Source organism: Ranitomeya variabilis, chromosome 5 (genome assembly GCF_051348905.1).
Source record: "Ranitomeya variabilis isolate aRanVar5 chromosome 5, aRanVar5.hap1, whole genome shotgun sequence".
NCBI lineage: Eukaryota > Metazoa > Chordata > Amphibia > Anura > Dendrobatidae > Ranitomeya > Ranitomeya variabilis.
Window position 1 is genome coordinate 676664987 of NC_135236.1, and position 144179 is coordinate 676809165.

The 144179-nt window shown below is 51.1% G+C and overlaps 3 protein-coding genes across 3 annotated transcripts; all 3 read right to left on the reverse strand.

Moving 5' to 3' along the window:
• Positions 1–13672: 13672 nt before the first annotated feature.
• Positions 13673–17228, reverse strand: LOC143777002 (E3 ubiquitin-protein ligase TRIM39-like). The gene is made up of 2 exons (XM_077266887.1): positions 16280–17228; positions 13673–16249 (listed from the first exon to the last, which is right to left on the reverse strand). Exons 1-2 carry the CDS (start codon positions 17205–17207, stop codon positions 15591–15593), a joined length of 1587 nt encoding a protein of 528 aa, XP_077123002.1. The 5' UTR covers positions 17208–17228; the 3' UTR covers positions 13673–15590.
• A 5237-nt stretch (positions 17229–22465) lies between these two features.
• LOC143775173 (uncharacterized) lies at positions 22466–76703 on the reverse strand. Its single transcript, XM_077263014.1, has 3 exons — positions 76690–76703; positions 74565–75465; positions 22466–23896 (listed from the first exon to the last, which is right to left on the reverse strand). Exons 1-3 carry the CDS (start codon positions 76701–76703, stop codon positions 23882–23884), a joined length of 930 nt encoding a protein of 309 aa, XP_077119129.1. The 3' UTR covers positions 22466–23881.
• Positions 76704–83390: 6687 nt separating this feature from the next.
• LOC143777000 (E3 ubiquitin/ISG15 ligase TRIM25-like) lies at positions 83391–94777 on the reverse strand. The gene is made up of 2 exons (XM_077266886.1): positions 94593–94777; positions 83391–89686 (listed from the first exon to the last, which is right to left on the reverse strand). Exons 1-2 carry the CDS (start codon positions 94594–94596, stop codon positions 87924–87926), a joined length of 1767 nt encoding a protein of 588 aa, XP_077123001.1. The 5' UTR covers positions 94597–94777; the 3' UTR covers positions 83391–87923.
• Between the last annotated feature and the right edge of the window lie 49402 nt (positions 94778–144179).

Genomic DNA, 144179 nt, shown 5'->3' on the forward strand with positions numbered 1-144179 from the left:
CATTCCCCCCTAGATAAATTTTGTTAATTAATGTCCAGCATCAGAGGTACTATCCCAAGCTATAAGCTCGAGGGATACTGGTCTTCACATGACTGGTGCCATGTTACCAGCCATGGCTGTTGCGGTGTACCCGTCCCCCCTGTATGCTAGAATTTACGAATAACAATTATTGATAACAGTGGTGGGGATCTTTTGAAGATAGCCATGTGCTTGGCTTCAACATCTTCATCAGGTAACTTTGTGAAATCAGTGTAGAGAAGAGCAGGGGTGGCAATGCTTTTGGTTTCATCACTAGTTATCCTAGTGCAGAATTTCCTAATACACACAGAAATACACCAAAAAACAAGTTTTAGTATTACATACATGACAAAGATAAAGGTGAATACTGGCAGCCATTTTAAATACAGTTATATCTGCAAGCATAGGAAAAAGTTATTGTTTCACAGTATGAGAGTATAGCAGTACAAAAAGGTATAAGATATATATTCTCACCTTGACAATCCCCCCTAAATACTAAGTTTTTCCCCTAAAGAAAGATCCTTCGAGACTGTCCATGTGATGGGAAAAGGGGAGGTGGATTTCTTCATCCAGACACCTCAGAAACTCTCCCCTAGCGAGAGGCCTCCAGGCAGCTGAACCCTTCACTAACCTCACATGGAGTTCTCCCACTGTCCCTAAACTAAATCTCTTGGCATCATCTGAGAATGGGGGGTTTTGTCTACTCTCTTGAGGGGGACATACTTAGGGATCTCCCCTGGATCAGTACCATCGTACTCTGGTGGGTCTACTTCTTGATTGAGGAAGGTGCCAGTCGGGATTGCTTTCACTAACTACCTAGGCCTGCCCAGGTGCACTTATACGTCCATCATATGGTCATTATTTGTTTGTAAAATGAGAAAGGTTGGTTCTCAGGGTCAGGCAATTGTTTTTACATAGCTAGTCAGAGGGCCTCCAGGGATAATACTCCTGTATCTGTCTTACCCTACCTGATGTGGTTGGTTCTCTGGTGGTGGGGGCGACATGACATGCTGGTCTACAGCTCCTTCCCAAAAGGATTACTGTCAGCCTACTCCCAAAAGTTAATGTCTCCAGTATCCACCAACCACAATCCTGTGTCAGCTTCTTATATCACTGCATGTGATCTTGTCTGGACAGGATTCAGTGTAATTCTCTTAGGTCGGGTTGCAGCACGGGTCATACAAGTGTTAGGGCCCAAATCCTCAACTATACCCTGGAAGGCATCACAGCTATAATTAACAAATCTTTGTTCTCTGTAATATATATATTATTGATCCATTCAACATTTTTATTAATCTGCACCTGTGGGATTATAGAAGCAAAGTCAGCATAAATCTGGTTCTGGGCTTTAAACTGGTCAGGCACCCCCCTTGGCACCCCAATGGCATCAATATATACTAGTGGATCTTCTTCATAACTCATATGGAGCTGATCAAAACTTCTCCTCTTTCTGGTAAATTCATCAGGTATCTTTGGATTTCAAAGTAATATCTTGAACTGCATGGCTAGTTTAACAGGGGTGCATTGGCCTATCCAGGCATTAGGCAACCTAGGACGGAGCTTACCATCTCCACATAACCAATAAATGTCGTACATACACTCACTGGCCACTTTATTAGGTACACCATGCTAGTAACGGGTTGGACCCCCTTTTGCCTTCAGAACTGCCTCAATTCTTCGTGGCATAGATTCAACAAGGTGCTGGAAGCATTCCTCAGAGATTTTGGTCCATATTGACATGATGGCATCACACAGTTGCCGCAGATTTGTCCCACCACCAGCCTGAACCGTTGATACAAGGCAGGATGGATCCATGCTTTCATGTTGTTTACGCCAAATTCTGACCCTACCATCCGAATGTCGCAGCAGAAATCGAGACTCATCAGACCAAGCAACGTTTTTCCAATCTTCTACTGTCCAATTTCGATGAGCTTGTGCAAATTGTAGCCTCAGTTTCCTGTTCTTAGCTGAAAGGAGTGGTACCCGGTGTGGTCTTCTGCTGCTGTAGCCCATCTGCCTCAAAGTTCGACGCACTGTGCGTTCAGAGATGCTCTTAGGCCTACCTTGGTTGTAACGGGTGGCGATTTGAGTCACTGTTGCCTTTCTATCAGCTCGAACCAGTCTGCCCATTCTCCTCTGACCTCTGGCATCAACAAGGCATTTCCGCCCACAGAACTGCCGCTCACTGGATTTTTTTTCTTTTTCGGACCATTCTCTGTAAACCCTAGAGATGGTTGTGTGTGAAAATCCCAGTAGATCAGCAGTTTCTGAAATACTCAGACCAGCCCTTCTGGCACCAACAACCATGCCACGTTCAAAGGCACTCAAATCACCTTTCTTCCCCATACTGATGCTCGGTTTGAACTGCAGGAGATTGTCTTGACCATGTCAATGAAAAAGACCTGGGTGTATGGGTGGATGACAAACTCATATTCAGTGGTCAGTGTCAGGCAGCTGCTACAAAGGCAAATAAAATAATGGGATGTATTAAAAGAGGCATAGATGCTCATGAGGAGAACATTATTTTACCTCTATACAAGTCACTAGTTCGACCACACTTAGAATACTGTGCACAGTTCTGGTCTCCGGTGTATAAGAAAGACATAGCTGAACTGGAGCGGGTGCAGAGAAGAGCGACCAAGGTTATTAGAGGACTGGGGGGTCTGCAATACCAAGATAGGTTATTACACTTGGGGCTATTTAGTTTGGAAAAACGAAGACTAAGGGGTGATCTTATGTTAATGTATAAATATATGAGGGGACAGTACAAAGACCTTTCTGATGATCTTTTTAATCATAGACCTGAGACAGGGACAAGGGGGCATCCTCTACGTCTGGAGGAAAGAAGGTTTAAGCATAATAACAGACGCGGATTCTTTACTGTAAGAGCAGTGAGACTATGGAACTCTCTGCCGTATGATGTTGTAATGAGTGATTCATTACTTAAATTTAAGAGGGGACTGGATACCTTTCTGGAAAAGTATAATGTTACAGGGTATATACACTAGATTCCTTAATAAGGCGTTGATCCAGGGAACTAGTCTGATTGCCGTATGTGGAGTCGGGAAGGAATTTTTTTCCCCATGGTGGAGTTACTCTTTGCCACATGGGGATTTTTTGCCTTCCTCTGGATCAACATGTTAGGGCATATTAGGTTAGGCTATGGGTTGAACTAGATGGACTTACAGTCTTCCTTCAACCTTAATAACTATGTAACTATGTAACTATGTCTACATGCCTAAATGCACTGAGTTGCCGCCATGTGATTGGCTGATTAGAAATTAAGTGTTAACAAGAAGTTGGACAGGTGTACCTAATAATGTGGCCGGTGAGTGTATATTCTGTATGTTTGATTAGCAAATCAGTATCTAGAGAACTGCTCCCTTTGTAGAAACCTGTCTCGAAGATTCCTACTGGTGTACCTGTGGTGTCGTGGGAATTATAGCAGGTGTAATTGTCAGCTAATACGGTTACTTCTCCTGGAACCTTTAGTTTAGGTTCCTCATGAATTAAGGTACCGTCACACTAAGCGACGCTGCAGCGATAGCGACAGCGATGCCGATCGCTGCAGCGTCGCTGTTTGGTCGCTGGAGAGCTGTCACACAGACCGCTCTCCAGCGACCAACGATGCCGAGGTCCCCGGGTAACCAAGGTAAACATCGGGTTGCTAAGCGCAGGGCCGCGCTTAGTAACCCGATGTTTACCCTGGTTACCAGCGTAAAATGTAAAAAAAACAAACAGTACATACTTACATGCGTCCCCCAGCGTCCGCTTCCTGCAATGACTGAGCGCCGGCAGTGTGCTTTCACTTTCACTTTGCAGCGCTCAGTCAGTGTGGGAAGCGGACGCCGGGGGACGCATGTGAGTATGTAGTGTTTGGTTTTTTTTACATTTTACGCTGGTAACCAGGGTAAACATCGGGTTACTAAGCGCGGCCCTGCGCTTAGTAACCCGATGTTTACCCTGGTTACCAGTGTAAAATATCGCTGGTATCCTTGCTTTTGCTGTCAAACACGGCGATACACGGCGACCTAGCGACCAAATAAAGTGCAGACCTTCTAGCAGTGACCAGCAATTTCACAACGGGATCCAGATCGCTGCTGCGTGTCAAATACAGCGATATCGCTATCCAGGTCGCTGCAACGTCACGGATCGCTGGCGATATCGCCTAGTGTGACGGTACCTTAAGTAGGACGTAATCTGGGCAATCAGTGGACTTCAAACCTTTCAACAAATTCATGACACAGGTAGTGGTGTTGTCATCAGGAAAAAGCAGTGCATGTGTGTATAGATGTGTATTCGCAGCAGCACAAGCAATACATCCTACAGAGATATTCTGGACTCTTACATTGTATCTCACCCATTCTAACCACAGGTTTTTCCTTGGGGCTGTTTGTGTTTCTATGGAGAAAACTTCTTGCCAACTGAGACCTGGAATGGGGATCACTTCATTAACTACATTTTTCAAACGCTCACCTGGGCCTGTTTTAGCTGTACTGGTAACAGGGGCTTTGGTTGGTCTGAAACTAATATCCTGGAGCTGTATATGGCCTAAATTCCCATGGTATCCACTACTAAATACATAATTATAATGCCTTCCTAGTACAAACGTCTGCAGGTCAGCAGATTGGGGACTTTCGAGATTTAGGAGGAGGGGGTGACAACTTTTACCCCATTTACAGCCCCTAAGTGGTTACAGAAGGGCTGTTAGATGCATTCTCTCACGAAGACTCCTACTCGTCCCATCCTTGGGAACATGGCTTCGCTAGGTTTATATCCCCAATCATCTCCCGTATTCCAGGCAGCATCTGTCCAATAATAACAATTATCGTTGTCATTTCTGGTAGCACACATATAAAACTGGATGATCCCCTCTACAACCCGTTCAGTCTCGGGGCACTTGACTACATCACAGAAATCAAATCGCCAGATATTCACCGGGGCTGTCAGGTTTACCCAGAATATAGTGGGACCAGAATTCTTATTTTTACAATAGGGCCCGAAAAGGTAGGGGCGAGGATGGCCCTCAGTTCCAGGATCAAAAACAACAGTAACATTTCCCTTCAGTCACTACTGTGACTAAACACTGGTTCGGTCTCTTTTACAGTATGAGGCGTGGATCCAGGTGCTCTTTCCTTCAAGTTTTACTGCAGTGGGGGTGACCAGGATCACCGTGTGGGGTCCTTCAAATCTTGGCTGGAGACAATCTCTGCACACAAACTTTTTCACATACACCAGGTCTCCTGGCACAAAGGGATGGTGTCCAGGAACCTTGTCTGGGTCTGGAAGAGAACTGAAGACAGTTAAATGCACTTTGGCAAGGTGTCTATGTAAGGCCTGCACATAGCTAGTCAAGTCCTGGTACTTGATCTGCAACTGTTGTGGAAAGAAACATTCAAGATTGGGGCCCCTGCCAAACAGAATCTCATACGGTGACAGTCCTGTCTTCCTGTTTGGGGTATATCTTACTGAAAACAAAGCTAGAGGGAGGCATTCTGTCCATGGTTTACCAGTCTCTGCCATTGCCTTCTGGATTTTAAGCTTAAGAGTTCCATTTAGTCTCTCCACTTTTCCACTGCTCTGTGGATGGAGTATGCAATGCTTGACTTACCCCCAGTGCTGCCATTACCTCTGACATGATCTCTCCAGTAAAATGGGAGCCCCGATCGCTTTTGATGACTTCAGGAACTCCATACCTGCATATGATCTCAGCCATCAGTTTCTTCACCGTTGTCTTAGCCGTAGCTTTGGCAACTGGGTATGCTTCTGGCCAACCTGAAAATAAATCAATGCAGACCAACACATACTCATACGTCCCTACCCTGGGTAACTGAATATAATCATTCTGCAGTCTTTGGAATTGGTTAAAGGGCCGGGGAGTGTGTTTGGATGGGGTTTTCACTGTCCTACCCTGATTATGTGTGGCACATATCATGCAGCTCTGTACCTGCCTTTCTGCGCAGGTGGAAAACCCGGGGGCAATCCATTGTTTCTGTAGGGTGTCACACATGGCCGTCTTCGAGTGGTGCACATTCTCGTGCAGAACCTGTGCCATCATTGGGTACAGTACCTGTGGTAGGCAGACCTTTTCACCCCTCCCCCATAGTCCAGTGACGGTATCAGAGCAAGCCCCTATCTTTTGCCACCTATTTTTCTCCTCCTTACTTGCCTGTTCTTGTAACCGGGCTAAGATGTCTTTCAACACAAGTGGAGATGGTGGGGTGTCTAGGTGATGTACTTGAGAGGCTACGGGAGTGCTTGCTGCTTTCTTGGCAGCCTGGTCTGCCAGTGCGTTACCCTTTCGTCCGTCCATCAGTGCCTTTGGTATGTGCCTTTACCTTTATGATGCCTGCTTGGGTGGGAAGCTGTAGTGCATTCATAAGTTGCTGGACTGCCTCAGCATGTTTAAAGGGGTGGCCATTTGCTGTCAGGAAAGCCCTGGCTCTCCAGATAGGCCCATAACCATGTGTAATGCCAAAAGCATACCTGGAATCAGTGTAGATATTTACAGTCTTACCTTCTGCTAGTTTGCTCTGCTTCTTGTGCAGACATATGAGCTTGCATTGACTCTGCCTTGATTATCTCATGTTCTGAGACCACAGCATATCTGGTACAGTAGCGTCCTTGGTCATCTTGGTGACGGGATCCATCTACAAAAAGCTCAAAATCAGCATTAGAATAGGCACACTAGAGACCAGCCGTTTCCTGAGACATCAATTTCAGACAATCATGTGGTTTGGAAACCTAATCTTGTTCCTCTGGATCCATTCTAGAAAGAAAAAGAGTGTCCTTTTTCATATCACCTACATGTCACTTACTCCTCCCCCCTTTGGATCCAGGGGAACTAGAAGAAAAGTAGCGGGGTTTAGGACAGTGCACCTTTTCAAAGTCACATTAGTAGGCATGAGAATAGCACACCGAGAACGCAGCTGTCAGGCCATGGACATGTGGCTAGGTTGTACTTGGTTAAAGATACTATATACATCGTGTGGGGTGTGGACCATCAGTGGGTAATCCAAAACAATCTCTGAAGACTTGTGTAGCAACAGCTGGACAGACAACACGGCCCAAACACAGGAGGAACTTCCTCTTGCCACCGTATCCAGGCGGCCACTGTAATAAGCATCAGGTCTCTGTTTGTCTCCATGAAGCTGAATCAGCACACCTGTAGCATGTCCTGCATAGGTGAGCTCTGTCTGCAAGGCAGTCTGCAATACTGTACGGCAGTGCTCGGGTGTCTTGTAATCATATACGGGGCCTGCAGTGTGTAACACTATATCACAGGGCAAATTCCCTCTTTGGGTGGACATAGCGTCTCCTGGATACAAGGGGCCATAAGCGGCAAGGTAGGCCTGACACTCTTGGGCTATGACTGGCCCCCCTTTGGCATAACTGTCCACGTCAATTGTCATCCCTGATAAATGAATGCAAACAGAACTGGCAATCTGGGTGTAATGGAATGCTGAAGAAGACTTTGGCAAGATCGATAACTATGAACCAAGCAGCATCCTGAGATATCTGGGACAAAAGAGTATGTGGCTTAGGCACCACCGGAGTTTCTGGAACAGTAACTGCATTAAATGCCTGTAGATCTTGTACCAGCCGGTACACAGGGGGTTGGCCGGGTGGGGTCTTTTTCTTAACGGGAAACAAGGGTGTGTTACATGGGGAAACACAGGATATCAGGGCACCATTATCGAATAACATTTGTATTTGCCCCTTGAGACACTGCTCCTGATCATATTTCAAAGGGTATTGATGGACTTTAGAAAAAGGGGCACCAGGTTTGAGAAACACTTTTACTGGTTCTACAGGCATTATTGGGGGAGAATCTGGGTATATCAGGACCATCATAACCGTAGGAAGGGCATATAGAATACACATCTCTTTATATTCATCTGCATAGGGGTTATATAACGTAAGGACCATCTGACCATCATCTTGGAATTATATCCTGGAGCAGAACTGTAATAATAAATCTGCCCCCAGTAAATTTACCGAACATATAGAAGAGATTACGAACTGAGCAGTAACTTCAGGGAAAGGTCCCACAGGGATAGGTTTTATAAAAGTATATTTATTGGGTCTGTCATCTACTCTAATTAAAACAAGCTCTTGATCTGAGAATTTGCATAGCGGGGCTGGGGAGAGAGATTCCCAGACAGGGTTAAAAGGGATATTTTAGTATGAGACTGGATTTGTGTAAGGTGAGGAGGGCTGGAGCTGATAAGGAACTTGCTGTCCTTGCAGCTGTGAAAGGGGGGGCTGTATTTGGAGCGGGGAATTGCTGTCAGCATTTAGCAAGGGAAAGGTGGGGGCTACAACTCCGGGTCTTCTTGCTTCACAATTGTAACGGACCTCTCTACACTGAGAATTAGTAACTCCGCATACATCACAGATCCACACAGCCGGATCTTTGGGATTAAGGGGCACAGAGCTTACGGTCGGGAGAAGAGGCTTGATTTCCCGGGGAGAGACCTTATCATCAAGCAGGGAGACCCCCTGTTCCAGATCATCATTTTTAATTGTTTGTCTTTCTGACACATTAATTTCAAACGCTTTCTCAATACCTTCCTGCACCACAAAACATCCAGACTTTATCATAGGAGTAGATAGCTTTCCTTTTTCCACGTAACGGTAACAAAAACAACTAGAATTCACTTTCTCTGTTGATCCTCAATTTGCTATATATCAACCACTCAACTTGCTTTTACCAATCTTCCAATCACTTACAAATTTCCTTCTAAAACTAAACACTAGATTTCACTTTCAATTTTCAATATTTCACAGATCTACCAGCGCGTACAACACTAAGAAAACACAGAGAGACTCAAGAGCGCAGCGACGCGCGCGTGCCCCCTCCCTTTTCAGAAACAGTGATAAGAAAGATCACAGCATTCCTCAGCACAGAAGAAAGCCATAACGCAGCTGTATAATTCCCCCCCCGCCCATCGGATATTTTAGAGACAAACACAGAAACAGAATCACAGCAGTTCTTAGACTTAATTAATTTCTACAAAATCTTCATCGCACAATTCACATACCAGATTGAGAATATTTTCCCTGCATTCCTGACAGATTTCTTTTCCCTTCTTTGGGCTAACAATATCAAATTTTTATCACACAATTCAAAGTCTTCTTCTTCCACGGACTGATTCTCCTTTAAAGCGAAATACCCCTACTTTAGTCGTGTATAGTTACCAGAGCAGCTGTGTGGCCTATTCCACTCAGGGTTTTTACCTGTCCCCCGCTGGGACAACCCAAAATCGCGGTACTCAGCGAAAGGAGGAGGGCATCTCAGACTTTAACCCTCCAGACGCCCCTGGACATACACATATATATCTATGTATTCCTGAGTTACGCATTCTACCCAATCTTCGATCACCTCACCGCGCCTGATTCTAACAGTGATCAGGAATTCAGGGTATTTTGACTGTAAAGAGAATTACATCACTGGTTAATCCGGGGTGTCCGTCCCTTATGAGGTACGGTTCGAGCACTGGGCTTCCAACGGAACTACACCTCTATATGATTCCACCCAAGAATCATCCCACCTCCGGGGACAAACCTCAGATCCTCTTTGCAGCAACAGGAAAACCACACCAAACGGTCAGTCTGGACAGTATAACTGCCAACTTACCGTGGTTGTTGTGGGGGATGATCAGTCCCAATTTTCCAGTGCCTGCGTCCGGTCCGAGGATCCTTTGTCTTGTTGTCCTCCGGGGTGCAGAAGCGTTCCTGCTTGGTTCCCGGGTTTCGGCACCAACTGTTGAGGGAGGATTTAAAGTGATCCTTCACGGTTAACCCAGTGATTTCCAAATTAATATATAAAGTGTTGCCGGCAACTGAAAATGACCAGACGGAGACGTGTGTCTCTGTATGGGGGATCGAGCTGATCTCTAGCCCCCGTTTATTCCGCATGACTTTATCACAGTCATAGAAATTACACTTCAACCAATCAGCATAAGAACACGCTCACGGTTCTTAGCCTATAAGAATGCAGAACTTCAACCAATCAGCATAAGAACATGCTCACAGTTCTTAGCCTATAAGAATGCAGGAACAATCTGTGCATCAAAGTTTTGTAGAACAATACACCCTCAGTCTCATATTCTACCGAGGTTGCAACAATCAAGGTCTCATCGAAATCTCATAACAGCTGTAACCTTTAGCCTACTAACAAAATTTATCAAAACAACAAAATGGAGTCGAAAAGCACAAAAATGGAGATTCTTTCTTAATTTCTTCCTTCACAATACTAGAGCCAAATAGTGGACAGGTTTACCTGAACGAGTTGCACAATCACAGGCACGGCTCTGTTGTAGGCAGACTGCAGCACTCGTCGTCAATTCCAGCAGGGATAGAAAATAGAAATCCAAGAAAGAAAAAAATGACCATCTAAAGGCGCTGTCTCACCGGATTCAATATAAAAACTATTTTTATGAATAAAATAATGCGTTTGTAGAGCGGACTGCTCTCTTCATAATGTACAAATAAAAACATACATACAAAGTGAATTCCATACATACAAAGAAGCCCATTCTTTTCAGCACATAGACCTGGTGTAGGTATTTAGATTCATTAACTATTTAACCCTTATCATGTCATCATATAACAATACAAACATATACCCCCAAATGTTAAACAGAGCAATTAATAACAACCAATTATCAATATATCCCTATTCAGCCTGTATGGTCTATACGTTAATTCAATCCTTAAGGGACTAATGTGGACAATCTAAAAATACAAAAGCTTTCCCCATTCTCCAATCTTTGATATCTGTTAGTATAACTAGCCGGTATTTGTTCTATTATAATAAGTTCTAGATTGGCGGGTTTTTTGACAGACTGTGGTTCTTAATTCCATTTTTTATATTACACCGGTGCTTATTCATTATGAGATGTATATGAATAGTGGTCCGATCCACATATTGCAATTTACATTCACTCGTAAAAACTGTACTGTGATGACACAGCATCAATCTTAATAATCCAATCGTTTATTTTCTGTAAGTTAGGAGACATAGACTATATGTTGACTTTTGAATTTATGTTTCTTTCTTAGGTTGGTCAAGAGCCTGAAATGTTGACTCTTCTTGTAGGTGAGGAGACAAATCATTGTGTCTTAATTAATCAGATGCCTATTTTTAGCAAGCCAGAAAGAATAGACTTTTATCTATATGTTGACTTTTGAATTTGTGTTTATTTCTGGTTGGTCAACAAAACAGACTTTTGCTTGTGTAAGCCTGTAATATTGAATTGTAAATTGACATTTGATATAACATATTGTGCTGTTATCCTTGGTGACTAGTGATGTTTACAGATATGCTAATCATGCATTGTCTAGGCCAGATAGTTTATTGACTTTGAAAACAGGAGGAAAAACTATGTAAATAGATTAAATAATCAGGTAATGCTACTTGCTCTCTTCTCCTTTCTTAGGGTACTGTCACACAGTGCCATTTTGATCGCTACGACGGTACGATTCGTGACGTTCTAGCGATATCGTTACGATATCGCAGTGTCTGACACGCAGCAGCGATCAGGGATCCTGCTGAGAATCGTACGTCGTAGCAGATCGTATGGAACTTTCTTTCGTCGCTTGATCACTGGCTGACATCGCTGGATCGTTGTGTGTGACAGCGATCCAGCGATGTGTTCGCTTGTAACCAGGGTAAACATCGGGTAACTAAGCGCAGGGCCGCGCTTAGTAACCCGATGTTTACCGTGGTTACCAGCGTAAACGTAAAAAAAACAAACAGTACATACTCACATTCCAGTGTCTGTCCTCCAGCGTCTCAGATTCTCTGCACTGTGAGCGCCGGCCAGCCGGAAAGCGAGCACAGCGGTGACGTCTGACGTCACCGCTCTGCTTTCCGGCTGCTGTGCTTACACAGTGCAGAGAAGCTGAGACGCTGGAGGACAGACACCGGTATGTGAGTATGTACTGTTTGTTTTTTTTACGTTTACGCTGGTAACCAGGGTAAACATCGGGTTACTAAGCGCGGCCCTGCGCTTAGTTACCCGATGTTTACCCTGGTTACCCGGGGACTTCGGCATCGCTCCAGCGCCGTGATTGCAACGTGTGGCCGCAGTCTACGACGCTGGAGCAATAATCATACGATCGCTGCGACGTCGCAGATCGTGCCGTCGTAGCGATCAAAATGGTACTGTGTGACAGTACCCTTACCCTTTATGTAAATACTGAATGAACGACACACGTTAATTGTGAAAAGAGGTTACGTGCCTCCATATAGAGACACAGAGAGACAGAGACAGAGATTCAGCCAAGACATCCAGCCATCTAGAGAGTCTCTACAGGACTGCAGCCAAGACATCATGGCTTCATCATGATGGACACAGAATTATTATTATACAAGATGCCAGCTTAGGAGACCTCAGCCCCAGTTATAAGAATACAGATCTGCTCCATTGGCCATTGCTGATCTATGGATATGTTTTTGAAATCCAGGTTGGGACCATCTGATAACCTGGAACTTATAGATACCTTTGGATAAAACAGGTTGGGACCATCCGGTCACATAACATTTACAGATACGTTTGAAGAAATCCAGCCAACTATAAGACACATTTTTTCCCAAAAAATTTGGGGAGAAAATTGGGGTGCATCTTATAGTTGGAATGTACTTACCAGTAGTGTGGTAGCAGTAGGAGTCAGACGATTCTGCCGGCCCTGGGCTGGGAAGAGGGGGTGTTCGGTGGTCGAATGCTGCAGGGCGATGAAACGACTCCCATCCCAGACTCGTTCGGCAGTATTCGGTGGTGTGCAGTGGTGCTGGGCTCCCCTGACATTTTGCGAAAGCCTGATGCGCCCGCACTTCCTTTGCTGCAATGCTGTGGCCTCAGGGATAATGGCCGCCGGAGGCCAGATTGAGATCTCGGTGACGAGATCTTGGCCAAAAGTTAATATTTTCATTTACTGACACTAATCAAATGTTTAAAATGGTGAATAATTAATTTACAAAAAGCGCGATTCAACATTTGCAAATTAAATTTTTAAGTCACTTTTTTTGTCTTGTGATATTCATTGATGTTTTTTGCATTTAAGTGGTGAATGTGATTCATGATTTTTGTTCAAAATACAAAAAAATTGTAAAATATTTTTGCAAATTTTTTAGAGCAAAAAAAAGCATGTTCACTAAAATGTTATAAAATTTGCATAAAAATTTCTGTCAGAAGTAAAATTACTCTTGGGAAATGGGAAAGACAGTAAAACGTTTGTGTAAACTTTTAGTAAGTTTTTAAAAAGTCGCACATGATGAATCAAAATTTAAAAAATGTGGAAACTCCAAAGAATGATGATCATGAAAAAAAAGCCAGGTGAACACATATAAAACAAACTTTAAAAAAGGCACAAAGTAAAAGAAAAATAAAATGCAAAAACACCAAAAACTAGAAAAAAAGATGCAAAAGCAATAATAAATTGGGCCCAAAGTCTCTTATAAAATTGTAGATCTTCTCATTGTCCAATGATTATTCTTCACTGTCTTAATCCCTTACAGAAAGATGTAACACCTGGCCCCGATATAAGACCTGACCCCGATATAAGACCTGACCCCGATGTGGCAACTTCATCTTCCGCTCAGACAAGATCATCAGAAGGCTCAGACACCAGGATTCATATCATTGGTTTTTATTGCATATACATCAGAATAACATTCAGCACAAGATCTCTCCTAACATTTCAACATCCCCACCAAACTTTACACTTTCATGTTGTGGTTGGCCCTTACCCACCCCCTGCTCAATTTACATAAGAAATAGACCGTAAAAGGGAAGCAACCTGACAAAATTACATTAGGAATATGCCATTAAGGGGTCAGAATATCCAGTATTGTATTTATGAGATGCAAATAAACACTTTTAAAAGCTTAAAGGAAAAACCTGTCACAAGCAGGAGGCAGGGAGACAGGTTGAAACTGCATAACAAAATGTACACTTAGGCCCCGTTTCATCAATATCAGTATTTTTCATGCTGGTCTTGATGAGGGATAATGCTGGACTGGAATGAGATTTCTGGTGAATGGAACTCCACAGCTCATCATGAATTTGACGAGCTGTGGCCTCCTGCCCCGTCCCTAAATGTATGAAATTTTCAAAGCTTTTACGACAGAATTAGGGTGTGAAAATTTTCATGAATTGGACCCTTAGACTCTGCAGTGTGAGAGGTCAGATCAGGAATGCGAAACTGAAAATGTTAAAAGTTTTTGCATATGGCAGAAAATAATCTTCTGCTTTATGTATCAATAGAGTGGCATATGCAATTTCACATCACTGATCTGTCAGCAGCAGGCAACAAACACAGCCCAGTTTGTGTCTCAGCCCTACACTGCTCAGTTATTACAAGTCCCATTGTATTGCAGGACTATTAAGCTCTACTAGAAATTAGCTAACAATGATATAATACTGCACAAGCAGATATACTGATGTAAGTAAATGGCAGGAGATAAAAATGGTCAGGCTGGTACTGTACAGGAGCAGAGTATGAACAGGTATAAGGTGAATGCTACACCTATATGAGCTTGGTGGTAACTCAGGGAAGTGGCGCTAGTCTGGGCTTATTCTGTATATGGACAGAAGTATGCATTTACTGTTCATCTCTTAAACAGGGATATATAATAGAAAATCTCTACATTATACTGTTATAATAGACTCAATGGCAATATATGGGTTACAATGTTGGAGCGCTGGTTTTAATAATATGGTCACCTTCACACTGTATTTTTAAATATTCATTTGCTTTCTAAATAACCTTCATTACACATTTTCTACCATTTTGCAATTGTAGATATTATTCATGGGAAATCAGTCCAGGAATGAAGCTGTGCTGACACATGAGATCTGGAGAAGACGGCAGCATCTTGGTCACACAAACCTCACATCCAACCTGTATTACTGAGAGGGACACGACCACAGGAGACCAGTCTGAAACTAGGAACAGATTGTGAGCTGCATGTTAGGAGGTCTGAGAATGGATGAAGATTGCAGCCTGAAACTTAGTGCAACTAAAGAAAAACAGTAATATATATATAATTTCCCTTAATCAAAGGAGTCCATAGCCCATAAGGGGTTAACGTTTGTATGGATATGCAAATTGTCTCTTTAGAGATGAAGAGGACTTGAGCTCTAGTGTCACCTACTGGAAATATTGACCATTCAATGAGCCTTGTCACATGACTTAGGGATAAAAGTCCGACCAGACGCTCTCCAGGTTTTATCCTAAGTCATGTGGCAAGATTCATTACAGGGCGGAAACTGACTTTTAGTATCGCTCCTTCCCATAATGACACTAGAGTTCAAGTCCTTTTCCTCTCTGAAGAAACAGTTCACACATTTCATTTCCCAGAGGAGCAGTGCATGGCCTATAAGTCTCCTCACTCTGGCGTGTTTCTACAAGAGGAATGTTCCACCTTAGATCCCTGTTTATACAGAGTCCTGGAGAAAATGAGCTCAGCTGTAGCCCCTCCCACTGCTGCCTCCTACTGGCTGAGTGATGCACCAATCAAATTGTTCAAGCTATGAGTCATCAGTCTCCAGGCAGATTCTTCTTCATTTACGGTTCCTCTCAGCTCCCCCCAATATCTTTATAGAACCTTTATATACACATAACACAGCATGTAGGGGCTCGGAGAAGGCGGCAGTGAAGGTGTGTAAGTGTCTGATGGGGTCACACAGCTCATAAAAGGACAACTGCCCGGCCTCATAATCCAGACATATCCTGAACCGATCACTGGAGATCTGGTGAGGTAACGGGATCATATTACGGTCATGTTTCACTGAGTAGAAAATATTACGCACCCCATATAAACCCCAGGACTTGTTATTGTCTCCAATGTATGACTGACGCCCCCTCCTGTCTATACTGGGGTAACACATCCCCACACTCCACACTTCTGATCCACTGATCTCCACATCCCAGTAATGTCGTCCTGAGGTAAATCCCCTCCCGCTCATCTCCTGATTATACAGGAATCTCTCTACTGTTTCTGGATGAGTCTGTATATTCCATATCCAGGTCGCAGTTTTCAGGTCGTCTGATATAAGGAGTTTATTACCAGCCGTGTTTACATCCAGTAATACGTCTGCAGGATCCTGAACATGGAAGATCACATTTATATCTCTTATCATAGCAGATAATGTGTGTGATATGTGTGAGATCAGCTCCGCACCCCGATCACCTCCATCATGTCCTCCTGTGTCCTCATCACCTCCATCATGTCCCCCTATGGCCTTATCACCTCCTTCCTCCTCAGGATCACACAAGTCACCGGTGTCTGGTTCCTGTAAGACAGTCAGTGGATCCGTCACTTTACACAGCTCCTCAATGTGCCTCATCTTCCTGGACAGCTCGGCCTTCTTTATTTCCAGCTTCTGGATCACATCAGACAATGACAGTGACACGTCCTCTTCCCGCCTGGAGATGTCACTCAGGACCTTCTTCTCCAGGTCGTCCACCCGTCTCCTGATGTCTATAAACAGGGCAGATACCCTTCTGGCTTCTCCAGCTGCTTTTTTTTTAGCTTTTCTCCTGCGCTCCTCCAGACTCCGGACTCTTTCCTCAGTCTTCTCTCTCTTTGTGATCAGTTTCTGCAGAACATTTCTCAGTTTCTTCTTCTTCTTCTCAGAGGCCTCCTCCAGCATCTCCACCCGGTGTCCCCGATGTTCTCCGGCCAAACTGCAGGACACACAGATACAAGCAGCGTCCTCAGTGCAGTAATACTTCAGGAGTTCCTTATGGACAGAACATTTCCTGGTCTCCAGAGAAGTGCTGGGATCAGTGAGGACGTGTTCTGGTCCTTTGCTGTGAACTGTCAGGTGATTATCACACAGAGAAGCCTCACAGTGTAGACAGGATCTAACAGCAGGTACCGGAGCGTGAATGCAGTAAGTGCAGCAGATCCCGGTGATCTCCTCCTGATGTGGCTGAGTAGACCGGAAATTCTCCACTACATTGCACAGAGTTATGTTCCTCTCCAGTGTCGGCCGGTCTTGTATCTTAGCTCTACATTCAGGACAGGAATAAACTCCAGATCCGTCCTGTGTATTCAGGAACTGATCAATGCAATCCCGGCAGAAGTTGTGTCCACATCTCAGGGTTACAGGATCTGTATACAGGGTCAGACAGATGGAACATTCCAGCTCCTTTCTTAGAATAACAGACGCCATCACTGAAAGCAGAAGCAAGAAATGAAAGTACAATTGTCAAACACATACCCAGTGGGTGTGATCCACATTCATGAGAAAGGGCGAGACTGAGCTTATCCTTCAGGTGCTATCTACAGGTTTAGCGACACCGAGGAGCTCAGTAAATAACATAATGTGGATCAGTGTTGAATGGAACATTTTCCATTTTTCTAATAGAGCCGGAGAAAAAAAACTGTCCCCTGTACATTGCACACCTCCCAACCATCCCGTATCCCACGGGGTAGTCGCAATTTTGAGTGTCTGCCCTGCGGTCACGGGCTGGAACGTACTTGTCCTGCACTGCAGAGGGCATCCCTCAACCCGCAGAGAGCCGCACACAGGGGTGGGATTCAGCCGGTACGACCCGGTACGGGGCAGCCGTTTACTAAAATTTCTATCTGCCAGCGTTCCGGTAATTGAAAAATGGTTACCACGCCCCCGGACCGCCTCTGGTAAGTTGCTGTGTGGTCGCTGGGGAGCTGTCACACAGACAGCTCTCTCCAGCGACCAAGCGACTTCGGCATCGCTGAAACTGTCTTCAGCGATGCCGAAGTCCCCATGTAAAAAAAAAAAAACCACTACATACGCACCTTCTGTCGTCCTTCATGTCCCTCGGCGCTTGCCGCACTGACTGTGTCTCAGCGCCGACCGGCCGTAACAGCGGTGCCCAGCGATGAACCGCTGTTACTGCAGGTTCACCGCTGGGCTCTGCTTTACGGCCGGACGGCGCTGAGACAGTCAGTACGGCAAGCTCCAGGGGACGTGACGGACAACAGACGGTGAGTATGTAGTGTTTTTTTTTTTTACTTTTAGGAGGGGGCAGAACGCTGGACACAGGGGGGGCAGAACGCTGGACACAGGAGGGGGCAGAACGCTGGACACAGGAGGGGGGCAGAACGCTGGACACAGGAGGGGGCAGAACGCTGGACACAGGAGGGGGCAGAACGCTGGACACGGGGGGGGCAGAACGCTGGACACAGGAGGGGGCAGAACGCTGGACACAGGAGGGGGGCAGAACGCTGGACACAGGAGGGGGCAGAACGCTGGACACAGGAGGGGGCAGAACGCTGGACACAGGAGGGGGGGCAGAACGCTGGACACAGGAGGGGGCAGAACGCTGGACACAGGAGGGGGCAGAACGCTGGACACAGGAGGGGGCAGAACGCTGGACACAGGAGGGGGCAGAACGCTGGACACAGGAGGGGGCAGAGCGCTGGACACAGGAGGGGGCAGAGCGCTGGACACAGGAGGGGGCAGAACGCTGGACACGGGGGGGGGCAGAACGCTGGACACGGGGGGGGGCAGAGCGCTGGACACAGGAGGGGGGCAGAACGCTGGACACAGGAGGGGGGCAGAACGCTGGACACAGGAGGGGGCAGAGCGCTGGACACAGGAGGGGGCAGAACGCTGGACACAGGGGGGGCAGAACGCTGGACACAGGAGGGGGCAGAACGCTGGACACAGGAGGGGGGCAGAACGCTGGACACAGGAGGGGGCAGAACGCTGGACACAGGAGGGGGGCAGAACGCTGGACACAGGAGGGGGGCAGAACGCTGGACACAGGAGGGGGGCAGAACGCTGGACACAGGAGGAGGCAGAACGCTGGACACAGGGGGGGCAGAACGCTGGACACAGGAGGGGGCAGAACGCTGGACACGGGGGGCAGAACGCTGGACACAGGAGGGGGCAGAACGCTGGACACAGGAGGGGGGCAGAACGCTGGACACAGGAGGGGGCAGAACGCTGGACACAGGAGGGGGCAGAACGCTGGACACAGGGGGGGGCAGAACGCTGGACACAGGAGGGGGGGCAGAACGCTGGACACAGGAGGGGGCAGAACGCTGGACACAGGGGGGGGCAGAACGCTGGACACAGGAGGGGGCAGAACGCTGGACACAGGAGGGGGCAGAACGCTGGACACAGGAGGGGGCAGAACGCTGGACACAGGAGGGGGCAGAACGCTGGACACAGGAGGGGGCAGAACGCTGGACTCAGGAGGGGGCAGAACGCTGGACACAGGAGGGGGCAGAACGCTGGACACAGGAGGGGGGCAGAACGCTGGACACAGGAGGGGGCAGAACGCTGGACACAGGAGGGGGCAGAACGCTGGACACAGGAGGGGGCAGAACGCTGGACACAGGAGGGGGCAGAACGCTGGACACAGGAGGGGGCAGAACGCTGGACACAGGAGGGGGCAGAACGCTGGACACAGGAGGGGGCAGAACGCTGGACACAGGAGGGGGCAGAACGCTGGACACAGGAGGGGGCAGAGCGCTGGACACGGGGGCAGAAAGCTGGACACGGGGGCAGAAAGCTGGACACGGGGGCAGAAAGCTGGACACGGGGGCAGAAAGCTGGACACGGGGGCAGAAAGCTGGACACGGGGGCAGAAAGGTGAAACGGCATGATTGGAGACACGGGGCAGGATGACAGACATGGCGGCATGACTGGAGACACTGGGGCATGACTGGAGACACTGGGGCAGGAATGGAAACAGATGGGGCAGAATTGAGACACAGGGGGCATGATTGCAGAAATGGGGGCCTGATTGGAGACGGGGCAGAATGGTGATACGGGCATGATTGGAGACACTGGAGGCAGGATTGGAGACAGATGGGGCAGGATCATGGGGCAGGATGGATACGATGGAGACAGATGGGGCAGGATGGGGAGATCATATGGTGCAGAAAGGATACTCATGAGGGCAGGATGGGAGAACATATGGCTGACGCCAGGAATGAGACACACGGGGGCCAGGATGGGGAATATTATTACCATAGGGACTAATTAAGGGATATTATTACTGCAGTGATGTATTTATTTTTTGAGGACACTGTTTTAAATGAGGGGGCGGTCCTGTTACTGTGTAGAGTGACACTATGTCGCCTCTTTTTCTTTATGCGGTGTAATGTAGAAGTTCGGAAAAATTAAGTAATGTGTTCTACAAGCGGAGCGCGAGATAACTCTGTTATTTCCTGCAGAGACGAGTCCTGGCTGGAAGACATGATGGCGGTCTGTGCTGGATGAAAGATGAAGGACTTAACCTAGAGACGTCACTGGTAAGTCATTGTTACCTATACACTGACACTATACACTGTATACTATATACAGAGCTCCTGTGTATAATCTCACTAGTGATCACTGTATTACCTCTACACAGACACTGCATACTAAGTACAGATCTCCTGTGTATAATGGCACTTATGGTGATAGTGTGGTGCTTTTTTTTTATTACTGATCAGAATTGTAGTATTCAGTCACTATGTGGTGGTAATATGTGGTCTGGACATGGTGTTGCGGTATTTGTCCCTTGTATGTGATATTATTCGATCACTGTGGTGGTAATATGTCATCTGGTCATGGTGTAGCGGTATTTGTTCTTTATATGTGATATTATTCGATCACTGTGGTGGTAATATGTCATCTGGTCATGGTGTAGCGGTATTTGTTCTTTGTATGTGATATTATTCAATCACTGTGGTGGTAATATGTCATCTGGTCATGGTGTAGCGGTATTTGTTCTTTTTATGTGATATTATTGGTCATTTTAAAAATTGAAAAATAAATAAAAATATACCTAAATTGTATTGCATATTTTAACAAATATTTAATAGGTTACAGCAGAGTAGGGCCTCACCAAAAGAGTCTACCGTGTTATGGTGGCGGCTTACAAAATCTTTTGGCCAAAACAAAAGCTGCCGGCTAGATGTGTGATCTGGTGATGGGAACGGTTAGGGTATGTGTCCACGTTAAGTAAACGCTGCGTGTTTGACGCTGCGTGGGGCCACAGCGTCAAACACGCAGCGTCCAGATGTTCCAGCATAGTGAAGGGGATTTTATGAAATCCCGTCTCCACTATGCGTGGTAACACGCACCCGGCGGCCCTGCGACTCCGGACATGTGGCGCTTCTTTTAAGATCGCAGCATGTCTGTGTTCCTTGCGGCAGTCTTTGAATGACTTTAATACCGTATGTCACAACGTATTCTTGTCATTAAGGGAGACAAACTGCTTTCAAAAATATGAATCGTGCCACTGGGCGTGGCTTATTAGTATGGGCGGGGTTATTGAAAATGGGCGTGGCCAAAATTCCGGCCGCCGCGACTTAGAGGACCTGTTGTTAAAAATTTGAATCCCACCCCTGGCCGCACACCACATATATGGCTGCCGCTGCTCTGTGGTGAAGTCACAGTAGGGGAGTATATGATAAGTAAATAACTTGGCACTCAACTTGTAAATGGTGATGATAATAGAAATGTTTTTTTTTATTACTGGATAGCAGTCCAAATTATAAGACGTTTCAGTCAAACATTAGACCTTCTTCAGTTTAACTGCGTTACAAATACATGACAAAATATAAACAAAATAAGTATACAAAAACAGTAGCAAATAAGGAAAAATAAAAAAACTCAGAAGAAACATAAAGGTAAATCTCACAATCTTTTTGTAATATGTGATGTGTTATGATCCCAATGGCAGAGGATCTCAGAGATTACAGCAAAGTCTGCAAACATAAATACCAGCTCATAGGGAAGTGGTAACTAGGCTGACCGTATACCTGATCCTAGCACAAACAACTAACAGTAGCCGGGGAACGTGCCTACGTTGATTCTAGACGTCTCGCGCCAGCCGGAGAACTAACTAACCCTATCAGGGAAAATAAGACCTCTCTTGCCTCCAGAGAAAAGACCCCAAAGTTATAATACAAGCCCCCAACAAATAATAACGGTGAGGTAAGAAGAAAAGACAAACGTAAGAATGAACTAGATTTTAGCAAAGAGAGGCCCACTGACTAATAGCAGAAGATAGTAAGATGACTTATATGGTCAGCAAAAAAAACCTGCAAAATATCCACGCTGAATATCCAAGAACCCCCGAACCGACTAACGGTGAGGGGGGAGAATATCAGCCCCCTAGAGCTTCCAGCGATATCAGGAATCACATTTTGTACAAGCTGGACAAAAATATGAACAATGCAAATTAAACAAAAATAAGAAAGCAGGACTTAGCTTATCTTGAAAAGAACCAGGACCTGAAGACAGGAGCAAACAGAAATGAACTGATTACAACGATGCCAGGCACTGGACTGAGAATCCAGGAAGTTTAAATAGCAACACCCCAGGCCTAACGAACCAGGTGAGTACCAACCTGGGAAAAGACAATCCAAGTGCCAAACCACTAGTGACCACAAGAGGGAGTCAAGAAGTATAGTTCACAACAGTGATGGATCAGAGGGTAGGGAAGGTAAGGTAAGGATAAAGAAGCATATTTTACATACCCGACTGCTTGTATGAAGAGAGTTTAAGGTATCCCTGGATATAGGGTGGGTCCTAGAGTATATTTCAGACGGACCTTATGGGGAAAAATAATTTCCCTGTAATAAAAGGAGACCAGGTGGTAGGGTGTACGGTACATTTGACCAACTTAGTAGGTGGTGATAGCATACTAACCGGTTAGGTAATGGAACAAGATAACGTCTGAGCCTATTGTTCCAAGTAAAGAGTAGGTGATGGCTGTAATATAGTATATAGATAATGTGAGATGGCTAACATAGAGGAAAAGAACCAAATACATGGGGAGTATATAGAAATTCTCACCTAATTTAGGTGATACAACGTAAACACAATACTGTGTATTTCCACTGTGGTACAGAAGATATGCAAATACCCAATGTAATAGCTATAGGGTATATAAAAGAATATATGAAATGCCATCCTATAGAGATGGATGCAAAATTATTCAGCAAAGTATCATTCTCACCATAAAGAAGAAAGAGACCGTACAGTGTATATAATGGCATCGAGATGCTGGAGTGTCCAGTAATGATGGTGTGTGAATCTGGAAGGAGAGATATTTGAAATAATGTGGTCCTATGTGTACAAATATCAATGGAAGAATGGGCCCCAAAGGAATAATATGTAGAATAGCGCTCACCTATTAATAAAAGCGCATTGGGATGCCTCATAGGGTGGGCGCCTTTAAGTCTGCTGCCTATACTGTAGTGAGAACAAGAAACATGTCCGTACTATATAAAGAATGGTCATAAGGTAAGGGGATAGTGAGATAGAGAGGAAACTTACCAAAGTATAGTGGGCGAATGGTGTACCTCAACACGGTATCCGCCGCTAGTTGAATGGCATAGGAAATTTGGGGCATGTTTTTTATGGCAGAAAGGCGGGACCGTATTGCGCAGCCGAGGCCGGAAGTGCGGCACGGGTTGTGACGCGGACTTCCGGTATAGCAGCGTGCGCTCCGCTGTCATGGGAACCGGCAGCTCCAGCGATCACCTGATCGCTGTATACCAGGAGTCTGTAGTGTAGTGCGGTGAGTCGCCGTAGCCGAAAGTGCGTCACTAATCATGATGCAAACTTCCTGTTATGTGCGGCCGGCGTTGTAGTTATGGAAACCAAGCAACAGGAGTGATGACACGATCCTAGTATGTGCAACTGGTATGAGAAGGCATATAGGATTGTGAGGCACTGGCACAAATAGTTAAACACTGGTACAAACAGGGGTAACCATTAGGGTATAGGACCGGACCTTCTTAGTATGTATCGTATACCTAAGGAAAGGATAGACAAATAGCAGTCAGGTAGGGGACAAAGGATGGGAGAGTCCAAGGGTAGGGAGGGATCAGGAGGTGACTTCCGTGCAGTTTTCAATACAGGCGGCTCTGCAGAAAAAGACAGATAAATTAGCATACATCATAAAGGTAGCAGCATCTCTTATATTTATGGACATAATTATAAGATCATGAAAAGAAGATTTATTCTTAAGATTGCTGGACACACTGGGGGCAATGCTGGAGGACACACTGGGGCAGATGATTTATGGACACTATGGGGCAATGCTGGAGACACTGGGGCAGATTGCTGGACACACTGGGGCAATGCTGGAGACACTGGGGCAATGCTGGAGACACTGGGGGCAATGCTGGAGACACTGGGGGCAATGCTGGACACACTGGGGGCAATGCTGGAGGACACTGGGGCAGATTGCTGGAGACACTGGGGTAATATGCTGGACACACTGGGGGTTAATATGCTGGACGCACTGGGGCAGATTGCTGGACACACTGTCTGGGGGCAATGCTGGACACTCTGGGGCAATATGCTTTACACACTGGGGCAGATTGCCGGACACACTCTCTGGAGGCAATGCTGGACACTCTGAGCCAATATGCTGGACATACTGGGGCAGATTGCTAGACACACTGTCTGGGGCCAATGCTGGACATAGGGGCTAATTAAGGGATATTATTACTGCAGTGATGAATTTATTTTATTTTTTGAGGACATTGTTTTAAATGGGGGGGCGGTCCTGTTACTGTGTAGAGTGACACTATGTCGCCTCTTTTTCTTCATGTGGTGTAATGTAGAAATTGGGAAAAATTAAGTAATGTGTTCTGCAAGCGGAGCTCGAGATAACTGTGTTATTTCCTGCAGAGACAAGTCCTGGCTGGAAGAAGTGATGGCGGTCTGTGCTGGATGAAAGATGAAGGACTTCACCTAGAGAGGTCACTGGTGAGTCAGTGTTACCTATATACTGACACTATACACTGTATACTATATACAGAGCTCCTGTATTTAATGTCACCAGTGATCACTGTATTACCTATACACTATATACAGAGGTCCTGTGTACAATGTCACCAGTGATCGCTGTATTACCTCTACACAGACACTGCATACTAAGTACAGATTTCCTGTGAATACTGGCACTTATGGTGATAGTATTGTGTTTTTTTTTTATTACTGATCAGTATTGTAGTATTCAGTCACTATGTGGTGGTAATATGTGGTCTGGAAATGGTGTTGTGGTATTTGTCCCTTGTATGTGCTATTTGGTCACCAAGTGGTGGTAATATGTGGTCTTGACATGGTGCGGTGGTATTTGTTCCTTGTATGTGATATTATTTGATCACTGTTGTTATAATTTGTGGTCTGGTCATGGTGCGGTGGTATTTGTTCCTTGAATGTGATATTATTCGATCACTGTGGTTGTAATTTGTGGTCTGGTCATGGTGCGGTGGTATTTGTTCCTTGTATGTGATATTGGTCAAAATATGCCTAAATTGTATTGCATATTTTAACAAATATTTAATAGGTTACAGTAGAGTAGGGCCCGACCATTTTTCTGGAATAATCTGGTTCAGGTGTCACATGACCCCCGTCACATGACCCCATCACATGACCCCCGTCACATGACCCCCGTCACATGACTCCCATCACATGACCAGGGGGGGCCCCACAGTGTCTGAACAGCCCGGGGCCCTGGCTACCCTTAATCCACCCCTGGTACAGACCCCCTAAGGGCTCCCATGCCGTGGAGACCTTTATTGGTTTTGTTGAACAATCCTTTGCCAAACTCCGCCAGGATATTGAGACACATAAGCTACACACCTCCTCTAACCTTAGTGCCCTCGACTTCCAAGCCTTACAATCGCTACGCAACGATCGGGACATCATAATCAAGCCAGCCGATAAAGGCGGGGCTATTGTAGTCATAAACAAGTCAGACTACACTAAAGAAGTCTACCAACAGCTTAATGACACTACCAGCAACTGCCAACAGATCCTTCTATCTCGATCAGAGACCTCATCAGAGATACTCTTACTCCCTACTTAGATAGGGGTATTATTGATGAGAAAACACAGGAATATCTGACTAAAACCCATCCCATCACACCGGTGTTCTATATATTACCCAAGGTACACAAAAACCTTGAACACCCTCCAGGCAGGCCGATTGTGGCCTCCATAGAATCAGAACTTTCCCCGCTTGCTGTTTTCCTTGAAAAGATATTTACTCCTCTTATACGCAAATTACCATCATTTCTACTTGATACGGGCGACTTCTTACACCAACTACAGGAACTGACTTCCCTTCCAGGGGACTATCTATTAGTCTACCTTGACGTCAAGGACCTTTATACCTCGATCCCACATTCACAAGGGATCCTTAGTGTAAAACACCTACTCACCGTCTCTCTGTTGAATTCTGATATCATTGACCTTTGTCTTGATCTCCTGACTATAGTGCTTACAAAAAATTTTTTTATGTTTGAGGACCAGTTTTTTCTACAGACAAAGGGTACCGCGATGGGCTCGAATATGGCCCCACCATATGCCAATAGCTATATGGCCTTGTTCGAAGAGGAGATAGTGTACCCTGACCCATTGTTTCAAGCTTATTGCCCTTTTTGGAAACGTTACATAGACGACGTTTTTTGTCTATGGACTGGTACACCACAGACCCTGGACCTCTTTTGCCATACCCTCAATACAGCTTGGCCAGGGCTTACCTTTACCATAACCAGCAGCACACGACAGGTTAACTTTTTGGATACCTTAGTCATGAAGGACGAATTGGGAACTCTTAAAACTGACTTGTACACAAAACCAACGGATAGAAATAGTCTCCTGCACTTTCAAAGCCTACATCCCATGGCCACCAAAAAATCCATCCCCCGGTCCCAATTCAAAAGGGTACAGAGAATAGTCACCGAACCCAATCTCCTAAAAAAAAGGACAGACGAAATGTACTCCAAATTCAGGGAACGGGGTTACCCTCCTAATCTACTGACCGATGCCATTAACCCCACAACGATAGTACGCTCACCGGCCAGTAATAGAATCCCTTTTGTCCATATATACTGCCCGTACGTACATATTCTTCATCATACAATCAGACGCCATTGGAATATATTACGCACGGCCCACCCAGACATCCCTGAGTTTCGGGAGCAGTTCCTACCATGTTATAAACGTCCTTCCAACATCCGAGAGTCTTTAGTTAGAGCTGATTTTGGGGTAAATAAACAGGACAACACACAACGATTTCTCAATAAACCCAGAAACGGCACCTTTCCATGCCTGCACTGCAACCAGTGCAACAATGTCATCCGGGGGGACCACTTCTATCACCCTCACTCTGGTAAAAGATATAAGGTTAAGTGCTACTCGACTTGTGACACGTCTTTTGTGGTTTATGCTATAAAATGCCCTTGTGGTCTCCTGTACATCGGGGAGACCACCCAGCCAATCAAATCTCGTATATCTAAGCATAAATCGGCTATTCATTGTCAAAATATGTTACTGCCACTCCCAAGTCACTTCATCTCCAAGGGACACAATATATCGCAAATAAAATATCAGGTCCTAGAACACATTCTGGTACCCAGACGAGGAGGCAATAGAATCCACCTCCTAAAAAAGAGGGAAGCATACTGGATCCATGAATTACAGACCCTTGTACCAAAGGGCTTAAACAGGGATTATGATCCCTTAGCCTTTACCTACTATCATATACTATGCAGACATCATGTTAGAGCCATCGCTATTCTACTATACGATTACGCATAAATCTTCTTTTCATGATCTTATAATTATGTCCATAAATATAAGAGATGCTGCTACCTTTATGATGTATGCTAATTTATCTGTCTTTTTCTGCAGAGCCGCCTGTATTGAAAACTGCACGGAAGTCACCTCCTGATCCCTCCCTACCCTTGGACTCTCCTTTGTCCCTTACCCGACTGCTATTTGTCTATCCTTTCCTTAGGTATACGATACATACTAAGAAGGTCCGGTCCTATACCCTAATGGTTACCCCTGTGTATACCAGTGTTTAACTATTTGTGCCAGTGCCTCACAATCCTATATGCCTTCTCATACCAGTTGCACATACTAGGATCGTGTCATCACTCCTGTTGCTTGGTTTCCATAACTACAACGCCGGCCGCACATAACAGGAAGTTTGCATCATGATTAGTGACGCACTTTCGGCTACGGCGACTCACCGCACTACACTACAGACTCCTGGTATACAGCGATCAGGTGATCGCTGGAGCTGCCGGTTCCCATGACAGCGGAGCGCACGCTGCTATACCGGAAGTCCGCGTCACAACCCGTGCCGCACTTCCGGCCTCGGCTGCGCAATACGGTCCCGCCTTTCTGCCATAAAAAACATGCCCCAAATTTCCTATGCCATTCAACTAGCGGCGGACATCGCGTTGAGGTACACCATTCGCCCACTATACTTTGGTAAGTTTCCTCTCTATCTCACTATCCCCTTACCTTATGACCATTCTTTATATAGTACGGACATGTTTCTTGTTCTCACTACAGTATAGGCAGCAGACTTAAAGGCGCCCACCCTATGAGGCATCCCAATGCGCTTTTATTAATAGGTGAGCGCTATTCTACATATTATTCCTTTGGGGCCCATTCTTCCATTGATATTTGTACACATAGGACCACATTATTTCAAATATCTCTCCTTCCAGATTCACACACCATCATTACTGGACACTCCAGCATCTCGATGCCATTATATACACTGTACGGTCTCTTTCTTCTTAATGGTGAGAATGATACTTTGCTGAATAATTTTGCATCCATCTCTATAGGATGGCATTTAATATATTCTTTTATATACCCTATAGCTATTACATTGGGTATTTGCATATCTTCTGTACCACAGTGGAAATACACAGTATTGTGTTTATGCAGCGCCCCAGAGTCCTGGTCGTTGCAGTACTGTGGCTCTGCCACTATGGGGAGCTATGGTGCGTCCGATGGCACTGAAGGAGTTCATCTGATCAGGTATCACAGACACCAATACATTTCACCGCCGGGCCTCCAGGGGGAGCTAAGGGTTCTATTTACTAGGCCACTCTCCACACACAGGTAAAACTGGGGGTCAGGCAGGAAGTTAGAGAGAAAAGCTGACTGGATGGGAACCAGGCAACACCTTGTGGCAGAGGGTGTTGCGGGAGAAGATTCAGTAGGGTCCCTGTCAGGGGTGGGATCCTGACAGGGGCTTGGCAACTTGAGCGAACGTAACGGGACCGTGCCTGCACAGTATAGCGGCGGTGCCCAAGAAGGGACTGGAAGCGAGATAGATTGTGCTGAGTGAGAAACGAGATCAAAGCAAGAAGGAGAATACCAGTAGGGGTCGTGCTGTAAGACCGAGGCAACATCCTACTGAGGCGCAAACAACTGGTGGCCGGAACGCCGAAGGAAGTATTTCTACAGACAGCTTCAGGCAATACTTCGAACCTACGGCAGGACAGTCAGTCTCAGGCGGGCTGTCTCACCTTAATCACCTATGCAGTCTTGGGGGGCAACTTGTGGAGAGGGGCGACTCTAGGGTCCCGGAAGAGCTCCGAGCCTACCCGTCAAACGGGTGCCGTCCTGACTGCAACATCAGGGAGGGACGGAGATTAGTAGAAGATCATCTAATCGAGGTGTGAGGGAACTTAAGAAACAGACACAACAGTTGTGGGGACTTTCCGTAAGCACAGCAGGGAAGGACTACAACACATAGCGCTAGAAGGAAGGCACAGATTTCCACCTGTTAAGAGAACTCTGGAGGTGCCATTGGACCGGCCGGACTTGCGCAGCCTGGTGATCTGGATTCCGGACTGAGGACCCAGAGATCATCAGTAAAGAGGTAAAGAGACTGCAACCTGGTGTCCTCGTTATTTGCTGCACCGCACCACTACACCGCATCACTACAGCCTCACCACCGCTACCACTATCTACTTCTATCATCATCACTGACTGTGCGCCCCTCGGCAGGGTCACGGACCGGGCCTAGCCGCCGTGACAACCCCAGAGCAGAGACCCAGAGGTCCGGTACCGGGTACCCCTCAGCCCTGCGGCAGTGTGGGGGCGCTCCATTTACGTTGTTCCACCTAAATTAGGTGAGAATTTCTATATACTCCCCATGTATTTGGTTATTTTCCTCTATGTTAGCCATCTCACATTATCTATATACTATATTACAGCCATCACCTACTCTTTACTTGGAACAATAGGCCCAGACGTTATCTTGTTCCATTACCTGACCGGTTAGTATGCTATCACCACCTACTAAGTTGGTCAAATGTACCGTACACCCTACCACCTGGCCTCCTTTTATTACAGGGAAATTATTTTTCCCCATAAGGTCCGTCTGAAATATACTCTAGGACCCACCCTATATCCAGCGATACCTTAAACTCTCTTCATACAAGCAGTCGGGTATGTAAAATATGCTTCTTTATCCTTACCTTACCTACCCTCTGATCAAAAACATATCACAAAAAGATTGTGAGATTTACCTTTATGTTTCTTCTGAGTTTTTTTATTTTTCCTTATTTGCTACTGTTTTTGTATACTTATTTTGTTTATATTTTGTTTATATTTTGTCATGTTTTTGTAACACAGTTAAACTGAAGAAGGTCTAATGTTTGACCGAAACATCTTATAATTTGGACTGCTATCCAGTAATAAAAAAAACATTTCTAATATCATCACCATTTACAAGTTGAGTGCCAAGTTATTTACTTATCATATACTTACTGGTGTGGGGAACCTATCTTGTGCACCGACACAGCTGTGCCACAATATATTTCATCACAGGAGGGGAAGAGTTAGGAGTCACATGATCAAGGGCCTCTGTGTATTGCAGGACTTTGCCGTGCTGTCATGGTGCTGGATGAGGGTAAGCTTATGTGTGGGGTCAGGAAGGGTTTACAGTGTGGATGTAGCAGAGCCGCATGTGTATGACGTGTACGGAGCGGAGCTGTGTGTGTATGAGGTGTACGGAGCGGAACCAGGTGTGTTCGAGGTGTACAGAACAAAGCCATGTGTACAAGGTGTACGGAGCAGAGCCATGTGTGTACTAGGTGCACGGAGCAAAGCCATGTGTACAAGGTGTATGGAACAGACCTGTGTGTATGAGGTGCATGGAGCGGAGCTGTGTGTGTGCAAGGTGTACAGAGCTGAGACGTGTGTGTATGAGGTGCACAGAGCAGAGCCGGGTGTGTATGAGGTGCACGGAGCCGGATGTGTACAGTGCGGAGCCGTGTGTTCGAGGTGTAAAGAGCGGAGCAGTGTGTGCAAGGTGTACGGAGAGGAGCTACGTGTATGGAGCGGAGCCGCATGTGCACAAGGTGTACGGAGCAGAGCCGTGTGTACGAGGTGCATGGAGTGAAGCCGCATGTGTATGAGGTGTACGGAGCAGAGCTGCATGTATGAGGTGTACGGAGCAGAGCCGTGTGTGTACGAGGTGCACAGAGCTGAGCAGTGTGTGCAAGGTGTACGGAGCAGAGCCTTGTGTACGAGGTGCACAGGGCGGAGCTGGGTGTGTATGAGGTGTACGGAGCAGAGCCGTATGTGTACAGAGCGGAGCCATGTGTGCAAGGTGTACGGAGCAGAGCCACATGTGTACGAGGTGTACAGAGCAGAGCCAGGTGTGTACAACGTGTACAGAGCAGAGCCGGGTGTGTACAAGGTTTACGGAGTGGAGCAGTGTGTGCAAGGTGTACGGAGAGGAGCCGCGTGTGTACGAGATGTATGGAGCGGAGCCGAGTGTGTACGAGGTGTACGGAGCGGAGCCAAATGTGTACGAGGTGTATGGAGCAGAGCTGTGTGTGCAAGGTGTACGGAGCAGAGCCATGTGTATGCAAGATGTATGGAGCGCAGCCATGTGTGTATAAGTAACTATGTGTGGCCATTATACTGCACGCAATATCATGTGTGGCCACATACGGTACTGTGCCTGCCTTATGCAAGGAAAATATGAAATATGCTCTGAGGAAATTGGACGAAACAAAGTTTTGTTGTCATGAAGGTGAGACCTCTTATATTCGTGCCTGTGCTTAATATATGCCATGTACGCTCACCGATAAGTGGAGAAGGATGATCGGAATTCTATCACATCTGGCTGCTTAAGATGGGGGAGCAATGTGATGAAACAACAATTTATTTTAATCAACCCCTTTCTGACATGTGACGTACTATCCCATCGAGGTGGGATGTGCCCGTATGCCCACCGACGGGATAGTACGTCATAGCGATCGGCCGCGCTGACGTATGGCACATTAACCCCCGGCACACTGCGATCAAACATGATCACAGCGTTCCGGCGGCATAGGGAAGCATCGCGCAGGGAGGGGGCTCCCTGCGGGCTTCCCTGAGACCCTTGGTACAATGCGATGTGCTCGCGTTGTACCAAGCGTCTCCTCCCTGCAGGCCCCGGATCCAAAATAGCCGCGGGGCTACATCCGGGTCCTGCAGGGAGGTGGCTTCCCAGTGCCTGCTCAGGCGCCGGGAAGCCTCTCTGCAGTGCACATCAGATCGCTGATCTGACACAGTGCACAGCAAAGTGTTGATGCCCCCCCACGGGGCAATGTTGTAGTGTAAAAAAAAAAAATATTCAGATGTGTAAAAAAAAAAAAAAAATCCTAAGTAAAAATAAATAAATAAAAATATTCCCATAAATACATTTCTTTATCTAAATAAAACACAAAAATAATAAAAGTACACATATTTAGTATCGCCACGTCCGTAACAACCCGACCTATAAAACTGTCCCACTAGTTAACCCCTTCAGTGAATACCGTAAAAAAAAAAAAAAACGAGGCAAAAAACAACGCTTTATTATCATACCCCCGAACAAAAAGTAGAATAACACGCGATCAAAACGACGGATATAAATAACCATGGTACCACTGAAAACGTCATCTTGTCCCGCAAAAAACGAGCCACCATACAGCATCATCAGCGAAAAAATAAAAAAGTTATAGTCCTCAGAATAAAGCGATACAAAAGTAATTATTTTTTCTATAAAATAGTTTTTTTTATCGTATAAAAGCACCAAAACATAAAAAAATGATATAAATGAGATATCGCTGTAATCATACTGACCCAAAGAATTAAACTGCTTTATCAATTTTATCAAACGTGGGACGGTATAAACGCCCCCCCCAAAAAAAGAATTCATGAATAGCAGTTTTTTGTCATTCTGCCTCACAAAAATCGGAATAAAAAGCGATCAAAAAAGTCACGTGCCCGAAAATGTTACCAATAAAAACATCAACCCGTCCAGCAAAAAAACAAGACCTCACATGACTCTGTGGACCAAAATATGGAAAAATTATAGCTCTCAAAATGTGGTAACGCAAAAAATATTTTTTGCAATAGAAAGCGTCTTTTAGTGTGTGACGGCTGCCAGTCGTAAAAATCCGCAAAAAAAAACACTATAAATAGTAAATCAAACCCCCCTTCATCACCCCCTTAGTTAGGGAAAAATAAAAAAATTAAAAAAATGTATTTATTTTTATTTTCCCATTAGTGTTAGGGCTAGGGTTAGGGTTAGGGCTAGGGTTAGGGTTAGGGCTGGGCTTGGGGCTAGGGTTTGGATTGCATTTATGGTTGGGATTAGGGTTAGGGGTGTGTCAGGGTTAGGGGTGTGGTTAGGGTTATGGTTGGGATTAGGGTTAGGGGTGTGTTGGAGTTAGAGGTGTGGTTAGGGTTGGGATTAGGGTTAGGGGTGTGTTGAGGTTAGGGGTGTGGTTGGGATTAGGGTTAGGGCTGTGTTTGGGTTAGGGTTTCTGTTAGAATTGGGGGTTTCCACTGTTTAGGTACATCAAGGGCTCTCCAAACGCAACATGGTGTCCCATCTCAATTCCAGTCAATTTTGCATTGAAAAATCAAACGGCACTCCTTCCCTTCCAAGCTCTGCCATGCGCCCAAACAGTGGCTTAACCCCACATTTGGGGTATCAGCGTACTCAGGACAAATTGCACAACAACTTTTGGGGTCCAATTTCTTCTCTTACCCTTGGGAAAATAAAAAACTGGGGGCGAAAATATCTTTTTTGTGAAAAAATATGAGTTTTTATTTTTACGGCTCTGCATTATAAACTTCTGTGAAGCACTTGGTGGGTCAAAGTGCTCACCACACATCTAGATAAGTTCCTTAGGGGTTCTAGTTTCCAAAATGGTGTCACTTGTGGGGGTTTCAATGTTTAGGCACATCAGGGGCTCTGTAAATGCAACATGGCGTCCTATCTCAATTCCAGTCAATTTTGCATTGGAAAAGTCAAATGGTGCTCCGTCCCTTCTGAGCTCTGCCATGCGCCCAAACAGTGGTTTACCCCCACATATGGGGTATCGGCGTACTCAGGACAAATTGTATAACAACTTTTGGGGTGCAATTTCTCCTGTTACCCTTGGTAAAATAAAACAAATTGGAGCTGAATAAATTGTTTGTGAAAAAAAGTTAAATGTTCATTTTTTTTTAAACATTCCAAAAATTTCTGTGAAACACCCGAAGGGTTAATAAACTTCTTGAATGTGGTTTTGAGCACCTTGAGGGGTGCAGTTTTTAGAATGGTGTCACACTTGGTGATTTTCTGTCATATAGACCCCTTAAAATGTCTTCAAATGTGATGTGGTCTCTAAAAAAAAAATGGTGTTGTAAAAATGAGAAATTGCTGGTCAAATTTTAACCCTTATAACTCCCTAACAAAAAAAAATTTGGTTCCAAAATTGTGCTGATGTAAAGTAGACATGTGGGAAATGTTACTTATTAAGTATTTTGTGTGACATATCTCTGTGATTTAAGGGCATAAAAATTCAAAGTTGGAAAATTGCTAAATTTTCAAAATTTTCGCCAAATTTCCATTTTTTTCACAAATAAACGCAGGTAATATCAAATAAATTTTACCACCATTAACGTGCAAACCACCCTTTTGGGTAAAGGGGTTAACCAGACATCTGTTTTCAGCAAGCCAGGAGGAATAGACTGTTATCTATATGTTGACTTTTGAATTTATGTGTTTCTTTCTGGTTGATCAAGAAAAAGCAGACTTTTAGTTCATATAAGCCTGTACTATTGACTTGCATGTTGACATTTGATGTAACATATTGTGGTGTTATCCTTGATGACTAGTTATGTTTGCTGATTACACACTGTGCAGGACAGCTAGTTTGTTGACTTGAAAAACAGAGGAGGAAAAACTATGCAAATGGATTACATAATCAAACAATGTGAGTTGGTCTTATCCAGGCGAGTCTGTGGAAGGGTTAGATTCTGTAATTGTGCACCATCTTGGGTATTTTGCTGGGACTGTTCTACGTGTTATCTGTCTGTTTTGTGGTTCAATAAAGCATTGGCACACAGTTTTACCCTCACCCTGTGTTGTCTGAGTAGTGTTATGCTCACGGTTAAAGGACAGTGGGCGTTTGGTGGGATGATCCCCAGTACATGCAGTTTCGATTAGCGGACCAGGGCACCCACTGACCCCTTGGGTCTCCACAATGAACACTGTGGATGCTGAGATGTAGCAAGACTAAAACAATTGGCAGCCAATTGTGCAAAATTGAAAACAAAAAACTATCATTTTTTTTATTTTCTGTAGTTATAACGACCCATAAAATAAAGTTAATACCGTATTTTTTTTACTATAAGACGCACCGGACGATAAGACGCACCCCAAATTTGGGGTGAAAATTGCAGAAAAAAAGATTTTTTATAACGTCTAAATCTGCGAACTCGGCTTCAGGAAAATGGCTGTCGCGATCTCCATCTGCGCACGTGCGGCATCCCGCGGCCATTTTCCTGAAGCCCCGGGAAGCAGAGCACTCCATCTGTGCACGCGCGGCCTCAGGAAGATGGCCGCCGCCACCGATAAACCGGTGATCAACCCGGCTCTGCCGCTCACATTGCATTCCGGGCCGCTGCGGATGACCACCTGTGGAAGGGACCCTGCGCACGCCATACCGCACCTCTGCCGCCGTCACCACACCACTGCGGGTAAGACTGCATTACGACTATTAGACGCACCCCCTATTTTCCCCCCTTTTTTGGGGGGGAAATAGTGCGTGTTGTAGCCGAAAAATACGGTATGTCATTTAAACCATATGGTTAACAGACAATATAGATAAATACTGTAGATGCAAAAAGTGAGAATAGAATTTAAATTTTGACCAACCCTTTCCTCCAAAATTTATGAAAATGAAGTAGTACTTTATATATTCTCTAAAATGTGGTAGACAAAATACAAGCCATCATAACACAGAAATAAAGTAATTTTTTTTGGAATATGGTGATGAGAAACTTAACAAAAAAATCTATCTTTATAATTGTTCATTTGAATTTCAAAAGCTAAATAATCAACTTTCCAATTGTTTCTCATAAAAAAAACGATTGTGAAAATATATTCTGCAGAATACTGCAAAATACTGAAAGTCCATGACATGAATGATAGCGCTGACAAATAATCATATAATCTATTTATGGGGATTCATATTTATCTACACTGAATGCTTCACCAGTCAGGGAGGAGCAATTGGGAAGAGCCATCGTCATAGGAGAAATCTACACAGCAACCGGTGTTTTTTTCCTACGAAGAAGGTTCCTCACAGCTGCTCCTCCCTGATATGTTTATAGAACCTTCCCGTACCCATAAAGCAGTATGTAGGGGCCCAGAGAAAGCGGCAGTGAAGGTGTGTAAGTGTCTGATGGGGTCACACAGCTCATAAAAGGACAACTGCCCGGCCTCATAATCCAGAGAGATCCTGAACCTTTCACAGGAGATCTGGTGAGGTAACGGGATCACTTTACTGTCATGTATCACTGAATACTGATAATTATTAGACAACCGCCCTCTATATAAACACCAGGATGTTTTATTATAGTGCTTTGGCACAAAGCACTATACTGTTATTCCATCGTGGTTAACTTCTTCTTATTATTATTCAGTCCGCAGTTAATGCGGCCCGAACCGCTTCACTCACAGACTCCAGTGAGGTGTCATTTCGAAGCCAGTGTCCCCAAGAGGTGTGCTAAGTATTTTTCGTGTCGATCGGATTTGTAGTTTTGGCGCAATTTGCGTTTGAAAAAAGTGTTTCAATGCATTTCAATAGGGACATTTTCCCAAACGTTTATAATGGGCCTGATTTCTGAGGCAATTTCTAAAAATAACTGCCACCTGGCTGATTAGCTCATTGATATGCGCAGTGAGACCCAGTTACTATGCCAACGCCTGCGAACTGTACCAAGACACAGTTTTGCCAGATAATATCAACTCTTAAAGTGACCCGCCCACCAAATCGGATCCCGAGGTGCGCAGCCCGCCAAATCGGACCCAAGGTGGCGCTGCCCGCCAAATCGGACCCAGAGAGGCGGCGCCCGCCAAATCGGACCCAGAGTGGCGCCGTCCACCAAATCGGACCCAGAGTGGCGCCGCCCGCCAAATCGGACCTAGAGTGGCGCCGCCCGCCAAATCGGACCCAGAGTGGCGCCGCCCACCAAATCAGACCCAGAGTGTCGCCGCCCGCCAAAACGGACCCAGAGTGGCGCACCCGCCAAAACGGACCCAGAGTGGCGCCGCCCGCCAAATAGGACCCAGAGTGGCGCCGCCCGCCAAATAGGACCCAGAGTGGTGCCGCCCGCCAAATAGGACCCAGAGTGGCCTCAACCCTGAGGGGCTACAACTACCAAACCAGCGCCTGAGGGTCACCCACGTGTGAAAGTCTTGCAGGGGCAGCCCGGGCACCATTCCAAAGCACTATCTGTAGTTCCTTCAGGAAATACCCATCTATTTCTCTCTGTTATCAGCCATTCCCCTGTCCTGCTGTCAGTCTATTCTCCCTGTTGTCAGCCATTCCCCGTTCTGCTGTCAGTCTATTCTCTCTGTTATCAGCCATTCCCCCATCCTGCTGTCAGTCTTTTTCTCTGTTATCAGCCATTCCCCTGTCCTGCTGTCAGTCTATTTCTCTCTCTTATCAGCCATTCCCTGTCCTGCTGTCAGTCTATTTCTCTCTGTTATCAGCCATTACCTTGTCCTGCTGTCAGTCTATTCTCTGTTATCAGCCATTCCCTTATCCTGCTGTCAGTCAGAGTGACCCGGGCCACCAAATCGGACCCAGAGAGACCCGGGCCACCAAATTGGACCCAGAGTGACCCGGGCCACTAAATCGGACCCAGAGTGACCCGGCCCACCAAATCGGACCCAGAGAGACCCGGGCCACCAAATCGGACCCAGAGTGCCCCGGGCCTCCAAATCGGACCCAGAGTGACCCGGGCCACCAAATCGGACCCAGAGTGACCCGGGCCACCAAATTGGACCCAGAGTGACCCGGGCCACCAAATTGGACCCAGAGTGATCCGGCCCACCAAATCGGACCCAGAGTGACCCGGCCCACCAAATCGGACCCAGAGTGACCCGGCCCACCAAATCGGACCCAGAGTGACCCGGCCCACCAAATCGGACCCAGAGTGACCCGGCCCACCAAATCGGACCCAGAGTGACCCGGCCAACCAAATCGGACCCAGAGTGACCCGGCCCACCAAATCGGACCCAGAGTGACCCGGGCCACCAAATCGGACCCAGAGTGCCCCGGGCCACCAAATCGGACCCAGAGTGCCCCGGGCCTCCAAATCGGACCCAGAGTGACCCGGGCCACCAAATCGGACCCAGAGTGACCCGGGCCACCAAATTGGACCCAGAGTGACCCGGGCCACCAAATTGGATCCAGAGTGACCCGGGCCACCAAATTGGACCCAGAGTGACCCGGGCCACCAAATTGGATCCAGAGTGACCCGGGCCACCAAATTGGACCCAGAGTGACCCGGGCCACCAAATTGGACCCAGAGTGACCCGGGCCACCAAATTGGATCCAGAGTGACCCGGGCCACCAAATTGGACCCAGAGTGACCCGGGCCACCAAATCGGACCCAGAGTGACCCGGGCCACCAAATTGGACCCAGAGTGACCCGGGCCACCAAATTGGATCCAGAGTGACCCGGGCCACCAAATTGGACCCAGAGTGACCCGGGCCACCAAATTGGATCCAGAGTGACCCGGGCCACCAAATTGGACCCAGAGTGACCCGGGCCACCAAATTGGACCCAGAGTGACCCGGGCCACCAAATTGGATCCAGAGTGACCCGGGCCACCAAATTGGACCCAGAGTGACCCGGGCCACCAAATTGGACCCAGAGTGACCCGGGCCACCAAATTGGACCCAGAGTGACCCGGGCCACCAAATCGGACCCAGAGTGATCCGGGCCACCAAATCGGACCCAGAGTGACCCGGGCCACCAAATCGGACCCAGAGTGACCCGGGCCACCAAATCGGACCCAGGCCACCAAATCGGACCCAGAGTGACCCGGGCCACCAAATCGGACCCAGAGTGACCCGGGCCACCAAATAGGACCCAGAGTGACCCGGGCCACCAAATCGGACCCAGAGTGGCCCCGCCCACCAAATCCTCAACTACCAAACCAGCGTCTGAGGGGCACCCAAGTGTGAAAGTCTTGCAGGGGCGGCCCGGGCACCATTCCAAAGCACTATCTGTAGTTCCTTCAGGAAATACCCATCTAGTTATAATGCTTTGGAACAAAGCACTATACTGTTATTCCACCGTGGATAACTTCTTATTATAGTGCTTTGGAACAAAGCACTATACTGTTATTCCACCGTGGATAACTTCTTATTCTTATTATTATTATTCAGTCCGCACGTAATGCGGCCCGAACCGCTTCACTCACAGACTCCAGTGAGGTGTCATTTCGAAGCCAGCGTCCCCAAGAGGTGTGCTAAGTATTTTTCGTGTCGATCGGATTTGTAGTTTTGGCGCAATTTGCGTTTGAAAAAAGTGTCTCAATGCATTTCAATAGGGAAATTTTCCAATACGTTTATAATGGGCCTAATTTCTGAGGCAATTTCTAAAAATAACTGCCACCTGGCTGATTACCTCATTGATATGCGCAGTGAGACCCAGTTACTATGCCAACGCCTATAAACTCTACATCAGCCCACCAGGTCACAAGTTTTCTCAGATAATATCAGCTCTTAAAGTGACAGTACAGCACAATTACAAAGCACTATCTGTAGTCTTATCATTATTGCCCCGCTCACCAAATCGGACCCAGCCCACCAAATCGGACCAGAGTGCCCCTGCCCGCCAAATCGGACCCAGAGTGCCCCCGCCCGCCAAATCGGACCCAGAATGCCCCCGCCCGCCAAATCGGACCCAGAGTGGCGCCGCCCGCCAAATCGGACCCAGAGTGGCGCCGCCCGCCAAATCGGACCCAGAGTGGCGCCGCCCGCCAAATCGGACCCAGAGTGGCGCCGCCCGCCAAATCGGACCCAGAGTGGCGCCGCCCGCCAAATCGGACCCAGGGTGGCGCCGCCCGCCAAATCGGACCCAGGGTGGCGCCGCCCGCCAAATCGGACCCAGGGTGGCGCCGCCCGCCAAATCGGACCCAGAGTGTCGCCGCCCGCCAAATCGGACCCAGAGTGGGCCGCCCGCCAAATCGGACCCAGAGTGTCGCCGCCCGCCAAATCGGACCCAGAGTGTCGCCGCCCGCCAAATCGGACCCAGAGTGTCGCCGCCCGCCAAATCGGACCCAGGGTGGCGCCGCCCGCCAAATCGGACCCAGGGTGGCGCCGCCCGCCAAATCGGACCCAGGGTGGCGCCGCCCGCCAAATCGGACCCAGAGTGGCGCCGCCCGCCAAATCGGACCCAGGGTGGCGCCGCCCGCCAAATCGGACCCAGAGTGTCGCCGCCCGCCAAATCGGACCCAGGGTGGCGCCGCCCGCCAAATCGGACCCAGGGTGGCGCCGCCCGCCAAATCGGACCCAGGGTGGCGCCGCCCGCCAAATCGGACCCAGAGTGGCGCCGCCCGCCAAATCGGACCCAGGGTGGCGCCGCCCGCCAAATCGGACCCAGGGTGGCGCCGCCCGCCAAATCGGACCCAGGGTGGCGCCGCCCGCCAAATCGGACCCAGAGTGTCGCCGCCCGCCAAATCGGACCCAGAGTGTCGCCGCCCGCCAAATCGGACCCAGAGTGTCACCGCCCGCCAAATCGGACCCAGGGTGGCGCCGCCCGCCAAATCGGACCCAGAGTGGCGCCGCCCGCCAAATCGGACCCAGAGTGGCCCCGCCCGCCAAATCGGACCCAGAGTGGCTACAACTACCAAACCAGCGCCTGAGGGGCACCCAAGTGTGAAAGTCTTGCTGGGGCAACCCGGGCACCATTCCAAAGCACTATCTGTAGTTCCTTCAGGAACTCTTTTTTTATTAAAGTACAAAAACATATACAAAACAACACCAAATAAATAATCATAAAACGGGGAAACAACAAAATTAACTTAAAAACCAGCCTTGAAGATGTCCATTAGACTATTGTCCATAAACAATGCTTGCGTCCTTTAAAACTTATTCAGCTTGAACAGGACCCCCAGCAGGAACCTCCCTATGCATACTCTAAAAGAAAATAAAAGGAAAACATTAATTTAAACCCACTCATCCACATTCACACCTCCCCCATTCATACTCAAAAAGGAAAAAATAAATGTCTGGCCCATACTGCCCAAAAGAAAAGATGGCCTCACTGGCCGCAGAAACTAAGTTTAATCCTAATATATACAACTTAACCCTAATATATACACAAAACACACTTTTTATTTTTTTATTTTTTTTTATTTTATTTTTTTTAATTTTTTTTTCCCGCCACCCGCACTGCAATCATAGGTCCATGATTAGTCCATGCCTTTTACAAAACACCACAGGTCCATGCAAGTTCATGCCCTTATAACGCAAAACAAATTTTTTTATTTTTTTTTCCGTTTTACAAACACTACGGGTCCATGTAAGTTCATGCCCTTATAATTTTCTCAAATGTTTTCCAGGGTCCATATGCCCCTTTACAACCCCCAACATACACCCCCCACCCAACCTAAACTACACCCCCCCACATCATACTAACTATGCACACATAAAGCACAAAAACACAAGAAAAATTACACACATGGTATCAAACAAATAAACAGCAACACTTTACAGAACATAACTAGCATCAATATGTTATACCATCATATCACGAAACAAAACAATAACTGAAACCTGTAAGGCCCAAGTTCAGCACCTGCAAGCCCAATATCCATATATTTTCACCAGAAACAAAACAAAAAGCTAATCGTGCCACACATCAGCCCACCACCGGGAAAGGAGTCTGGAGAGGCCCTGACCCTAACACCAACACAAACACCCTGTCCCTACCCAACTAAGGCTGTCCCTCAAAAAGCTGACCCTAACTATCCCTACCTGCCCCTACCTATCCCTATTCTACCTAACTTAACAATGCTAACTATCTACCTATCCCTAATACTGTCCCTCCCTGCCCCTATCTATCCCTAAATAACTGTCCCTCAACACCCCACACCACCTTATCTCTCCCTATCCCAATCACACAACCAGTCTGTCCCTAGAGTAAAAAGAGAGACCCCTCCAAAGTGAAGAGGCCCTCCTCATACCCGGCCTCCCAAATCCTAGGAAGCTTTCCCTAATCACTCAAACCAAGCTTTCCCTCGGGCACGTATTAAAAGGAGAGACCCCTCCAAAGCCAAGAGGCCCTCCTCGCACCCAGCCTCCCGAACTCCAAAGAGCGCACCTTACCCAGGTCACCCAAGATGTTACTAACCACCTCATCCCGGGGGAGGGTTTTATGCTGCATTGAAACTAAGCACCGTGCATTCCAGGTGTAGAACCTAACAACTACACTAACTAGGAATAAAGTGCCCCGATCTCGGCCACCAAGGGATCTGAATGCCCCATAAGCCCACTCAGGATAGGAAAGAGATGCCAACCTAGGCCAGCCTATGGAAGCACCCACCCGGTTATAGACCCCTGCATTAAAGGGACACTGAAGGAGAAAGTGCTCCATGCTTTCCAGCATGTCGCCACACTCTTCACGGGGACAACCCCGATCATCAGAGTTCCTGTACTTCAGATTGTCCCTCACATACAGCCTCCCATGGAAGCAGCGCCAGGCCAAGTCCCAAAACTTCGAGGGGATCCGTGAAGAATTTAACAACCCGAGCCCCCCCTCCAGATCCCGGCCTGGGCAATCTCTGAGCACCAGGGGCTTCTGGAAATGGGTCAACAGGACCCTACTGTCAAGGGATTTCCTCGACATGGTCCTGATTTCCCACATTCCCAGACCCCACCGGCGGATCACCTTCAGAGCCGGGGTAGCATAAGCCGGGAGATGTCCATGAGGTGTGCGCAGGTCCTTCACCTGCCCTCCTGTCTCCCATTCCTGGAAGAAAGGCCGAAACCATCCCCTGCAGGAGAATACCCACGGAGGAGCCCTCTCTGTCCAGAGGTTGGCAATGTTGGTCTTAAGAAAGGTGTTCACTAAGAACACCACTGGGTTGACCATACCCAACCCACCTAGTCTCCTCATGCGGTACGTGACCTCCCTCTTGATTAGGTTAAACCTGTTCCCCCATAACAGTTGGAAGAACAGGCTATAGACCCGCGTCCAGAGAGATTCCGGCAAGATGCAGACACTGCCCAAGTAAATTAACAAAGGAAGCAAATAACCCTTGGCCAAGCTGACCCTTTCCCTCAGGGTTAAAGACCAACCCTTCCACTGGTCCACCTTCTGGGCAGCAATCTTGAGCCTGCCTTCCCAATTTTGCTGGGGATAGTCCCCTGGGCCAAAATTGATGCCTAAGATCTTAGCGGAGGACTGGGGCCCTGGAAGGGTGTCCGGGAGATCAAAACTTGGATCTCCCCCTCCCAGCCAGAGACTCTCGCACTTTTCCCGGTTGATCATGGACCTGGAAGCCTCCGAGTAGCGCACGACCTCAGACATGACCCAATCCGCCTCCTCTCTCGAGGATACAAAAAGGGACACGTCGTCGGCGTACGCTACCACCCTCAGAGTGGCCCCCGGCTCCGCCTGGTCCATCCCGACTCCCACCAACGGTCCACGATCTACCCTCCTTAAGAAGGGATCGATCGCGAACACGTATAAAAGTGGGCTCAGAGGACAGCCCTGACGGACCCCGGAGCTCACCTCAAAAGGGTGACCAACCCAACCGTTCACGAGCGGGAAAGTCTCAGCCCCCTCATACAAGGTCTTTAACCAATTGACAAACCTCCCCGGCAGACCATACCTCAGAAGGACAGACCAGAGGTACTCATGATCCACCCGGTCAAAAGCCTTTGCCTGGTCTAAGGACAGCAAGTACCCCTTCCAGCGACCCGCAATGCCCTGCTCCACTGCCTCTCGGACACCGAGCACAGCACTAAAAGTACTGCGGCCTGGAACAGAACAGTGCTGAGCCCCCGAAAGGAGCCGGGGTGCAAACTTCACCAGCCGATTAAACAACACCTTTGCCAGAATCTTTCGGTCCGTATCGAGGAGCGCTATGGGACGCCAATTCTCGATACGGGACGAGTCCTTATCCTTTGACAAGATAATCAGGGCCGACTTCCTCATTGAACTGGGAAGAGCACCCGAGGAGAGGCACTCATTAAACACCTCAGTCAAGAGGGGGACCAAGGAGTCCCTAAAAGTCTTGTAAAACTCGGATGTTAAGCCATCCGGACCTGGCGATTTTTTGGGCCGGAGCCCATCAATGGCCAGTCTCACTTCCTCTTCCCTGATTACCTCGGCCAAAACATGAAGAGAGGGGTCATCTCCTGGCTCAGGAACAGTTTCAGCCAGGAAAGCCGACATCCCATCTCGATCCAGATCCCTCTTCCTCAAGAGGTGTGAGTAAAAGGACCTGACCACCTCCAGGATCCCTGATTTGGATCTGTTCAGGGAACCCGTACTATCGATCAGTCCTGTCACCACCTTACAATTCACTGACATCTTACAGTTTCTGTAAGGGTCGGGCGAGTGGTACTTCCCGAAGTCCCTCTCAAAAACTAAAGATGCGTGCCTATCGTACTGACACCCCTTGAGTAAAGATTTCACTCTGGAGATTTCCTCTCGGTCACCTCCAGTCGAGACGAGCTGCTCGAGTTTCCTCCTCAGGTCCTGATACAAGCGATGCCTGGTCAGGCTTCTGAGGCTCGAGAGCTGACGGAAGAACCCCACCACCCTTTTCTTGAAGATCTCCCACCACTCAGACTTAGTACTACAGAGATCCAAAAGCGGTACCTGGCTCTGAAGAAAAGCCTCAAAGGATTGTCTCACCTCCGCCTCTTCCAGAAGGGATGAATTCAGCTTCCACAGCCCTCTTCCCATCCGGGGGGTCTCTGTAACATTCAGAGAAAAGAAAATCAAACAGTGATCGGAGAACTCCACCTCAACGGCGGACACTGCGGAAAAGATGGCGTCCTCCTTCAAAAAAAAACCTGTCTATTCTAGACCTACTGCTACCTCTATGAAAGGTGAAACCCCCGTGACCTGGGGTGTGCCGTATGTGGACATCCACCAGGCGAGCTTCACTAGCTAGACTATTTAGGGCTATGCTATCATAAGCCAGGCGGCCTCCGGGACCCCCCCTATCACGGGATCTCGTAATGGTGTTGAAATCCCCACCGAAGACCACCTGCCGGCTCGTAAAAAGAAAGGGCTTGATCTTCATGAAGAGACATTTACGGTCCCACTTAGACTGTGGGCCGTAGATGTTTATGAGCCGAAGCTCCTGTCCCCTCATGAAGACGTCCAAGACCAGGCACCTCCCCATTTCTATCTCAATAACCCGTCGGCATTCCACCTCAGCGGTCTTAAAAAGGACCGCCACCCCGCTATACGGCTCGGCCGCAAGAGACCAGTATGAGGGCCCACACCTCCACTCCTTTTTAGCTTTGTGGATGACCCCCATGTCTGTTAGTCTGGTCTCCTGCAAAAACAAAATTTCAGCCTCAATTCGGGTGAAAAAATCGAAGGCCGCAAATCTAGCCGCATCAGACTTTATGCTGGCGACATTAATCGACGCCAGAGTCAACGGGGTGAGTTCCGCCATCATGGGTGATTAAGTTAGACGGCCTTCTTCTTCCCCACCCCGTCATCCTCACTTTTCCCCCCCGAAGAAGGGACAACACCAGACATCTTTTTCCTCTTTAAGGATGACGAGGTGTCCATTTTGGTGGTGTCCTCGCCTCTGGGTTCCGGGTCAGTCCCCCCCCCAGAGGAAACAACGTCCCCCGGAGGACAGACTGCGCCGCCCCCCGAAAGCCCCCCAGGTGCCGCCCCCGGCCCCTCACCCTCGACCTCCGGCTCAGCAGAGTCCTCGAGGGCTTGGAACCGGTTGGAGAGGGCAATCAGAGGGGAGCCGGTGAGCCCTTCCGTTGGCACATCTACGGTCAGGGGAGGGGACGAAGGACCAGAAGGCTTAGCAACCCTCTTTTTCTTCTTCCCCCTTTTTTTGGTACAATGTTTTTCACCCTGTTTTACTGTCGGCTGATCCGTGACCTCCTCATCCACACTTTCATACTGGGAGGAGTTGTCGGAGTCAGCCCTGTTGTCCTCCCTCTCCATCCTCCTGATCTCCTCGCACACCTCCGCCTCCCCCGGGGCCTCAGCGACAACAGCCGATGTCTCTGAGGGGGGAGCAGACATTACCCCAGTTGCCTGAGGCTCTCCCTGCCCCCCACCCCCGCGGCGCCTTTCCTGCCTCCTTTGGTAGGCAGGATTCCGGGCTCTGTCTCTCCTCACTGGCCCCTCAGCCCCTCCCCCGCCACCACCACCTACCACGGCAGAGGTTGAACCGCCAGAGGTTTCCCCCTCACGGCCTCCCCCCACCCGGCCAGCAGCAGCATTGGAGAAAGAGCGAGGGCAGCGGCTGTACGGATGACCTAGATCACCACACAGGTTACACCGAATATCCCCACAGGATGCAGCGAGATGGCCTACCCCGCCACACAAGGCACATTTCTGCACCTTGCAGCTTGCGCTGAAGTGGCGGGGATCACCGCACCTGTGACAGACCTTCGGCTGCCCCTGGTAGAAGATCAGGATCCGGTCCCTTCCAATGAACGCCGAGGAAGGGATGTGGGTGACAGTACCCCCTGAGACCTTCAACTTCATCATGAAGGTCCAGCCCCCTGACCAAATGCCAAATTCGTCCAGATTTTTTTTAGGGACGTCCGTGACTTCCCCATAGCGGGAAAGCCACGTCAGGATGTCAACACCAGAGAGTGACTCGTTACATGTTATAACGGTCACCCTCTTCACGCCATTTTGGCGAGATAACGCTTGTACAGCGAAATCTCGCCAGCTCCCCCTTCACCAGCTCGTAATTTGACCAGAAGAGCTCAAGCCCCTCTGGCCGCTCGAAACTGATGTCAAAGAAGAGGGTGGCCGCAGGATGAATCAGGGCAAAGATGTCAACTACCCCAAAGCCCATCTTCAGGAGGAGCTCCACCACCCTGCTCCTGGGTGGGCAAGCTTCACTGCCCCTCCAGCGAAGACGGACTACATTCCTCCTCGCCACCCCCTGCCCGGCTGTTGGGAGGGACCATACGGTTTCCCCCTCCCTTCTATCTTGGAAGGCGGCCAGGCCATGTCTCTCCAGCCAGAAAGACAGGTCCACCTCTCTTCCCTCTACCAGGATCGACCGCTCTCCGTTTTTTAGGGCTTCCAGAAAACGGCGCTGCAAAACGCCGTCCCCGGAACCCAGAGGCGAGGAGACCCGCCGAGGAACCCCCTGAGCACCCCTCAACCCCCCTGGAGCCCCAGCCACCACCGCCGAAAAAGAAGGGGGGGGAGGGGCAGCTGGGGGGGCAGATGGACCAGCCTCCCCCTCACCCACCACCGCGCCACCAACAACACTGACACCCACACCATTCACACCCGCAACATTTGTACCGCCATTCACCCCCTCCGCCACATCCCCAGCACACAGCACACCATCCATACCATCATTCACAGCCTCATTCGCCCCGGCCACATTCACATTATGGGCGTTATCAGTGTGTTTTACTTTTTGCGTTACTTTAATTCCTCCTGCTGGGGGCCCCTGCTGCACAGTGCTCTGCGCAGCAGCACCATTCTTCTTGCCCAGGAGTGCCGCCGCCCCTTTAAGAGCCACAGAGCAGAGCCCAGTCAGTATGCTCCGCCCGGGCTCAGGAGCAGCAGCACTTCCTGAGCTCACGGCTGACACCACCATTTTTTTTTTCCCTTTCCTATCACTTGGAGCAGGGCCGGACTCTGCCACCGGACCCTGCCCCACATAGGAACCCGGCATGTTCTTCTTGGGGACCGGGGCCCCCGCACCACCAGATGACGGTAAGTGGGCAGGGGACCCCGGCACCCCCTTGCCGGCTTTAACTGCCGTAGCACTGACATTTTTTGGAGTGGGCGGAGCCACTCGCGGTAAACCCGCCGAGGCCACGCCCCCTCCGCTGGACACAGCACCAGCTGGCAGGGTCGCAGCCGCACAGGCCACGCCCCCACCGCCGGCCGCGATCACAGCGGGGGGTCCCGCCGAGGCCACGCCCCCTCCGCTGGACACAGCACCAGCTGGCAGGGTCGCAGCCGCACAGGCCACGCCCCCACCGCCGGCCGCGATCACAGCGGGGGGTCCCGCGACCACCGAGGCTGTGCCCCCCCCGCCGGCCACAACCACAGCGGCGGGTGGGACAGCAGCCGAGGAGGACACCCCCCCCCCGCATGCCACAACCACAGCGGGCCGGGCAACACTCGGGGAGGCCACGCCCCCCTCACAGGCCCCAGACACATGCATGGAGGGGACAACTGGGGCCGCAGCTGGGGAAGCCACGCCCCCCGACGCCACCCGCACCGGAGACCCCGGGGTACACCCAGGGCCCCCCACGGTACTGACGCCAAGAGGCATAGCCCCCGCACCAGCCGCCACCACCGCTGAACCCCTCAGCACAGGCCACTCCCCCTCGGCGTCCAGTGGCGGCGGGGCCCCCGGCACAGACCCATCACTGGCTCCGCGCACGGGGGTCCCCGACCTGGCCACGGACACCGGCAGGGGAGCGACCAGTACCTTGCACTGTGCCTTTAACTTAGTCGCGCCCTTTCCTGGTCCCCGGGTCCCCGAAAAAGATCCAGCCTTATGAGCGGATCCGCATGTGGGGGACCCGGACACCCCAGCTCTCGCCGCCGGAGATGCGGCCCCGGCTGCCTGCACACCAGGTGCCGGGCCAGCCCCCCCTGCCACAGGGGACTTGGCCCGAGCACCTCCACCACAAACACTACCACCGGCTCCGCCGGCACCGCACTCCATATCACTGCCCGAATCAGAGCTACCACCACCAGGCATGGCATTCCGATCCGGGCAGACTTTCCTCTCCCCGCTCCCTCGCTGCGGACCCACAACAGGGCCCGAGCCGGGGTGGGTAGCGGGTTCCGCACAACGGGACAGGGGAGCCCCAGGAAGGGGGACGTAGACATATTTATCTACCACGGATACCTTCGCCTTCTTCCGTTTTTTCCCCCTCCCGGTTGCCCCATCCTCGCAGACCTCGTCCCCAAACAACAGCTCGCCAAACCGTGCTGGGGACTCGATCTGCCGCACTTGCTGCAGGATGAGGCAGCCCCCCTGACTGCTGGTACCACCACCATCCTCCCCCTCGCTCCCGCTTTCCTCCGAGTTACTGGAGTCTGACGGGAGGGCCACTTGCTCAGGGGCTATCCCGCTATACGATACCTGGGCGCTGTTGCTCACCAGGTCCTCAGGTGGATATGGCGCAGATGGACCGCCATCTTCCTCCTCCTCCTCTTCCTCCACCTGGTAGGGGTCTCCAGACCCCTCAGGAGACCCACCGGTCATGGCCCTAAACCGGTTGTCGTTCCTCAACTTCTCTTCGAAGGGGCCGCTTCCCGCCAGGATCTGTGCCCTCCGGTCTTCAAGGGACTTTATGGATCCCTTCAGCCTCTCCACCGTGGCGGAGACCTCAGCTGTTCTTGAGGCAGGGAGCCGGCACTTTGCAGTTGCCCTGGCTCCCTTCAACTCCTCCCGGAGTAGCCACAGCTTCTTGGCGGCCTCCCCGTATTCGTAGAGGTGCGCGTGTATCCGGGAGCCGTAGTTGGTGACCGGCTCTCCTGCCACCTGAGAGCCCCATATCAGGGGGCCCACCGCCACACCCCTACTGGCCGCCTCTCCTCCAGGAGGAGGAACCGCCACAGTCTCGGCCTTAGGGGCCCCGGTCTTCTGGGGCCTGCGGCCCCCCGAGTTCTTACCATTTTTTCCCATGATCCTGGGACTGGCTGAATGACACACGGGGCCTCTGGTGGTATGCAAGGCCTCCCACCCCCAGCCGGCTTGCACCGGGGGGTGGGAGCCAGGGGCTCAGCCCCGAAGCTCAGTCCCAGGAACAGTCTCTGCTTCCTGGGAAGGGGCAGGCAAAAAGTCCCAGGTGAAAAATCTCCCTTCCCAGGAGCTCCTTCCTCACAGCAGCAGCCAACACCCAGACCCAGAGTGACTCCGCCTACCTCCGCTTCACTCACAGACTCCAGTGAGGTGTCATTTCGAAGCCAGCGTTCCTGAGAGGTGTGCTAAGTATTTTTCGTGTCGATCGGATTTGTAGTTTTGGCGCAATTTGCAATTGAAAAAAGTGCCTCAATGCGTTTCAATAGGGAAATTTTCCAATACGTTTATAATGGGCCTGATTTCTGAGGCAATTTCTAAAAATAACTGCCACCTGGCTGATTAGCTCATTGATATGCGCAGTGAGACCCAGTTACTATGCCAACGCCTATAAACTCTACATCAGCCCACCAGGTCACAAGTTTTGTCAGATAATGTCCGCTCTTAAAGTGACAGTAGAGCACAATTCCAAAACACTATCTGTAGTCTTATAATTATTGCCCCGCTCACCAAATCGGACCCAGCCCACCAAATCGGACCAGAGTGCCCCCGCTTGCCAAATCGGACCCAGAGTGGCGCCGCCCGCCAAATCGGACCCAGAGAGGCGCCGCCTGCCAAATCGGACCCAGAGTGGCGCCGCCTGCCAAATCGGACCCAGAGTGGCGCCGCCCGCCAAATCGGACCCAGAGTGGCGCCGCCGCCAAATCGGACCCAGAGTGGCGCCGCCCGCCAAATCGGACCCAGAGTGGTGCCGCCCGCCAAATCGGACCCAGAGTGGCGCCGCCCGCCAAATCGGACCCAGAGTGGCGCCGCCCGCCAAGTCGGACCCAGAGTGGCGCCGCCCGCCAAGTCGGACACAGAATGGCGCCGCCCGCCAAGTCGGACCCAGAGTGGCGCCGCCCGCCAAGTCGGACCCAGAGTGGCCCGCCCGCCAAGTCAGACCCAGAGTGGCGCCGCCCGCCAAGTCGGACCCAGAGTGGCGCCGCCCGCCAAGTCGGACCCAGAGTGGCGCCGCCCGCCAAATCGGGCCCAGAGTGGCGCCGCCCGCCAAATCGGGCCTAGAGTGGCGCCGCCCGCCAAATCGGGCCCAGAGTGGCGCCGCCCGCCAAATCGGACCCAGAGTGGCGCCGCCCGCCAAATCGGACCCAGAGTGGCGCCGCCCGCCAAATCGGACCCAGAGTGGCGCCGCCCGCCAAATAGGACCCAGAGTGGCACCGCCCGCCAAATCGGACCCAGAGTGGCACCGCCCGCCAAGTCAGACCCAGAGTGGCGCCGCCCGCCAAGTCGGACCCAGAGTGGCGCCGCCCGCCAAATCGGACCCAGAGTGGCGCCGCCCGCCAAATCGGGCCCAGAGTGGCGCCGCCCGCCAAATCGGGCCCAGAGTGGCGCCGCCCGCCAAATCGGGCCCAGAGTGGCGCCGCCCGCCAAATCGGACCCAGAGTGGCGCCGCCCGCCAAATCGGACCCAGAGTGGCGCCGCCCGCCAAATCGGACCCAGAGTGGCGCCGCCCGCCAAATCGGACCCAGAGTGGCGCCGCCCGCCAAATCGGACCCAGAGTGGCGCCGCCCGCCAAATCGGACCCAGAGTGGCGCCGCCCGCCAAATCGGACCCAGAGTGGCGCCGCCCGCCAAATCGGACCCAGAGTGACGCCGCCCGCCAAATCGGACCCAGAGTGGCCTCAACCCTGAGGGGCTACAACTACCAAACCAGCGCCTGAGGGGCACCCAAGTGTGAAAGTCTTGCAGGGGCAGCCCGGGCACCATTCCAAAGCACTATCTGTAGTTCCTTCAGGAAATACCCATCTATTTCTCTCTGTAATCAGCCATTCCCCTGTCCTGCTGTCAGTCTATTCTCCCTGTTATCAGCCATTCCCCGTTCTGCTGTCAGTCTATTCTCTCTGTTATCAGCCATTCCCCCATCCTGCTGTCAGTCTTTCTCTCTGTTATCAGCCATTCCCCTGTCCTGCTGTCAGTCTATTTTTCTCTGTTATCAGCCATTCCCCGTCCTGCTGTCAGTCTATTTCTCTCTGTTATCAGCCATTCCCCTGTCCTGCTGTCTGTCTATTCTCTCTGTTATCAGCCATTCCCTTGTCCTGCTGTCAGTCTATTCTCTCTGTTATCAGCCATTCCCTTATCCTGCTGTCAGTCAGAGTGACCCGGGCCACCAAATCGGACCCAGAGTGACCCGGCCCACCAAATCGGACCCAGAGTGACCCGGGCCACCAAATCGGACCCAGAGTAACCCGGGCCACCAAATCGGACCCAGAGTGACCCGGGCCACCAAATCGGACCCAGAGTGACCCGGGCCACCAAATCGGACCCAGAGTGACCCGGGCCACCAAATCGGACCCAGAGTGACCCGGGCCACCAAATCGGACCCAGAGTGACCCGGGCCACCAAATCGGACCCAGAGTGACCCGGGCCACCAAATCGGACCCAGAGTGCCCCGGGCCACCAAATCGGACCCAGAGTGCCCCGGGCCACCAAATCGGACCCAGAGTGCCCCGGGCCACCAAATCGGACCCAGAGTGCCCCGGGCCACCAAATCGGACCCAGAGTGCCCCGGGCCACCAAATCGGACCCAGAGTGACCCGGGCCACCAAATCGGACCCAGAGTGACCCGGGCCACCAAATCGGACCCAGGCCACCAAATCGGACCCAGACTGACCCGGGCCACCAAATCGGACCCAGAGTGACCCGGGCCACCAAATCGGACCCAGAGTGGCCCCGCCCACCAAATCCTCAACTACCAAACCAGCGTCTGAGGGGCACCCAAGTGTGAAAGTCTTGCAGGGGCAGCCCGGGCACCATTCCAAAGCACTATCTGTAGTTCCTTCAGGAACTCTTTTTTTATTAAAGTACAAAAACATATACAAAACAACACCAAATAAATAATCATAATCATAAAACGGGGAAACAAAACAAAATTAACTTAAAAACCAGCCTTGAAGATGTCCATTAGACTATTGTCCATAAACAATGCTTGCGTCCTTTAAAACTTATTCAGCTTGAACAGGACCCCCAGCAGGAACCTCCCTATGCATACTCTAAAAGAAAATAAAAAGAAAACATTAATTTAAACCCACTCATCCACATTCACACCTCCCCCATTCATACTCAAAAAGGAAAAAAATAAAAGTCTGGCCCATACTGCCCAAAAGAAAAGATGGCCTCACTGGCCGCAAAAACTAAGTTTAATCCTAATATATACAACTTAACCCTAATATATACACAAAACACACTTTTTTTATTTTATTTTTTTTTAAAAAAATTTTATTTTTTTTATTTTATTTTTTTTAATTTTTTTTTCCCGCCACCCGCACTGCAATCATAGGTCCATGATTAGTCCATGCCTTTTACAAAACACCACAGGTCCATGTAAGTTCATGCCCTTATAATTTTCTCAAATGTTTTCCAGGGTCCATATGCCCCTTTACAACCCCCAACATACACCCCCCACCCAACCTAAACTACACCCCCCCACATCATACTAACTATGCACACATAAAGCACAAAAACACAAGAAAAATTACACACATGGTATCAAACAAATAAACAGCAACACTTTACAGAACATAACTAGCATCAATATGTTATACCATCATATCACGAAACAAAACAATAACTGAAACCTGTAAGGCCCAAGTTCAGCACCTGCAAGCCCAATATCCATATATTTTCACCAGAAACAAAACAAAAAGCTAATCGTGCCACACATCAGCCCACCACCGGGAAAGGAGTCTGGAGAGGCCCTGACCCTAACACCAACACAAACACCCTGTCCCTACCCAACTAAGGCTGTCCCTCAAAAAGCTGACCCTAACTATCCCTACCTGCCCCTACCTATCCCTATTCTACCTAACTTAACAATGCTAACTATCTACCTATCCCTAATACTGTCCCTCCCTGCCCCTATCTATCCCTAAATAACTGTCCCTCAACACCCCACACCACCTTATCTCTCCCTATCCCAATCACACAACCAGTCTGTCCCTAGAGTAAAAAGAGAGACCCCTCCAAAGTGAAGAGGCCCTCCTCATACCCGGCCTCCCAAATCCTAGGAAGCTTTCCCTAATCACTCAAACCAAGCTTTCCCTCGGGCACGTATTAAAAGGAGAGACCCCTCCAAAGCCAAGAGGCCCTCCTCGCACCCAGCCTCCCGAACTCCAAAGAGCGCACCTTACCCAGGTCACCCAAGATGTTACTAACCACCTCATCCCGGGGGAGGGTTTTATGCTGCGTTGAAACTAAGCACCGTGCATTCCAGGTGTAGAACCTAACAACTACACTAACTAGGAATAAAGTGCCCCGATGTCGGCCACCAAGGGATCTGAATGCCCCATAAGCCCAGTCAGGATAGGAAAGGGATGCCAACCGAGGCCAGCCTATGGAAGCACCCACCCGGTTATAGACCCCTGCATTAAAGGGACACTGAAGGAGAAAGTGCTCCATGCTTTCCAGCATGTCGCCACACTCTTCACGGGGACAACCCCGATCATCAGAGTTCCTGTACTTCAGATTGTCCCTCACATACAGCCTCCCATGGAAGCAGCGCCAGGCCAAGTCCCAAAACTTCGAGGGGATCCGAGAAGAATTTAACAACCCGAGCCCCCCCTCCAGATCCCGGCCTGGGCAATCTCTGAGCACCAGGGGCTTCTGGAAATGGGTCAACAGGACCCTACTGTCAAGGGATTTCCTCGACATGGTCCTGATTTCCCACATTCCCAGACCCCACCGGCGGATCACCTTCAGAGCCGGGGTAGCATAAGCCGGGAGATGTCCATGAGGTGTGCGCAGGTCCTTCACCTGCCCTCCTGTCTCCCATTCCTGGAAGAAAGGCCGAAACCATCCCCTGCAGGAGAATACCCACGGAGGAGCCCTCTCTGTCCAGAGGTTGGCAATGTTGGTCTTAAGAAAGGTGTTCACTAAGAACACCACTGGGTTGACCATACCCAACCCACCTAGTCTCCTCATGCGGTACGTGACCTCCCTCTTGATTAGGTTAAACCTGTTCCCCCATAACAGTTGGAAGAACAGGCTATAGACCCGCGTCCAGAGAGATTCCGGCAAGATGCAGACACTGCCCAAGTAAATTAACAAAGGAAGCAAATAACCCTTGGCCAAGCTGACCCTTTCCCTCAGGGTTAAAGACCAACCCTTCCACTGGTCCACCTTCTGGGCAGCAATCTTGAGCCTGCCTTCCCAATTTTGCTGGGGATAGTCCCCTGGGCCAAAATTGATGCCTAAGATCTTAGCGGAGGACTGGGGCCCTGGAAGGGTGTCCGGGAGATCAAAACTTGGATCTCCCCCTCCCAGCCAGAGACTCTCGCACTTTTCCCGGTTGATCATGGACCTGGAAGCCTCCGAGTAGCGCACGACCTCAGACATGACCCAATCCGCCTCCTCTCTCGAGGATACAAAAAGGGACACGTCGTCGGCGTACGCTACCACCCTCAGAGTGGCCCCCGGCTCCGCCTGGTCCATCCCGACTCCCACCAACGGTCCACGATCTACCCTCCTTAAGAAGGGATCGATCGCGAACACGTATAAAAGTGGGCTCAGAGGACAGCCCTGACGGACCCCGGAGCTCACCTCAAAAGGGTGACCAACCCAACCGTTCACGAGCGGGAAAGTCTCAGCCCCCTCATACAAGGTCTTTAACCAATTGACAAACCTCCCCGGCAGACCATACCTCAGAAGGACAGACCAGAGGTACTCATGATCCACCCGGTCAAAAGCCTTTGCCTGGTCTAAGGACAGCAAGTACCCCTTCCAGCGACCCGCAATGCCCTGCTCCACTGCCTCTCGGACACCGAGCACAGCACTAAAAGTACTGCGGCCTGGAACAGAACAGTGCTGAGCCCCCGAAAGGAGCCGGGGTGCAAACTTCACCAGCCGATTAAACAACACCTTTGCCAGAATCTTTCGGTCCGTATCGAGGAGCGCTATGGGACGCCAATTCTCGATACGGGACGAGTCCTTACCCTTTGACAAGATAATCAGGGCCGACTTCCTCATTGAACTGGGAAGAGCACCCGAGGAGAGGCACTCATTAAACACCTCAGTCAAGAGGGGGACCAAGGAGTCCCTAAAAGTCTTGTAAAACTCGGATGTTAAGCCATCCGGACCTGGCGATTTTTTGGGCCGGAGCCCATCAATGGCCAGTCTCACTTCCTCTTCCCTGATTACTTCGGCCAAAACATGAAGAGAGGGGTCATCTCCTGGCTCAGGAACAGTTTCAGCCAGGAAAGCCGACATCCCATCTCGATCCAGATCCCTCTTCCTCAAGAGGCGTGAGTAAAAGGACCTGACCACCTCCAGGATCCCTGATTTGGATCTGTTCAGGGAACCCGTACTATCGATCAGTCCTGTCACCACCTTACAAATCACTGACATCTTACAGTTTCTGTAAGGGTCGGGCGAGCGGTACTTCCCGAAGTCCCTCTCAAAAACTAAAGATGCGTGCCTATCGTACTGACACCCCTTGAGTAAAGATTTCACTCTGGAGATTTCCTCTCGGTCACCTCCAGTCGAGACGAGCTGCTCGAGTTTCCTCCTCAGGTCCTGATACAAGCGATGCCTGGTCAGGCTTCTGAGGCTCGAGAGCTGACGGAAGAACCCCGCCACCCTTTTCTTGAAGATCTCCCACCACTCAGACTTAGTACTACAGAGATCCAAAAGCGGTACCTGGCTCTGAAGAAAAGCCTCAAAGGATTGTCTCACCTCCGCCTCTTCCAGAAGAGATGAATTCAGCTTCCACAGCCCTCTTCCCATCCGGGGGGTCTCTGTAACATTCAGAGAAAAGAAAATCAAACAGTGATCGGAGAACTCCACCTTAACGGCGGACACTGTGGAAAAGATGGCGTCCTCCTTCAAAAAAAACCTGTCTATTCTAGACCTACTGCTACCTCTATGAAAGGTGAAACCCCCGTGACCTGGGGTGTGCCGTATGTGGACATCCACCAGGCGAGCTGCACTAGCTAGACTATTTAGGGCTATGCTATCATAAGCCAGGCGGCCTCCGGGACCCCCCCTATCACGGGATCTCGTAATGGTGTTGAAATCCCCACCGAAGACCACCTGCCGGCTCGTAAAAAGAAAGGGCTTGATCTTCATGAAGAGACATTTACGGTCCCACTTAGACTGTGGGCCGTAGATGTTTATGAGCCGAAGCTCCTGTCCCCTCATGAAGACGTCCAAGACCAGGCACCTCCCCATTTCTATCTCAATAACCCGTCGGCATTCCACCTCAGCGGTCTTAAAAAGGACCGCCACCCCGCTATACGGCTCGGCCGCAAGAGACCAGTATGAGGGCCCACACCTCCACTCCTTTTTAGCTTTGTGGATGACCCCCATGTCTGTTAGTCTGGTCTCCTGCAAAAACAAAATTTCAGCCTCAATTCGGGTGAAAAAATCGAAGGCCGCAAATCTAGCCGCATCAGACTTTATGCTGGCGACATTAATCGACGCCAGAGTCAACGGGGTGAGTTCCGCCATCATGGGTGATTAAGTTAGACGGCCTTCTTCTTCCCCACCCCGTCATCCTCACTTTTCCCCCCCGAAGAAGGGACAACACCAGACATCTTTTTCCTCTTTAAGGATGACGAGGTGTCCATTTTGGTGGTGTCCTCGCCTCTGGGTTCCGGGTCAGTCCCCCCCCCAGAGGAAACAACGTCCCCCGGAGGACAGACTGCGCCGCCCCCCGAAAGCCCCCCAGGTGCCGCCCCCGGCCCCTCACCCTCGACCTCCGGCTCAGCAGAGTCCTCGAGGGCTTGGAACCGGTTGGAGAGGGCAATCAGAGGGGAGCCGGTGAGCCCTTCCGTTGGCACATCTACGGTCAGGGGAGGGGGCGATGGACCAGAAGGCTTAGCAACCCTCTTTTTCTTCTTCCCCCTTTTTTTGGTACGATGTTTTTCACCCTGTTTTACTGTCGGCTGATCCGTGACCTCCTCATCCACACTTTCATACTGGGAGGAGTTGTCGGAGTCAGCCCTGTTGTCCTCCCTCTCCATCCTCCTGATCTCCTCGCACACCTCCGCCTCCCCCGGGGCCTCAGCGACAACAGCCGATGCCTCAGAGGGGGGAGCAGACATTACCCCAGTTGCCTGAGGCTCTCCCTGCCCCCCACCCCCGCGGCGCCTTTCCTGCCTCCTTTGGTAGGCAGGATTCCGGGCTCTGTCTCTCCTCACTGGCCCCTCAGCCCCTCCCCCGCCACCACCACCTACCACGGCAGAGGTTGAACCGCCAGAGGTTTCCCCCTCACGGCCTCCCCCCACCCGGCCAGCAGCAGCATTGGAGAAAGAGCGAGGGCAGCGGCTGTACGGATGACCTAGATCACCACACAGGTTACACCGAATATCCCCACAGGATGCAGCGAGATGGCCTACCCCGCCACACAAGGCACATTTCTGCACCTTGCAGCTTGCGCTGAAGTGGCGGGGATCACCGCACCTGTGACAGACCTTCGGCTGCCCCTGGTAGAAGATCAGGATCCGGTCCCTTCCAATGAACGCCGAGGAAGGGATGTGGGTGACAGTACCCCCTGAGACCTTCAACTTCATCATGAAGGTCCAGCCCCCTGACCAAATGCCAAATTCGTCCAGATTTTTTTTAGGGACGTCCGTGACTTCCCCATAGCGGGAAAGCCACGTCAGGATGTCAACACCAGAGAGTGACTCGTTACATGTTATAACGGTCACCCTCTTCACGCCATTTTGGCGAGATAACGCTTGTACAGCGAAATCTCGCCAGCCGGGCTCCCCCTTCACCAGCTCGTAATTTGACCAGAAGAGCTCAAGCCCCTCTGGCCGCTCGAAACTGATGTCAAAGAAGAGGGTGGCCGCAGGATGAATCAGGGCAAAGATGTCAACTACCCCAAAGCCCATCTTCAGGAGGAGCTCCACCACCCTGCTCCTGGGTGGGCAAGCTTCACTGCCCCTCCAGCGAAGACGGACTACATTCCTCCTCGCCACCCCCTGCCCGGCTGTTGGGAGGGACCATACGGTTTCCCCCTCCCTTCTATCTTGGAAGGCGGCCAGGCCATGTCTCTCCAGCCAGAAAGACAGGTCCACCTCTCTTCCCTCTACCAGGATCGACCGCTCTCCGTTTTTTAGGGCTTCCAGAAAACGGCGCTGCAAAACGCCGTCCCCGGAACCCAGAGGCGAGGAGACCCCCCGAGGAACTCCCTGAGCACCCCTCAACCCCCCTGGAGCCCCAGCCACCACCGCCGAAAAAGAAGGGGGGGAGGGGCAGCTGGGGGGGCAGATGGACCAGCCTCCCCCTCACCCACCACCGCGCCACCAACAACACTGACACCCACACCATTCACACCCGCAACATTTGTACCGCCATTCACCCCCTCCGCCACATCCCCAGCACACAGCACACCATCCATACCATCATTCACAGCCTCATTCGCCCCGGCCACATTCACATTATGGGCGTTATCAGTGTGTTTTACTTTTTGCGTTACTTTAATTCCTCCTGCTGGGGACCCCTGCTGCACAGTGCTCTGCGCAGCAGCACCATTCTTCTTGCCCAGGAGTGCCACCGCCCCTTTAAGAGCCGTAGAGCAGAGCCCAGTCAGTATGCTCTGCCTGGGCTCAGGAGCAGCAGCACTTCCCGAGCTCACGGCTGACACCACCATTTTTTTTTTCCCTTTCCTATCACTTGGAGCAGGGCTGGACTCTGCCACCGGACCCTGCCCCACACAGGAACCCGGCATGTTCTTCTTGGGGACCGGGGCCCCCGCACCACCAGATGAAGGTAAGTGGGCAGGGGACCCCGGCACCCCCTTGCCGGCTTTAACTGCCGCAGCACTGACATTTTTTGGAGTGGGCGGAGCCACTCACGGTAAACCCGCCGAGGCCACGCCCCCTCCGCTGGACACAGCACCAGCTGGCAGGGTCGCAGCCGCACAGGCCACGCCCCCACTGCCGGCCGCGATCACAGCGGGGGGTCCCGCCGAGGCCACGCCCCCTCCGCTGGACACAGCACCAGCTGGCAGGGTCGCAGCCGCACAGGCCACGCCCCCACCGCCGGCCGCGATCACAGCGGGGGGTCCCGCGACCACCGATGCTGTGCCCCCCCCGCCGGCCGCAACCACAGCGGCGGGTGGAACAGCAGCCGAGGAGGGCACACCCCCCCGCATGCCACAACCACAGCGGGCCGGGCAACACTCGGGGAGGCCACGCCCCCCTCACAGGCCCCAGACACATGCATGGAGGGGACAACTGGGGCCGCAGCTGGGGAAGCCACGCCCCCGACGCCACCCGCACCGGAGACCCCGGGGTACGCCCAGGGCCCCCCACGGTACTGACGCCAAGAGGCATAGCCCCCGCACCAGCCGCCACCACCGATGAACCCCTCAGCACAGGCCACTCCCCCTCGGCGTCCAGTGGCGGCGGGGCCCCCGGCACGGACCCATCACTGGCTCCGCGCACGGGGGTCCCCGACCTGGCCACGGACACCGGCAGGGGAGCGACCAGTACCTTGCACTGTGCCTTTAACTTAGTCGCGCCCTTTCCTGGTCCCCGGGTCCCCGAAAAAGATCCAGCCTTATGAGCGGATCCGCATGTGGGGGACCCGGACACCCCAGCTCTCGCCGCCGGAGATGCGGCCCCGGCTGCCTGCACACCAGGTTCCGGGCCAAGTCCCCTGTGGCAGGGGGGGCTGGCCCGGCACCTGGTGTGCACCTCCACCACAAACACTACCACCGGCTCCGCCGGCACCGCACTCCATATCACTGCCCGAATCAGAGCTACCACCACCAGGCATGGCATTCCGATCCAGGCAGACTTTCCTCTCCCCGCTCCCTCGCTGCGGACCCACAACAGGGCCCGAGCCGGGGTGGGTAGCGGGTTCCGCACAACGGGACAGGGGAGCCCCGGGAAGGGGGACGTAGATATATTTATCTACCACGGATACCTTCGCCTTCTTCCGTTTTTTCCCCCTCCCGGTTGCCCCATCCTCGCAGACCTCGTCCCCAAACAACAGCTCGCTAAACCGTGCTGGGGACTCGATCTGCCGCACTTGCTGCAAGATGAGGCAGCCCCCCTGACTGCTGGTACCATCACCATCCTCCCCCTCGCTCCCGCTTTCCTCCGAGTTACTGGAGTCTGACGGGAGGGCCACTTGCTCAGGGGCTATCCCGCTATACGATACCTGGGCGCTGTTGCTCACCAGGTCCTCAGGTGGATATGGCGCAGATGGACCGCCATCTTCCTCCTCCTCCTCTTCCTCCACCTGGTAGGGGTCTCCAGACCCCTCAGGAGACCCACCGGTCATGGCCCTAAACCGGTCGTCGTTCCTCAACTTCTCTTCGAAGGGGCCGCTTCCCGCCAGGATCTGTGCCCTCCGGTCTTCAAGGGACTTTATGGACCCCTTCAGCCTCTCCACCATGGCGGAGACCTCAGCTCTTCTTGAGGCAGGGAGCTGTTGTGAATTTGCTTTTTGCTCCCTCTAGTGGTTACTAGATTTTTGACTCTGGTTTTTCTGTCATTCCTTTTATCCGCACCTGGGTCGTTAGTTAGGGGTGTTGCTATATAAGCTCCCTGGACCTTCAGTTCTATGCCTGGCAACGTAGTTATCAGAGCTAATCTGCTGTGCTCTTGTCTACTGATCCTGGTTCCGGTTATATCAGCTAAGTCTGCTTTTTGCTATTTGTTTTGGTTTTGTATTTTTGTCCAGCTTGTTCCAAATCTGTATCCTGACCTTTGCTGGAAGCTCTAGGGGGCTGGTGTTCTCCCCCCGGACCGTTAGACGGTTCGGGGGTTCTTGAATTTCCAGTGTGGATTTTGATAGGGTTTTTGTTGACCATATAAGTTACCTTTCTTTATTCTGCTATCAGTAAGCGGGCCTCTCTGTGCTAAACCTGGTTCATTTCTGTGTTTGTCATTTCCTCTTACCTCACCGTTATTATTTGTGGGGGGCTTCTATCCTGCTTTGGGGTCCCTTTCTCTGGAGGCAAGAGAGGTCTTTGTTTTCCTCTACTAGGGGTAGTTAGATTCTCCGGCTGGCGCGTGTCATCTAGAATCAACGTAGGAATGATCCCCGGCTACTTCTAGTGTTGGCGTTAGGAGTAGATATATGGTCAACCCAGTTACCACTGCCCTATGAGCTGAATTTTTGTATTCTGCAGACTTCCACGTTCCTCTGAGACCCTCGCCATTGGGGTCATAACAGTTTGCCAGGCCAGTATTAAATGTTTAATGCATTGCAGAAGAGGGATTATAAGAAAGAAGATTCTGAGTTTTTTTTTTTTTTTTTTTTTTCTTTCTCCTTCCCCTTTACCTCAGAGTGGCTATGCTTGCTGCAGACATGAATGTCCAGACCTTGATTACAAGTGTGGACCAGCTGGCTACTCGTGTGCAGGGCATACAAGACTATGTTATCAGAAATCCTAGGTCAGAACCTAAGATACCGATTCCTGAACTGTTTTCCGGAGACAGGTTTAAGTTTAGGAATTTCAAGAATAATTGTAAATTGTTTTTGTCCCTGAGACCCTGTTCATCTGGAGACTCCGCTCAGCAAGTAAAAATTGTTATTTCGTTCTTACGGGGCGACCCTCAAGATTGGGCTTTTTCGCTGGCGCCGGGAGATCCGGCATTGGCTGATATTGATGCGTTTTTTCTGGCGCTCGGTTTACTTTATGAGGAACCCAATCTTGAGATTCAGGCAGAAAAGGCCTTGCTGGCTATGTCTCAGGGGCAGGACGAGGCTGAAGTGTATTGCCAAAAATTTCGGAAATGGTCCGTGCTGACACATTGGAACGAGTGTGCACTGGCCGCTAATTTTAGAAATGGCCTTTCTGATGCCATTAAGAATGTTATGGTGGGTTTTCCCATTCCCACAGGTCTGAATGATACTATGGCACTGGCTATTCAAATTGACCGGCGGTTGCGGGAGCGCAAAACCGCAAACTCCCTCATGGTGTTGTCTGAACAGACACCTGATGTGATGCAATGTGATAGAAAAACCGCAAATTCCCTCATGGTGTTGTCTGAACAGACACCTGATTTAATGCAATGTGATAGAATCCTGACTAGAGATGAGCGGAAAATTCATAGACGCCGGAATGGCTTGTGCTACTACTGTGGTGATTCTACACATGTTATCTCAGCATGCTCTAAACGTATATCTAAGGTTGTTAGTCCTGTCACCGTTGGTAATTTGCAACCTAAATTTATTCTGTTTGTAACTTTGATTTGCTCACTGTCGTCTTATCCGGTCATGGCGTTTGTAGATTCAGGTGCTGCCCTGAGTCTTATGGATCTGTCATTTGCTAAGCACTGTGGTTTCACTCTTGAACCATTAGAAAATCCTATTCCTCTTAGGGGTATTGATGCTACGCCATTGGCAGCAAATAAACCGCAGTATTGGACACAGGTTACCATGTGCATGACTTCTTAACACCGCGAGGTGATACGTTTCCTGGTTTTACATAAAATGCATGATTTGGTTGTTTTAGGGCTGCCATGGTTACAGACCCATAATCCCGTCCTGGACTGGAAGGCTATGTCAGTGTCAAGTTGGGGCTGTCGTGGTATTCATGGGGATTCCCTGCCTGTGTCTATTGCTTCTTCTACACCTTCGGAAGTTCCGGAGTATTTGTCTGATTATCAGGATGTCTTTAGCGAGTCCAGGTCCAGTGCATTGCCTCCTCATAGGGACTGTGACTGTGCTATAGATTTGATCCCAGGCAGTAAATTTCCTAAGGGAAGACTGTTTAATCTGTCGGTACCTGAACATACCGCTATGCGTTCATATATCAAGGAGTCTCTGGAGAAAGGACATATTCGTCCGTCTTCTTCCCCTCTTGGTGCGGGATTCTTTTTTGTGGCAAAAAAGGATGGATCTTTGAGACCTTGTATTGATTATCGGCTTTTAAATAAGATCACTGTCAAATTTCAGTATCCTTTACCGCTGTTGTCTGACTTGTTTGCCCGGATTAAAGGTGCCAAGTGGTTCACCAAGATAGACCTTCGTGGTGCGTACAACCTTGTGCGCATTAAGCAAGGTGATGAATGGAAAACCGCATTCAATACGCCCGAAGGTCATTTTGAGTACTTGGTGATGCCTTTTGGGCTCTCCAATGCGCCTTCAGTTTTTCAGTCCTTTATGCATGACATTTTCCGGAAGTATCTGGATAAATTTTTGATTGTTTATCTGGATGATATTTTGGTTTTTTCTGATAATTGGGACTCGCATGTGGAGCAGGTCAGGTTGGTCTTTAAAATTCTGCGTGAAAATTCTTTGTTTGTCAAGGGCTCAAAGTGTCTCTTTGGTGTACAGAAGGTTCCCTTTTTGGGGTTCATTTTTTCCCCTTCTGCTGTGGAGATGGACCCAGTCAAGGTCCGAGCTATTCTTGATTGGACTCAGCCCTCGTCAGTTAAGAGTCTTCAGAAGTTCTTGGGTTTCGCTAACTTCTACCGTCGTTTTATCGCTAATTTTTCTAGCATTGTGAAACCTTTGACGGATATGACCAAGAAGGGCTCCGATGTAGCTAACTGGGCTCCTGCTGCCGTGGAGGCTTTCCAGGAGTTGAAACGCCGGTTTACTTCGGCGCCTGTTTTGTGCCAGCCCGATGTCTCACTTCCCTTTCAGGTTGAGGTGGATGCTTCAGAGATTGGAGCAGGGGCCGTTTTGTCGCAGAGAGGCCCTGGTTGCTCTGTTATGAAACCTTGTGCCTTTTTCTCTAGGAAGTTTTCGCCTGCCGAGCGAAATTATGATGTGGGCAATCGGGAGTTGTTGGCCATGAAATGGGCATTTGAGGAGTGGCGTCATTGGCTCGAGGGTGCTAAGCATCGTGTGGTGGTCTTGACTGATCACAAAAATCTGATGTATCTCGAGTCTGCTAAACGCCTTAATCCGAGACAGGCCCGCTGGTCATTGTTTTTCTCCCGCTTTGATTTTGTTGTCTCGTATTTACCAGGTTCAAAGAATGTGAAGGCCGATGCTCTTTCTAGGAGCTTTGTGCCTGATGCTCCTGGAGTCGCTGATCCTGTTGGTATTCTTAAGGATGGAGTTATCTTGTCAGCTATTTCTCCGGATCTGCGACGTGTGTTGCAGAGATTTCAGGCTGATAGGCCTGAGTCTTGTCCACCTGACAGACTGTTTGTCCCGGATAAGTGGACCAGCAGAGTCATTTCCGAGGTTCATTCCTCGGTGTTGGCAGGTCACCCGGGAATTTTTGGCACCAGAGATCTGGTGGCCAGGTCCTTTTGGTGGCCTTCCTTGTCAAGGGATGTGCGGTCATTTGTGCAGTCCTGTGGGACTTGTGCTCGAGCTAAGCCTTGCTGTTCTCGTGCCAGCGGTTTGCTCTTGCCCTTGCCTGTCCCGAAGAGACCTTGGACACATATCTCCATGGATTTCATTTCTGATCTTCCGCTATCTCAGGGCATGTCTGTTATCTGGGTGATATGTGATCGCTTCTCCAAGATGGTCCATTTGGTTCCTTTGCCTAAGCTGCCTTCCTCTTCCGATCTGGTTCCTGTGTTTTTCCAGAACGTGGTTCGTTTGCACGGCATCCCTGAGAATATTGTGTCAGACAGAGGATCCCAGTTCGTTTCCAGGTTCTGGCGATCCTTTTGTAGTAGGATGGGCATTGATTTGTCGTTTTCGTCTGCTTTCCATCCTCAGACTAATGGACAGACGGAGCGAACCAATCAGACTTTGGAGGCTTATTTGAGGTGTTTTGTCTCTGCTGATCAGGACGATTGGGTGACATTCTTGCCGTTGGCTGAGTTTGCCCTTAATAATCGGGCTAGTTCCGCCACCTTGGTTTCGCCTTTTTTCTGCAACTCTGGTTTCCATCCTCGCTTTTCTTCGGGTCATGTGGAGCCTTCTGACTGTCCTGGGGTGGATTCTGTGGTGGATAGGTTGCAGCGGATCTGGAATCATGTGGTGGACAACTTGAAGTTGTCACAGGAGAGGGCTCAGCGCTTTGCCAACCGCCGCCGCGGTGTGGGTCCCCGACTACGCGTTGGGGATTTGGTATGGCTTTCTTCCCGCTTTGTTCCTATGAAGGTCTCCTCTCCCAAATTTAAACCTCGTTTTATTGGTCCTTACAAGATATTGGAAATCCTTAATCCTGTATCTTTTCGTCTGGATCTTCCTGTGTCGTTTGCTATTCACAATGTATTTCATAGGTCCTTGTTGCGGCGGTACATTGTGCCTGTAGTTCCTTCTGCTGAGCCTCCTGCTCCGGTGTTGGTTGAGGGCGAGTTGGAGTACGTGGTGGAGAAGATCTTGGATTCTCGCCTCTCCAGGCGGAGGCTTCAGTACCTGGTCAAGTGGAAGGGCTATGGTCAGGAGGATAATTCCTGGGTGGTCGCCTCCGATGTTCATGCGGCCGATTTAGTTCGTGCCTTTCATGCCGCTCATCCTGATCGCCCTGGTGGTCGTGGTGAGGGTTCGGTGACCCCTCACTAAGGGGGGGGTACTGTTGTGAATTTGCTTTTTGCTCCCTCTAGTGGTTACTAGATTTTTGACTCTGGTTTTTCTGTCATTCCTTTTATCCGCACCTGGGTCGTTAGTTAGGGGTGTTGCTATATAAGCTCCCTGGACCTTCAGTTCTATGCCTGGCAACGTAGTTATCAGAGCTAATCTGCTGTGCTCTTGTCTACTGATCCTGGTTCCGGTTATATCAGCTAAGTCTGCTTTTTGCTATTTGTTTTGGTTTTGTATTTTTGTCCAGCTTGTTCCAAATCTGTATCCTGACCTTTGCTGGAAGCTCTAGGGGGCTGGTGTTCTCCCCCCGGACCGTTAGACGGTTCGGGGGTTCTTGAATTTACAGTGTGGATTTTGATAGGGTTTTTGTTGACCATATAAGTTACCTTTCTTTATTCTGCTATCAGTAAGCGGGCCTCTCTGTGCTAAACCTGGTTCATTTCTGTGTTTGTCATTTCCTCTTACCTCACCGTTATTATTTGTGGGGGGCTTCTATCCTGCTTTGGGGTCCCTTTCTCTGGAGGCAAGAGAGGTCTTTGTTTTCCTCTACTAGGGGTAGTTAGATTCTCCGGCTGGCGCGTGTCATCTAGAATCAACGTAGGAATGATCCCCGGCTACTTCTAGTGTTGGCGTTAGGAGTAGATATATGGTCAACCCAGTTACCACTGCCCTATGAGCTGAATTTTTGTATTCTGCAGACTTCCACGTTCCTCTGAGACCCTCGCCATTGGGGTCATAACAGGGAGCCGGCACTTTGCAGTTGCCCTGGCTCCCTTCAACTCCTCCCGGAGTAGCCTCAGCTTCTTGGCGGCCTCCCCGTATTCGTAGAGGTGCGCGTGTATCCGGGAGCCGTAGTTGGTGACCGGCTCCCCTGCCACCTGAGAGCCCCATATCAGGGGGCCCACCGCCACACCCCTACTGGCCGCCTCTCCTCCAGGAGGAGGATCCGCCACAGTCTCGGCCTTAGGGGCCCCGGTCTTCTGGGGCCTGCGGCCACCCGAGTTCTTACCATTTTTTCCCATGATCCTGGGACTGGCTGAATGACACACGGGGCCTCTGGTGGTATGCAAGGCCTCCCACCCCCAGCCGGCTTGCACCGGGGGGTGGGAGCCAGGGGCTCAGCCCCGAAGCTCAGTCCCAGGAACAGTCTCTGCTTCCTGGGAAGGGGCAGGCAAAAAGTCCCAGGTGAAAAATCTCCCTTCCCAGGAGCTCCTTCCTCACAGCAGCAGCCAACACCCAGACCCAGAGTGACTCCGCCTACCTCCGCTTCACTCACAGACTCCAGTGAGGTGTCATTTCGAAGCCAGCGTTCCTGAGAGGTGTGCTAAGTATTTTTCGTGTCGATCGGATTTGTAGTTTTGGCGCAATTTGCGTTTGAAAAAAGTGTCTCAATGCGTTTCAATAGGGAAATTTTCCAATACGTTTATAATGGGCCTGATTTCTGAGGCAATTTCTAACAATAACTGCCACCTGGCTGATTACCTCATTGATATGCGCAGTGAGACCCAGTTACTATGCCAACGCCTATAAACTCTACATCAGCCCACCAGGTCACAAGTTTTGTCAGATAATATCAGCTCTTAAAGTGACAGTACAGCACAATTACAAAGCACTATCTGTAGTCTTATCATTATTGCCCCGCTTACCAAATCGGACCCAGCCCACCAAATCGGACCAGAGTGCCCCCGCCCGCCAAATCGGACCCAGAGTGCCCCCGCCCGCCAAATCGGACCCAGAGTGCCCCCGCCCGCCAAATCGGACCCAGAGTGCCCCCGCCCGCCAAATCGGACCCAGAGTGGCGCCGCCCGCCAAATCGGACCCAGAGTGACCCGGCCCACCAAATCGGACCCAGAGTGACCCGGCCCACCAAATCGGACCCAGAGTGACCCGGGCCACCAAATCGGACCCAGAGTGACCCGGGCCACCAAATCGGACCCAGAGTGACCCGGGCCACCAAATCGGACCCAGAGTGACCCGGGCCACCAAATCGGACCCAGAGTGACCCGGGCCACCAAATCGGACCCAGAGTGACCCGGGCCACCAAATCGGACCCAGAGTGACCCGGGCCACCAAATCGGACCCAGAGTGACCCGGGCCACCAAATCGGACCCAGAGTGACCCGGCCCACCAAATCGGACCCAGAGTGACCCGGCCAACCAAATCGGACCCAGAGAGACCCGGCCCACCAAATCGGACCCAGAGTGACCCGGGCCACCAAATCGGACCCAGAGTGACCCGACCCACCAAATCGGACCCAGAGTGACCCGGCCCACCAAATCGGACCCAGAGTGACCCGGCCCACCAAATCGGACCCAGAGTGACCCGGCCCACCAAATCGGACCCAGAGTGACCCGGCCCACCAAATCGGACCCAGAGTGACCGGACCCACCAAATCGGACCCAGAGTGACCCGGGCCACCAAATCGGACCCAGAGTGACCCGGGCCACCAAATCGGACCCAGAGTGACCCGGGCCACCAAATCGGACCCAGAGTGACCCGGGCCACCAAATCGGACCCAGAGGGACCCGGGCCACCAAATCGGACCCAGAGTGACCCGACCCACCAAATCGGACCCAGAGTGACCCGGCCCACCAAATCGGACCCAGAGTGACCCGGCCCACCAAATCGGACCCAGAGTGACCCGGCCCACCAAATCGGACCCAGAGTGACCCGGCCCACCAAATCGGACCCAGAGTGACCGGACCCACCAAATCGGACCCAGAGTGACCCGGGCCACCAAATCGGACCCAGAGTGACCCGGGCCACCAAATCGGACCCAGAGTGACCCGGGCCACCAAATCGGACCCAGAGTGACCCGGGCCACCAAATCGGACCCAGAGGGACCCGGGCCACCAAATCGGACCCAGAGCGACCCGGCCCACCAAATCGGACCCAGAGCGACCCGGGCCACCAAATCGGACCCAGAGCGACCCGGGCCACCAAATCGGACCCAGAGCGACCCGGGCCACCAAATCGGACCCAGAGCGACCCGGGCCACCAAATCGGACCCAGAGCGACCCGGGCCACCAAATCGGACCCAGAGTGACCCGGCCCACCAAATCGGACCCAAAGTAACCCGGCCCACCAAATCGGACCCAGAGTGACCCGGCCCACCAAATCGGACCCAGAGTGACCCGGCCCACCAAATCGGACCCAGAGTGACCCGGCCCACCAAATCGTACCCAGAGTGACCCGGCCCACCAAATCGGACCCAGAGTGGCCTCAACACTGAGGGGCTACAACTACCAAACCAGCGCCTGAGGGGCACCCAAGTGTGAAAGTCTTGCAGGGGCAGCCCGGGCACCATTCCAAAGCACTATCTGTAGTTCCTCTAGGAAATACCCATCTAGTTCTTATTATTATTATTCAGTCCGCACGTAATGCGGCCCGAACCGCTAAACTCACAGACTCCAGTGAGGTGTCATTTCGAAGCCAGCGTTCTTGAGAGGTGTGCTAAGTATTTTTCGTGTCGATCGGATTTGTAGTTTTGGCGCAATTTGCGTTTGAAAAAAGTGTCTCAATGCATTTCAATAGGGAAATTTTCCAATACGTTTATAATGGGCCTGATTTCTGAGGCAATTTCTAACAATAACTGCCACCTGGCTGATTACCTCATTGATATGCGCAGTGAGACCCAGTTACTATGCCAACGCCTATAAACTCTACATCAGCCCACCAGGTCACAAGTTTTGTCAGATAATATCAGCTCTTAAAGTGACAGTACAGCACAATTACAAAGCACTATCTGTAGTCTTATCATTATTGCCCCGCTCACCAAATCGGACCCAGCCCACCAAATCGGACCAGAGTGCCCCAGCCCACCAAATCAGACCAGAGTGCCCCTGCCCGCCAAATCGGACCCAGAGTGCCCCCGCCCGCCAAATCGGACCCAGAGTGGCGCCGCCCGCCAAATCGGACCCAGAGTGGCGCCGCCCGCCAAATCGGACCCAGAGTGGCGCCGCCCGCCAAATCGGACCCAGAGTGGCGCCGCCCGCCAAATCGGACCCAGAGTGGCGCCTATGAACTGTACATGACCACACCAGCACAGTTTTGCCAGATAATATCAGCTCTTAAAGTGATAGCACAGCACAATTTCAAAGCACTATCTGTAGTCTTATTATAATTATTGCCCCGCTCACCAAATCGGACCCAGAGTGGCGCCGCCCGCCAAATCGGACCCAGAGTGGCGCCGCCCGCCAAATCGGACCCAGAGTGGCGCCGCCCGCCAAATCGGACCCAGAGTGGCGCCGCCCGCCAAATCGGACCCAGAGTGGCGCCGCCCGCCAAGTCGGACCCAGAGTGGCGCCGCCCGCCAAATCGGACCCAGAGTGGCGCCGCCCGCCAAGTCGGACCCAGAGTGGCGCCGCCCGCCAAATCGGACCCAGAGTGTCGCCGCCCGCCAAATCGGACCCAGAGTGTCGCCGCCCGTCAAATCAGACCCAGAGTGTCGCCGCCCTCCAAATCGGACCCAGAGTGTCGCCGCCCTCCAAATCGGACCCAGAGTGTCGCCGCCCTCCAAATCGGACCCAGAGTGTCGCCGCCCTCCAAATCGGACCCAGAGTGGCGCCGCCCGCCAAATCGGACCCAGAGTGGCGCCGCCCGCCAAATCGGACCCAGAGTGGCGCCGCCCGCCATATCGGACCCAGAGTGGCGCCGCCCGCCAAATCAGACCCAGAGTGGCGCCGCCCGCCAAATCGGACCCAGAGTGGCGCCGCCCGCCAAATCGGACCCAGAGTGGCGCCGCCCGCCAAATCGGACCCAGAGTGGCGCCGCCCGCCAAATCGGACCCAGAGTGGCGCCGCCCGCCAAATCGGACCCAGAGTGGCGCCGCCCACCAAATCGGACCCAGAGTGGCGCCGCCCGCCAAATCGGACCCAGAGTGGCCTCAACCCTGAGGGGCTACAACTACCAAACCAGCATCTGAGGGGCACCCAAGTGTGAAAGTCTTGCAGGGGCAGCCCGGGCACCATTCCAAAGCACTATCTGTAGTTCCTTCAGGAAATTCCCATCTATTTCTCTCTGTTATCAGCCATTCCCCTGTCCTGCTGTCAGTCTATTCTCCCTGTTATCAGCCATTCCCCGTCCTGCTGTCAGTCTATTCTCTCTGTTATCAGCCATTCCCCCATCCTGCTGTCAGTCTATTCTCTCTGTTATCAGCCATTCCCCGTCCTGCTGTCAGTCTATTCTCTCTGTTATCAGCCATTCCCTTGTCCTGCTGTCAGTCTATTCTCTGTTATCAGCCATTCCCTTATCCTGCTGTCAGTCAGAGTGACCCGGGCCACAAAATTGGACCCAGAGTGACCCGGGCCACCAAATCGGACCCAGAGTGACCCGGGCCACCAAATCGGACCCAGAGTGACCCGGGCCACAAAATCGGACCCAGAGTGGCCCCGCCCACCAAATCCTCAACTACCAAACCAGCGTCTGAGGGGCACCCAAGTGTGAAAGTCTTGCAGGGGCAGCCCGGGCACCATTCCAAAGCACTATCTGTAGTTCCTTCAGGAAATACCCATCTAGTTATAGTGCTTTGGAACAAAGCACTATACTGTTATTCCATCGTGGATAACTTCTTCTTATTCTTCTTATTATTATTCAGTCCGCACGTAATGCGGCCCGAACCGCTTCACTCACAGACTCCAGTGAGGTGTCATTTCGAAGCCAGCGTCCCCAAGAGGTGTGCTAAGTATTTTTCGTGTCGATCGGATTTGTAGTTTTGGCGCAATTTGCATTTGAAAATGTTTTTTCCCCTCATTGTAATGCATTTCAATAGGGAAATTTTCCCATAGGTTATAATGGCCGGGTTTCTGAGGCAATTTGAAATGTACCTGCCACCTGGCTGATTAGCTCATTGATATACGCAGTCAGGCCCAGTTACTATGCCAACGCCTGCGAACTGTACATGACCACACCAGCACAGTTTTGCCAGATAATATCAGCTCTTAAAGTGATAGCACAGCACAATTTCAAAGCACTATCTGTAGTGTTATTATAATTATTGCCCCGCTCACCAAATCGGACCCAGAGTGGCGCCGCCCGCCAAATCGGACCCAGAGTGGCGCCGCCCGCCAAATCGGACCCAGAGTGGCGCCGCCCGCCAAATCGGACCCAGAGTGGCGCCGCCCGCCAAATCGGACCCAGAGTGGCGCCGCCCGCCAAATCGGACCCAGAGTGGCGCCGCCCGCCAAATCGGACCCAGAGTGGCGCCGCCCGCCAAATCGGACCCAGAGTGGCGCCGCCCGCCAAATCGGACCCAGAGTGGCGCCGCCCGCCAAATCGGACCCAGAGTGACCCGGGCCACCAAATCGGACCCAGAGTGACCCGGGCCACCAAATCGGACCCAGAGTGACCCGGGCCACCAAATCGGACCCAGAGTGACCCGGGCCACCAAATCGGACCCAGAGTGACCCGGGCCACCACATCGGACCCAGAGTGACCCGGGCCACCATATCGGACCCAGAGTGACCCGGGCCACCACATCGGACCCAGAGTGACCCGGGCCACCACATCGGACCCAGAGTGACCCGGGCCACCACATCGGACCCAGAGTGACCCGGGCCACCACATCGGACCCAGAGTGACCCGGGCCACCACATCGGACCCAGAGTGACCCGGGCCACCACATCGGACCCAGAGTGACCCGGGCCACCACATCGGACCCAGAGTGACCCGGGCCACCAAATCGGACCCAGAGTAACCCGGGCCACCAAATCAGACCCAGAGTGACCCGGGCCACCAAATCGGACCCAGAGTGACCCGGGCCACCAAATCGGACCCAGAGTGACCCGGGCCACCAAATCGGACCCAGAGTGCCCCGGGCCACCAAATCGGACCCAGAGTGCCCCGGGCCACCAAATCGGACCCAGAGTGGCCCCGCCCACCAAATCCTCAACTTCCAAACCAGCGTCTGAGGGGCACCCAAGTGTGAAAGTCTTGCAGGGGCAGCCCGGGCACCATTCCAAAGCACTATCTGTAGTTCCTTCAGGAAATACCCATCTAGTTATTATTATTATTCAGTCCGCACGTAATGCGGCCCGAACCGCTTCACTCACAGACTCCAGTGAGGTGTCATTTCGAAGCCAGCGTCCCCAAGAGGTGTGCTAAGTATTTTTCGTGCCGATCGGATTTGTAGTTTTGGCGCAATTTGCGTTTGAATTTTTTTTTTCCCCTCATTGTAATGCATTTCAATAGGGACATTTTCCCATAGGTTATAATGGCCGGGTTTCTGAGGCAATTTGAAATGTACCTGCCACCTGGCTGATTAGCTCATTGATATGCGCAGTCAGGCCCAGTTACTATGCCAACGCCTGCGAAGTGTACATGACCACACCAGCACAGTTTTGCCAGATAATATCAGCTCTTAAAGTGATAGCACAGCACAATTCCAAAGTGCCCCCGAAAGTGACCCAGAGTGCCCCCGCCCACCAAATCGGACCCAGAGTGGCGCCGCCCGCCAAATCAGACCCGGAGTGGCGCCGCCCGTCAAATCGGACCCAGAGTGGCGCCGCCCGCCAAATCGGACCCAGAGTGGCGCCGCCCGCCAAATCGGGCCCAGAGTGGCGCCGCTCACCAAATCGGACCCAGAGTGGCGCCGCTCGCCAAATCGGACCCAGAGTGGCGCCGCCCGCCAAATCGGACCCAGAGTGGCGCCGCCCGCCAAATCGGACCCAGAGTGGCGCCACCCGCCAAATCGGACCCAGAGTGGCGCCGCCCGCCAAATCGGTCCCAGAGTGGCCTCAACCCTGAGGGGCTACAACTACCCAACCAGTGCCTGAGGGGCACCCAAGTGTGAAAGTCTTGCAGGGGCAGCCCGGGCACCATTCCAAAGCACTATCTGTAGTTCCTTCAGGAAATACCCATCTAGTTATTATTATTATTACTATTATTATTATTATCTCTAATGTATGACTGACGCCCCCTTCTGTCTTTACTGGGGTAACACATCCCCACCCTCCACCATCCAGAGCCCCTGATCTCCACATCCCAATAATGTCGTCCTGAGGTAAATCTCCTCCTGTTCATCACCTGATTATACTGGAATCTCTCTGCTGTTTCTGGACGATTCTGTCTTATTTCTGTCCAGGTTGCAGTTTTCAGATCGTCTGATATAAGGAGATTATTACCAGCCGTGTTTACATCCAGTAATATGTCTGCAGGATCCTGCACATGGAAGATCACATTTATATCTCTTATCATAGCAGATAATGTGTGTGATATGTGTGAGATCAGCTCCGCAGCCCGATAACCTCCATCATGTCCTCCTGTCTCTCCATCACCTCTATCATGTCTCCCTTTGTCCTCATCACCTCCATTATGTCCTCCTGTGTCCTCATCACCTCCATTATGTCCTCCTATGTCCTCGTCACCTTCCTCCTCTTCAGGATCCCACAAGTCACCGGTGTTTGGTTCCAGTAAGATAGTCAATGGATCTGTCATGTTACACAGCTTCGCAATTTTACTCATCTTCATGGACAGCTCGTCCTTCTTTATTTTCAGCTTCTGGATCAGATCAGGCAGTGACAGTGACACCTTCTCTTCCCGCCTGGAGATCTCACTCAGGACACTCTTCTCCAGGTCGTCCACCCATCTTCTGATGTCTCTAAAACGTGCAGTGACTCTCTCAACTTGCCCAGCTGCTTTTTCTTGAGCTTTTCTCCAGTGCTCTTCCAGACTCTGGACTCTTTCCTCAGCCTGATTTCTTTTTGTGATGAGTTTCTGGAGAACATTTCTCAGTTTATCCTTCTTCTCAGAGGCCTCATCCCGCGTCTCCACCCAGTGTCCCTGATGTTCTCCGATCAAACTGCAGGACACACAGATACAAGCAGCGTCCTCAGTGCAGCAATATTCCAGGATCTTCTTATGGACAGAACATTTCTTGTTCTTTAGAGAAGTGGTGGGATCATTGAAGACGTGTTTTGGTCCTTTGCTGTGAGTTTCGAGTGATTATCACAGAGAGAAGCCTCGCAGTGTATACAGGCTCTAACAGCAGATACAGGAAAGTCAATACAGTAAGTGCAGCGGATTCCTGTTATCTCTTGATTTGACTGAGTAGGCCGGAAATTCTCCATTACATGACACAGAGTTATGTTCTTTATCAGTGTCAGTCACCCTTGAAAATCTCCACATTCAGGACAGGAGTAAACTCCAGACTTATTCAGGTTCTAATCAATACAGACCCTGCAGAAGTTGTGTCCACATCTCAGGGTTACAGGATCTGTATACAGGGTCAGACAGATGGAGCATTCAAGCTTTTTTCTTAGATCGGGAGATGCCATCGCTGACAGCAGAAGAAGTGAAAGTAAAATTCCTGACCAAATAGCCAGTGGGTGTTATCTACATTTACAAAAAAGGGCGAGACTAAACTTGTCCTTCAGGTTCTATCTACAGGTTACCGTTTATCGACAACCAGAATCTCAGTGAATAACTTAATGTGCATTCTGTTGATATCAGAAACGTATATCAGTGCTGAATGTGACTTTTTACATTTTCTGTCCCCCATATATTGCTACAACCTGACTTATTGTGTTATTAGGTATATAAAAAATGCAAAAGTGGAATAGCTTCTTATGCAAGTTACCAAGAGAAAACAAAAGGGGGGGGGTCCTCACCTTATGATGAGATACAACCCATAGAATTTCATAAATCACAGCCTCTGCAACTTCCAGAGAAAATATATACAAATGTGCCAAGAGTGATGGAAGTATCCTGCGCTGTTAACTAAATGACAAGTCATGATGAGATGAAGAATTGATGAGTTAATGTCAACGCATTTTGAAGTCACTCCGATTCCTTCAGGACTACCACAAATAATTACAGAGGTATGCAAAATTTGGGTATATGCAAATTGCTAAAAATCCAATGCCTGATTCTTATATTTTTTATGCCCTGATTTCAACAAACACTTCTATTTTTAACCATCAAGTATGGCTTTTGCAGAAAACATGCATGAAATTACATACAATTGAGATGAACAAGAATTTTTTTTATGATAGCCAAAAATATATTGAACATTCATTCTCTAATTTAATTAGAACTTAATTCCTTTCCTCTTCAGAGCTTCTCTTGATCCCTTTTCTCTTACAGAAGGCCTGTGGATCTTCTGTATTTAGTATCCAGCAGTAGTCCCTCATCATCTTATCGATCCATCTACCTTGGTATCGTCATTCCATCCTCTTAATATCCTGATGAAATCTCTCTCCTTGCTCTTCGCTGGCAGCACCAAGGTTTTCAGGAAAGTCATCCATATGGGAATGTAAAAAATGTAACTTCAAATTTATCAGACAAGCAACATCTTTGAAATGTTTCAGCATGTTCTCCATTATGGACTTACAGTTTGGATCTTTGCTGTTACCTAGAAATTTCTTCACAACTTCTTTAAAAGAATCGCAAGCCATTTTCTCAACAGCTTTAATTTTTGTTTCAAACACATCGTTCTTCATGAGTTTCCAAATATCCGAACCCACAAAAATGCCTTCCTTCAGTTTTGTTTTGGACAGTCCCTGAAACTTCGTACACAGGTACTTAAAGGTCTCTCGTTTTTTTATGGAGTTTTCACAAACTGCTTCATCAGTCCCAGCTTAACATTGAGTGGTGGCAGGAGAATTTTAGTGGGATCAACTAAACTTTCATCAACTATGTTCCAGGTTGGAAAATTTTCTTGTTGGCCAACTTTTGGCTCCAGTGATTAGTCATATCCCGGCCTTGCCATTCACACAGAAAACATGGTCACTTTGTGTGTACTCTTTGCTGCTCAAGAACCAAAGGGAGAACTTTCAAATCACCACATATTGACCATCCTTGATCCTCATAATTAAGTTTATTGAGAATAAAGTCTAAATTTTCATAGCTTTCCTTCAAGTGCACAGTAGGCCCTACAGACACTGAAGCATACTTGCTGTCATTGTGCAGTAGCACAACTTTCAGACTTTTTTTGGATCAATCAATAAGAGTCTCCACTCGCTCACATTGTACTGAAAGCTATTTTTTTCCATCAGCCCAGGAACATCACTACAATACACAGTCTTAAGAAATGTATGGAAGTAATTCCTTTTCTCTGCTTCTGTACCATAAAAACAGGTACCAGGAGCTAGCAGGTTATTTTCCTTTAGTCTAGAGCCTAAAAGTTGTTCAGAATGTTTAGGAATGTCCATGTCCATGACTAAATCATTTAATTCAAGCTGTTAAAAAATCTGTGTCAATCTAATGACACCAAAATCATCCACCAAAGGTCACTCCAAGTGTGGTGCAAGATAAAGCTTATGGAGTCAGTGTTTGTGAAAAAAAGCATGTGACGGAATTTTTTTCGATATTTTTACGGAGTTCATTGATCAAAATTATATAAAAATCACCTCTTATTTTTCTAACAATTTTTCTTTTGCAGACCTGTGTTATTTGTGTTTGACCTAAAGGAGTCTGAGTTACTCCGAAATGCAGTGACATTAAACTAGCAATTTTTTATCTCATCGTGGCTTGTCATTTAATCAGCAACGCAGGATACTTCCATCACCCTTGGCACAATTGTGTTATTAGTAGTGTTAACAGAGTATTATAAGCTCCTTAATAGTGATGAGCGAGCATGCTCAGATAAGCATGCCCATGTCCAAATCAAGTATTTTTGGTGTGCTTGAAATATATACTCAATTTACCGCAGCTGCATGTCTCGTGGCTGTTGAACAGTCGTGTTTTTCCGCAATTTTTGAAGATTGTGGCAACACAGTGCCTTTTTCCACAACTGCGGCAAAAAAACAAATTGTGACAACTTGTAAAAGCTGCATTAATAAATTGACAAACTGGGTGTTATCATTACTGTGTCAAAGGTCTTGGTCACTACACACAAAGTTCAACCATTGAATCTGTTAGAGGAGAAATGGTGAAAGCCAGCTATCAGCTAGGCCATGGCTACACAGAGAGTTTGGCTGTGTTCCTACATATTGGTTCATGTAGAAATACCATCATACCCAAGTATAACGCCCCCATACAGCTAGAGGTGAATCCACCTTAATTCCATACATGCTGTACAGTAGATGCATACAAGTCAGAGAAGAACTGCTTAGCACCACAATATGTTCGCAACAGATAACATTCAACAGAGAAAGTCAATGATGGCGGTCTACAAGGGACGCCGGTAATTAGAGATGAGCAAACCTTTCGGGGTTTGGTTCGGCGAACGTCCTGATGTTTGCCGAACATGTTCCTCCAATATTCCCGACCCCTATTGAATTTAAAGGGAGGCAAACCAAACGCATACAAAACACCTTAAGGGTGACAAAAAGGTGCCAATACAGCTCAAATTAGGGGCAGACACCAGGAAAAGTGGTAATAATTGACCCAGAATACAACTAGCATAAATGCGCAGCATGGATGCATGGTTACCAAAAACCTCCCCAGGAAGAAGCTGTACGCGAAACGCGAGTCGAGGTTCTGCGCTGCACTCTCAGGTTGTATGTTCCTTCTGTCTTATATATTTATTGCACTTTACCTTAATTAGTATTTTAGTGTACATGCTGCTTACGTGTCTGTCCTGGTTTATTCTTTAGCAGCTGAACATTGTTGATGTATAAGGCATCTTGGCTATGTAAGTGTTACTGATATTCAAACATAATCATTGTACTGTATGCACTTAGCACTTTATATTAGCTTCAAGCAAGGACACAGGAACTTCATATGTATATGTACTCATTTGGGGACTCATATCACTTTGATCATTTATTCCTTTGTATTCTTCTCTGTCTTGAAATTGCGTTCAAATAGCATGTGGCAATATACTATTGGATTACCTTCATGTTAACCCTATACTAGGACAAATGTGTTGGAAAGAATGTTTTGGTAACCCAAGAGTGTAGCACTCTTCATCAATTCCCCCTTTTTTAACCTTTTGTTGTGTGTTTGCTTATATGAGAATAAGGGTTTTAGTATTAAAATCACATGGTCTGTCACAGAGCGTTTGGGGGAGTTGCTGGATGTGGGTCCCCGACCGTTGGCCCAGAGGACCCTTGTTTTTTTTAAAAGATTCTTGCGACATCCTGGAACATTTTTCTAACAAATTTTGGTCCAATAATTTAACATGGCTTAAGACGTGATATCACTATATACTTCTATCCAACAGTACTGTTATTAAAGCACTTGAATTTCATCTATCCATGCATAGTAATTTTTCCACTGATCTTCAGACATACATTATTCAGGTTTCTCAATTCCTCGTGACACACACTTTTTTCTCTTATTTTTTTTACAATGCAAGGGCATCTCAATGGGGTGGTAAAGTATTCACCCTCCCTAACCAACCTTGTGATGGAATTTTGGGAGTATGAGTTCTTCTGCCCCCCCCCCCCCCCCCCGGTTCCCTCACTTACATTTCCTTCCTGTGAAGTCCACGCCGTCAGACTCTATAAGCCCTTCTCCTTGCGAGTGGCAGTTGGTTATCGCCCTCCAGGCTCCTCCTGCCAGTTTCTAGACCACTTTGCCACCTGGCTTACTCACTTTCTATCCTGTGACATCCCCGCCCTCATCACGGGAGACTTTAACATCCCCATCAATGATCCCCTCTCCCAATATGCCTCTCATCTTCTTTCTCTAACTTCTTCATTCGGCCTCTCACAGTTTACTAATTCTCCTACGCATGAGGACGGGAATACTCTGGACCTGGTTTCCTCCCATCCCGGCTCGATGCACGACTTTACTAACTCCCCTCTCATGCTCTCGGAACACAACCTTCTATCCTTCTCTGTCAAGAATTGTCTCCTCACTCGAGACACAGCCGCCTACCACACTTATCGGAATACATTGTAGATTATAAGCTCTCACGAGCAGGGTCATCTTATTTTGCTTTAATTATTGTATTCTTAATGTTACTTATGACTGTTGTGTTTGAAACTGTAAAGCGCTGCGGAATATGTTGGCGCTATATAAATAAAGATTATTAATATTATTGTATTCTACATCTAATGTTTTCTCATAGGATCTTGTGTGGTATGGCAGGTACATAGATGACCTTCTCTTCATTTAGGGGGACAATGTATCTGCCATACCAGACCTCATTGATTATTTAAACAGTTTATGACTATAATCTTAAATTTATGTGTTCTTACAATAGAGAACATATTTCCTTGCTGGATTTGCAGCTCACGGGCATACCTGGGGAGATTATTTCCCCCTCCACTCACATCAAACCCATTAAAGGTTACACAATATTACATGCTCGTAGAAGCCACCATCATCATACTATTTGCTCTATCCCTCTTAGGGAATTTACCAGGATTAAACAATTTTTAAATGTGGCAGCAATCGCTGCAGCATGTCACTAATCACTAAAGGTACCGTCACACTAGGCGATATCGCCAGCGATCCGTGACCTTGCAGCGACCTGGATAGCGATATCGCTGTATTTGACACGCAGCAGCGATCTGGATCCCGCTGTGAAATTGCTGGTCGCTGCTAGAAGGTCTGCACTTTATTTGGTCGCTAGGTCGCCGTGTATCGCCGTGTTTGACAGCAAAAGCAAGGATACCAGCGATATTTTACACTGGTAACCAGGGTAAACATCGGGTTACTAAGCGCAGGGCCGCGCTTAGTAACCCGATGTTTACCCTGGTTACCAGCGTAAAAGTTAAAAAAACAAACAGCACATACTCACCAGCGCGTCCCCCAGCCTCTGCTTCCTGACACTGACTGAGCGCCAGCCCTAAACTGAAAGTGAAAGCACAGCGGTGATGTCACCGCTGTGCTGTTAGGGCCGGAGCTCAGTCAGTGTCAGGAAGCAGAGGCTGGGGGACGCGCTGGTGAGTATGTGCTGTTTGTTTTTTTAACTTTTACGCTGGTAACCAGGGTAAACATCGGGTAACTAAGCGCGGCCCTGCGCTTAGCAACCCGATGCTTACCCTGGTTACCCGGGGACCTCGGCATCGTTGGTCGCTGGAGAGCGGTCTGTGTGACAGCTCTCCAGCGACCAAACAGCGACGCTGCAGCGATCGGCATCGCTGTCGCTATCGCTGCAGCGTCGCTTAATGTGACGGTACCTTAAAACCATCCTTAATCATGATAATTCCCAACACTATAATATCAAAGATTATTTTAACTATAATACCCAAGATGTGGTGTACATCATTGCTTGTTCTTCTTGCTATAAGATGTTTGTGGGGTGTACGGGCAAGTTGGATTGGATTTTTTTTTCTATTTGATTGCAATAATTAAAAATCCTGTTAACCCTTTTGGGCTTCTGTACTTTGGCTCACAACTTTTGGCTCAACGTTTTCACAACTTTTTAGAGCAAAAAGGTTGTATGTTCCACTAAAATGTTACAAAATTTGCACAAAAATTTCTGGCAGAAGTAAAATCACTTTGAAGGATGAGGAGGGGGGAAAGACAGTAGTACGTTGGTGCAAAATTTTTGGTGCAAAATTTTAGTAAGATTTTAAAAAGTCGCAGATGATGAATCAAAATGTAAAAAATTTGGAAACTCCAAAGAATGGTGATGATGAAAAAAAAGCCAGGTGAACACATATAAAACAGACTTCAAAAAAGGCACAAAGTAAAAGAAAAATAAAATGCAAAAACACCAAAAACTAGACAAAAAAAGATGCAAAAGCAATATAAATTGGGCCCAAAGTCTCTTATAAAATTGTAGAACTTCTCATTGTATAATGATTATTCTTCACTCTCCTAATCCCTTACAGAAAGATGTAAAACTTGACCCCAATATAAGACCTGACCCCGATGTGGCAACTTCATCTTCCGCTCAGACGAGAGATCATCAGAACGCTCAGACACCAGGATTCTTATCATTGGTTTTTATTGCATATAAATCAGAGTAACAATAAATCATTGATCTGTAAGGGTTAAACACATAATCACATAGTAACTATACACAACATGGTGGACGCTGGTGACATTTCCAGGTCTAGTTTTGTATTTACGGAGGTTGATATGAATTCTGGTAACACGTGCAAATTAATGTGACGACACCACGATGGCCATAATGCATGACCCATGGTGCCCCATTAAATCACAGCCAGGACCACATAATATAAGGGATATACTACAATAGGGGGGCTACCGGGGACACCAGTAGAGATCTCGCCATTATGTTCCCAGAGATTTATAAATCATTGTCCTCAGCCACCAATGTTGTATCTTTTTTAGTTTATTTTGTTGTTGTTATTGTCAAAAGTACAAAAGTAAAATCAGGAATGATGGCCACCAACCTCCCCAAAATAAGGGAGAAGACGCCCCACTTACTTATCTTACTACTATATAAAGTTTCTCTCTAGCCGTCATTGACCAGATCCAAGGTCTCCACTAGTGTTAAGCATTCTGATACCGCAAGTATCGGGTATCGGCCGATACTTGCGGTATTGGAATTCCGATACCGAGTTCCGATACTTTTGTGGTATCAGGAATCGGTATCGGATCCATATTAATGTGTAAAATAAAGAATTAAAATAAAAAATATTGATATACTCACCTCTCCGGAGGCCCCTGCACCTTACCGCTGTTAACCGGCAGCCTCCTTTGCTTAAAATGAGCGCGTTTAGGGCCTTCCATGACGTCACGGCTTCTGATTGGTCGCGTGCCGCTCATGTGACCGCCACGCGACCAATCACAAGCCGCAACGTTATTCTCAGGCCCTAAACTCATTCTAGGAATTTAGGACCTGAGAATGACGTCGCGGCTTGTGATTGTGATCAGAAGCCGTGACATCATGGAAGGCACTAAACGCGCTCATTTTAAGTGCAGGGGCCTCCGGAGAGGTGAGTATATCAATATTTTTTATTTTAATTCTTTATTTTACACATTAATATGGATCCCAGGGCCTGAAGGAGAGTTTCCTCTCCTTCAGACCCTGAGAACCATCAGGATACCTTCCGATACTTGGTGTCCCATTGACTTGTATTGGTATCGGGTATCGGTATCGGCGATATCCGATACTTTTCGGGTATCGGCCGATACTATCCGATACCGATACTTTCAAGTATCGGACGGTATCGCTCAACACTAGTCTCCACATTTCCCAAAATTTACCACTTTTTTTGTTTTCCTTAAAATATTGAATTCCAGATATCTAAATGTACTTATTAGATTATTTTCCATTCTATAATAGTCATTGTAGCCTGAGACATCGATTTGTTTGCTACCACCAAGCAGGCAGTCAATTTTTCCATGGCCACCAAATCCTTCTGTGTAAGGTTGGAGCCTTTTAATCGGTCCACGTCTCCGAGCCAATAAATTTTAGGGTTTCCCAAATTTTGTCTCTCTAATCCTCTTCCCCACCTTCTACTTCACATCCTTCCACAATTCTCTTACTTCCTCACAATACTGGAAGAGATGTACAAAACCCGTGTTTAGGACAAGCCTGCCCACTCTTCTTTTTTAGCCTAGCCGTCATTGTAGTGGTCATTATACATTAGTTAGTTTTTGATCTAAAATTGTTGAACGGAATTTAATTTGTAAAATTTAGTACATTGTATAAAGTCAATATGTCCTTTAATTAACCACCGGGTACAATGCAGCGTTCATATACAAAGCCAGTAAAGACTTCAACCCAAGAAAAACAAAAACCAAGGAAAAATAAAAACCATAGCTCTTACAATGCCGCCCACAACACAAAAACAAAAAATATTGTGTCATAATAACAAAATGAAAATAAATAAGCCCTAAGGGAAGCAAACCAGTACATTTAGTGTGGGGCATAGAATTCACCAATAATATCCTATTAGTGTAATCGGCCTCATTCCAGCTCAGTTCTGTCCTCTCAGTTTGTACCAAATGTGCCATGTAATCCCAGTTTGATCACTGGTGCAATACACATTCCCCGGTGTAACCAGGATAGCCATCTGCTAGGTGTTGAGGACATTCTATGAGCTACAAGATTATTTCAGATTAGCACAAGATCTCTCCTAGCAGCTCCCACATCCCCACCAAACTTTACACTTTAATGTTGTGGTTGACACTTACCCACCCCATACTGAATTTACCTAAGAAATAGACCACAAAAGGGAAGAAACCTGGCTAAATTATAAGCCATTATGGGGTCAGAATATCCAGTATTGTATTTATGAGATGCAAATAAACATTTTTAAAAGTTTAATGGAAAAACCTGTCATACAGACAGTCGTGATTGATGAAGACATGCATGCCTCTTCATGAATCTGGGATTTCTGATGAGTGTCATGCTCCTCCGTGCACTACACCAGAAATCTCACTCCGGTAAAGGACTGGAATGAGATTTCTGGTTTATGGAACTCTATAGCTCGTCATGAATTTGACAAGCCGTGGTCTCATGCCCCATCCCTAAATGTAGTAACTAGGGTTGAGCGACTTTTACTTTTTAGGATCGGGTCGGGTTTCGTGAAACCCGACCTTCTCAAAAAGTCGGATCGAGTGAAATCGGCCGATTTTTTTGAAAAGTCGGTGGGCCGACCCGAAACACGAAACCCAATGCAAGTCAATGGGGAATTATTTTTTCTTATTTTTATTTACTTTTTTTTTTTTCTCTCTCTCTCTCCGTGCAATGCATAGGTTGTGTTGTTCTGTGCAAATCACTACATCCCAAACGGTAATATGGCTCTGTGACGCCGCACAAAGGAAGCCGGAAACTATGTCATCACGCTGACCACACTTCTTCATTGGCTGAAAAAATGGCGGGGAAAGCGTCATACGAAACGCGACTTTGGCGCAAAGATCGCCGACCGCGTGGCCGATCCCACCCTAGTAGTAACTTTTCAAATGTTTTACGGCAGAATTAGGGTGTGAAAATTTGCATGATCTGAGAGGTCAGATCAGCGATGTGAAACTGAAAATGTTAGAAGTTTATGCATATGGCAGAAAATAATCTTCTGCTTTATGTATCAATAGAGTGGCATATGCAGTTTCACATCACTGATCTGTCAGCAGCAGGTAACAAACACAGCCCAGCTTGTGTTTCAGCTCTGCACGGCTCAGTTATTACAAGTCCAATTGTGGAATTTTGAAGGACAATTAAGCTCTGCTAGAAATTAGCTAACAATGATATAATACCGCACAGGCAGATATACTGATGTAAGTAAATGGCAGAAGATAAAAATGGTCAGGCAGGTACTGTACAGGAGCAGAGTATGAAGAGACATAAGGTGAATGCTACACCTATATGAGCTTGATGATAACTCAGGGAGGTGGCGCTAGTCGGGGCTTATTCTGTATATGGATGCATTTACTGTTCATCTCTTAAACAGGGATACATAATAAAGTCTCTACATTATACTGTTATAATAGACTCAATGGTAATATATGGGTTACAATGTTGGACTGCTGGTTTGAATAACATGGTCACCTTCACACTGTATTTTTAAATGTTCAGTTGCTTTCTAAATAACCTTTGTCACGAATCACAGGGAGGATATTTTTGTCATCCCCATCGCTGACACCAATATGTCATGAACTGGAGTTGTTTGGTTGCCCTGGTTCATTTCTGAAGGGGATTTATCTATACCCCACTTCCCAGTTCCGGTTTGGAACTTGCAGCTCTCTGGTGCTCCCTTACCCTCAGGTCAGTCAGCATACTGCACCTAGGATAAATAGTCGCCAGAAAGGCTGCCTTTCTTTGTACTGGCTAATGGGCACACTGCAGCAAGGGCGATATAACTACTCCCACTCAGGCGGGAACAATAATTATCAACGCCGTCAGTCGCTACCAGGTTTCCCAAAGGCGCAGGACAAATCCGCTGCCACCAGCTCCGATTTCTTAATTAATAACGGGTGCGGAGCCAACCCAATTAGTAGCGTAATTCACTTCAGAGGACGTGACAGTACGTTATAGAGCAAGGAGAAACAAAGCTAGTAGTTTTATATATTTTACTCCAAAAGATAGGCAGTGTTTACAACAGTGTAAAAAGATATTATAAAATGAGACAATTATATATATATATAGAACGATTACAAATAAAAAGGGATTAACAGAAGAAAATCAATTTACAGTTCTTTCATATCATTTCTTAGCAGACCATGTGGTGCGGGGAGGGGCATATGTCCCAGTGCATCGTAGATGTGACTCTCAGCTCGTTCCTTGGACAAAGTCTAGTGAAGACTGAGGTCTCATTCACTTACCCCTGTGCCCAAAACCAAGGCACTCCCCCTCTGGTGACCTCACTCAGAGGCTGAATACTCCCCTTTCTTAAAATTATGAAAAGCTATTTCTACACATATCTTGGCGTATGAACCTCGTAGAAGACAGACAAAGTTATCACTATGCTCAGCAAGACATGAGGGTTCAGTTAAGTGTAAACACGGAGTGGATGTGAGCCCCAATTAAGCAGTAATGCATCTCTCCATCCCTCCTAGGCCCTGCACTTAGGAAAAGCATTGGCATGTAGCCCTATTGTCGCACATCCCAAATATATAACTTCATATCTCTGTCAATACCTGAGGTTGAATCATTCATCATGAATAATTCTCACATAACTTAAAAGACGCATGGCTGCAAACAAAAACATTCCTGAGGGAGGGGAGGCTTAGAATTTCACCGTGCTGAGAGGCAGAGAGGCATAGCTGCTGTGGGGGAAAAAGAGGGGGTCGAATCTGCAGCATGTGTCTGGAACCATGGAACCTTCTAGAAAATTACTCAGATCATGGCATTTTTACATTATCGTGACAACCTTCATTATACATTTTCTATCATTTTGCAATTGTAGATATTATGCATGGGAAATCAGTCCAGGAATGAAGCTGTGCTGGCACATGAGATCTGAAGAAGATGGCAGCATCTTGGACACACAAAGATCACATCCAACCTGTATTACTGAGAGTGACACGACCACAGAACAGTCTGAAACTAGGAACAGATTGTGAACTGCATATTAGGAAGTCTGAGAATGGATGAAGATTGCAGCCTGAAACTTAGTACAACTAAAGAAAAACAGTAATATATATATATATATAATTTCCCTCAATCAAAGGAGTCCATAGCCCATAAGGAGTTAATGTGTGTATGGATATGCAAATTGTCTCTGGAGATGAAGAGGACTTGAGCTCTAGTGCCACCTACTGGAAATATTGACCATTCAATGAGCCTTGTCACATGACTTAAGGATAAAAGTCCGACCAGACGCTCTCCAGCTTTTATCCTAAGTCATGTGACAAGATTCATTACAGGGCGGAAACTGACTTTTAGGATTGCTCCTTCCGATAATGACACTAGAGTTCAAGTCCTTTTCCTTGCTGAAGAGACAGTTCACCTAATTAATTTCACAGAGGAGCAGTGCATGGCCTATAAGTCTCCTCACTCTGGCGTGTCTCTACAAGAGGAATGTTCCCCCTTAGATCCCTGTTTATACAGAGTCCTGGAGAAAATGAGCTCAGCTGTAGCCCCTCCCACCGCTGCCTCCTACTGGCTGAGTGATGCACCAATCAGATTGTTCAAGCTATTAAGTCATCAGTCTCCAGGCAGATTCTCCTTCGCTTACGATTCCTCTCAGCTCCCCCCAATATCTTTATAGAACCAGTACATACATGTAACACAGCATGTAGGGGCTCGGAGAAGGTGGCAGTGAAGGTGTGTAAGTGTCTGATGGGGTCACACAGCTCATAAAAGGACAACTGCCCGGCCTCATAATCCAGATATATCCTGACCCTATCACTGGAGATCTGGTGACGTAACAGGATATATTTACTGTCATGTCTCACTGAATACTGATTATTACACACCAGCCCTCCATATAAACCATATAAACACCAGGACTTGTTATTATCTCCAATGTGCGACTGACGCCCCCTCCTCTCTATACTGGGGTAACACATCCCCACACTCCACAAATCTGATCTCCTGATCTCCACATCCCAGTAATGTCGTCCTGAGGTAAATCTCCTCCCGCTCAACACCTGATAATCATGGGATCTCTCTGCAGTTTCTGGACGATTCTGTGTCTTCCATGTCCAGGTCGCAGTTTTCAGGTCGTCTGATATAAGGAGGTTATTATCAGCCGTGCTTACATCCAGTAATATGTCTGCAGGATCCTGAACATGGAAGGTCACATTTATATCTCTTATCATACCAGATAATGTGTGTGATATGTGTGAGATCAGCTCCGCACCCCGATCACCTCCATCATGTCCTCCTGTGTCCTCATCACCTCCATCATGTCCTCCTGTGTCCTCGTCACCTCCATCATGTCCTCCTGTGTCCTCATCACCTCCATCATGTTCTACTGTGGTCTCATCACTTCCATCATGTCCCCCTGTGTCCTCATCACCTCCCTCCTCCTCAGGATCACACAAGTCACCGGTGTCTGGTTCCTGTAAGACAGTCAGTGGATCCGTCATGTTACACAGCTCCTCAATGTGCCTCATCTTCCTGGACAGCTCGTCCTTCTTTATTTCTAGCTGATGGATCAGAGCAGACAGTGACAGTGACTCTTCCTTTTCCTGCCTTGAGATCTCGCTCAGGGCCTTCTTCTCCAGGTCGTCCACCCGTCTCCTGATGTCTGTACACAGGGCAGTGACTCTCTCGGCTTCTCCAGCTGCTTTTTCCGGAGCTTTTCTCCTGCGGTCCTCCAGACTCTGGACTCTTTCCTCGGTCTTCTTCCTCTTTGTGATCAGTTTCTTCAGAACATTTCTCAGTTTCTTTTTCTTCTTTTCAGAGGCCTCATCCAGCATCTCCACCCGATGTCCCCGATGTTCTCCGGCCAAACTGCAGGACACACAGATACAAGCAGCGTCCTCAGTGCAGTAAAACTTCAGGAGTTCCATATGGACAGAACATTTCCTGTTCTCCAGAGAAGTGCTGGGATCAGTGAGGACGTGTTCTGGTGATTTACTGTGAAGTTTTACGTGATTATCACACAGAGAAGCCTCACAGTGTAGACAAGATTTCACAGCAGGTACAGGAGAGTCCACACAGTAAGTGCAGCAGATCCCGGTGATCTCCTCCTGATGTGGCTCAGTAGACCGGAAATTCTCCACGACATTACACAGAGTTATGTTCCTTATCAGTGCTGGTCGCCCCTGAAACTTTTCTCTACATTCAGGACAGGAATAATCTCCAGACTCGTCCCGTGTATTCAGGAGCCGATCAATACAGACCCGGCAGAAGTTGTGTCCACATCTCAGGGTTACAGGATCTGTATACAGGGTCAGACAGATGGAACATTCCAGCTCCTTTCTGAGACCAGCAGACGCCATCGCTGAAAGCAGAAGGAAAAAATGAAAGTAAAATTCTCCCGTAAACACCCAGTGGGTGTGACCCACAATTACTAGAAAGCAAGGGCCTGAACTTGTCCTTCTGGCTGTATCTGCAGGTTTAGTGACGATTTCAGCAAATACCTACTTAAGGTCGGTTTTGTCACTATCACTTAGGTTTTTGTGCTATAAAGATTTTTTATTTGTGTTTTTTCTTGAGTCATTACTGCAGCCCGTGCTGAATTGTGACTTCTTCTATTTCCTGTTTCTGTCAAAGCAATAAATCTGCGCCGTTAGTTGCTATATTTTCCTTTGTCTGTTAGGGCTTTTACAGACATCCGTGATCATCGGTCCGATCTCAGATCACAATGTACGGAGTGGCCATTCGTCTCCCAACCCCGAGCGTGACAGGTTCATATATTTCTATGAGGCTGTCAGTCTTTGGGTCGGGAGATGCGCGGCCAGCTCATGCATTGTGATCCGAGATCACGGAAGTCTTGAAGAGCCCTACTTGGGTTTCAATGTCATCACCAGACTGAATAATAGGAGCTTACCGATCACTAATTCAGTGACTGAGGTATATTTAAGGGTTTATCTAATAAAGTCTACCACTGTCCATATGTCGTATTAGGTCACCTGGAGGGCCTATGGGTGTCACACGCAATCTCAAAAGTAACCTACAAATGACCATGTCTTCAGACGTTTTGTGTTATAAAGATGCTGCTTCCTACAGTGACGATAGATTATCCTATTGCTTCCCCTATGTTCCTATAGTGCTAACACCACAGAATTTTTCCAATGGAGCGAATTTGTAAAGCAGAAACTTTGGGCAGCAGACCTGCAGGATAAATTGAAGGGGATGTCCATGAGGTCATGAAAATCGGATTGGTCGGTGTGTGTATAATGACTGCACATGATGCTCCATACTGTATATTGGTTGTACATGATGCTCCATACTGTATAATGGCCACACATGATGCTCCATACTGTATAATGGCCGCACATGATGCTCCATACTGTATAATCACTGCACATGATGCTCCATACTGTATAATGGCCACACGATACTTCGTACCATATAATGGCCACACATAGCTACTCCTACACACACGGCTCCACTCCTTACACACGTGCTCTGTTCCATACACCTCGTACACACATGGCTCCGCTCCATATACCTCGTACACACACGGCTCCGCTCCGTACACCTCGTACACACACACGGCTCTGCTCCATACACCTCGTACACACACGGCTCCACTCCATACACCTCGTACACACACGGCTCCACTCCATACACCTCGTACACACATGGCTCCGCTCCATACACCTCATACACACACGGCTCCGCTCCATACACCTCATACACACACGGCTCTGCTCCATACACCTCGTACACACATGGCTCCGCTCCATACACCTCGCACACACACACGGCTCTGCTACATCCACACTGTACACCTCCTGACCCCACACAAGGCATCATCGACTACTCACTGATCTGCATCTGTCGCTCTGCAATAACACAGCAGTGAGCACTGAGCAGCCGAGGCAAACAGGGAGGCTGTGAGTGTGTCCATCCCTCCCTGCTCAGCCCCACTCATTCCACGCATGATTACTAGCCAGGCATTATTAGCTCCAGTCCACTGGTCTGCTGCTTACATTGCCGCCAGCACCCAGACTGTGTTCGGCTGTTACGTACCTCAAACTAGAAGTGTCCCCTCTCTCTCCCTCTCTGAACAGTGACGCACACTGGGAGACTCAGGAACATACGGAAGTGGAAGGGGCGTGGCCTAACAAAAGGGGGTGTGACGGCAGTTTCTCCTTCTGTCTCCGGGATGAGAGCATCCCGCGCTGGACAGCGGGGCAAAGCATGAAATCCGGGACAGTCCCGCACAATGAGGGACGGTTAGGAGCTATGTGTTGGGAGGATTCTCCAGTGCCGGCAGCGGACAGTCATGTGTCCACAAGTATGTGATTTACATACATGCAGTCAGGTACTGACTAGATGGGTGCGGACTATATCAATGCAAGAGTATTGACTGAGATTGGTCATGTCTAGTCAGAATGTTTAAAGGAGTATGCAAGTCACATACTCAAAGTCATATAACCGCCCGCTGCCGTGTCTGGAGAATCCTCACAGCGTGCGATGTGAACGCTGTGAAGATTCAAATCAAATGTCTACAGTCACATAGAGCAACCGAGAACAGTGGCATAAATAGAGTGTGAAGGGTTGTGGTACAAGATTTGAACCGGGCCCCCGCATCATATCTATAATATAACACTGGGAGCATCACTGTGTCCGAAGCCTTTATAAACTGAGCAAGCGCCTGCGCAGTCTGGACTCCACAGTTATGCATCCGGGGATGAGAATTGTGGCCCAGGAGATCGCGGTATGCGTAAGCACTGAACGCATACTGAGATCTCTGACGGAGAAGCACGGACGTGCCAGGAGGGCGAGTATGCGATGTTCCCCTGTCCCCGTTCCACCATGGCACTGCATCAATCAGCCAGGCATGAGGTATCGGAGTCTGGGACAACTTTCAATTTAACGTCACAGTAAGACGAGATGGGTGAGGGATCGGTGTAGGCCTCCTGTGCTGGGAGCCCTGATACCACATGCAACACCTCTACCTGTTTTCATGCTGAGCCACACTCAGGTGGCAAAAATATCAGTTGTGTAGACTACTATTGTCCGAAAAATGTAAGGATAGTAACACGGGTAGTTGAGTCCAAGGAAGTGGAGGTCTGACGGTGTCGGAGGCCTACTGCTACAGACAACATGCATTAAGGAGACCCAACTAGGAGTGTTCACATTTTTAAAAATTATTGTCAGACAAGACCAAAATAGCATCAATTTCACCACAGTAGAAATAGTATAATAGGAACCGACAGTTCTTCCACTACACCCAATGCAGCAGATGGACACCCAACAAGGAGTGTTCACATTTAAAAAAAATGAGGGCCTGACACCTCAGAAATGGCATCAATTTCACCGCAGTAGAAATAGTAGAATATGGACCTACAGGTCTTTCACTACACCCAATCCAGCAGATGGACACCCAACCAGGAGTCTTCACATTTCCAAAAATTATTGGCAGACACCACTAAAGTGGAATAACTGTCACGAGAATAGAAATAGTATAATTGGGACCGACACATCTTCCACTACAGCTAACACAGCAGATGCAGACCAGCCATGACTGTTCATATTTCCACAAATTTGTGTTAACATCAGCAGCAGCAACAGAAGACACATTAAAGATATGACAGACTGTAGTTACGTGACATTAATGCATCACACTAAAAAAATACAATATCACCTAGTATGAACAGTCTGCGATTGGGGTGCAAAAGTCCTTGTAGATCCATGACTTGTTCATGTTGATGAAAGTTAGGCGGTCTACACTTTCAGGGGATAGCCGAATGCGCTGATACGTCAGGACACCACCAGCAGCACCACCACCTGAAGACACGCTCTGAGAAAACGTAGGCTGCCGGGCACAATAAAACCTCCAAGGCATGTGAGGTCAACTCTGGCCACTCATCGTTTTTGGAAGACCCAAATGTGAAAGGGTCAAAACCCTCCCTAATATTCAGTTCTGGATACTCCTGCACCATCCTCTCCATTCGTTCACCACGCGTAAGACTTGGACTGGTGCATGAGTTGGTCTAAAAAAAGTGTCAAAGGACTCACAGAAGTTTGCTTCTTCCACTTCCACCACTGCTGCTGTTTTGGCGTTGATGAATTGACGTGCTGGAGATTGGAAGTCTATAACTGCTATGTGAACCATGTGCTTCACTGCTGTCTTGGGGAAAAGCTCCCTTAGGCTACTTTCACACATCAGGTTTTGGCTGTCATGTCAGTTGTGGCATCGTGCCGCAGCACCGCATTCGGCGTAAAATGTGAAAAACTGATGGAACGGATCCGGTTTTCTGCCGGATCCAACTAGCGGAACCGGCTGAAAAACCGGATCCATTCAATCAGTTTTGTATCCGTTTCTTCCATTTTTTTTAATCCATTTTTTGACAGATCTGGTTTTTAAAAACGCCGCTGGGAGGCATATATGTGTCCTGGGGACCGGCCAATTGGTTCTGAGCATGCTCAGATTAAAAAACCGGATCAGGTCACCGGATCCGTCTTTTTCCTGATCCGGCGAATTCCGGCGCCCATAGACTTGCATTGCAGTAAAAAGCAAGAAACGCCGGATCCGGCACTTCTGGCTTTTTTGCCACAGACAAAAAAAGTTACTGTAGACGTTTTTTCCAGAGGCCGGAATGGAAATTTTTGCCGGATCCAGAAAAAAATAGAAGTAACGGTGGGCCCTGCGGCGCAATCTGGCGCTAGTACAAGTCAATACGAAAAAAACGGATCCGGTTTTTAATTTCGCCGGTTCCGGTTTTTTAAAAATGAGTCGGAATGGGCCGGAATAAAAAAACCTAATGTGTGAAAATAGCCTTACGGTTGTGTAAAAGCATGTTTCGATACTTCAGAATTCGCAGGTCCCTTTCTAGGGCGGGAATCATCTGGCAAAATTTGGTTTATAACGTGGATCTAATAGAGTGGCAACCCAGTAATCAGCATTATTCCTAATCATAACTATACAGGGATCATGTTGCAGATAATGCAGCAAGAAGGCACTCATATGTCGGTCATGAGGTCATAAGTCAGAACATCAGTGATGTTACATCACTATGGTAACAATCCATTATGTGTGCATTATGGCAGCAAAATGCAAAGTTTAAAGCAAGTGCAAGTCTAATCTAGTCAAGCTGCCAATTGCCAAAGTTCACACAGCATCAGGGATCGAACATAAAACATCTACCATCAACTTAGGGAAGTTCCTCAAACATCGGTATGTATATTACAGGTAGAAAACAATGAATCTGTCAAATATGCTCAATGCTCACCCATGATGTACTGCTATGCCACGGAGCCAGGCCCAACCCCGACGCGCGTTTCGTCTTTAGCTTTATCGAATAGGGATATAATGGATTGTTACTAGTGATGAGCGAGTGTACTCGTTGCTCGGGTTTTCCTGAGCAGGCTCGGGTGGTCTCCGAGTATGTGGGGATTCCGTAACAACCAGGCAACCCCCACATGTACTCAGGCTGGCTAGCAGTTGTAAATCATGCAGCTGCATCTATTCTCTCATGCAAAGAAAGTTCCAATATGTGATGTCTGCATGGAATATAATTATATACCTGAGTGCCGCTGCAGTGTGTTAGGGTATGTTTCCACACTGCATACTTGCAAGCTGCGTACCCCACTCCGCCCAAATCGCTGCCCCCTGTTGAACGCGCTTTCTAAAATTTTACAACCTGAACGACCATGGCTTGCCCCCCCTAGTTTTGGTCCCAGGTACACCCATGTACAGTATATAGCATGATTGTGTATATCTGTGTTGTTCACACGGTCTTTCTTTCTGCACCCGGTGGGTTCTGCCTGAATTCCCTATAGAACCATAGATTGCAATGACAGGAATGGAGTTCACATGAATTCCACAGGTGAGGTTTTTTTTCTGAGTCCTACAGCCACAGAAAATTGGACACAATTAGAAAAAAAAAAAACAGACTCTGAGGGTAGGTGCACACGGTCAGTAATCGCTGCAGGTTGGACGCTGCGTACTTGTGCAGCGTCCAGATGTTACAGCATAGTGGATGGGATCTCAAGAAATCCCATGCCCAATATACATGCACCGACACCAGCGGATCACCCGCAGAGACGGACATGCGGCGCGTCTTTCCAGACCACAACATGTCTATTTAAACTTCACCTGTACATTGTATTGGACACGGTGATTCCGCACGCTTCAGTGGTCACATGTGGAATCACCTGCGTTCAGTAGCCGGCAGAGAACGTGTGCTGCTTCCAAAGTGCTGCCGATTCCTGATCGTGTGCAAATACCCGAAGAAAATAAATCAATTTCAGAAAAAAAATAATAATAATTTGACCTCTGCTTGTGTCAGTGCAGTCTGTGGCCCTGTAGGGGCAGGGGTGAACCTAGCCTCTGTGCTGCCTGAGGCGAAGTGCAGAACGGCGCCACCCCCCCCCCCCCCATAGTAAATTTGCTTAAATCGGTAGGAATAAATCTGGTTCATACAGATTTATATCTATACTGTAAAAATGAGGACAATAGTGGACATTTTAATTTAGAGAAATAGAAAAAAGATGTCCAAACAGATCACGCCTCCTTCTCCCGAAACGCTTAGCCAATCACAAGCGCAGCACACGGGGCGGTCCGGAGCTAATAGCAGGGGCCTTCCTATTGGGTTGAGTAAGGGATGTGAGAGTGGGAAGGGTAGCGAGCACAACCGACACTCAAGAAAAATATGGCTGAATGCCTGTATGTACCGAGGGGCAGCATTGGACATGGTGTGTAAGTTATGGGCAATCAGTCCTCCAGCAGAGATGTTTGTGAAAAGGACAAAGCATCCTGCACCAGGGCGTACAAAGAGATCATCATGGGGCCCCAAACCACAAGCTCTTATTGCTCCCCCCCACCAAAAAAAAAAGAGAATTTGTCTGGATCACATAGGTACATATCTCACAACTTTGCTGCCGTTACAAAGTAATTTTACTCCTATTGAAGCCCCCAGATTCCTCTTTCATTGCCCCATAAAGTATGATGCCAACAAAGGTGCCCCGCAAACACTATGACCCCCCACACTGATTCCTCCACACGTATAGTATGATAACCTTACTGAACCCCCTCAACTATCCCGCCACAGTATGATCCCCAGCTGTGAGCACCATACACCCCTCCATAATGTATAAGGGAACTACATACAGTATAATGGCCCCCACTTCCTCATAGCCCTTCAAGTATTATCATGTCCCCCACAGAGCCCTCCAAATATTATAATTACTTCCATATAGTATAATTGGCTTCATATCGTCCTCCATATATTATAAAGCACCTTCCATCATCTTCCATATAGTATAATGCCCCCATAGTCGTCCCTATAGTATAATGCACCCCCATAGTCCTCCCTATAGTATAATGCACCCCCCATATGCCTCCATCTAGTATAATGCACCCCATAGTTATCAGTATATTATAATGCATCCCCCCATAGTCCTCCATATATTATATTGCTAGTGTGCGAGATTGTATCAAAGGCAAGGATACAACCTTTGACGTATATGAACGCCAAAGGTGGTGAAGGGGTTAAATTACATTATATACAGCACACATGTACATTACATACACATCATACAGTCACAGACACACACATCATACATGTCCTAAGTACACACATGCTATATAACAGATGCACAGCAGGTACACATCATATACACACAGAACATGCATGCAGGACAAGTGTGTATACATACACACCTCAGTATTCACACAAGATATCTAAACACACAAACATACACAGCCCCCCCCCCCCACACACAGAGAGAGACAACACACACACGCAGACACAACCCACAGTCAACACACAGACACAACCCACACTGACACACAACAGACACACCACATAGACAGACACAACCCACACACACACAGACACACAGACACAACCCACACAGAAAGACAGACACACACAGACACGCAACCCAAACAGACATACACACAAGCAGACACACACACAACCCACACACACACACAAGCAGACACACACAGACACGCAACCCACACACAAGCAGACACGCAACCCACACACAGACACACAACCCACACAAACACGCAACCTGCAGACCATACAGACACACACATAGACACAACCCACACACAGACACTACTCACACACCACACAAAGATACAACGACAGAGAGACAACCCACACACTACACAACCCCTCCCCCCACACACACACACACACTCTTCTGTGCTAAGGGCTGGTGTACATGTGCAGCTTCCCCTGCTCACAGCAGCTGAGCCCCACACCCACTCTCTGTGCAGGGATTGCCCAGCAGGGGATCAGTCACCTCGTGGACTGGAGCTGCTTCTCCGGTAGAGGCTAAATCCAAGTCGGCTAAAGGACCTCTGCCCATGTGACCGGAAGGGGCGGTGCCTCTGGTAGAGGCTAAATCCAAGTCGGCTAAAGGACCTCTGCCCATGTGACCGGAAGGGGCGGTGCCTCTTCCTCCATAGAACAGACAGAGCACACACGAGGAAGCTGTGGATGTCATGGCGGGACTTCGTGCAGGATTTGGTTTTGGAGTGTTTTGTGCAGGATTTGCCTCTTCCTCCATAGAGCAGAGCAGACAGGAGGAGGCTGTGGATGTCATGGCTGGATTTCGAGGATTTTTGTGCAAAATTTGGGGTATTATGGGGGTCATTCTCCAAAGTCATAGATCAGGTAAGTGGGAGTCTGCCTGGGGAGAATGGGGTGGTGTTGCTTGCATGGGGCTGCCTGGGGAGAATGGGATGTTGCTTGCATGGGGCTGCCTGGGGAGAATGGGGTGGTGATGCTTGCATGGGGCTGCCTGGGGAGAATGGGGTGGTGATGCTTGCATGGGGCTGCCTGGGGAGAATGGGGTGATGATGCTTGCATGGGGCTGCCTGGGGAGAATGAGGTGGTTGCTTGCATGGGGCTGCCTGGGGAGAATGGGGTGATGCTTGCATGGGGCAGCTGGGGAGAATGGGGTGGTGATGCTTGCATGGGGCTGCTGGGGAGAATGGGGGGGTGTTGCTTGCATGGGGCTGCCTGGGGAGAATCGGGTGATGTTGCTTGCATGGGGCTGCCTGGGGAGAATGGGGTGGTGTTGCTTGCATGGGGCTGCTTGGGGAGAATGGGGTGGTGATGCTTGCATGGGGCTGCTGGGGAGAATGGGGGGGGGGTGTTGCTTGCATGGGGCTGCTGGGGAGAATGGGGGGGGGTGTTGCTTGCATGGGGCTGCCTGGGGAGAATGGGGTGATGTTGCTTGCATGGGGCTACATGGGGAGAATGGGGTGGTGTTGCTTGCATGGGGCTGCCTGGGGAGAATGGGGTGGTGTTGCTTGCATGGGGCTGCTTGGGGAGAATGGGGGGGTGTTGCTTGCATGGGGCTGCTTGGGGAGAATGGGGGGGGTGTTGCTTGCATGGGGCTGCATGGGGAGAATGGGGTGATGTTGCTTGCATGGGGCTGCCTGGGGAGAATGGGGTGGTGTTGCTTGCATGGGGCTGCCTGGGGAGAATGGGGTGGTGTTGCTTGCATGGGGCTGCCTGGGGAGAATGGGGTGGTGTTGCTTGCATGGGGCTGCCTGGGGAGAATGGGGGGGTGTTGCTTGCATGGGGCTGCCTGGGGAGAATAGGGGGGTGTTGCTTGCATGGGGCTGCCTGGGGAGAATGGGGGGGTGTTGCTTGCATGGGGCTGCCTGGGGAGAATGGGGGGGTGTTGCTTGCATGGGGCTGCCGGGGGAGAATGGGGGGGTGTTGCTTGCATGGGGCTGCCGGGGGAGAATGGGGGGGTGTTGCTTGCATGGGGCTGCCTGGGGAGAATGAGGTGGTGTTGCTTGCATGGGGCTGCCTGGGGAGAATGGGGTGATGTTGCTTGCATGGGGCTGCTTGGGGAGAATGGGGTGATGCTTGCATGGGGCTGCCTGGGGAGAATGGGGTGATGTTGCTTGCATGGGGCTGCCTGGAGAGAATGGGGTGATGTTGCTTGCATGGGGCTGCCTGGGGAGAATGGGGTGTTGCTTGCATGGGGCAGCTGGGGAGAATGGGGTGGTGATGCTTGCATGGGGCAGCTGGGGAGAATGGGGTGGTGATGCTTGCATGGGGCAGCTGGGGAGAATGGGGTGGTGATGCTTGCATGGGGCTGCTGGGGAGAATGGGGGGGTGTTGCTTGCATGGGGCTGCCTGGGGAGAATGGGGTGATGTTGCTTGCATGGGGCTGCCTGGGGAGAATGGGGGGGGGTGCTTGCATGGGGCTGCCTGGGGAGAATGGGGTGGTGTTGCTTGCATGGGGCTGCCTGGGGAGAATGGGGCTGATGTTACTCGCATGGGTCTGTGTGGTGTGCAGGTCAGTGTGTGTGATGTCACTTGCGGTGGGGGGGTGCAGGAAAGTATAGTGCTACGTGTGTGGGGGCGAACAGGGGAGGGGATGAATGATGATGGAGATCTGAGGGATTGATATTACTTAGCATGAGAATCTCTGCCTGGTGGTGAGGGGTCGGTCATGGTTTTTTTTTTTTTTTTATACATAAAATGTGTTCTCATTAATATTATTGGGGACACCTGCTGTCAGGTTGACTGAGCTATGACCTCTGGGAGCGAAGCAGCTTTACAACAATATCTCCAGATCCCTGACTTTATTCTCCCCTCGCACTCTGTGCTGGTCAGTATTAGCCCGGTGGCCACTGGTGTCAGCCACTACTTGTATCCAGTTTTCTGCATGATTTTTTTTCTGTTTTATTCTAGGTACTGTGACTTTTCCCCATCCTGTGCCCCCCAGAGCAGTGACCTCCCTGCAGATGTAATTTCATCACTGGACTTCTTTTCACCAAGTGGAATGGCGGTGCCCCCACAATCCATGTGAGGACCCAAAGGGATGACACTGTGGGCGTCTGATAATGTCAGATAGATGAGTATAATTACTAAATTGTCTCCCCCCGCTCTCCCTCCCCCGCTCTCCCTCCCCCGCTCTCCCTCCCCCGCTCTCCCTCCCCCGCTCTCCCTCCCCCGCTCTCCCTCCCCCGCGCTCCCTCCCCCGCGCTCCCTCCGTCTCTCCCTCCGTCTCCCCCTCTCCGGCTCCGTCTCCCCCGCTCCGGCTCCGTCTCCCCCGGCTCCGTCTCCCCGGCTCCGGCTCCCCCGCCCCGGCTCCGGCTCCGTCTCCCCCGCCCCGGCTCCGTCTCCCCCGCCCCGGCTCCGTCTCCCCCGCCCCGGCTCCGTCTCCCCCGCCCCGGCTCCGTCTCCCCCGCCCCGGCTCCGTCTCCCCCGCCCCGGCTCCGTCTCCGTCTCCCCGGCTCCGGCTCCGTCTCCCCCGCCCCGGCTCCGGCTCCGTCTCCCCCGCCCCGGCTCCGGCTCCGTCTCCCCGGCTCCGGCTCCGTCTCCCCCGCCCCGGCTCCGTCTCCCCGGCTCCGGCTCCGTCTCCCCCGGCTCCGGCTCCGTCTCCCCCGGCTCCGGCTCCGTCTCCCCCGGCTCCGGCTCCGTCTCCCCGGCTCCGTCTCCGTCTCCCCGGCTCCGGCTCCGTCTCCCCCGCCCCGGCTCCGTCTCCCCGGCTCCGGCTCCGTCTCCCCGGCTCCGGCTCCGTCTCCCCCGCTCCGGCTCCGTCTCCCCCGCCCCGGCTCCGTCTCCCCGGCTCCGTCTCCGTCTCCCCCGCCCCGGCTCCGTCTCCCCCGCCCCGGCTCCGTCTCCGTCTCCCCCGCCCCGGCTCCGTCTCCCCCGCCCCGGCTCCGTCTCCCCGGCTCCGGCTCCGTCTCCCCCGCCCCGGCTCCGGCTCCGTCTCCCCCGCCCCGGCTCCGTCTCCCCCGCCCCGGCTCCGGCTCCGTCTCCCCGGCTCCGGCTCCGTCTCCCCCGCCCCGGCTCCGTCTCCCCGGCTCCGGCTCCGTCTCCCCCGGCTCCGTCTCCCCCGGCTCCGGCTCCGTCTCCCCCGGCTCCGTCTCCGTCTCCCCCGGCTCCGTCTCCGTCTCCCCGGCTCCGTCTCCGTCTCCCCGGCTCCGGCTCCGTCTCCCCCGCCCCGGCTCCGTCTCCCCGGCTCCGGCTCCGTCTCCCCCGCTCCGGCTCCGTCTCCGTCTCCCCCGCCCCGGCTCCGTCTCCCCCGCCCCGGCTCCGTCTCCGTCTCCCCCGCCCCGGCTCCGTCTCCGTCTCCCCCGCCCCGGCTCCGTCTCCGTCTCCCCCGCCCCGGCTCCGTCTCCGTCTCCCCCGCCCCGGCTCCGTCTCCGTCTCCCCCGCCCCGGCTCCGTCTCCGTCTCCCCCGCCCCGGCTCCGTCTCCGTCTCCCCCGCCCCGGCTCCGTCTCCGTCTCCCCCGCCCCGGCTCCGTCTCCGTCTCCCCCGCCCCGGCTCCGGCTCCGTCTCCCCCGCCCCGGCTCCGGCTCCCCCGCCCCGGCTCCGGCTCCGTCTCCCCCGGCTCCGGCTCCGTCTCCCCCGCCCCGGCTCCGGCTCCGTCTCCCCCGCCCCGGCTCCGGCTCCGTCTCCCCCGCCCCGGCTCCGGCTCCGTCTCCCCCGCCCCGGCTCCGGCTCCGTCTCCCCCGCCCCGGCTCCGGCTCCGTCTCCCCCGCCCCGGCTCCGGCTCCGTCTCCCCCGCCCCGGCTCCGGCTCCGTCTCCCCCGCCCCGGCTCCGGCTCCGTCTCCCCCGCCCCGGCTCCGGCTCCGTCTCCCCCGCCCCGGCTCCGGCTCCGTCTCCCCCGCCCCGGCTCCGGCTCCGTCTCCCCCGCCCCGGCTCCGGCTCCGTCTCCCCCGCCCCGGCTCCGGCTCCGTCTCCCCCGCCCCGGCTCCGGCTCCGTCTCCCCCGCCCCGGCTCCGGCTCCGTCTCCCCCGCCCCGGCTCCGGCTCCGTCTCCCCCGCCCCGGCTCCGGCTCCGTCTCCCCCGCCCCGGCTCCGGCTCCGTCTCCCCCGCCCCGGCTCCGGCTCCGTCTCCCCCGCCCCGGCTCCGGCTCCGGCTCCCCCGCCCCGGCTCCGGCTCCGGCTCCCCCGCCCCGGCTCCGGCTCCGGCTCCCCCGCCCCGGCTCCGGCTCCGGCTCCCCCGCCCCGGCTCCGGCTCCGTCTCCCCCGCCCCGGCTCCGGCTCCGTCTCCCCCGCCCCGGCTCCGGCTCCGTCTCCCCCGCCCCGGCTCCGGCTCCGTCTCCCCCGCCCCGGCTCCGGCTCCGTCTCCCCCGCCCCGGCTCCGGCTCCGTCTCCCCCGCCCCGGCTCCGGCTCCGTCTCCCCCGCCCCGGCTCCGGCTCCGTCTCCCCCGCCCCGGCTCCGGCTCCGTCTCCCCCGCCCCGGCTCCGGCTCCGTCTCCCCCGCCCCGGCTCCGGCTCCGTCTCCCCCGCCCCGGCTCCGGCTCCGTCTCCCCCGCCCCGGCTCCGGCTCCGTCTCCCCCGCCCCGGCTCCGGCTCCGTCTCCCCCGCCCCGGCTCCGGCTCCGTCTCCCCCGCCCCGGCTCCGGCTCCGTCTCCCCCGCCCCGGCTCCGGCTCCGTCTCCCCCGCCCCGGCTCCGGCTCCGTCTCCCCCGCCCCGGCTCCGGCTCCGTCTCCCCCGCCCCGGCTCCGGCTCCGTCTCCCCGGCTCCGGCTCCGTCTCCCCCGCCCCGGCTCCGGCTCCGTCTCCCCCGCCCCGGCTCCGGCTCCGTCTCCCCCGCCCCGGCTCCGGCTCCGTCTCCCCCGCCCCGGCTCCGGCTCCGTCTCCCCCGCCCCGGCTCCGGCTCCGTCTCCCCCGCCCCGGCTCCGGCTCCGTCTCCCCCGCCCCGGCTCCGGCTCCGTCTCCCCCGCCCCGGCTCCGGCTCCGTCTCCCCCGCCCCGGCTCCGGCTCCGTCTCCCCCGCCCCGGCTCCGGCTCCGTCTCCCCCGCCCCGGCTCCGGCTCCGTCTCCCCCGCCCCGGCTCCGGCTCCGTCTCCCCCGCCCCGGCTCCGGCTCCGTCTCCCCCGCCCCGGCTCCGGCTCCGTCTCCCCCGCCCCGGCTCCGGCTCCGTCTCCCCCGCCCCGGCTCCGGCTCCGTCTCCCCCGCCCCGGCTCCGGCTCCGTCTCCCCCGCCCCGGCTCCGGCTCCGTCTCCCCCGCCCCGGCTCCGGCTCCGTCTCCCCCGCCCCGGCTCCGGCTCCGTCTCCCCCGCCCCGGCTCCGGCTCCGTCTCCCCCGCCCCGGCTCCGGCTCCGTCTCCCCCGCCCCGGCTCCGGCTCCGTCTCCCCCGCCCCGGCTCCGGCTCCGTCTCCCCCGCCCCGGCTCCGGCTCCGTCTCCCCCGCCCCGGCTCCGGCTCCGTCTCCCCCGCCCCGGCTCCGGCTCCGTCTCCCCCGCCCCGGCTCCGGCTCCGTCTCCCCCGCCCCGGCTCCGGCTCCGTCTCCCCCGCCCCGGCTCCGGCTCCGTCTCCCCCGCCCCGGCTCCGGCTCCGTCTCCCCCGCCCCGGCTCCGGCTCCGTCTCCCCCGCCCCGGCTCCGGCTCCGTCTCCCCCGCCCCGGCTCCGGCTCCGTCTCCCCCGCCCCGGCTCCGGCTCCGTCTCCCCCGCCCCGGCTCCGGCTCCGTCTCCCCCGCCCCGGCTCCGGCTCCGTCTCCCCCGCCCCGGCTCCGGCTCCGTCTCCCCCGCCCCGGCTCCGGCTCCGTCTCCCCCGCCCCGGCTCCGGCTCCGTCTCCCCCGCCCCGGCTCCGGCTCCGTCTCCCCCGCCCCGGCTCCGGCTCCGTCTCCCCCGCCCCGGCTCCGGCTCCGTCTCCCCCGCCCCGGCTCCGGCTCCGTCTCCCCCGCCCCGGCTCCGGCTCCGTCTCCCCCGCCCCGGCTCCGGCTCCGTCTCCCCCGCCCCGGCTCCGGCTCCGTCTCCCCCGCCCCGGCTCCGGCTCCGTCTCCCCCGCCCCGGCTCCGGCTCCGTCTCCCCCGCCCCGGCTCCGGCTCCGTCTCCCCCGCCCCGGCTCCGGCTCCGTCTCCCCCGCCCCGGCTCCGGCTCCGTCTCCCCCGCCCCGGCTCCGGCTCCGTCTCCCCCGCCCCGGCTCCGGCTCCGTCTCCCCCGCCCCGGCTCCGGCTCCGTCTCCCCCGCCCCGGCTCCGGCTCCGTCTCCCCCGCCCCGGCTCCGGCTCCGTCTCCCCCGCCCCGGCTCCGGCTCCGTCTCCCCCGCCCCGGCTCCGGCTCCGTCTCCCCCGCCCCGGCTCCGGCTCCGTCTCCCCCGCCCCGGCTCCGGCTCCGTCTCCCCCGCCCCGGCTCCGGCTCCGTCTCCCCCGCCCCGGCTCCGGCTCCGTCTCCCCCGCCCCGGCTCCGGCTCCGTCTCCCCCGCCCCGGCTCCGGCTCCGTCTCCCCCGCCCCGGCTCCGGCTCCGTCTCCCCCGCCCCGGCTCCGGCTCCGTCTCCCCCGCCCCGGCTCCGGCTCCGTCTCCCCCGCCCCGGCTCCGGCTCCGTCTCCCCCGCCCCGGCTCCGGCTCCGTCTCCCCCGCCCCGGCTCCGGCTCCGTCTCCCCCGCCCCGGCTCCGGCTCCGTCTCCCCCGCCCCGGCTCCGGCTCCGTCTCCCCCGCCCCGGCTCCGGCTCCGTCTCCCCCGCCCCGGCTCCGGCTCCGTCTCCCCCGCCCCGGCTCCGGCTCCGTCTCCCCCGCCCCGGCTCCGGCTCCGTCTCCCCCGCCCCGGCTCCGGCTCCGTCTCCCCCGCCCCGGCTCCGGCTCCGTCTCCCCCGCCCCGGCTCCGGCTCCGTCTCCCCCGCCCCGGCTCCGGCTCCGTCTCCCCCGCCCCGGCTCCGGCTCCGTCTCCCCCGCCGGCTCCGGCTCCGTCTCCCCCGCCCCGGCTCCGGCTCCGTCTCCCCCGCCCCGGCTCCGGCTCCGTCTCCCCCGCCCCGGCTCCGGCTCCGTCTCCCCCGCCCCGGCTCCGGCTCCGTCTCCCCCGTCCCCCGGCTCCGGCTCCGTCTCCCCGGCTCCGGCTCCGTCTCCCCCGCCCCGGCTCCGGCTCCGTCTCCCCCGCCCCGGCTCCGGCTCCGTCTCCCCCGCCCCGGCTCCGGCTCCGTCTCCCCCGCCCCGGCTCCGGCTCCGTCTCCCCCGCCCCGGCTCCGGCTCCGTCTCCCCCGCCCCGGCTCCGGCTCCGTCTCCCCCGCCCCGGCTCCGGCTCCGTCTCCCCCGCCCCGGCTCCGGCTCCGTCTCCCCCGCCCCGGCTCCGGCTCCGTCTCCCCCGCCCCGGCTCCGGCTCCGTCTCCCCCGCCCCGGCTCCGGCTCCGTCTCCCCCGCCCCGGCTCCGGCTCCGTCTCCCCCGCCCCGGCTCCGGCTCCGTCTCCCCCGCCCCGGCTCCGGCTCCGTCTCCCCCGCCCCGGCTCCGGCTCCGTCTCCCCCGCCCCGGCTCCGGCTCCGTCTCCCCCGCCCCGGCTCCGGCTCCGTCTCCCCCGCCCCGGCTCCGGCTCCGTCTCCCCCGCCCCGGCTCCGGCTCCGTCTCCCCCGCCCCGGCTCCGGCTCCGTCTCCCCCGCCCCGGCTCCGGCTCCGTCTCCCCCGCCCCGGCTCCGGCTCCGTCTCCCCCGCCCCGGCTCCGGCTCCGTCTCCCCCGCCCCGGCTCCGGCTCCGTCTCCCCCGCCCCGGCTCCGGCTCCGTCTCCCCCGCCCCGGCTCCGGCTCCGTCTCCCCCGCCCCGGCTCCGGCTCCGTCTCCCCCGCCCCGGCTCCGGCTCCGTCTCCCCCGCCCCGGCTCCGGCTCCGTCTCCCCCGCCCCGGCTCCGGCTCCGTCTCCCCCGCCCCGGCTCCGGCTCCGTCTCCCCCGCCCCGGCTCCGGCTCCGTCTCCCCCGCCCCGGCTCCGGCTCCGTCTCCCCCGCCCCGGCTCCGGCTCCGTCTCCCCCGCCCCGGCTCCGGCTCCGTCTCCCCCGCCCCGGCTCCGGCTCCGTCTCCCCCGCCCCGGCTCCGGCTCCGTCTCCCCCGCCCCGGCTCCGGCTCCGTCTCCCCCGCCCCGGCTCCGGCTCCGTCTCCCCCGCCCCGGCTCCGGCTCCGTCTCCCCCGCCCCGGCTCCGGCTCCGTCTCCCCCGCCCCGGCTCCGGCTCCGTCTCCCCCGCCCCGGCTCCGGCTCCGTCTCCCCCGCCCCGGCTCCGGCTCCGTCTCCCCCGCCCCGGCTCCGGCTCCGTCTCCCCCGCCCCGGCTCCGGCTCCGTCTCCCCCGCCCCGGCTCCGGCTCCGTCTCCCCCGCCCCGGCTCCGGCTCCGTCTCCCCCGCCCCGGCTCCGGCTCCGTCTCCCCCGCCCCGGCTCCGGCTCCGTCTCCCCCGCCCCGGCTCCGGCTCCGTCTCCCCCGCCCCGGCTCCGGCTCCGTCTCCCCCGCCCCGGCTCCGGCTCCGTCTCCCCCGCCCCGGCTCCGGCTCCGTCTCCCCCGCCCCGGCTCCGGCTCCGTCTCCCCCGCCCCGGCTCCGGCTCCGTCTCCCCCGCCCCGGCTCCGGCTCCGTCTCCCCCGCCCCGGCTCCGGCTCCGTCTCCCCCGCCCCGGCTCCGGCTCCGTCTCCCCCGCCCCGGCTCCGGCTCCGTCTCCCCCGCCCCGGCTCCGGCTCCGTCTCCCCCGCCCCGGCTCCGGCTCCGTCTCCCCCGCCCCGGCTCCGGCTCCGTCTCCCCCGCCCCGGCTCCGGCTCCGTCTCCCCCGCCCCGGCTCCGGCTCCGTCTCCCCCGCCCCGGCTCCGGCTCCGTCTCCCCCGCCCCGGCTCCGGCTCCGTCTCCCCCGCCCCGGCTCCGGCTCCGTCTCCCCCGCCCCGGCTCCGGCTCCGTCTCCCCCGCCCCGGCTCCGGCTCCGTCTCCCCCGCCCCGGCTCCGGCTCCGTCTCCCCCGCCCCGGCTCCGGCTCCGTCTCCCCCGCCCCGGCTCCGGCTCCGTCTCCCCCGCCCCGGCTCCGGCTCCGTCTCCCCCGCCCCGGCTCCGGCTCCGTCTCCCCCGCCCCGGCTCCGGCTCCGTCTCCCCCGCCCCGGCTCCGGCTCCGTCTCCCCCGCCCCGGCTCCGGCTCCGTCTCCCCCGCCCCGGCTCCGGCTCCGTCTCCCCCGCCCCGGCTCCGGCTCCGTCTCCCCCGCCCCGGCTCCGGCTCCGTCTCCCCCGCCCCGGCTCCGGCTCCGTCTCCCCCGCCCCGGCTCCGGCTCCGTCTCCCCCGCCCCGGCTCCGGCTCCGTCTCCCCCGCCCCGGCTCCGGCTCCGTCTCCCCCGCCCCGGCTCCGGCTCCGTCTCCCCCGCCCCGGCTCCGGCTCCGTCTCCCCCGCCCCGGCTCCGGCTCCGTCTCCCCCGCCCCGGCTCCGGCTCCGTCTCCCCCGCCCCGGCTCCGGCTCCGTCTCCCCCGCCCCGGCTCCGGCTCCGTCTCCCCCGCCCCGGCTCCGGCTCCGTCTCCCCCGCCCCGGCTCCGGCTCCGTCTCCCCCGCCCCGGCTCCGGCTCCGTCTCCCCCGCCCCGGCTCCGGCTCCGTCTCCCCCGCCCCGGCTCCGGCTCCGTCTCCCCCGCCCCGGCTCCGGCTCCGTCTCCCCCGCCCCGGCTCCGGCTCCGTCTCCCCCGCCCCGGCTCCGGCTCCGTCTCCCCCGCCCCGGCTCCGGCTCCGTCTCCCCCGCCCCGGCTCCGGCTCCGTCTCCCCCGCCCCGGCTCCGGCTCCGTCTCCCCCGCCCCGGCTCCGGCTCCGTCTCCCCCGCCCCGGCTCCGGCTCCGTCTCCCCCGCCCCGGCTCCGGCTCCGTCTCCCCCGCCCCGGCTCCGGCTCCGTCTCCCCCGCCCCGGCTCCGGCTCCGTCTCCCCCGCCCCGGCTCCGGCTCCGTCTCCCCCGCCCCGGCTCCGGCTCCGTCTCCCCCGCCCCGGCTCCGGCTCCGTCTCCCCCGCCCCGGCTCCGGCTCCGTCTCCCCCGCCCCGGCTCCGGCTCCGTCTCCCCCGCCCCGGCTCCGGCTCCGTCTCCCCCGCCCCGGCTCCGGCTCCGTCTCCCCCGCCCCGGCTCCGGCTCCGTCTCCCCCGCCCCGGCTCCGGCTCCGTCTCCCCCGCCCCGGCTCCGGCTCCGTCTCCCCCGCTCCGGCTCCGTCTCCCCGGCTCCGGCTCCCCCGCCCCGGCTCCGGCTCCCCCGCCCCGGCTCCGGCTCCGTCTCCCCCGCCCCGGCTCCGGCTCCGTCTCCCCCGCCCCGGCTCCGGCTCCGTCTCCCCCGCCCCGGCTCCGGCTCCGTCTCCCCCGCCCCGGCTCCGGCTCCCCCGCCCCGGCTCCGGCTCCGGCTCCCCCGCCCCGGCTCCGGCTCCGGCTCCCCCGCCCCGGCTCCCCCGCCCCGGCTCCGGCTCCGGCTCCCCCGCCCCGGCTCCGGCTCCGTCTCCCCCGCCCCGGCTCCGGCTCCGTCTCCCCCGCCCCGGCTCCGGCTCCGTCTCCCCCGCCCCGGCTCCGGCTCCGTCTCCCCCGCCCCGGCTCCGGCTCCGTCTCCCCCGCCCCGGCTCCGTCTCCCCCGCCCCGGCTCCGGCTCCGTCTCCCCCGCCCCGGCTCCGGCTCCGTCTCCCCGGCTCCGGCTCCGGCTCCCCCGCCCCGGCTCCGGCTCCGTCTCCCCCGCCCCGGCTCCGGCTCCGTCTCCCCCGCCCCGGCTCCGGCTCCCCCGGCTCCGGGTCCCCGGCTCCGTCGCCCCCGCTCCGGCTCCGTCTGCCCCGGCTCCGTCGCCCCCGCTCCGGCTCCGTCGCCCCGGCTCCGTCGCCCCCGCTCCGGCTCCGTCGCCCCCGCCCCGGCTCCGTCTCCCCCGCCCCGGCTCCGGCTCCGTCTCCCCCGGCTCCGGCTCCCCGGCTCCGTCTCCCCCGGCTCCGGCGCCCCGGCTCCGTCGCCCCCGCTCCGGCTCCGTCGCCCCGGCTCCGTCGCCCCCGCTCCGGCTCCGTCGCCCCCGCCCCGGCTCCGTCTCCCCCGCCCCGGCTCCGTCTCCCCCGCCCCGGCCCCGGCTCCGGCGCCCCGGCTCCGGCTCCCCCGCCCCGGCTCCGTCTGTTAAAGGGAACCTGTCACCCCCAAAATCGATGGTAAGCTAAGCCCACCAGCGTCAGGGGCTTATCCTACAGCATTCTGTAATGCTGTAGTTAAGCCTCCAATGTATCCTAAAAGATGAGAAAAAGAGGTTATATTATACTCACGCTGGCGGTCCGATCCAAGTCGCGGTCCGGTCCTGGGCCTCCCATCTTAATAGGATGACTTCCTCTTCTTGTCTTCACGGTGTGGTGCGCAGGCGCCGGGAAAGGTCAGAGGGGCCTGCACACTGCAGTACTTTGTGCTGGAGCCGCAGCGTGAAGACACGAAGAGGACCAAAACAAAAGTCAAGGGTGCTCACTATACTTAGGCAGGGGTGCTCTGGAGAAAAAGAGTCCAATATACAGGTCCTTCTCAAAAAATTAGCATATAGTGTTAAATTTCATTATTTACCATAATGTAATGATTACAATTAAACTTTCATATATTATAGATTCATTATCCACCAACTGAAATTTGTCAGGTCTTTTATTGTTTTAATACTGATGATTTTAGCCTACAACTCCTGATAACCCAAAAAACCTGTCTCAATAAATTAGCATATCAAGAAAAGGTTCTCTAAACGACCTATTACCCTAATCTTCTGAATCAACTAATTAACTCTAAACACATGCAAAAGATACCTGAGGCTTTTAAAAACTCCCTGCCTGGTTCATTACTCAAAACCCCCATCATGGGTAAGACTAGCGACCTGACAGATGTCAAGAAGGCCATCATTGACACCCTCAAGCAAGAGGGTAAGACCCAGAAAGAAATTTCTCAACAAATAGGCTGTTCCCAGAGTGCTGTATCAAGGCACCTCAATGGTAAGTCTGTTGGAAGGAAACAATGTGGCAGAAAACGCTGTACAACGAGAAGAAGTGACCGGACCCTGAGGAAGATTGTGGAGAAGGACCGATTCCAGACCTTGGGGAACCTGAGGAAGCAGTGGACTGAGTCTGGTGTGGAAACATCCAGAGCCACCGTGCACAGGCGTGTGCAGGAAATGGGCTACAGGTGCCGCATTCCCCAGGTAAACAGCGGCAGAAGCGCCTGACCTGGGCTACAGAGAAGCAGCACTGGACTGTTGCTAAGTGGTCCCAAGTGCCAGAGTCTGGAGGAAGACTGGGGAGAAGGAAATGCCAAAATGCCTGAAGTCCAGTGTCAAGTACCCACAGTCAGTGATGGTGTGGGGTGCCATGTCAGCTGCTGGTGTTGGTCCACTGTGTTTCATCAAGGGCAGGGTCAATGCAGCTAGCTATCAGGAGATTTTGGAGCACTTCATGCTTCCATCGGCTGAAATGGTTTATGGAGATGAAGATTTCATTTTTCAGCACGACCTGGCACCTGCTCACAGTGCCAAAACCACTGGTAAATGGTTTACTGACCACGGTATTACTGTGCTCAATTGGCCGGCCAACTCTCCTGACCTGAACCCCATAGAGAATCTGTGGGATATTGTGAAGAGAAAGTTGAGAGACGCAAGACCCAACACTCTGGATGAGCTTAAGGCCGCTATTGAAGCATCCTGGGCCTCCATAACATCTCAGCAGTGTCACAGGCTGATTGCCTCCATGCCACGCCACATTGAAGCAGTCATTTCTGCCAAAGGATTCCCGACCAAGTATTGAGTGCATAACTGAACATTATTATTTGATGTTTTTTTTGTTTGTTATTAAAAAACACTTTTATTTGATTGGACGGGTGAAATATGCTAATTTATTGAGACAGGTTTTTTGGGTTATCAGGAGTTGTAGGCCAAAATCATCAGTATTAAAACAATAAAAGACCTGACAAATTTCAGTTGGTGGATAATGAATCTATAATATATGAAAGTTTAATTGTAATCATTACATTATGGTAAATAATGAAATGTAACACTATATGCTAATTTTTTGAGAAGGACCTGTATTATAGATAACTCCGGCACACCATAAATCTTCAGCAGTAAATGTATATTTATTATCTCAATTCAGTAGACAGCGGGATGCCATACAGAAAAGAAAAACGATCACAATTGTGGGTATCCCCAACGTTTCGGCATCAAATAGCCTTTCTCAAGGGGTATCAGTTTATTTGATGCCGAAACGTTGGGGATACCCACAATTGTGATCGTTTTTCTTTTCTGTATGGCATCCCGCTGTCTACTGAATTGAGACACGAAGAGGACGTCATCTGATGAAGATAGGAGGCTCCGGACTGCGATGCCCATCGGACAGGACTGGGACTGTCCCTGGGTGAGTATAATATAACCTCTTTCTCATTTTTTAGGATACATCGGGGGCTTATCTACAGCATTACAGAATGCATTACAGAATGCTGTAGATAAGCCCCTGATGCTGGTGGGCTTAGCTCGCCCTCGATTTTGGGGGTGACAGGTTGCCTTTAAGCACCACAATACAATTTTTGCAGCTAAAGCACAGTGGACTTTGGTAAAAAAATGTGTTTTTCTTTTGTTATTAATCTGTCTTTAATGTTTAATTCATTGTTTTGATTTCTAAAACTCTTTATTATTGATTTGTATGTATGCATACTTATATATTTCTCTTTTTTATTTCTAACTATTCGTCTTGTAATAAACTTGCTTGACAGCTATGAGTTGAAATTTCATTTCCTTGCGGATTTACGTTCTATGGGATAATGGAGAAGAGACAAAAGGTCGGGGGTACAGTAGCTCTGGTGGTGGTGAGGCGGCAGAATGGTTATTGCAGGCTGTAGGCTTTCCTGAAGAGATGAGTTTTCAGGTTCCATCTGAGGGATCCAAGGGTGGCGGATAATCGGACGTGTTGAGGCGTGGAATTCGAGAGGATGAAGGATATTGGGGAGAAATCTTGGAGGCGGTTGTGTGAGGAATAAGTGTGGAGGAGAGTAGGAGGTCTTGGGAGGATCGGAGATTACGTGAGGAAAGATAGTGGGAGATTAGTTCAGAGATATAGGGAGGGGACAGGTTGTGGATGGCTTTGTAGATCAGTGTTAGTAGTTTGAACTGGATTCGTTGTGGAATTGGGAGCCAGTGGAGGGATTTGCAGAGGGGAGAAACGGGAGTAGCGAGGAGAGAGGTGGATTAGCCGGGCAGCAGAGTTGAGGACAGACTGGAGTGGTGCAAGAGAGTTAGCGGGGAGGCCACAGAGGAGGATGTTGCAGTAGTCGAGGTGAGAGATGATGAGGGCATGCACAAGCATTTTAGTAGATTAAGGGCTGAGGAAGGGACGGATTATGGCAATATGTTTGAGTTGGAGGCGGCAAGAGTTTGGACGTGCGGTTTGATGGACAGGGCAGAGTCGAGAGTTACCGCGAGGCAGCGTATTTCAGGTGTGGGAGAGAGCGTGATGCCGCTTACCATAATAGATAGATCAGGTAGGGGGGATACGCGAGATGGAGGAAAGATGATGAGTTCAGTATTGTCTACATTGAGTTTTAGGAAGCGAGAGGTGAAGAAGGAGGATATGGCTGCTAGACACTTCGGGATTCTGGACAGAGAGGTGACATCTGGGCCAGAGAGGTAGATCTGAGTGTCATCAGCATACAGGTGATACTGGAAGCCATGGGACTTTGAGTTATCCTAGGCCAAGGGTATAGATGGAAAAAAGTAGGGGCCCCAGGCCAGAGCCTTGAGGGACTCCAACAGAGAGAGGGCGGAATGAGCCAATACAGTCTGCTGTGCCTGCGCAACGACCGCAGAGTTGCCCAGATCTTCCTTACTGATTACTGGGTGGCCACCCTGCTGGATCCCTGCTGCAAAGACAAAGTACCATTATTTGTTCCGTCACTGGAGCGGGATGGCAAAATGTGTGAATACAAGCACATGCTGGTAGAGGCACTACTGACGGCGTTCCCACCTGACAGAAGAAACACAACGCAGAGGAGGAGGAAGTCGCCAACGCAGCTGTGGCACCACCTCAGAAGGGAGGGTTAACATGGCTAAAATGTGAAAAAAAATTCATCAGCATGACACAGCATCCAGCACCACCATCTGATACGGTCTATACAACCAGGTGCCAGTGTTATAACAACATGGTGGAAGAGTACATGTCTATGTCCACACGTCTGCATGTACTAAGTTGGGTCTGCCCATTTAACTTCTTGGTCTCCAAACTGGACACATGGCCTAGGCTTGGAAGTGCCGGCATGCCCCGTGGCAAGTGTAATGTTGGAACATGTGTTTATCACAGCAGGGGATATCACACATAGGCGCATCCACCTGTCCAAAGCCAACGTGGCCACTCTCGCATTCATTAAAAGAAACCAGGAGTGGAGTCCACAGGACTTGTCTTTGCCTTTGGCAAACCAGACAAATGTACCATCTGCACCCAGACATTGTTATATTTTATTTGCCATTTGTTTTATTTTGGGGCCTTACCAAAAAGGAAGAGAAATAAAATCCACCAAAATAATGTTGGATACCATCAGGCCTGCCTCTTCCACCTACACCTCCTCCTCCACTAGGACATCCGACTACTGTATCTACATTGTTCTTTTTTTATTTTATTTTATACTATGTTCTTTTAAATGCTGTCCCTAAAAAAAAAAAAAAAAAAATATCCTCCAAAAAACTGTTGGATACCTCATCCCCTGCCTCTTCCACCTTCATCGCCACATTCGCCTCAAGCTCATCCACCTACTACACCTCCTCCAACATTTGGACCTATGCCTCTTTTTTCAAGATTATTATTACTTTTTATTCTCTGTTATTTTTTTTAGTGATCTTACTATCCACATTTGTTTTCAGGGCTATTGTCCTGCTTACCCCCTTTTTGTTCTATTTTTCACCTTTACCGCTTACTACCCCCATTTTACCACGCGAAAGTACGAGACCACATTGGCTGTGAGCTGGTCTCATTATGCTGGGAAGGGCCCAATAAAGATTTAACTTTTCAGCTTATTAATCAGTGAACAGCTGTCTGCTTTTTCTTTGCTGGTTATTAAAAAATGGGTGGACTCATCCAAAAAATTAATTGGGGCCCCCTCTATTTTTAATAACCAGCTACGGCAAAACAGACAGCTAAGGGCTGATATTAAAAAGCTGTGAAGGTCCATGGACATTGGCCCCTACCAACACTAATAAGCCGCACGAGAAATGGAGCATCTATTAGGGTATATTTCCACTGTCAGGATGGCCGGCGGTATCGCCGCAGCGACGAAGCCGCTCGGCGCTAAGCCCCGCCCCCTTTCTGCGACACGATCATGCCGGATGTGTTAACTCTTCACATCCGGGATGATCGCTCGCTCCCATAGGGCCCTGTGATATGCCTTGCGGGGACGCTGCGTCCCTGCAAGGTGTATGGACATGCTGCGATCTGAAAAGACGCACAGCATGTCCGGAGTCGCAGGGCCGCCGCGTGCGGGTTTCCACGCATAGTGGAGACGGGATTTCATAAAATCCCCTCCACTATGCTGGAACATCTGGACGCTGCTTGTTTGACGCTGCAGCTCTGCGCAGTGTCAAACAAGCAGCGTTTCCTGACCGTGGAAACATACCCTAAGAAGCGCTAATTCTTGAGCATCGACTCAGCTCTTCCTGATTGCATGTGTGCAGTGGCAACTGGGGTAATATATACAGCTCTGGCCAAAATTAAGAAACCACCACATCAAAACCCTGCCATGGGCAGCCCATTCTCCAGACCTGAACCCCACTGGAAACCTCTGGAATGTAATCAAGAGGATGATGGATAGTCACAAGCCATCAAACAAAGAACTGCTTACATTTTTGCGCCAGAAGCAGTGTGAAACACTGCTGGAAAGCATGCCAAGATGCATGAAAGCTGTGATTAAAAATTATGGTTAGTACACAAAATATTAATTTCTGAATAGTGATGGGGTCGAGCAAATTGGAATACTCGGGTACTCAGCCAGAACAGCGAACCCAATATAAGTCTATGGGAGACCCAAGTACTTTTACTACGATCTCCCCCGGGGGTCCTTTTAAGGTCTAAAAATGATGGAAACACTGCTCAAAAGACACAGGAACATCATGGGGATCGCCCCTGAAAAAATTCCTGACTCCTAGTTCACAGCCTTAATAATTTTTTTCCGAGATTCATGCCATTTTTCCTGGTGCCACAAAAAACACATTAAAACGAAACCAAAATGGGTTTTGCTGGCCTGTAAGGCCAAATATTTAACCCCAGGCCGAAAATTTCCTCTCCCTCTTAGGCTTAGTTCAGACGCAGCGTTTTTGAAGCGTTTTTCAACTTTAACATTGCTTTCAACCACTACAAATGCATTCACTGGGAAATGTCATTGTAACATTTAACTGGCCATGTGGTGTGTGACACATAAGCAGACCCATCTTGTTTCATTTATAAAGGAGGGACTCTTAAAGTCACAGAGCCTATTTTTACTGGCATCAGGCGGCATTAATCTTCTTAAAGGGCCAATATGAAACAGTGGGTCTCCTAAGCTGTTGTAGCCTATGCTGTGAGTGGATGGGCTGCCAAGAATTACGACGCACCACAGTACCCCTGTCATAAGATGTCCAGGGGGGACTCCTGAAAAAGTGTTGCATTGAATTCAAGGCCTGCCCTGCTACCAATTCATATGCACCCCAATAAGCCTTTGAACCCACATACTGGATGGGCCCCTGAAAATCCACTTCACAATATGCATTTTGTACTCCGTACTCCTTTGTTTTACACATTGGCGGCAAGGCCAGCCCTGCTGCATAGTCATATGCACCCCATTAGGCCTTGGAACACACATACTGGATGTGCCCATGAAAATCCACTCATATTTTTTATGGTATGATGGTTCCCTCTTTGCAGAATTATTTACAGGAAATTTGGCAATTGTGTTTGCCATGTTTTTAACACTAAGGTTCAGATACGGCTTTAAAAAAGTCTAATCCTAGCAATACAAAGCAATTTCATTGCAAACTACAAAATTCAAGGAATATTAAGATTGAATAGTGTGAGTGCGTACATTTTTGTATATGTTACCAATAACATACAAAAGTTAATGATTACATATAAGGATTACATAGATATACTGATTACGTGTATATATGAAGATTAACTTCATACAGTCTACTTAGATCATCACCAAGAGGCTTTTAAATATCATCCGTCTGGAATATCCGAGAAGCAACACCAAGACAGAGAACCCCTTTGAGATTACCTACACTGCATGGGCGTCCCCAATTATGCAGGTATCAGCACACTGTACATGTACAGGTACCCCAGTTTTGGTATCTGTCTTAGTCATGTTTCTCTGGTCTTATATAGTGATTTACACTATGTAGTAACTCTAGTTTCACCCAGACCTTCAAGTGGCCAGCTTTCACGGGTGTATTAAACTGAGATATCATGGAGTCATCAGACGAGTGGCCATAAACCACTAGAAAATAAAAACCACAAGGATTTAGATCAAACCACCACAGGCAGAGTTTCAGTAAACCTTAATGTTTTACAACGACAAACAGCAAACATATAGAGGCTTCAAACTGTTTCTGAAGTGAGAAAACAAACATTTATCAACATGGTGCATTATGAGCATTGTCTGTCACATTTGTAAATGTTTTACAAGACATGCAGCTATGTGATTGTCTGAATGCATTCGGTGTACAGTATTTCAATCTTGTTTACAAATCGCCATTTGTATATTCGCCATTTGTACATTTGAGGCAGCCAAAGTTATCGCTCTCAAGGAGAGAAACTAATATAGTGGACAAAGAAATATTTGTAATAAACTACTGAGCCAAACTAACATCATTGCATTATCAAATTTATATGAAGTGTTTTGTGTCCAATTTGCGCAACCAGGCAACACAAAAAGGAGCTTTTCCAGTGAGCTCTTTAAGGTACACAAATGTGAAGTGTTTGCTATCAAGGATGTGGTTTCACCAATGGGGGGTACCTTTTTTAAAAATATACTATTGCCATCACAGCCACCCATGCCCAAACTTCATGGGCCTATAACAATACAAAGCATGTTCACCCAGGTCATGTTGTCGGAGATAAGGAAGAGACATTGCAGGAGACAGTTAAGAATTAGGGCCAATGTAGTGGTGTGGGTCTCTGAGACTTGTAATGCAGTGCATGATCTGCCAAACAATTCCCCAAAGGGGGTACTGTCAAGGTGAAAAGATATATCTTCATACACTTTTTGTACTGTTGTATTCTTATACTGTGAAACAATAAGTTTTTCCCATCTGCTAGCTAATGTAGATGTAATTGTATTTAAAATGGCTGCCAGTATTCACCTTTGCCCTACTTTTTGTCTCTGAGGAAAGAAGTATCATTTCTTCTTAAATTGAAACTTGAGGAATGTGAAGAAAGGAGGATTCGCCAGGAGACATCAGGACAAATCAGAAAGACTGAATACTAGACATATACTGCTTAAACCCCGCCCAATGCATTCCTTCTCCTAACACACAATATAGTACTGTGTATCCGGAAATAAACGCAGTTGCTGTGACCGTGGCCGATACTGGTAGACGCACGAGCATCAACTGAGATTGAACCAGCTATTTGTCTGACTCATTCTTACCCGCTACCAAATGCTCTGCTCATACTTTAATTTGGGATGACTGGTGAATGAGGGTTATTGTCGTGACGACCCCGACAGTACCTTTTTTAAAAGTACACTAGTGCCATCGCATGCCCCTAGCCCAAATATTAACGGCCTATAACAGTACTGAGCATGTTTACCCTGGTGATCTAGTGGCAGGAACATTTTAGATTGCAGGAGAGCAAGTTAAGAAGTCAGCCCAATGGAATGTCATGCCCAATTCCACAATGTGGGATCTTTTTAAAAAAAACTAAGAGTGCCATCACAGCCCCCTTGGCAGGGCCGGACTGGCCATCGGGCAGTTCTGGCAAATGCCAGAAGGGTCGGTGGCAGTAGTGGGCCGCTCGAGTGTGCCGCTGTCGGCACACTCCCCCCGTTGTCGGCACACTCCCGGCCCCGCATTCAACTATACCGGCGTCATAGACACCGGTACAGTTGAATGCAATGATGGAGGAGAGAGCGTCTGCTGACGCTCCCTCTCCCATCATTCCCCGCTCTGCCTGCCGCTGACACTGTGGGTGCGCGATGACGTCATATCATCGCGCACCTGCTGTGTGACCGGGCGGGCAGACTGCAGCTGCTGAGACCGGAGCCAGGAGCAGCAGCGCGGGGCAAGATTAAAGGTGAGTAGACTTTGTTTTTTTATTATTACATATCAATGGGTGACTGATAACTGGATTGTAGGGGGGGGCTGGCTGCATTACATTCTATGGGGCAGTGCTGCATTACATGATTCTATGGGGCTGGGCTGCATTACATGATTCTATGGGGCAGTGCTGCATTACATGATTCTATGGGGCTGGGCTGCATTACATGATTCTATGGGGCAGTGCTGCATTACATGATTCTATGGGGCTGGGCTGCATTAAATTCTATGGGGCTGTGCTGCATTACATTCTATGGGGGCTGTGCTGCATTACATTCTATGGGGACTGAGCTGTAATGCTGGATACAGCTGTAATTATATGTTATATAGTTGTGTTACACTCCCCTCACTTCTTGTAACCTACAATTGTACAAAGATATTATACAGTCACCAGGCGACAAGTGGGCCTGTGTGACTTCAAATGCCAGGACTGAATTTTAGTCCCAGTCCAGCCCTGCCCCTTGGCCAAAATGCACCGTACAGAGCACGTTCACCCTGGTGATCTATTGGCAGATACAGGACAGATTGCAGGCGACTGTCATGATTCCAATGGCAGGGAATCACCAAAAGGGCAAGCACAAAAATAGGACAAGCTCTAGGGTGATGGAACCTGAGCTGACCGCGATCCTGAACTTAACACAAACACTATCAGCAGCCGGGGAACGTACCTACGGGGACTCTAGACGTCTCGCGCCAGCCGGAGAACTAACTTCCCCTAGAAGATGAAAAGCAGACCTCTCTTGCCTCCTAGAGAAATACCCCAAAGGGATAGCAGCCCCCCACATATAATGACGGTGAATTAAGAGGAAGGCACATACGCAGGTATGAAAACAGTTTTAGCAAAATGAGGCCCGCTAAAGCTAGATAGCAGAAGGATACAAAAGAGATTTAGGCGGTCAGCGAAAAACCCTTTCTTCAAAAAACCATCCTGAAATTACTGGGACCCATGTGCCAACTCATGGTACATGGGGAGTAATTTCAGCCCACCAGAGCAACCAGCAGCAAAGACTCATATGTATGCAAGCTGGACTAAAAACATGATAAGGCAGAACACAAAAAACAAGAAAATCAGAACTTAGCTTGTCCAGCAGATTATAGGAGCAGGTAGCAGAGGCAAACAGAGACACTCTGATTACATTGATAGCCGGCAAGGGAATGACAGGAAAGCCAGGTTAAATAGGAAACACCCAGCCTATGATGGACAGGTGGAAACCAGAGACCGCAACCCACCAAAGTCACCCAGTACCACTTGTAACCACCAGAGGGAGCCCAAAAACAGAATCCACAACAGGCGACTGAGTTAAGAAGTAGGCCCAATGTAATGTCATGCCCAATTTCCCAATGTGTTGTCCTTTTTGGACTTAAAAAAATATTGCCAGCACAGCCCCTTTGCCCAAAATTCACTGGCCTATAACAGTACAGAGCACATTCACCCTGGTGATCTACTGGCAGGTACAGGACAGTTTGCAGGAGACCGAGTTAAGAAGTAGGCCCAATGTAATGTCATGCCCAGTTCCCCAATGTGTTGTCCTTTTTAAAAAAAAATAAAAGAGTGCCATCAGAGCATCCTTGCCCAAAATGCACCGTACAGACCACGTTCACGCTGGTGATATATTGGTTCTGGAGGAGGAGGATTAGGATAAGGAGGAGGATAAGAACAAACAGACCAAATCTGTAAGCGTATACCCATGTTGGGTTGTGAAGAGGTGCATAAGAATACGCCTCCCCAAAAGAGAGAATGTATTTGAGGTTATGTTTCGCTGTTTTCACTTGGTGGTGTACAGAAGTCTTTCCCAATCCAGGCCTTGTTCATTTTTATAAGAGTAAGCCTGTCAGCATTTTCAGTTGACAGGCGGATGCGCTTTTCTGTTATAATTCCACCAGCGGCACTAAAAACCCTCTCTGACAGAACGCTAGCAACAGGGCAGGCCAGGACCTCCAAGGTGTAGACAGCCAGTTCATGTCACGTGTCCAGCTTGGATACCCAATAATTCAAAGGCACATAGGAATCCCGGAGGATGTTTGCACGATCTGCAAGGTACTCCCTCACCATCTTCCCAAACATTGCACTTCTTGTGACAGCACCCCTTGCCTCTGTGCCGCTGCAGCGCCCCAGAGTCCTGGTCGTTGCAGTACTGTGGCTCCGCCACTATGGGGAGCTATGGTACGTCTGATTGCACTAAGGAGTTTCTCTGACCAGGTACACTCACACCACACTTCACACTCCGGCCACCAGGGGGGGTGGTTCTATCTAGTAGGCCACTCCTCACACTCTGGTAAAACTGGGGGTTGGACAGGAAGACAGGGAGAAGTAGCTGGGAAGAGCTAGTGAGAGGACCTGTCAGGGATGGGATCCTGGCAGACTTCTCAGAGCAGAACTAACCAGTGCACAACGGGAATACAGTAAAGAGAGATTGGGACCAGAAGGAGTCGTGCTGTTAGACTGAGGCAACATCCTTCTGAGGCGCAAACAGTCGGTGGCCGGAACGCCGAGCAAGTAAGAGACTTTAAGTACACTGCAAACCACGGCCGGACAGCTAATTACAGGTTGGCTGTCTCACTAAACACTTAAGCAGACAACGGAGGCAGCTGTGGGAGAGGGGCGACTCTAGGGTCCCGGAAGAACTCCAGGCCTACCCCGTCATACGGGTGCGTCCTACCATATCATCTGGAGGACGGAGAGAACGAACAGTAGAGACAGACAGAAAGAGTTGTGAGGACTATCCCGGGAGCTCAGCAGGGAAGAACTACAACACCCAGCGCTAGAAGGTAGACACTGATTCCCACCTGTAAAGAGAACTCCTGATGTGCCTTTGGACCGGCCGGTCTCTGACAACCCTGTTAACAGCGCTCTGGACTGAGGCCTCTAAAACCATCAGTAAAGAGGTAAAGAGACTGCAACCTGGTGTCCTCGTTATTTACTGCGACCTGCACCCTACAACTGCACCGCTATACCACCACTTATTGCACCGGACGTCCCCCACTGACAGGCAGGGCCACGGACCGGGCCTAGCCACCGTGACAACCCCAGAGCAGAGACTCAGAGGCCCGGTACCGTGTACCCCTCGGCCCTGCGGCGGTTTGGGGTCGCTCCACCGCCACGATGGGAGTGTCTGAGAAAACTGTCCCAGAACTTGGCCATTGTTCCCCTGCCTGAGCTGGATTGTACTTCTGTCTCTCTCTTGCTTGGAGTCCTTGGTTGTACAACAAACTCTTGAAGTCTGCTGCCAGCGTTCTCACATGGGAATTTTCTAAGTAATTCCGCTACAAGGGCCCTGTGGTACTGCAAAATTTTAGTACACCTCTCTGCCTCAGGCAGAAGAGATTGAAAGTTCTCCTTGTAGCGTGGGTCTAGAAGTGTCACCAACCAGTAATGAGTGTCACCCAAAATTTTGATAATCCGAGGGTCACGTGAAATGCAGTGCAACATAAAGTCAGCCATGCCTGCCAGACTGCTAACAGGCAAGACTTCCGTGTCCTCATCAACAGGACGACTGACGATGCTGTCCTCCTCCTCCCTGTCCTCAGGTCATCCCCACTGAACAGAAGCTAATACAGATGTGTTTGTAGTACCATCTATAGCACATGAAAGTAGCTCCTGTTCTTCCTCCTCCTCCTGATTGCCTACCAATCCACGTTGAGAAGACATGAGGCTGGGCTGAGTGTAATCCCCCTGTATGTTTCCTTTCTCCATGTCCTCGTGCTCCGCCTGCAATGCATCCTCTTTGATTGTGAGCAGAGTTTTTCAGAATGCTGAGAAGCGGGATAGTGATGCTAATTATGGCATCATCGCCACTCACCATCTTAGTGCAGTCCTCAAAGTTTTGGAGGATGTTATATATGTCTGACATCCATGTCCACTCCTGAGGTCTTATGTGTGGAGTCTGACCTGAAATTCGACGGCCTTGTTAATGTTGGTAGTCAACAACGGCCCTCTTCTGCTCCTTTCCAAGATATGCAGCGTAGAGTTCCAGCGCGTGGGGATGGGGGACATCACACAATAGTCAGTGAGCTGGAATCTGAAAACGCTGCTGAAGCACGGCAAGGGCGGCTGAAGCTGTAGCTGACTTTCTAAAATGGTCAGACAGACGGCGTACTTTCACTAGCAGATCCGGCAGCTCCGGGTAGCTTTTCAGAAAACGTTGAACCAAGAGATTAAGCACATGGGCCAAGCAAGGTACGTGTGTGAGCTCACCTTGCCTCAGAGCCGCCACCAGGTTTCGGCCATTGTCACACATGACCATGCCTGGCTGTAGGTTCAGCGGTGTCATCCAAACATCTGACTGCTCTTTCAGCGCTGTCCACAACTCTTCTGCATTGTGCGGTTTGTCACCTATGCAGATTATCTTCAGGACAGCCTGTTGCCGCTTGGCTGAGGCAGTGCTGCAGTGCTTCCAGCTTCTGACTGATGTGTTGATTTCAGAGATGGAGGATGAATAGGAGGAGGAGGTGCAGGAGCTGTAGACTGTGGGGGCAACCCTGATTGACATAGGGCCAGCAATCCTCAGCGTGGGGAGGATGTGTTCCATCTCAAGGTCCAACTGGGTCCCGGCTTCCACTATGTTAACCCAGTGTGCCGTCATTGAGATGTACCGTCCCTGCCCACAAGCACTTGTCCACCTGTCCGTGGTTAGGTGGACTTTCCCGGTAACAGCATTGTTGAGGGCACGGGTAATGTTGTGGGACACATGCTGGTGTAATGCCGGTACGGCACACCGAGAGAAATAGTGGCGACTGGGGACCGAGTACCTTGGGATGACCGCCCCCATCAGGTTGCGGAATGCTTCCGTCTCAACAAGCCTAAAAGGCAGCATTTCTAGCACAAGCAGAAGAGAAATAATAGAATTGAGGACTGTGGCCTGTGGGGTGTTGGCTGGGTATTTCTGCTTGTTTTCCAAAGACTGGGTTATAGACAACTGAATGCTGTGCTGGGTCAAGGACGTGGACGGGCTTGCTGATGGTGCTGCTTGACTGTGGGCCACAAGAGGTGCAGGGCTAGAGGCATCTTCACATGCACGGTGTACTAGGGATTGGCTTCTATGCAAAACAGTGGAAGAAGCAGTGGTGTGACCAGCATGCAGTGGTCCTCGAGCCTGGGGTTCGGCCCACAAAGTCAGGTGCTTTGCTTGCATGTGCCTGATCATGCTGGTGGTCAGGCTGGTTGTTTTGCTACCCCTGCTGAAGCAGGCATGTCAGGTGCTGCAAATGGCCTGTTTAGGGTTATCGGCAGAGTCTTTAAAAAATAGCCAGACTCGGGAAGATCTCACAGGTGGAATGGCAACTTCACTCATGTTGGTGTTACAGGGAACGGATGCACGCCTTCTGTCTGTGGCCACCACACTGCTTCTTCCTGCCTGTTGGGGGATATGCCTCCTTCCCCATTTGTGCTGCTGTCCTCGCTACGCATGTCCTCCTGCCAGCTTGGGTCATTTACTATGACATCCACCACCTCGTCTTCCACATGTGCACCTTGCTCCTCCTCCTGACTTTCTAAAAATTAGGTCTCATCATGGTCCACCTCTTGTGACACTTTCCCACCATTGCCTTCGTGTGACTGGGGCTGGTCAAAGCTTTGGGCAGCTCTACATGCGATCTCATCTTTCCCCACTTCAAGTTGACCTGCAGAGATTTCTGAATCTTGAAATGGAAAACTGAACAGCTCTTCAGAGTGTCCAAGTGTGGGATCAGTTGTCTCAGGGTATTCGGCATGGTGGGAGGAAGGAGGATCAGGGTGAGGAATATCCTGGCCTCACTCACGGCTACTCAGACTTGACCGTGTGAAAGACAAGGTGGTGGTGGTGATGGCTAAGTGACTGGAAGCATTATCCGCTATCCAACCAACAACCGTTACACACTGCTCTGGCTTCAATAGTTGTGTGCTGCGGTACCCTAGAAACTGGGACAGGAATGTCGAGCGAGATGTGGGTCTTTGTTGTTGCCCACTTTCACCTTGCCCACGGCCTCATCCTATGGATGCACCATCACGTCCACTTCCCCGTCCTTTGCCCCTTGCCTTAACCATTTTAAATGGACTACTGCACTATTTCAAATGCTCAACACAAATGTCTTTATTAGTAGCGAAATAATATGTGATCAGTATGCCTGCAAATCTATGATTTTTCAAACCCAAACACCAGGCAGGCCTCAGCCTGACCTAACAGACTGTATTCATTTTTCTTTTTAAGTTAATTTATGCAAAATAGTGCTGTATTGAATTTGAGTATCACACAGCCAAAAAATAAGTACACCAGCCTCCAATGCCCAAACTTGGAGCACAGAGATATATGACGGCTGTAACGGAAACACCACAATGGCAAATCTGTGGCCTTTGAATTTTTTTGATACGAAATAGTGCTGTATAGAATTTGACTATCACACAGTCAAAAAATAAGTACACCGGCCTCCAATGACCAAACATGGAGCACGCAGATATATGAGGCCTTTTTCAGTGAATTTAAAACACCAAAAAAAAGGGAGCACAAGGGTCGCACAGACAACTATGCTACGTATGCCTGACAAACTATAACTTTTCAACAGGCCTCAGTATGACAGAACAGACTGTATTTTTTTTTGGGGGGGGGGGGATTTTTGAAAAAAAATGAAGGAAAAATAAATATATAGACAGTAAATAAGCTGCAGCTGCAGGCAGTTATGGAGCTTTGGGAGGGATGCAGTGGGAGCAATGGACGCACATACAGTGCCTGCAGGCCTTGCACTGATGTGGATATGCTATGCCCTGCCTACCTAGTGCTGCAATATCGGGACCCACAAATTAGCCCTAAAAAGGACTTTTGGTTTCTGAGGAGTTGTGGATGTAAGAGTTGCAGACCTACACTCTAAAACCATGATTCTGACCCTATCTCGGCAGCAGCTCTCCCTATTCTCGCTGAAACAGGAACAGAATGCGGCGAGCAGGGCGGCACCAGGTCTCTTATACTTGGGATGATGCTGTACGGCCCAGCCAATCACTGCACGACACAACAAAGATGGCTGCCGCGTTTCATGGCCTGGCAGACAATCTCTGCACCATGATTGGGTCTCTAAAGTCTGCCAAAACTGCTGGGTGGAGACTGCAGTTACCGCCGAATAGTACCGGAAATGCTCGCTGCTCGCCGAGTACCCCGATACTCGGGCGAGTAATGAGTAGTGGCAAGCACGTTCACTCATCACTATTTCTGAACTCTTCCTGAGTTAAAAAATTAGTACTGTTGTTTCTAAATGATTATGAACTTGTTTTCTTTGCATTATTTGAGGTCTGAAAGCACTGTTTTTTAAAAAATTTTGACCATTTTTCTTTGTTAGAAAAAAATACTAAATTTATTTCTTGAAAATTCTGAGACATGTCAGAAGTTTATAGAATAAAAGAACAATTTACATTTTACTCAAAAATATACCTAGAAAGAGAAAAATCAGACAAACTGGACATTTTGCAGTGGTCTCTTAATTTTTGCCAGGGCTGTAAGTATAATTACAACTGTGATTTGTCAAAAATCACAGCTGACATCAAGCCCAGGGTTAGTAATAGAGAGGTGTCTATGAAACACCCCGTTTACTAACACTGTAAGTAAAAATAAAGAAACACATTAAAAACATGTACGGTAATTAAAATATAAAAACAGACACCCTCTTTCACCCATTTATCATCATCAAGGTCCCAAGACGATCCCCTGCTCCAATACATACAGAAGCCACAGTGACATCATAAAACGTGACCCCTCCCCGTATCCGCCGTACACACAATAAGGGTGGCATGGAAGCCGCCACCTCTGAGGTCACTGGAGATTGCAGTTTGCGGTTATCACAGACCCTCTGAGCTGTCAACTGTCACTTGAGGTGAACTCAAGGAGCACAGTGACCGGCAATATGCATAACCTGGCGGAAACATTGTAGTAGGTTGGATTGCCGGACTGCCCCCTGCGTGACACAGGGGCACTACAGTACGTAAGTCCGACAGTGAACCAGTGGGATCATTACAGTGCATCAGATTGGTGAATCACTGGTGGACTGCGCTGCCCACTAGACTTTGTTATATACAGCAAGCTAAAGCTAAGTGGGCAGAAGGACCTGGTGTTTTAGCTTACTAAGTCTGGTATTAAACCACTCACAGGGACCTGGTCCTTTATCCCACTGGGATTTAGCTTTCTCACAGTGAGCAGGCTAAATCCAAGTTGGCAGAAGGACCTGGTCCTTTATCCTGCTAGGTCTAGTATTTAAACACTCACAGGGACCTGGTCCTTTAGCCGACTGGGATTTAGCTTTCTCACAGAGAGCAGGCTAAATCCAAGTCGGCAGAAGGACCTGGTCCATTTGGCCAATAATTATAGTATTAACCCCTTCACAACGCATGATGCAGTTACATCATATATCATAAAAATATCAGAAAAAGAAATATCGCGTTTGCTCCATTTAAAAAAAAATAAATTTGGAATTGACGTGATCAGAAAGGTCTGACCAATCAAAATGTAAAATAATCTGATCAGCAAACGGCATAACGAGAAAAAAACTAGAAATGCCATAATTACTTTTTTTTGGTCACCACAACATTGTAATAAAATGAAATAAGAGGTGATCAAAACATGGTATCCGCGCCAAAATGGTATCAATAAGAACGTCCCGCCAAAATAAAAAAAATTCACAACGGCGATGTGGATGGAAAAATAAATAAGTTATGGGAAGAAAAAAAAACGGAAAATCGCCCGAGGGTTAAAACACTCCTAGGTGCATGCATGGAAAAAATCTGTGGTTGTGTGATCTACAAAAATGATCACCAGTAAATAAAACGGGACACGGATGAGATTGGTGCAGAATATTGTACACACTGCGATTAAGGGGAAAATTCTTGCGTATAATTGTCACATATAAATAAAAGTGTAATCAGATGTCAGATCCAGGCTGCAGCTCAATATAACTGCAAAAAATCACATGACAGGATTCATATATATCTATATACAATGAGGGTCCTTCTATCTACTGGGATTTAGCATTCTTATATAGAGCAGGCGAAATCCAAGTCGGCTAAAGGACCTGGTCCCTCTGCCGACTGGGATTTAGCTTTCTCACACAGAGTGGGCTATTTCCAAGTCGGCAGAGGGACCAGGTCCTTTAGCCGACTTGGATTTAGCCACAACCCTGCTTCTCCCGTATCTTCCGGCACAGGCGGCTCCTCTCTCCTCTCTGATCTTACTTCCTGGTTCTCAGTTCTTCTTCCCTCCAAAGACATCGCGCCATGCAGGAGGACAGGAGCACTGGCCAATCAGCTCTTCTGTCAGTGATGTGAGCGCTTTCATTGGCCAGTGTTCTTCTCCTGCAGGACACCTCCCCTCTCTGAGTTGCTGAACACCTCGCACACCAGTAGTCACAGTGCAGACTCCCCCAGTATGAAGCGGGCGGCAGCACAGCAGGAGATAGCAGGATGTCAGGGAGACAAGAGCGGCCAAATGCAGGCACAAGCCGGCCTCTGAAAGACCGCTCCCCGCAGATGCCGCCCCCCTTTTTATCAGCAGGTGGCGCCGCCTGAAGCAACTGACTCAAGTGGCCTCATGATAGCGACGCCCCTGTGTAGGGGATTTATGTGAATCCTACTTTAGGGGGATTCAGCCAGAGCCCCTCGGACGCACTGCAGAAGCTCAGTGTGAACAGGGCTTAATATACTATTGTGTGGAATAGTGCAGTCCACTATACTATTCCACACTGTCCCAGTGCAGCAGCAGCCAGACACAGACACCGGCCAGACATGGACATCGGCCAGACACGGACACCGGCCAGACACGGACACCGGCCAGACACGGACACCGGCCAGACACGGACATCGGCCAGACACAGACACCGGCCAGACACGGACACCGGCCAGACACGGACACCGGCCAGACACGGACATCGGCCAGACACAGACACCGGCCAGACACGGACACCGGCCAGACACGGACATCGGCCAGACACGGACACCGGCCAGACACGGACATCGGCCAGACACGGACACCGGCCAGACACGGACACCGGCCAGACACAGACACCAGCCAGACACGCACACCGGCCAGACACGGACACCGGCCAGACACAGACACCGGCCAGACACAGACACCAGCCAGACACGCACACCGGCCAGACACGGACACCAGCCAGACACAGACACCGGCCAGACACAGACACCAGGCAGACACGGACACCGGCCAGACACAGACACCGGCCAGACACGGACACCGGCCAGACACAGACACCGGCCAGACACGGACACCGGCCAGACACGGACACCGGCCAGACACAGACACCGGCCAGACACAGACACCAGGCAGACACGGACACCGGCCAGACACGGACACCGGCCAGACACGGACACCGGCCAGACACGGACACCGGCCAGACACGGACACCGGCCAGACACGGACACCGGCCAGACACGGACATCGGCCAGACACGGACACCGGCCAGACACGGACACCGGCCAGACACGGACACCAGGCAGACACGGACACCGGCCAGACACGGACACCGGCCAGACACGGACACCGGCCAGACACGGACACCGGCCAGACACGGACACCAGGCAGACACGGACACCGGCCAGACACGGACACCGGCCAGACACGGACACCGGCCAGACACGGACACCGGCCAGACACGGACACCGGCCAGACACGGACACCAGGCAGACACGGACACCGGCCAGACACGGACATCGGCCAGACACGGACACCGGCCAGACACGGACACCGGCCAGACACGGACACCGGCCAGACACGGACACCGGCCAGACACGGACACCGGCCAGACACGGACACCGGCCAGACACGGACACCGGCCAGACACGGACATCGGCCAGACACGGACACCGGCCAGACACGGACACCGGCCAGACACGGACATCGGCCAGACACGGACATCGGCCAGACACGGACACCGGCCAGACACGGACATCGGCCAGACACGGACACCGGCCAGACACGGACACCGGCCAGACACGGACACCGGCCAGACACGGACACCAGCCAGAAGACACTTTTTTTTATATAAATCTGTTGCTGTTGTCTTTCAGAGTTTCTTTTCCTATTCCAATGAATGGGAAACAAAAATGCAAGTAAAAAGGCAGCAAAAATGCTGAATATTTCCTGCCAACACTGCAGATCAATCTGCAGCAAAAATGGTGGGTGTGAACAGACACTACAGGGGTTTTCTGAGACTGTAAAAATAATTATCATGCAATTATAAATCCCGGCTCCAGCACCGATGCTCCAGGGGTCTCTGCCAGTCTCTGCACAGGGCTGCAGGGGTCTTGTGGCAACACCTTATATTATAGCTGCAAAGTGAGTAATAACCATCAGGGACCCCGAACCATTGGCTACGGAGACAGACGGGATTTAGCAGAGTAGGTTGGGGGACACATAGGATTTTTTTTTTTATCTCTTTTTATTCTGTTGTTTGTGAGGTAGGATGTAGAAACATATGGCAATTCTGCTAATGTTTTCTATTATGTGACTTTACGGCCCCCTTCACAAACTGTGTATCACGTTCTTCACGGATGCCACGTGTGCCCTATTTAACCTATGGTGCTGCGTTAATGTCCATGTTTTCCCAGCAGCACAGATGACAAGTGTCAATACAAGTCTATGGTCTGTGTAAACATGCTGTCCGTGTGCTGTACATGTGCCGTCCGTGTGCTGTACATGTGCCGTCCGTGTGCTGTACGTGTGCCGTCCGTGTGCTGTCCGTGTGCTGTACATGTGCCGTCCGTGTGCTGTACATGTGCCGTCCGTGTGCTGTACATGTGCCGTCCGTGTGCTGTACATGTGCCGTCCGTGTGCTGTACATGTGCCGTCCGTGTGCTGTACACGTGCCGTCCGTGTGCTGAACATGTGCCGTCCGTGTGCTGTACATGTGCTGTCCATGTGCTGTACATGTGCTGTGCTGTCCGTGTGCTGTACATGTGCCGTCCGTGTGCTGTACATGTGCCGTCCGTGTGCTGTACGTGTCGTCCGTGTGCTGTACATGTGCCGTCCGTGTGCTGTACATGTGCCGTCCGTGTGCTGTACGTGTCGTCCGTGTGCTGTACACGTGTCGTCCGTGTGCTGTACACGTGCCGTCCGTGTGCTGTACATGTGCCGTCCGTGTGCTGTACATGTGCCGTCCGTGTGCTGTACATGTGCTGTCCGTGTGCTGTACATGTGCTGTACATGTGCTGTCCGTGTGCTGTACATGTGCCGTCCGTGTGCTGTACATGTGCCATCCGTGTGCCGTCCGTGTGCTGTACATGTACCGTCCGTGTGCTGTACATGTGCCGTCTGTGTGCTGTACATGTGCCATCCGTGTGCTGTACATGTGCCGTCCGTGTGCTGTACATGTGCCGTCCGTGTGCTGTACATGTGCCGTCCGTGTGCTGTCCGTGTGCTGTACGTGTGCCGTCCGTGTGCTGTACGTGTGCCGTCCGTGTGCTGTACATGTGCTGTCCGTGTGCTGTACATGTGCTGTCCGTGTGCTGTACATGTGCCGTCCGTGTGTTGTACATGTGCCGTCCGTGTGCTGTACATGTGCCGTCCGTGTGCTGTACATGTGCCGTCCGTGTGCTGTACATGTGCCGTCCGTGTGCTGTACATGTGCCGTCCGTGTACTGTACATGTGCCGTCCGTGTGCTGTACATGTGCTGTCCGTGTGCTGTACATGTGCCGTCCGTGTGCTGTACGTGTGCCGTCCGTGTGCTGTACATGTGCTGTCCGTGTGCTGTACATGTGCCGTCCGTGTGCTGTCCGTGTGCTGTCCGTGTGCTGTACATGTGCTGTCCGTGTGCTGTACATGTGCCGTCCGTGTGTTGTACATGTGCCGTCCGTGTGCTGTATGTGTTTAACATGGAAAGTATGTGAGAGGCTTTGTAATTTTATTTCCAGTATCCATACTGGAAAACCTCGGATGGCACATGGACAACACACAGATTGAAAACGCTGGTGACACTGATATCGGTGTAACACGTCCGTGTTTTATATGGACATGTGAAGGGGTCTAACAGTGCTGTCGGTGGGGCTGCCTGATGTGCTGGTGGCTGATCCCTGCATATTCTCAGCACACTTTGAGCTCATTTTGTGTATTTGCATTACTGAGTAGATGCTGAGAATATGGCTTGTAGGCAAATTTGATTTCCAATTTTTAAAACTGTGAAAGGTGAAATTCCTATTTCTTTGGGAATTCTACATTTTGTTCAGTAAAGTCGGTTGTATATAATATTTATCTAGTAACTAATGCTCCTTTTTTGTTATTGCACTTTAATCGGTGCTCCCGTATTCCCAGGATGTGCCACCATAGTAGACCTCTTTTTTCCTTCATGCTCTTTTATCCAATATCACCTGAAGAAGACAGCCATCTGCTGTTGAACCGCGTTGTGAATAAAGACTGTCATTTTAATTTTGCACCTTGTGACCTCTGTCATCAGCGCTCCACACAAGACCGCATCGCCTTTTTCTTTTTCCCACAATAGTAGATGTGGTCCTCACAAATGGCGCAGGCATCTATTTCGCTGTTAGTGGAGCGATGGCCAGAACTTTGTCTCCCTCACCACTTACATCACCGTGTGACGGGGCCCCGAGCTCAAAATACACGCAAGTTCCATGTGTGGGACTTATACTTTAATGAAATGTACCTTGGACGTATTTATTGTTGAGTTATGCAACCGGCCCTCAACGAGACAGAAGTGTTTCTTTAGTTTGTTATTTATACATTAGGTTAAATTGGTTATCTATTGGCTAATTATTATTATTTAATATTTTGGCGCCATTTATAACATGGCTCTTTACATGTAAGAAGAAGCAAATATAGACAAGTACAATAAACATGAGCAATACAAGTGAGTCTCCAGGTTCTTTTTGAAGGTTTCCGTGATAGACTAATAAACACTTTGTGTGATATTACCTCATTTTGCAACAGAATTGGTATTATTTCTATATAACTGCAAGGTGGTCCCCAAGAATGATTCTTCTCTGGTGGGCTCAAGGTATTCCAGTCCGACGCTGGGGCAGGGGTGAGGGACCTTTTCATTGGCCCCTGGGCAGATTCCCAGAGACAGCAGTGCTCCGGCCGACAGCTGCCAGCCCGTTAAACCCCGACTTGCACTGCGCAAACGCAGCTTTCACTGCTGAACACTGCAGGCGCATGCATTAAAGGATTATGTCCTCAGGCTGCCCAGTGCCAGCGGGAGGATGCACTTTGTGGGCGGAGTTAGGGCAATGAGCTCCTGCCCCACAGATAAAGAGAGCGGCGGCAGCCCCACTGCCCCCAGTGATGCCACCAGCCCTCCTCAGTGATGTCTATGCCCCCAGCCCTCCGCAGCGATTTTTATGCATCTCAGCCATCTCCACTGATGTATAACCCCCCCAGCCCTCCCCAGTGATATATATGCCCCCCAGGCCTCCCCAGTGATGTCTATACGCCCAGCCCTCCCCACTGAGGTATAGGCCTCCCCACCCATCCCCATTGATATGTCCCCCAGCCATCCCCAGTGATATATATGCCCCCAGCCCTCCGCAGTGATGTCTATGCCCCCAGCCCTCCCCAGTGATGTCTATGCCCCCAGCCCTCCCCAGTGATGTCTATGCCCCCAGCCCTCCGCAGTGATTTATACGCATCTCAACCCTCCCCAGTGATGTATATGCCCCCAAGCCATCCCCAATGATGTATATGTCCCCAGCCATCCCCATTGATGTCTATGCCCCCAGCCCTCCCCAGTGATGTCTATGTCCCCAGCCCTCCCCAGTGATGTATATGTGCCCCCAGCCCTCCCCAGTAATGTCTATGCCCCCAGCCCTCCCCATTGATGTCTATGCCCCCAGCCCTCCCCAGTGATGTCTATGCCCCAGCCCTCCCCAGTGATATATATGTCCCCCAGCCCTCCCCATTGATGTATAGGCCCCCAGCCCTCCCCAGTAATATATATGTCCCCCAGCCCTCCCCAGTGGTCTATGTCCCCAGCCCTCCCCATTGATGTATAGGCCCCCAGCCCTCCCCAGTGATGTATATGCCCTCAGCCCTCCCCAGTGATATATATGTCCCCCAGCCCTCCCCATTGATGTCTATGCCCCCAGCCCTCCCCAGTGATGTCTATGCCCCAGCCCTCCCCAGTGATATATATGTCCCCCAGCCCTCCCCATTGATGTATAGGCCCCCAGCCCTCCCCAGTGATATATATGTCCCCCAGCCCTCCCCAGTGATGTATATGTCCCCAGCCCTCCCCAGTGATGTATAGGCCCCCAGCCCTCCCCAGTGATATATATGTCCCCCAGCCCTCCCCAGTGATGTATACGCCCCCAGCCCTCCCCAGTGATATATATGTCCCCCAGTCCTCCCCAGTGATGTATACGCCCCCAGCCCTCCCCAGTGATATATATGTCCCCCAGCCCTCCCCAGTGATGTATATGTCCCCCAGCCCTCCCCAATGATGTATATGTCCCCCAGCCCTCCCCAGTGATGTATACGCCCCCAGCCCTCCCCAGTGATATATATGTCCCCCAGCCCTCCCCAGTGATGTCTATGTCCCCCAGCCCTCCCCATTGATGTATAGGCCCCCAGCCCTCCCCATTGATGTATAGGCCCCCAGCCCTCCCCATTGATGTATAGGCCCCAGCCCTCCCCAGTGATGTCTATGCCCCCCAGCCCTCCCCAGTGATGTATATGCCCCCCAGCCCTCCACAGTGATGTATATGCCCCCCAGCCCTCCCCAGTGATGTATATGTCCCCCAGCCCTCCCCAGTGATGTATACGCCCCCAGCCCTCCCCAGTGATGTATACGCCCCCAGCCCTCCCCAGTGATATATATGTCCCCCAGCCCTCCCCAGTGATGTATATGTCCCCCAGCCCTCCCCAGTGATGTCTATGTCCCCCAGCCCTCCCCATTGATGTATAGGCCCCCAGCCCTCCCCATTGATGTATAGGCCCCAGCCCTCCCCAGTGATGTCTATGCCCCCCAGCCCTCCCCAGTGATGTATATGCCCCCCAGCCCTCCACAGTGATGTATATGCCCCCCAGCCCTCCCCAGTGATGTATATGTCCCCCAGCCCTCCCCAGTGATGTATACGCCCCCAGCCCTCTCCAGTGATGTATACGCCCCCAGCCCTCCCCAGTGATATATATGTCCCCCAGCCCTCCCCAGTGATGTATATGTCCCCCAGCCCTCCCCAGTGATGTCTATGTCCCCCAGCCCTCCCCATTGATGTATAGGCCCCCAGCCCTCCCCATTGATGTATAGGCCCCAGCCCTCCCCAGTGATGTCTATGCCCCCCAGCCCTCCCCAGTGATGTATATGCCCCCCAGCCCTCCACAGTGATGTATATGTCCCCAGCCCTCCCCATTGATGTATATGCCCCCAGCCCTCCACAGTGATGTATATGTCCCTCAGCAATCCCCAGTGATATATATGCCCCCAGCCATCCCCAGCGATGTCTATTCCCCCAGCCCTCCCCACTGATGTATAGGCCCCCAGCCCTCCCCACTGATGTATAGGTCCCCAGCCCTCCCCACTGATGTATAGGCCCCCAGCCATCCCTAGTGATGTATAGCCCCCCAGCCATCCCTAGTGATGTCTATGCCCCCAGCCCTCCCCAGTGATGTCTATTCCCCCAGCCATCCCCATTGATGTATATGTCCCCCAGCCCTCCCCATTGATGTATATGTCCCCTGTTGTGAATTCCGCTCTTGGGCTCCCTCCGGTGGTTATAAGTAGCATTTTTGTGAATTCTGCTTTTGGGCTCCCTCCTGTGGTTTTGAGTGGTATGGCTGCTTCTTGGATTTAGCATCAGCAGCTGTTCTCACTGATCGTCTATCTGGCTCGGCTATATTAGTCTGGCCTTATCCCTAATTCAATGCCAGTTGTCAATTGTTGAGCTTGGAGTCATGGCTCTCTGAGGATTTCCCTGCCACTCTGACCATTTCAGCAAAGCTAAGTCCTTGCTTGTCTTTTTGCAGTTCACTTGTTGTGGACTTTGTTGTTTGGCATTTTCTATGTTTTGCTCATTTGTCCAGCTTATCAGTATGGATCTATTTAGCTAAGCTGGAAGCTCTGGGCAGCAGAGTTTGCCCTCCACACCTTTAGTCAGGTGTGGAGACTTTTGCATTTCTCTGCGGTGGACTTATTCTAGTTTTTATTACTGACCGCACAGTTTTCTGTTCTGTACTAATTCTGTCTAGCTAGTAGTGGCCTCCTTTGCTAAATCTTGTTTCATACTACGTATGTCATTTCCTTCTCCTCTCACAGTCATTATTTGTGGGGGGCTGTCCTATCCTTTGGGGATTTTCTCTGAGGCAAGATAGCTTTCCTGTTTCTACCTTTAGGGGTAGCTAGTTCTCCGGCTGTGACGAGGTGTCCAGGGAGTGACAGGAACATCCCACGGCTACTGCTAGTGTCTGTGTTAAGATTAGGAACTGCGGTCGGTATAGTTACCACCTGCTCAGAGCTAGCCGCATGTCGCTCCTTAATCACCAGACCATAACAGTCCCCCAGCCCTCCCCAGTGATGTCTATGCCCCCCAGCAATCCCCAATGATTTCTATGCCCCCATAACATTAGTTATGTAGGAGACCAGCAGCGCCTCTCACTGCAGCTCCTGTGGGCTTTGGCGCCCCACTCTGGAAGCTCTGTATAACCTAGCGTGCATCATATAATGTCGTCATCACTGGAAACAAGGTACCAGCAAATGTGGTTCTGGATCATTGAATGTATGAGAGAGCGTCCTTCTTTGTATTCCCACTAGAAACAAAGCCCTGCTGAATATAGTTCCCAGCGCGGAATACCAGTAAGTCTAATTCAGGAAACCCATCATGTCGGTGACGTGACACTTATATTGTCGTCCCTCAGTGGCAGATAATCCGAAATATGCTCCCAAAAGATTTATTTTATTTTGTAATATGATTATTGCGAAAATGATCGATACTTGTCCTCAAGCCCTTCACCTCTGGGCAATTTTCCATTTTTTAGATTTCATCCCACCCCCCACCCCCCCTTCTTCCAAGAGCCATAACTTTTTTATCTTTATGTCCACATAGCTGTGTGAGGGTTTTGCTTCTTGTTGGGCAAGTTGTACTTTTGAGTGACTTCTCTCATTTCATCATTTGATGCACTGAAAGAGAGAAGAAAAATCCAAGTGCGTCGATATTGCGGAGAAAGTGCGACTTCACAATATTTATTGGTACCATTTTGGCGTAGATTCGATGTTCAGATCACCTCTTATTGAAGCTTATTGCAATGTTGTGTCGGCCAAACAAAAACGCAGTACTGGTGTTTGGAAACAGAGTCCCGGTGGGCCCCTTTAACACATACCACAATTCATGATGCACAGATACAGCAGCGAAATATAGGGATAGTACATGAGCGATAGCTATTGTAAATTCTGCAATACCATACAGCAGAGGGGCTTTATATAAGTCAGCCCCTTATATGCCAATTATGCGAGCCTTGCATTGCCTCACCCGAAACGTCCGTTTTTCTATGCAGCTGCACACTCCTGTCCAAAGAACGGGCGGCTGTGCAGGGTGAAGTGATGCGAGGTTCTCGCAAGTATATATATTACTATATATAGTAGTATAATTCAGCCCCATAGTGTATAATGCAGCCCCATAGCGGTATAATGCAGCCCCATAGTAGTATAATGCACCCCATAATATAATGCAGCCCCATAGCGGTAATATGCTGTCCCATAGCGGTATAATTCAGCCCCATAGTGTATAATGCAGCCCCATAGCGGTATAATGCAGCCCCATAGTAGTATAATGCACCCCATAATATAATGCTGTCCCATAGCGGTATAATTCAGCCCCATAGTGTATAATATGCCCCTTACCGCGGCTTTGCAAAAAAAATAAAGTTTCTCTTTACCTGGCTGAGATCCAACAGTGTCCTCCACTCGATGCATCTGATGCCCGGACCTTCGCTCCGGCGTATGACAGTGATGTCATATGCCGGCTAAGTGCCCGCTGACGTCAGCTGCCGGCCTGTGATTGGCTGGCGGATGTTAACTGTTGCCGTGTGGTAGCAATCTCTCGCACAGCAACAAATTTTGGTTGAAGTGCCTTGACGCACGAAACGGCCGTTGTCCGTAGCCGTTCTCATCCCTCCCTGCTGTTTGATTTTTACAGTATGTCCTAATAAAGTGGTGATTAATCTACCTGGGTAAGTGCGCTCCAATTTTTTCTCTTTTTTACTCCTTTGGATTATATGCACACTTATTGGATGCAGCACCCCAATGGTAGTATAAGGATACATGCAGCTACAGTAACCTTATGAGTGTGATGTGGAAAGTTCTTGGGGTCAGCACAGATCAGCAGTGCGGAGGTGTTTTCTTTCTATTTTTTGGACAAATTTTAACTGCCTGTGCGTCTGAGGTCACCCGATCAGTTGCTGAGCTGGCAGAAGCCTTTAGCTGGGGCCCGCTGAGCAGAGGAGAGGGGGCCCAGTGCGGGCCCCATCAGCTCATCGGGCCCCATCCAGTAAGGGCAGTAATGCCCTGATGGTGGCCCTGCTTAGGTCAGTGGGTTTGGGAAGGAGGATACTTATATTATACATTTTTCGGGAAGATTAGGAATAATTAAGGTATATAAAATAATTGTCCAGCTGAAAAAAGTGTAAGGCCGGGGTCCCACCAGTGATGATTCTCTCGTGTGAGAGAATCGGCTCAATAACGCCACTGACACTCGGCTCAAACTCTCATCCGAGTGTCATCTGATTCTCTTGCATGAGATAATCGGAGCACATTGAGAAGACAAGGACACTTAATTTCTCCATCTTCTCCACTGTCTGAGGCTGTGGATATCGGACTGCACTCAGATGACAGCTGAGTGCAGCCTGAAGTTTCACACGCATCCATAGATTTCAATGGGTCCGTGTCATCCGAATTCCAGAGCCACTCGCAGCGTGCTGCAGATAATTTTTCCACAGACGAATTTGGTCTGCAGAAAAAAATTGCAGAGCTGCTCTGCCCTATAGTATAACATTATGCCGAGTACCGGCACTCGGCCGTGTTATACGCTCGTGTGAGGACTAAGAGCCTTTATCCCCCTGCAGATCTTATCTCATTAGCCTCTCATGCTGGAGGCCGGCCTCAGTTACTTTTCTGTAGTACTGTGGAATTTTTGCATACTTTTACCATATACTGTGTTTATATATATACCAGTGTGTGCGCTGTATACCAGACAGCGCGAGTGGGCCCCCCCATCTCCCCAGGGCCCCGGCACTTGCCCAGGTGCGCCGGGTGCTGACGCCGGCCCTGAGTGGGAAGATGCCTGAGCAGCTTGGTGTGCTAGCTTTACACCAAATGTCTCATGAGAGAGGCAGAGGACGAGAACTCTAGCGCCACCTATTGGAAGTACCAATCCTAAAAGTCAATATCGACCCTTTAAGGAGCCAAAAACAAAATCTCAACCTTTATACCAGTCACACATGTCCCATACACTGCCCACCCCTGTAATGCCTCCATATAATAGTGCCCCCCAATCGGGTCACAGTCTTTGGAGTTCACCAGAAACATGCACATGGCTGCAGATGCCGCTGCTTTCCTGAAGTCGGCACTCGTAGGTCCAGAATGCATCACGATTGCAGTGGTCTTCATATTCCTGCAGATGGCGCCCTTGTATTTCTCCAAAAGTATCTAAAAGGCCTGAGGACAGGTTGAAATGTCATCTAAGCTGGAGACAAGATGTCCATCAAGAACCATGGCTTGTAGTCCAAGCCCCGCGGGGGTTATTGGCCTGCCAAGAGGATTCGTCGCAGATTGTGAAAAACTGATGCGACTGATCCGATTGTTTTCGCCGGATCTGACTAGCTGATCCAGCTAATTGGATCCTAAAAAAATCGGAGCATGCTCAGTTAAAAAAACAAAACAGATTCCGTTGCCGGATTCCGTGATCTGACACCATAGCGTTCTATTCTAGCAAACGACAGACGGCGACGGATCCATCGCTGTCCGTTTTTTCGACGGACCCAAAAAACTTTACTATGTTTTCGTCTGAAAACAGATAAAAACGTGAGGCCATCCGTCACAATCCGTCGCTAATACAAGTCTATGAGAAAAAAAACGGATCCAGCGGCATCTTTTGCCGGATCCATTTTTTTTTTCAAAATTCGCCGGATTATGACTGACGCAAAAAACTGATGTGCGAAAGGGGCCTAACAGAACAAAAGGCTCCTCACCTCAGGACACACTACTGCCTTCCCGCCTCTCAGGTTTTATGACCCCACAGCACATGGTCCATCTCTTTCATGACCTTTAGGGCGATCCAGAGTTTGTGAGACAAAGAGTTTAGTCATTCCTATTACATATTATCGGATATTGTCCATGTCGGCTTCCAACACCGATCGGATTAATTTAGTTTTATATTTTTTATTCATTGGACATTTACAAATTCAGTGATACCAAATAGGTGTATTTAAAAAAAAAACAAAACAAAAAAAAAAACTTTTATTTTCAATGGGCAAAAGTGGGGTGATTTCTATTTTTATTTTTTTTTTCAGATTTTTTAAAACTTTTTTCACTTTTTATGGTATTTAATAGTCCCCTTAGGGGACTTAAAGCTGCGATTGTCTGATTGCTCATGTTATACATAGCAGTGTGTAGCATAAATTACGATCTCCTATGGACGCCGGCCACGGATTTTATAACCGACATTTTATAACCGATCACTATAAATAAATAATTTGATCGCTGTGTTGTGCGGGTCATTACGATTAGAGGGACATCAAATATGTCTTATTTGTGATGTTTATTGTTTTTTAAGAGCGCATTACAATGCCATTTTTTCATTGGTTTTCATTATTTTTTAGTAACATAGTTAGCAAGGCCGAAGAAAGACGTTTGTCCATCCAGTTCAGCCTATATTCCGTCAGAATAAATCCACAGATCTACGTCCTCTAGTTACTGTACAGAAAAAAAAATAATTCTATTATTTTCACTCTAGAAGAAAGGGACATAGAAATACAGTCATATGTATAGATGTATATCTATGTAACATTATAATCTGCCTATGGATTTGGTGGCTGCAGAAGAAGAACATGACAAGTCTGTAATTGTTTTTAAATAATTTCTGTAGTTTTATAGGAAAAAACATCTTACTTTTTCTTTACCTGTAGAATACAGAGACATAGAAATACACTGCTATGTACAGATGTATCTCTATATACTTGTATAATCTGACTGTGGGTCCAGAGCCTGCAAAACATCTTCAAGTATAACAAAATTCTTCCCTATTTTCCAGGGTAGGCTGTGGCTTATAGCTTTAGCTACTGCCTGAAAAGATAGAGACTTTGAGTTTGATTCTCAGGGATAGAAGATCTCAAGCAGAAACTTACATTTAATTAATGTGTGTAGAGATGCCTGGAGCCCCTTCCCCTCCCCCCCAAGGAAGAGGAGCTACAGAGCGAGGAAGACGTCAGACAGAGATGAGAGCGAGTGGTGGAAGTCGGGACTAAACCCTGAGTCAGAGTCGTAGCTAAGGTTTCAGCTTAGGGGGTGAAAAATCTGAATGGGCCTCTAACTAGGTAATCCTAACTACAGCTATAGTGGCTCCCCTTCATGTGATGGGGCCTGGGGCAATGACCCCCTCTGACCCCCAGTAGCTAAGTAGGACTGCACCCTGAAATCGGGACAGGCCCGCTGAATCTGGGATGGTTGGGAGCTTTGTTAGAAGAATTATTGTGAAGTTCTCCAGATGTACCCATAAAAGGTATTAAAATAAGTTAGTACTATCCCCTAGAAATATATACATAACATATATATATTTAACACTGAGAGATGTGACATCTGCTGCGTAGAGGTTCTTATTGGCCATGGCTGGTTGGCACTACGTGCACTGACAGAGCAGCCTGTACCTACGCTGTCTATAGGTCTCTTCTAGTGATGGGCTAACAGTAAAATGCTTGTTGCTTGGGTCGAGCATATTGGAATGATCGGGTGCTCGACCCGAGGAACGAGCTTAATGTAAGTCTATGGGAAACTCGAGCATTTTCCTGCTCCCCCCCAGCCCCCTGGCAGTCTGCAGAGGGATTAGAAATTGCAGAAATTGATAGGAACAGTGCTCATATGACAAGTGAACAGCATGGGGAAGACCCCTGGAAGCATTTCTGACTCCCAGGTCACAGCTGTGGACAGTGTTATCGGAGTGTGAGGCCACTTTTACAGACTCGCATGAGGATGTTGTGAGTTCTGGGACACAGAAATGAAGCAAACACTAGATGCGGAGCACACAGATCAGCTTAAAAGGTTTTATTGTCAGAACTCACTGGAAATACAGAACACTTTACAAGGTAGCAATGTCATACGCAACATAACTGGAATGTGAACATTCTACTTCCACTTGCCAGGAGGCTATCTTCTAGGCGCGAAACGTGCATTAAGGTACCTTCACACTAAACGACGCTGCAGCGATATCGACAACGATGCTGATCGCTGCAGCGTCGCTGTTTGGTCGCTGGAGAGCTGTCACACAGACAGCTCTCCAGCGACCAACGATGCCGAGGTCCCCAGGTAACCAGGGTAAACATCGGGTTGCTAAGCGCAGGGCCGCGCTTAGTAACCCGATGTTTACCCTGGTTACCAGTGTAAAATGTAAAAAAACAAACAGTACATACTCACCTTCACGTCCCCCGGCGTCCGCTTCCTGCACTGACTGAGCGCCGGCCCGAACAGCAGAGCGGTGACGTCTGTTATGATCCCAATGGCAGAGGATCTCAGAGATTTCAGCAAAGTCTGCAAACATAAACACCAGCTCATAGGGAAGTGGTAACTAGGCTGACCATATACCTGATCCTAGCACAAACAACTAGCAGTAGCCGGGGAACGTACCTACGTTGATTCTAGACGTCTCGCGCCAGCCGGAGAACTAACTAACCCTGTCAGGGAAAATAAGACCTCTCTTGCCTCAAGAAGAAAGACCCCAAAGTTATAGTACAAGCCCCCAACAAATAATAACGGTGAGGTAAGAAGAAAAGACAAACGTAAGAATGAACTAGATTTTAGCAAAGAGAGGCCCACTAACTAATAGCAGAATATAGTAAGATGACTTATATGGTCAGCAAAAAACCCTACAAAATATCCACGCTGAATATCCAAGAACCCCCGAACCGACTAACGGTGAGGGGGGAGAATATCAGCCCCCTAGAGCTTCCAGTGATATCAGGAATCACATTTTGTACAAGCTGGACAAAAATAAGAACAATGCAAATAAACAAAAATAAGAAAGCAGGACTTAGCTTATCTTGCAAGGAACCAGGACCTGAAGACAGGAGCAAACAGAAATGAACTGATTACAACGATGCCAGGCACTGGACTGAGAAACCAGGAAGTTTAAATAGCAACACCCCAGGCCTAACGAACCAGGTGGGACCAACCTGGGGAAAGACAATCCAAGTGCCAACCACTAGTGACCACAAGAGGGAGCCAAGAAGTATAGTTCACAACAGACGTCACCGCTGTGCTGTGCTTTCACTTTACGGCCGGCGCTCAGTCAGTGCAGGAAGCGGACACCGGGGGATGTGAAGGTGAGGATGTACTGTTTGTTTTTTTACATTTTACACTGGTAACCAGGGTAAACATCGGGTTACTAAGCGCGGCCCTGCGCTTAGTAACCCGATATTTACCCTGGTTACCATTGTAAAACATCGCTGGCATCGTTGCTTTTGGTGTCAAACACGACGATACACGCCGATCTGACGACCAAATAAAGTTCTGAACTTTATTCAACGACCAGCGATATCACAGCAGGATCCTGATCGCTGCTGCGTGTCAAACTCAACGATATCGCTATCCAGGACGCTGCAACATCACGGATTGCTAGATATCGTAGACAGTAGGAATCAAGGGGCTGTGTCCTACTCAGACATCCAGAGGTCAGACATCCAGGTCAGCAGAACTGACAAAGACAACCACATTTTTGGTGAAAAAGATAAGGAATGTTAGAACGGAACTTTACAGTTGTTAATTTTGATGACACAAAATCTGATGCGATGCTATCATTTCTGCACATATGCAATAATGTCCACATACAGTACTATATGTCTCCTGGATTTCCGAGTTTTGATAACAATAAGATTCACCATTCTTGTTCTAGAATCTCACAAATTCGTGTGAGTAGTAGAGCGTCGGGTGGTTTCGTCAAACTCAATTTGACAGGTGGACACACCCCTATCAAAGTGTATCAAAGTGTGTAACCCCACCCCTCCCTGTCTGCTGACAGCAGCTGTGTGCCTGCTCCCCCTCCCTTTTTGATATAGTTTAATATTATTATCACTGTATTTGATACAGTGTTTATTATCCCAGTAATTGTTTTATATTAGATTTATGTGCTGTATTAAAGTTTACTCTTGTTTGATAAACCGATGATAGGGAGAATGAGCCTGTGTTTCTGTTATCACAGTGTTTAATATTGTTAATACAGTGTTTATTATCCCAGTAATTGTTTTCTATTAGATTAATGTGCTGTATTAAAGTTTACTCTTATTTGATAAGTTCCCTATGCTCTCCCCTTTTGAAATAGTTTAATATTGTTAATACAGTGTTTAATATTGTTAATCATTCTGTAAGATGTGTTTCATTAACAATTTTTTAGAAGTCATGTTTCTGTTCTCATTTATTTGTGCTTTATAGAATAGTTCACTTGTCTATGTGAAAGCCCTGGGGCAGGAATGGCTTCCTACACAAACACTTTACCAATTTTTAAAGATTCACATGACATGTCATTTGTGTCTTAGAATAGTATTAGATGCTCATATGTAACTATTTTGAGAATAAGGGCATTGTGTTGTGACTTAGAATAGCTTACTCGTCTAATGCTTCCTACATAAACACAATGTAAGCGTTTTACACAAGATTCACATGACATGTCAACACGGATGCTCTTCCTTTCTGAGAACACAGACAGCTGTATCAGAGAT

Excerpts from the sequence above, each read along its gene's own strand:
- LOC143777002 (XM_077266887.1), bottom strand. The coding sequence starts at position 17,207 with ATGGCGTCTGTTATTCTAAGAAAGGAGCTGGAATGTTCCATCTGTCTG. Across the intron at positions 16,250-16,279 it reads TGATCCTGAGGAGGAAGGAG|GTGATGAGGACACAGGAGGA; the intron begins GTGATAAGGCCA and ends GACATGATGGAG.